The following is a 144,179-nucleotide window of genomic DNA, read 5'->3' on the forward strand; positions in this document are numbered from 1 at the left end:
GTGCTGGGGTGAAGAGAAGGAAATCAGATCCTACATGGGGCTCATAGTCAAGATAGGAGGGAGAATAGATACTGAATCCCCATTTTGCAAAGGAGGGAACTGAGATACAGAGAAGTGAAGGGACTTGCCTATGGTAACACAGCAGGAAAGTGGCAGAGCCAGGAATAAAACCCAGGTCCTCTGACTCCCAGGTCCGTGCTCTTTCCACGAGACCATGCTACTCCTCAAATGCAAAGGATAATGCAAAAAATACCTTCTTAGAACTCCTACTGGGACTGTGCTCTTCTGCCAATACTGCTTCTCTATCCCCTCAAACTTGGCTCAGGGCTCGGTTGAGAGCAAAAGCTCAATTCTGTTGAGTAACTGTTCAGAAGACAAGTTCAATTGTGGGGGGGCCAAACAAACAATTCTGCCTGTGGGTTCCACTACAGGACTTTGTTTTACCAATAACATGTTCTAGCCACATTCTCCAATTAAAAAAAAAAATAAAAGGGGTGACAAGCTATTATAAATTCTAACTTTAATACAAGAAATATAAAATATTACAATTTGTAGCATATAAAGTTGTTTAAAAAGGCATTCCATCCAAAACTTTAGAACAGTGAACAAAACTATACTGAATCGACTTTAGAAAACTGTACTTCTATCTTAAGCCTTGAGACCAATCTGTCCATCTTATAGTGGCTTTCATTTGATGATCAGACATGCGGAAAGTAAATCCCTGAACGTTTTGCTCAGTAACATGCATGCTGTTGATCTTTCCTAAGTGAAGAACGGTGATTTTTCTCTAGACTGCCAAAATTCTGTCTTAAAAACTTTAGGAAAATCTGAAATTCATGCAAGACCCTGGAAGAAAAAATCACAAGTGATTTGCCTAATAGTTACCCAATATCTGTTGCAAAAGGAATGATTCTAGTTTGACTCTGATTTCAAATTTCCTTGACACCATGAATTTTGGTTTTAACTGGAAACATAATGGCTGATCCTGCCTAATACTGGAATTTTGTCTGGATGAGGAATCACCAGTAATGCAAAGTTTCAAAGCGTATTTATATTACTAAACTCTCCAAATCTTGAAGTATTTGGAAATTGCTTCTTCCTCAACATACTGAATCCTCTATAGGTAATGTACGTAGAAATCTTTCAAATGGTACATGGAAGGCAAAAGAAGTTTCAAGTCAGCCTAGGTGAAAAGTTCAAACTCTCAATAAAGCTTAACAGCTTACCATTTGTCCTTTCCATTTTAAAGTCCCACTTGGTAAGCACCTAAAGTGTTCTTTCCTTTCATGCATGAAACAAAATATAGTGTACCATGAACATGAAGTCCACTAAAATTGCATCAGTTCCCCAATTTCATAGAGGTGCTGTTCAGGGGTAACATAACGTTTTGCTAATTTTCAAACCCCAGTATAGAACTTTACTCTATAGGCAACAGTAAAACAATTTTTTTTCCATAAAAATTCATATTACAGAAAAATAGGATATATTTCCAAGACAGAGTTAAAAAGTGAATGCTTAAAGACTGTCATTGCATATTCTACATCTTCCTTTCAAAGGATAGTCTAAACTAGGACAGTTTCAGCATTTTTTTCTACAAATAAATGAAATTATTCCTTTGATTTTTGAAGAAGAGTTTGACAGCACAGCAAACACATGCACTCCTTATCCACCAATATCACTCACTTACCATAGTTTATATATTTATACATATACACAATACATTTCACCACATTAGTTCTCAGTGCTAATTCCCTTCCCCAACAAAAGAAAAACAAAATTCTGTGTAGTTCTAAGTTTATGTTTACTCTGGCTATTGCCAACCCAAAAGACAATTTTTATGTTATGTATTTAAAGATTTGAAATGTTCCTAACAAAGTCGGTATCCAGACAAGCGTAACAACTCATGTCCACTCTTTGCATTGTAGATTTTAACCAACACATGAGAATTAGTAGGCAATCAATTGTAAAATGAAATACATTTCTGGAAATTAAATAATTTTTCAAGGTTTAAAGTGGGCAGACTGAAAGCAAAATAAGTTACAAGTCACTTTCTAAACATGGACACTTATCTTGCCATAAAATGAGATTTTGGAAAAGTCAGCTGTCCTGTTAACAAGACTTTTGTTCTCCCTGGCCCTCTAAACTCTTAAAAGTTTTTTACTCTTAAAAAAAACTGCTGGCCTGCCAGCTGGGTATAAGCCAAAAGGGTTATCCAGTCAGACCCTTTCTGGGAGTCAGACCTAACTTAGGATTATTTACAATGATAGTGCATCTATGGTTTACAAAAGCAGAGGACAATTTAAATAATTAAAGGACAGGAAGGGGAAAAAAAGCCAAGAAATGAAACAAATCAAAAAGAGTCATGGAAATCTTCAAGAATATTTAATCGAAGTTTTTCTTGTGTTCGGGAACTTGACTGAAAGAAGACAGCTGGACATAGTTCAATGCTCTAAATTAAAAACGATCTAACAAGGTCTACAGGGATAACTCTTTTAGCTACATTTTGGAAACCAGATTCATTTCTACCAAGTAATAGCACTCAAAGCTAAAAAGGAAATTCCTCAGAACTGAGGTAGTTACTAAGTATCAGCACGTTTTCCAATTTCTCACAAGGCAACTTAGTTATTTACAATTTATTTTTCCCACACATAAATTTATAACCTTTTCAGCTTTATGTTTCCGTGATTTGTTTTAAAAAGAAAACCCAAAAGAACAAACTAGCCAGAATATGCTTATTTTACTAACATCATGTTTTAATAAATAACTGGCTACTTCTAGTAAAACTAAGCCTCCAGGATTTTTTGTAACAGCCCCAAATATTCCACTTTTATCATTCTACAGAAATTTGGTGGAAAAAATGTTCAATGAAATGTTGACCCTGAGCTAACAAGAAATTTTATTTCAATATAAAAATAGAAAATCATCCTTAAACAAGGGTTTGACCATAACAAACCTTCTGTATTTTCAAGATTCTGTAGACTCAATCAGAATTCCAATGGCTGTCAGGAGCAAGAGGAGACTTGCAGAATAATTTTTAGTCTTTCAGCAGACTTTCAGGCACTCCTTTTTAAAGTGATCTGTTCCTTTCCATAATTCCACTGTAGAATTGTCACTTACCACCTGCCTTCCTCTCTGGCAAGGGTCACAAGGAGAAGTATTTCCTCAGGGTCCAAGACAACAGTCAACTGCAAATTGACCAACAGAAACACCATCCAAGGGCACATGGACTTGACCAATCCACTGTAGTGACCCCCACGGGTATCAGCTCTGAAGGGGAATCGCTGAGCTTCACCTACTCCCACAATCTGGACTCTTAAATTCATTCAAACTTGGGGTCATTTTGGATGACAGTGTAACATTTTGCCAACCTTAGGCTGGGCTCACTTTGACTATCTGTTCCTTAGGAGGAGTGAGGGGCAAAAAGGCATGAACGAGACAACTTACGATACCTAAAAAAGAAAATCCAACATACACCATAAAGAACCTGAAGACAAATGCTTACTGCTGCACAACTCAAGAACATTTTAGGTTTTAATAAAATGGACAATAATGCCTGAAATCTTTCAAAGGAGCACGATTCAAGAAGCAATGTAGGATTGCTAAACTTTAATAAAATGGTTCTGGGAATGGCAGGCAGAGCTCTTCTTAGCTTATGCAAAACTGACACTGTCTGCAGTTTCTTCCAATTTACCCAGACCTGGGTGAAGTCTAATCGCTCCAGATATTAATGCTGTATTAGGTCTGGCATAAGTGGCCTGACAGCCAATTCTGCCTTCACATTCTGTCCTATGATAGAATAAAAACAAGTTGCCTCTACTTCTCTCCAGAAAAGGCAACAAACATAACATGGATAAATGGGAAGTTTACTACACAAAACATACCTTCTGTTTGTTGGGTGCTTTTTTATATATATAAGAAAACAGGATAAATAAAACTTGCTTCTGTACATATTTCAGATTTTCAGAAAAACATCCTTGTTACATGCCAAGATAGGATCCTGGTTTTCTTGTAAATAATGGTATGATTTGAAAAGAAAAAAATCCCAAAACAAATTTTTTTTAAAAAAGAAAGCGATAAGAACACAAATGAACAGCTAACTATAGCTCGGTATATACACTCTGTTAGCCACATTTAACAAGAATTCTTGGTGAGCAGAACTCCAAGTCCAAGTCCCTCTTTTCCAGAACAGTGAATGAAAAATAGTCAACGTTTTAAAAAAAACCAGTGGCCGCCTATTAAAAACTGTACACTGTTGTCCATTAACTTAAAAAGCAAAGTCACTAGATGGTATAAAAGTGAAAATAGGTGCCTTGCAACTCTGATTATAAAAGTCTCTTCTCTAAGGGTTACAATTATCTCCATTGTCTTTGCATGACCAAGAACATGATGCCAAAGATCACAGCTACACGTGACGGTCCAACAGTGCTAGCAGAAGAACTGTCCTTTGTGTTTCTGTCACTGTTTTGGGGTTTCCCAGCGTTGTCAGTCACGTTGAACACAAACTCGGAAGCACACTGTGGTGATTCACAGCCACTTCCACTTTCTTCTCCGCTACTTTCATCACCTTGAGAGGGCAAAACAACAACAAAAAAGGTATTGGATTGTGCTTCATTATCCAGATTTAATTTACAGGAATGTTGACAATTTTAAAAGGAACTTACTTATATCAATGAAGTCTACATCATTTCCATTGTAGGCGTTCTTCATTTTGATGGTCATTACCCGAAGAGCCATGATTTGCTGACGAATCACCATGTCTGGTTTGGTGATGTCAACTTCCACCTCAGGATTGTTCCCCTGATTAGCTAATCCATTTCCTGTCACTGCAAAGAGGTACCTGAAATGAAATTTAACTCATTTATAAACACCCATAATAAGGCAGTGGTGATGTCTTCTCCCACTTCTTTGCTTTCACTGGTAACCTCAGACCTGGAGTTAGTGGACTTTTCAAAGGACTCATATTCAACAGCGATCAGGGATATGTGGTTGGCCAGAGTGCCAGAAACTATAATGTTAGTACTGCTAGTAACTATAATGCTATTGGTGAATTTGTGAAATGTTGATGGAAAGACAAAATTCAATACTAAATGCCATTATTACATTTTTCAGGGGTTGAAGATGTTGAGGACAAATGTAATCACTTATTCATTCACTCAATCATATTTACTGAGCACTTACTGTGTGCAGAGCACTGTACTAAGTGCTTGGAAAGTAGAATTCAGCAGTAAAGAGAGACAATCCCTGCCCACATGTTTCCACAGTAGCATGACATGTCTTTGAGATGCTAATTTTGTTTATGGAAACTGATCCTGATAACATTACTAATATGCACTGGTGGCTTCAACACTTAAGTATTTACTTAAACCCATCCTCATTACTCAAGTAAATATGTCTAATTAATTACATGTTAATCACTTATTCTGATTACTAGATCTGTTAGTCATTAGCACAACAAGGGTCAGTCTTGGGCTGTGCACAACGTGGCCTAGACTACAGATTCCAAATTGGCCTTTTCAGTCACACATGCACTCACTGAATCATGGATAAATTTCACCATCAGCAGAGTCTTCAAGTACAAAGTACTACTATAAATTAATAACTATTTTCACATTTATCTCCCTTGTTAGAGTATAAGTTTCAAGTGGGCAGGGAATGTGTCTCAGACTTTTTTGTTCTTTCCCAACCACTTACAACAGGGCACTGTACTCAATGGGTGCTCAGTAAATACCACTGCTACTACTAAGTCTCTCAAAATTGAGGAGACCCATGAAAAAAAATCAAATTGGCATCTCTATGTCTGTTTGCCTATGTATCCACATAGTTATTTGTGCCCTAAAGATGTTAACTAGCCAGTCTATTCCCTTACTGTCCCATCTCCACCTCTTGTCACCTCTTCATCCTTCTACAAAACTCCCCCAGTCATTTAATCTCTTCACCTCAGGCCCTGTCCCCTTATACAACATTCAAAAAAACTGAGAGCAAAACATCTAATCACAATTTTCGTTTTTATAAAATCTTCCTTTTCCCCCACATAGCTGAACCACAACACTGTTGTATTCCCTTAGGAATGCATTCCTCAAACTATAGTTTGTGGCTCTTGGGGGTGGGACAGAGGAGTAGGGAAGGGGAGACAGGAATGAATTTTAACTAAGGCTGTGGAATTTGTAGAATAGAAGGTTTTGACTTCAGAGACTTCTGCAGAGCTATCAACTCTTCCTGCCTCAACCCAGCCTTCCCTCTCCTTCCCACCAAACCCATTTTCTGCTTGGTTGCTTTTCCAATGAATAAACTTCAATGTAAAGACAATTTCCGTTGTTGGGAAAGTAGTACTACGGTGCTGTAACATAGACTATCCTCAAGAGGTGTTTTTCCCCCCTCTGATTGGAAAATTGCCATAAATCACAGCGTGTGAGTTATTGTTTCTAGCACTAGCAACGTGAGAAGGGACTTTGGTGTTCATAAGTATTATATAATGATTACATCATTTAATATGCCCACTGTTTTTTGATTCACCTTCAAATTCTACTTCAATATCCAAACTCACCTTTCTGATTCTCTCAATCAATCACTGGTATCTTTTGAGCACCTACTGTGTGCAGAGCATAGTATTAAGCACTTGGAAGAGTACACTGAGGTTGGGGAACATGACCCCTGCCCACAAGGAGTTTAAAGTCACTCTCCCATTTTAATCCCCAAGAACCTTCCAGACTCCAGTACTCCACACCTCAGTGTCTTCTCTCATCTCTTTACTTACTTGCTGCTGGCATATCTAAAATCCAAAATTTACCAGCCCTCTCCTCTTAAAATTTAACTTGTTCAATATAGATTTTGTCCAGATCTCTACCTGTATATACATTCTATAAAGGTAAAGCAACAATAAGACAGGGGAAAACCTAAAGCTCTTTAAGCTTAATCCCACCTGCTTTGGGCATTTCCATTCCAGCACTCATCCTCATTGACATTTCCCGCAGCCATCTTCTCATCATTACAAACATTGCTTGGAAGAGATGACCAAAATTTTTTGGCCTGCTTTAATTTTTCCTTGACATCAGTCACCTAGTGAAAATTTATATAGCCATGTAAAACAATGCAAAACAATCTAAAACATTTCCATGGTAACTTATAATGTATTTTTGGTTTCATGTAAAAAATTTAATTATATCTCACAAACCACATTAATTGCAAAAATCACTAAAATAAACCACTCATCTGTGTCTAGACCCGTTAGTAGCTTTCAGAGATTTTTATATGCCCATTATGTCAAAGTTAGTATAAACAGACAGTTCTCCTTGCAAGTGTGCTCACACACAAACTCAATTTGCTTCAAATGTTTAACCCAAAAAACTCCTTCAGGCTGGCCAAAACTAATACTCAAGCTGGACCAACCTCATTAAGGTTACTGGCAGTAACATGGTTTTTCTGATACAAATGGTTCAATAGGCACTCACCAATCTGTCTAAACTTGTGCCAGCAGCTGTGGTTGGACGTTCTTCTGGGTTATATGGCCTGAAACGAGCGCTAAAGCCACTTTCTGAAACCGAACGAGAGGACCGACCTGGTGATAGGGGCTTGGGGGGTCCACATCCTTGGAAAACCTACAACAGTTCAAACATACTATGTTTACAAAAATCACTTTACCAAATTGCATGAGGTCTTCCTCTGCTCATCTGTTTGATTAAGCAAGGTTACTGTATCCTCTGCATAGAATCCAGATTCACACAGTAGCTCGACATGTCTTTAGAGATGTTGGTTTTGTTTTGGGGAAGAAACTACTTAGATTTTTAAAGTTATGTATTATACCTTCTGGGACACTTGCATGCTGTTTTCTTGCATATTCATGATGGCATCAGAAATCTTCACATCAATGGGATCCATAACTGATTCAATGTTAAAAGGACCTTCCAGCCTCTCTGCCACCATTAACATGGCATCTAATACAAGGATAAATGGACAAATCATCAAAGAAAGCCTGGATTAATCAGTCTATCATAGAATCTTGATTTGCTGAGGAAACAGAACACTCCCCCATCATATTTAATTCATTAATGCTTTCCTGACTTTTCCAAAACACAAATCAGGTTTAAATTTTAAACAGAGATTTATTCAAAATATGTCACTCTCCCTTAAATCCCTCATGGTAAGTAAACACTTTGTTCTACATAGAGAAATAAATCAAACCCTTCTATTTTAATTATTTTCCAACCATTCACAGCCGACAATTTGTGGAACGACACAAAGAAGACGGACAACCATGTCAGATCCAAGTTCAACCGCAAACTTTGATGGACTCATACAAAGTATTTATATATGTCAACTCCACTTATATATAGCTAAAATACAAATGAATACCCATTTTTTAAGATTACTAATGTAGCCTTTTTCTAGATTACAAAAGAAAAAATGTGAGAGATTTAAACAACTTCTAAAAGGTGAGAAATAATTAACAAAATCTCTAGCCAGATAGACTGGGAACATCTCAAACTCAAAAGTTCATTTACAAGCAAATAATTTTACACATGTCTTTTTCACTAAAAGAACAAGATGAAATGCAGGGAAACATGATCCTACATATAAAAAGTGGACATTAAAACTTTTACTTTGGAGTCAGAATTTTACATATTATAGGCAACCTGCCATTTTCCATTCATTATTTAATTCTTTAAAACAAAATTGTCTTCCATTTTTTCCTTTGGGCAGATCAAGTTAAACTTTACGCATGACACGCATTCTAATTAATTAGGAAGCTTTTTCTGAAATATAACCTTCAAACAGTAAGTGAAATGTTACTTGATGATTGAGAGCAATAGTTAAAAAGGTATTTTTACAGAGATAGGGCACATCATCTACACCAGAACTGCACAATGAAAACTAAAACTTTCTTCTTGGAAAACTCCTATATTTGTATTTTGACTTGATTAGGCAGAATAGCTGGGTAATAAAAATATTTTATAGAAGAAGCTTAATTTTTCACAATTAGGTTGTTCATTTGCTGTCCCCCATTATATCTGGACAAAACTAAACCACAATTCAACTTACCACACTTGCTCATCAAAAGTAAGTAATCCAGCTCATTTAAGGAAACAAAATTTGGTGATCAACCTTTAAACTTCAACTGAGAATAACCAATGGCACTTGTCCTTAGATAGGAAGTAGCTAGTTTAGTGAGTCTGGAATTTAGTTGTCACAGCCCACAAACAGGTTCCTTCAAGTTGCTTTTTTTTTTCAGGGGGCGGAGGGGAGGTAATAACAAATGAAACAAAGAGTCTTAGATTGTATTGTGGTGAGCTCCAATAACCTGATGCTTCAAATCTCTGAGCAAAGACTGCTAGCATGAATATACTATTGTACTAGAGGAGAGAAAAATGCTTTTGATGTGCCAGCAAATGGAGACTTTTGTAAACAAGTGGAGCACAACTTAAAAGTGCCCATCACTGTCAAAGCTTTGGGTTTTTCGCATCCCTAAAGAATATCCCATCATAGTTGTGAAGAAGGTGCTTGCTTCCAATAAAAATGTTATGAATAGGCAGATAGCCAACACAGAAATTGTATAGTTTTCAACAACAAAAATCATTCAATTTTGTAACTCCTCATTCCTCAAGTGGCAAGGAAAAGTCCCAGATCAATAATGTGTTTGTGGAAGTCTGAAAGGAAACATAAACCCCAATTCTTCTGGCTGTTTGGCGTCTTTGTACACTCGGAGGCGGCTGGGCCATACACAAGAGCATGGGAATGTAGAGCGAATTGGGGCCTTTGTTACTCAGGGTGCCATGGCGTTACATGTATCACAGCTAAGGAATGCAGGCTCTGCTTTGACTGCTGATATAGAAAATGCATTCGGCCTCCAGCAGAGTGGCCAAAGCTGGCTATAAAAGATAAGCAAAGCAATAATTGGCCTTGGAGAATATATTCAACTGTAGCTCTTCAGAAGCTGCAATAGACACTGACAAGAAGCGCTTAAAGAAATAAACTTTCCCTAAAAAAGGTGGCCAGTTGGCTTTCTTTTTTTTAATTGAGGGAGGGAAGACTGAGGAGAGGAGTATAAGTGGGGGGAAGGTGTATATTCGACTGGCTCCTACCTCCTGCTAGGATCTGGCTGGTGTCCCTGCCAGCAAACCGAACAGTAAATTCCCTCTGGCAGCAACATTTGACATTAATAAGATTGGCTATGATTCAAGATCATGCTAACACTACTATGGTATGGGAGAAAGAACACACTGCACCTAAGCTTAATTTATGATTTTCCTACAACTGACATTTTGGAGCATGTTTTCCTTTCCTTTTGAGCTCATGGTTCAAACTAATTCATCCCTTCTATAATTGGCTGCAAGATGGTTCAATTAGTTTGACACATCTTACTACAGGTTGTCAAGAGTTCAAAATTTACTGAAATATGCATCGGCCACAGTGGTTTAAAAGGACACTCCCAATGTGGGGTTCTTTTTTTTGGGGGAAGGGTAGAATACAAGGGAAGCAATTTTGAAAAGTATATCACTCCAGCTCTTAAACACTTTTCCTACTGCATAAATTTTTCCTCCCTATTGGCATTGAGATGATCCTCAGCAACAAAGCAACTCCTTCTCACTAAGGGAAGCAATTCTCTTGCATTGTGTCACCAATAATCAGAAACACACATCTTCAGCTCCACTGTCTGACTTGAAGAACAAAAGGCAGTTTCCAGACTTAACCCCAAGATCTGATTTTTAAAAGGGGAAAAAACGCTCTTGACCATTCATTAACAGGAGTCATTTAAAGGGAAAAAATTCCTTGCAAAGAAAAAAGGGACTTGTTCTAGGGACACCCAATTTGGGGCCAAATTCTACATTCTCAGAACAGATTAATTAAACCCTGGTGGAAAAAAAAATCCATGAAAAGGCATAAGAGATTAGCAATGCCCACTGTCCCTACTCTTACACTAGTTTATTTGAAATAAAGAATGTTTCACCTCTGTCTGGTTAAGAATGGTTCTTAGATATAATTTTCAGTTCCCATGTTATTTAAAATGATAAAAGAAAACATGCTTGAAATCCTGCCACTTTACTTGTTCACTTTTGTTTCTTAACAGAAATTGGCTATCTGGGAAATGCCCCCCTTGGGCAACATTTTAACCATTTGCAGAACTGTGATATGGTCTCAATCTGTTCTGAATTCACATCTCCTGGAAAAAAAAATACGTTAAACAATTTATTAAAATGGAATGCTTTTTGCTGTCGGTTCATTAATCCTTGTAGCTTCTGCCACAAATGCTAAAAGGATTCTTTTAGGAATCCAAGGGAAATGCCACTGTTTAACCCTTTATTCCCAATCTGGAAAATAAAAAAACTAGGCAAATCTTTTTAGATGGACAGGAACAAGAGTCAGCTTCAGACTTGAATGGTAAAATTTTAAGCCCATGGTTAGCCTTTGAAAAAAGGTCACCTAGTATGAATGCCAATCATTTTAATTCAATTGGATTTTTCTTACAAATGTTCCTGGTCCTAAAGTGTTTAGTGCCAGCAGCATTTAGCTGTTTGTTTCTATTTCTAAAGTTATGCCTCTTCTTCTTCCCTGAGTTTCCTCTTCATGTGCTGGAGGTTTGCAAGACTTCTAAATTTGAGATCCTAGCCTGAACTTGTGCAGAAATGCTTAATAGTCTACTGATTTTTCTAAATTAGAGGGTCTCAAGAATTTCTTGAAACTTATTTATAGATGTACTTGGGCAAAAAATTCATATGATCAACTTCCCGTGCAAGTAATAATAATAATAATGTTGGTATTTGTTAAGCGCTTACTATGTGCCGAGCACTGTTCTAAGCACTGGGGTAGACATAGGGGAATCAGGTTGTCCCACGTGGGGCTCACAGTCTTAATCCCCATTTTACAGATGAGGGAACTGAGGCACAGAGAAGTTAAGTGACTTGCACAGTCACACAGCCGACAAGTGGCAGAGCTGGGATTCGAACTCATGAGCCCTGACTCCAAAGCCCGTGCTCTTTCCATTGAGCCACGCTGCTTCTTAGTAAAATTTTATTTCTGGGAAGGGAAAGAAAACATAATCATGGGCATCTGAGTTCATGATCTCCAAAATAAAAAAAATGTGTACCTATGGAAACACCAAGAGTCAATATATTTTGTTAAAGATATTCAACTACTTGGAAACATTCAGAGTTATTATCAACAGTTACATAATTTGCTTTTTTATATTGTGAGTACCCCCAGGGACAGGGACCATTTGTAATTCCAACCTGTGTATTCTCTCCCCGGGCTTATCACAGTGCTCTGTAAACAGTAAATGTTTAATATCACTACTACTGCCACTGCTAAGAGAGTAACCAGTTAACTTAAAATACCAAAATAAAAGGGTTAGAACTATGCAGTCTAGGGCATTTTCCGTGAGAGTCACCATTCACCTACTATCTTTGTAGAATAAGTAAATTTATTATTTTACACTGCTGATGAGCTTCTGTAAATGGTGCTCTGAGTGTAGTATATATGATGGAGTAGTCATCTCCGAAGTTACCAAGGAAACTGTAACTGGTACCAGTTCACTGTCTCACATGTACAATTTTGGTATCACTACCTTCTTTGTAGACATCCAAGAATTTCACAGGATCCTCAAAAATGAATATCTGTTTATGGCTAGACATACATTAGGTAGCAATGTAATTAATCAATTTAAGTTGAAAATAGTACAATGGCTTTGTCCTAGAACTGACATGGCTTCAGTGTCCAAAAAATTTAACCCAAGTGCATTCGATAAATAGGATCGTTGTTAAATTTCTGTAGTATCTATACCTGGCAATCTATTAAATGCCACTGGCTGTTGGTGAAGAAAAATTATTTTCAAAAGAGTATAAACTTAACAACAGAAAAGACTTGAGAAAACGAAGAAATGACTAACACAAACTTTAGTGCTAACTGGATCACATTCTTGTGGAGAGATAAGCAGGATTTTCTCCCGTATCTTGAAAGAATACCAAGGTGACACAAACTCTCACCTATAAAATGATTCCACTCTGAATCCAGATCTCCTTGATTGGCCAAGCAGCCCCTTAGGACATTAGAACAGTAGTTGTAACATGGCTTCACAGTCACCAGACCTCGACAATGTGGGCAATACATCATTTTCAGCAAGGCGTGTGTACATGAGGGTGTGGGATTTACCTTAGAAAAGAAATGGGGAGTAAAATTAAAATGGAAAAACACAAGTTAGACTCACACATTCTCCAACACTTCCAAGAAGTTCAGAAGTGGACAATTCCATGGTCTGCTCTCTCCCTTATGGAAAAAAAAACTGCTGGGAGAAAACAGACCCACATCCACATCATAGACAGGAGACCTCTCCTCTTCTGAAATAGTTTAATACCACAGAGAAAAATTTTTCAAAGGGTATGTACAATAATTTAGGCTGCAAAAATCAAAACTCAATAAATGAGCACAATAAACTAGGTATTTAACCTCCACTGTCTGCCAAGCTCTGGGGTACACATAAGGTTATCTAATTGGACACAGTCCCTGCCTCCCACAGGGCTCACAATCTATCTTGTCCCCAGGTTACAGATGAAGAAACTGAGGCCCAGAGAGGTTAAGTGACTTATCCAAGGTCACCCAGAAGGCAAATATCAGAGTTGGGATTAGAACCAGAGTCTTCTGACTCACTTTCCACATGCAGGTGGGTCAAAAGAAAAGCAACAGTCTGAACGATTCTCCAGTTGATCATACCTTCATGAAGCTCCTGCCCAAAGGCTCCCCTTTTCCACTCTCATGGCTTTGCCCAAACTCTTTTTCCTGCATTGACTAATCTCCCTATTCCAGTCTGCAATATCACCTCCTAGAATTCATGTTTCATCCCCTCTAGGAAGTATTCTCTGCTGCCTTTCTGCTTAAGCTATGGTCTTTAACGTTTCTGTTTAACAGACTCATCTCTTCTATTACCCTGTGAGCTTTTTTGTGCAACAGGTAGGGGATAGGGGAGAGGGCAGCACAAGAATTCTTTAACATGATTCCCTAGGATATGGTATACTGTGGTACACAACTGGTTCGCAGGTAATACTCACTGACTGAAAACATTCTGTGACAAAGGATAAAGGGACAGAGATTTGCCAGTACCCTGGGCAAGCCAAAAGAGTGACCAGAATTATATCTTAAGGCATCTGTTGCCAGAAAAGCGATGAAATCCTCATTTTGAAAAACATCCACTGAGTGAACTTCCCAGTGATTTGATGAAAATTCTGACCTACCTGTCTTATCCTAACACTCAATCACTTGATTGAACCTGGCATTTGATGGGTGTCTTAGGACCAGGGAAAAATCAAGCTCAAGTAATAAATTGAACATTGAGGAGGGCACATCAGTTGTGTTCAAATGACTTGAGCCTGAACTGCAGTAATAACATAATGTTGGTATTTGTTAAGCGCTTACTATGTGCCAAGCACTGTTCTAAGCGCTGGGGTAGACAAAGGGGAATCAGGATGTCCCACGTGGGGCTCACAGTCTTAATCCCCATTTTACAGATGAGGTCACTGAGGCGCAGAGAAGTGAAGTGACTTGTCCACAGTCACACAGCTGACAAGTGGCAGAGCTGAGATCCGAACTCATGACCTCTGACTCCAGAGCCCGTGCTCTTTCCACTGAGCCACGCTGCTTCTCTATGCTGGCTTCACTTTATGGCAGACCGCACAAGACTATGAACCCGTCAATGGGCAGGGATCGTCTCTATCTGTTGCTGAACTTTACATTCCAAGCACTCAGTACAGTGCTCTGCACATAGTAAGCGCTCAATAAATACTATTGAATGAACTGAATGAATCTCTACTGCCCAATGCCAGGGACTGCTGACTTGAGGCCCTTGGGATAACATGGATCCTTGTCTGGGATTCTTCCCAAATGTAATACAATGTCTTCAACATTTACCAACATTTACTTTCTTCAACACCACCATTGCAGGAGCTACGCTGCAGATATTTAGGCCATTCAGCCAATAGGAGACATGTCACACGGAGAGAGATGCTATCAATCAATCAATACCATTTATTATGTCTTGGCTCCATGCAGAGCACCGCACAGTGCACTTGGGAAAGTACAATATAATTGGTAGACATGGTCGCTACCCTCAAGAAGCTTACAGTCCAGTGGGGGGAGGAGACATTAAATTAATTTACAAGTAGGGGATAGCAACAGAGGTTAAATATATGTACTTAAGTGTCATGGGGAGAAAGGGAAAGTGAAATAAGAGTGGGTGTTGGGGAGGGGTGGGGTGCCCAAGTGTTTCTGTGACATGGAAGGGCTGAAATGACAGTAGTAGGGGGCTTCAGAAAATATGATAGAAAGTACAGCCGACAAGCAATTATTTCAGTGAGAACAGCAGGAAGCACTACTATTAAGAAAGGAGTATATCTTTGGGAGCAAAAACTTGCAGAGAACTGTGAGACAAAAGAGATAAAGCAAAAAATTGCATAACAAAGGACAACATTTGTAGGTGCATATAGTGGTTTGGGAATTTCAAACTCATACTGGCCTTTGTAGCCTCACGTTACCCACTGGTAAATTTTACCAAGAGTGGTATCATCATCTCTAAATGACAGTAAAGTTGGAAGATTAGTAATTTTAAAATTAGCATCATTTTCAAAATTGGATTATGTTCAGATAATACCCAGGTCCTGAAATACTTAGAGGAGATGGGAATCTATTGTTGAGGTTTAAGGAGTTGATCAAGTACTTACCCTGAGGTCAAAGAATACCTTTTCAGATCCACCAACTGCACATGCTAAAATAGGAGGCTAATATTTTTTTTTTTCAGACTTGGACATCACGCTTTGTTCCACAGTCAAGAATGCAAAGGGCGGGTGAGTTATGATGGGAATGAGGTGTTTCATTATTAAAACTCTGGGTGTGCTTCAGCGCTGCTACATTTCTGAATCAGGTTCTTTCGCTAAATATGAAGTCTGGCTCTGTGAATGATTTGTTCTGTAAACAGTAAGACTATCTGCAAAGCTACAGCATACTATGGAAATATTAAGAAATATGGAAACAGTCCAATAGGAAAATAAGTTACAAGAAAGAGAGAATGGGAAGAAGAGGAGTGTAGTACAAAATGGGTTTTGAAAAAAAAAAATTAAAAAACCAAAACATTCTATGAAAATAGTCACAGATTAAGAAATAAAGGAAATCCCAATTTAAAGCTCATTCTAGGGAATCAAGGGCTGAATCCTCTCGCTAAATGTTGACTAAATCGACAGGCTACAAGTTGTAAGGGCTCGTGGCATCACTGCCCACTAGTTATGTGTTCAGGCAGGCATTGCACTGTCCCTACTTACAAAGAAGACTGGGTTTTGTTGAGGCTCCAGGCTGGGTTAGAGTCCACACTACTAGGCTTGTCTGGAGATAAGCCTCAGGCTTTCAGAGAGTAAGTAGGGAATATGTCTACTAATACTGTTGTATTATTCTTTCCCAAGGGCTTAGTAAGGTGTTTTGCCCACAGTAAGCGCTTAATTAATACCGCTGATTAACTGATCGAGAGGGCTACATAAAGGGTGTTGTATTATGTACTATGAAAGGGAAAGGAGCCAGATTTCTGTTTTCAAGTGGAACCCACCATTCCCCTCCTACATACACATGAATCAGGATGATCCCTGGAATTATTTTTTCCTTTTTTTTAAACTATCCCATTATGATTTACCAGACAATCCTCTGACCTTCTAAATGCTGCATTCCTCCTTATTCGTTTTTAAATACCAAACTCAATTTCAGATTAATGGGGGAATTCTGAACTGACGTGTAGTCGCTCCTTTTCCTCTAAATCATAAATTGGACCTTTTTGAAGTAATTCAATCATGTATTTTAAAAAATACTGCTTCCTCAAATACGCTAAAATATAGCCTACATGAGCACTTTGCTCTCTGTGTAATTTGAGTAACCATCTGGATTTGGGCAGGCCATAGCTTTGTAAATCCTAAGTAAACACAGAGACTAATTCAAAGTTATACCTTGTTCATAATGGCATGCTTCATTCTGAGCTGTTAGTCGAAGAAAAGTCAGATACAATTATTTGATTAAAATACACAATTCTTTCCTGTGGTTTGTTTTAGCTGGGACCATTTAAAAACATATCAAAAATGGAAGGCTTGAATTCCAGATTTCAAAGAAACCTCTCTTCCCTTCAAAGCAACAATTGCTCCAAGTATTTTAGCAGTCATTTTCTCTATTGTCTCTCATAGCAACTGAGATCTGTCACACCGAGGCTACTCATGGCCCCAAATTTGAACTCCAGGGGACACAGAGGAAGCACATTCTGCAGGGGGCCCACATATCTGGAATTCCTTTCCTACGCTGATCTGACAGAGCCGGAATTAGTTGACCTGCAGGGCACAGTGCAGGACCTGTCTATTTAAACTAGGCTCCCCCAGCATGTAAAAATAAAGCATCTGCTTGTTTTCATTTTCATTTACACAGTTTAAAAAATTAAATTCAAATACCTAATATATAAAAGCTGGGGGTTAGTGTTCAGACAAACAGCAAGCACACCAGCATCACATGCAAAAATGCAGAGCTGGTACAAATTACTGAAAGTCCATTATCAAACTTGTTGGCAAAAGGTCAGGGCCCACTCCAGCACAACTGTGGAACTGTCCAAATGACAGACCAACACTGCTGCTCCTGAGTCTTCACAAAATTTTAAATGAGCTCTCTGCAATACCACGTGCAGATCCTTAGAACACAATTCTATGTAACAGTAAACCAAGTTATACTTTGTTCTGTGGGTATGTTTATCTTGGAAAGAAACTCAAGTTCATTCAAGTGCTATTCTAGAGTGACCCTTGAAATGAAATAATCCCCATTCTAATAAAAAGATCCCCAAAGAGAGCTTTTACTTGTTGAGGATTTACTCTAGTAAATCCAAGTCCAGGTAACCCATTATGCCATGTAGCCTTCGTACAGTTTACAGAGGAATAAAAACCCTTTTTTCCTTTCATCTCATGAAATTTATTTACTTTCACTGGTTTGCCATGCCACTAGGGCAATAAATCACTGTGAGGTTTCATCAACTAAATTAAAATTTGTCCAAGACTAGATACTTTTACCCAGTGTGATGATTAAGGGCTGCTAACAAAAATGATGCCCTAGCATCCATCTTAGCATATTAGCATATATCATTTTTTACTTATGTGCTCGTTGACGCACGAATGAAATGGTATGTTAGTTACATTTTTCTCGTCCCTCCCAAAATACTTAATCTGTGCTTTACACTAGTAATGTGGACCTAATCCAACCATCAGTTATGAATACAGAACTTGCTCTTTGCCCCTCCCAGGCCCACAGCACTTATGTACATATCTGTAATTCTATTTATTTGTATTGATGTCTGTCTTACCACTGCATTCATTCATTCAATCGTATTTATTGAGTGCTTACTGTGTGCAGAGCACTGTACTAAGTGCTTGGAAAGTACAATTTGGCAACAGATAGAGACAATCCCTACCCAATAACGGACTCACAGTCTAAAAGGGGGAGACACTGTAGACTGTAAATCATTGTGGGCAGGGAATGTCAATGTATATTGTTGTGTTGTGCTTTCCCAAGAGCTTAGTACAGTGTTCTGCACACTGTAAGTGCTCAAGAAATACGTCTGAATGACTGAATGAACTGGAGTTCATTGGCTTTCTGCAAGCAACTTTTTCTTTAACAAAGTTTTTCAAATACTTTTGCCAACTGAACCAAGGTAAAATGGGGGAGGAAAACCCAAAAAAACCCAAACAAACCCTACCCAATAGACTCCTCTAGATCACATTTAGAACCAGAGTTATGTCCCAAAACAGACTTATATTTGGGAAATCTAACAGAATTTTTATTTGAACTTTCAGGTTATTTTCACTACCACTTGCAGATGACGAATTCTAACTCAAGTTCCTGATGTCCAACCACAAGGGCACACATCAACTGCTTCTCCAGCATGGCTCAGTGGAAAGAGCACAGGCTTGGGAGTCAGAGGTCATGAGTTCGAATTCCGGCGCTGCCACTTGTCAGCTGTGTGACTGGGCGAGCCACTTCACTTCTCTGTGCCTCAGTTACCTCATCTGTAAAATGGGGATGAAGATTGTGAGCCTTATGTGGGGCAACCTGATTACCCAGAGCTTAGAACAGTGCTCTGCACATAGTATGCGCTTAACAAATACCAACATTATTATTATTTATTATTACCCCTGACTTTCCTCCCTTTAAGATGTATTTGTTTCCTTTCAGAAATCAGTACAATATGAAAACGACCTGAAAGGGATGACATTTCAACATCTATTTGGATGTGCGATGTGTGAGTGATAGTAATCTGATGGACAGTGTGTTCTTCTTCACCTATCACTGTACACTGTAATTGGATTTTTCCACAAAAGGTGTATATGGTTTTATAATCCTTCCACCTTTCTTTAAAAGATTCTGATAGATAAAAGTTGAAGGGATGAACACTGCCAAATAGACCCCAAACAAAGTATAAAAGATTTAGCTTTTGCCCAATCAACATTTCTTTTAGATCTTCTATTTATTTTTAAAATGTAGTGCCAGGATTTCACTCCTTAACCCCATCATCCTGTTCTAAAAATAGCAGAGAGAGGCTGACCTGCCCCTGCTGAGCCCATTTCAATATCCCACAGCGACACCGGAGTTTACGGCAAGTTAGTGACAGAGCCCTCCCAGCAGTGGTGCTGGACCACTGCCCATTTTACCTATGGAAAAAGCTGCTTTGCTGCTGACAACTTAGATTCTGAATATGAAGATGATGCACTTCTCAAGAGCTTATAATGTGACTAAAACAGGCCAAGTGCTCAGAATTTAAGCAATAACACCTCATGCTTTTCCAATCTCTTGGCGGCCAACTCCTAAGTATTAGGAGAAAGCTGTACTTTGGAAATATAATTCACTGAAACAGGATTGAAGATAAGAAAAGCAATAACATCTTTACTGGCCTCTTAATCTTTACTCAGAATCCTAATAAATTTGTACCTACCCTAGCACTTAATAAATGACATTGATGAAGATGATTATTACTACTACTGCTACTAATAGCCATTATCATCAGGCAAAAGATTCATGTTAAAATTCGGGGGGTTATTTGACATTCCACTGTCAAAATGCTCATTTAGATCAGTTAATTTATTAGTAACTATATTGCTAGTTTATATCAGGGTTTAAAAATCCAGAGAAAATTCTAACAGGCCATTTTATTTCCACTGTATACCAAACACACCTTTGGCTTTTTAAAATCTGTGACTATTCCTCTCAGATGTCTGATATGTCAGATAATCACCTTTGGAATACATGATTTGGTACCACTGCAAACTGACTGCATCATTGTAAACTCATTATGGGCAAGGAATGGGTCTGTTTATTGTTATATTGTACTCTCCCAAGCACTTAGTACAGTTATTTGCACACAAGAAGCACTTAATAAATACAATTGAATGAATGGATTCCATGTTGTACTACCATCTTTCAGAACATCTTGTAGAAAATTTGAAGCACTTCAATTAGTATTCTTCCTCTCTCTGCTTCCCATATGATTCAAAATGAGTGAAAATTTGAATAGTTATGAAAACGAATGGGGCAAGTCAACTCCATCCTTAAATCCCACAGCCTCTCCCACCCAACACACATGGACACACATAAATCTGCTCTTCCTCATGTTTAAAATCCCTTATCTACTCCCTAGGACCTTTGGGGTATCTTGAATACACTGCTGATTCATCAGGGCTTCAAATAAAAATTGCTTATTAATAATAATAAAAATGGCACTTATCAAGCACTTACTATGTGCAAAACACTGTTCTAAGTGTTGGGGTAGATACAAGGTAATTAGGGTGTCCCACATAGGGCTCACAGGCCTCATCCCCATTTGACAGATGAGGTAACTGTGGCCCAGAGAAGTTAAGTGACCCACTCAAAGTCACACAGCTGACAAGTGGCAGAAGTGGGATGGATACCTACTCTAGGGGTTCTGGAGACAGGATATGACTAAAGAACCCTCTGAAAGTCTTTGGGAGTCAAGCACAGTCAGAAAAAGATATCTTTAGTGAATTCTTCTACAAATTGAAATTGTTCTTTGGGAGCAGCTGTACAAAAATTATGACTTTGATGCTTCTTATTTTTATATTTCCAAATTTAAAAATAATTTTCCCCACAATTTTTGTTCCCTAAAAGAATCCTTCTGGGATGAGAAACTGAATAAGGATAACTGGAAAGGAATCTGTTCTACCATGGTATTCAACAGCATGGCCTAGTGCATAGAGCACAGGCCTGGGAATCGGAAGGACCTGGGTTCTAATCTCGGAAGGACCTGGGTTCTAATCCCGGAAGGACCTGGGTTCTAATCCAAGATCTGACACCTGTCTGTGCCTCAGTTCCATCATCTGTAAAATGGGAATTAAGACTGTGAGCCCCATGTGGGACATGGACTGTGTCCAATCTGATTAACTTGTATCTACCTCACCCATGAAAACAAAAAACAAAACAGAAAAAAAAAAGAGGGGTCAGTTGCATTAATGACTGTTAACATCAACATGAATGAGGGCACAATGAAAGCACTGCTATACTCCTATACCCTCCATAAATGGCTAGAAGGTGAGACTTTGAACAGATTAAGTGCATGAAGCAAACCTAACCTTCCTGACTTCAAACAGAATCTCAGAGCTATTAATCTTTAACGACAATGATAAACACCCACCTGACTGTGCAGTGCAAAAGAGAATTTGACAGGCAAGTTAAATTACCAAACAACTCAAGGGTCCTCCAAGCCATGAACCAAGAGAGAATGAACAAGTGGTGGAAAACTTTCAGTGGCAATAATTTTTTCCATTTAAGATCCCCACAGATGCTTGCTTTTTTAATATGGATTGAGCACCAGATTTTAATGTCAATTCTGGTACTAACGACAAAATCCTTCGATCCTTCACTAAGACTTTATATCAAAATAATCTATTTTCTTAACACTGAAGAAATTGGGTTTTTTTTAATAAGCAGACTGGGACTAATACATTACTCATGGATGTCCGGTATCATAGTAAAGGTGAGGACTCATTTTCTCAAAAGAAAACCTTCTGAGAACCCATTTTTTATTGTTCAGTCCATGGTTAGGTGAGGCAAGTTTCTCTCACTAATCACTTGGATTAGGTTTCAGTGACTTGAAAAATTTAGGAATTATCAGACAAAGTATCATGGCCCAGATTACACAGCCTGCTACAGTCAAAAATAAGCATTCTTCGCAGGTACTACAGTGAATATGAATATAAAAGGCACATAAACTGTGTCAAATCAATTTTACATAATACTGTTATTTGGTTATAATTCAGGCTCCAGGTATTCTAGAACAGTTACCATAACTTTCCCCATTAATGTTAAATTTCATGTCCTCAAAAATTGCTCATTTTTTCCTTGCTTTGACTGCCTTGGTCAAGGGCAAAAATCACACTGAAATTGGGAGAAATAGGAATGACAGCCATGTGAAGCCCTGTTCTAGAATGAACAAGGTTTGTGTAGACTTCATGAACTCATGGTATTCTCGCAATGGCAAAGGGGATTGCCATGGCAAACCAGTGTGGGCAACTGGAAATGGCCAGGAATGGAGAAGCAGCATGGCCTAGCAGATTGAGCATGGGCCTGGGAGTCAGAAGGACCTGGGTTCTAATCTCAGCTCTGTCACTTGCCTGCTGGGTAACCTTGAGCAAGTCATTCAGCTTCTCAGGGCCTCAGTTACCTCATCTGTAAAATGAGGATTAAGACTGTGAATCTCATGAGGGACATGGGCTATGTCCATCCTGATTACCTGATTACCCCAGCTCTTAGTATAGTGCCTGGCATAGAGTAAGCACTTAACAGATACCATAAAAAAAAAGAGGAAGGGCAATTGCATGGTCACAGAATACTAATGCTTTCAACCTGATTTTCAGGGTAGCCAAAACAGTATACAGAATTCCAAATGTGGGCACTGACACATGCTGGGGAAAACTGTAGTCGGTAAGGGAAAAATGTTCTAAACTAAAATGATCAAGAATGTATTTGTGGTTCTGTAACAGAAGCACCAATAAAAATAATAGGGAATTTTTTCCAGTGCTAGTGTAAGAAAAAGATACCATAAAATAAAAACCCTGCCTCGGGAACTTTGTGTTTATTAAACAACTTTGATTTCCACATAAAAAGATGAAGACAAGTTGATAACAACTTGCCTGGAAGCCTGAATAGAAAATATAATAGAAAAACTAACCATCAGTCACGAATGTCTATGGAAAGGAATGTGCATAAAAAAGCGGTAGCAGAGTACTTTAAAATAACTGTAATAGAATTTACATTTCCCCAAACCCCTCTAAATAATTAAAACCACCAATTTTGAAAAGACTTTATCCATTTCAGACAGTGTAACTCTGGAGTACCAGGTGAATAACAGATTTAATTAATTTGTATTTGCAGAGGGCATTTCTTATTTAATCAAGTTTCCCTTGATCTCTGATTTTGACTATGAATTTTACAATTCCAGATTTTTAGCCATGAATTAAAATCAACCTAAAAGAAATAAATGTTTTTTCTAAACTAACATTTTAATTATGATGTTTAATTATCCTCTACATTTAAATTACCACCTCAGCTCCCGCCAGCCAAAAAAAAGCAAAGCACAGGATATTTGGGGGAGGGATGATTTAAGCAGAAAAAAGTAAAAAAGAAGCACAACTAAACTCTGCTATAGTAAAGTACCAAATTTCTAATTATAGTTTTTTAGGAGTGGTGTGGGCACAACCCTTGCCTTGTCAGTATTAACTGAAACCATGAAAGGCCAACTTTGCTTTGGCAAAGAGCTATTAATTTTCATGGTGCATACAACCACTACTGCATTTTGGAAAGATCTCAATGTATTTCTCCCTTGGAGGCAAAACTGCACAAATAGCAGGTCAATAAGCAAAGTATTCTGAACCATGACTAGTAAAGATGGAACAGCACAAGCACCTATAGCATGTAAGTATTCTTAGACCATGTGTTACTAATTAAGGATAAATTTCTGAAGGTTATGAATGGCAAAATATCAAATTCTGAACCAGTTTGTCATTCTTTTTTTTAAGGAGGACTGAAACCAAAGGTAACAGATTATTTTTAGTTAAAAAGTTAAAATTGTTACCAAAAGCTAACAGAAAGCATCTGCTTTTGGTAACAATTTTAAGTCTGCTAATTTTACTGCCTTTCAAAGGCTCAATATAATCAAATCACTACTAGATCTAAATTTTCCTCTCACACTTCATTTCAGAGCTGGATGCATAAAAGATAATGTTCCTATCATCAAGACATAGAAGGAAGAGTAAATTCAGTTTACCATTGTTAATATACCCTAGTTAACTTTTCCTTGGCTCCTGAATGTTCTTTGACAGCCCTTATTTGTGGTTTATCAGTGTAGCTCATCAATAGGCCATTTTACTTGCATGGGGAAAAAATATTCACATGCTTGCACTTGTTCACAATCCTCTTATCTAGGCCTTTCCTAAGCAATACTCTGCATCAAAATGGCATCAGATTCCTTTTAAAAAAATGTGCAGTTAACATTTTCTGAAATGATGCAATATAATCTCTGTCCTAAGGGTCATCTCCTCCTCTTCTGCTATTTACATAGCAAATTAAAATCACACATGCTTTCTCAAGGCACTTAGAGGTTATTTAAATGGCACAGAAAAATCTCAATCTTGTTTTTTATGCAACTTGTGATTTAGAAGCTTCTGAAACTGATTTGATTACCAGGGGTCTTTGACAACTACACCTACGTTATGGCAGGCAACTCAACTAAAGAACTGGAAGATTCAGCAATGTCACTTTCCTATGATTTAGAAAAACGATAATTTTCCATGTAAAATTTTTTGAGACAAATGCAATTTTATTCTCAACTAAAGAACTCACTGTCAAAGAATAAGGTTTAACTAAATTAATTTCTCAACATTGTACATCACATAAACTCAATGGTTACCTCTAGCACTTATCACTGTGGGATGAGAACATTTCTACTATTTCTGTTGTATTGTACTCTAAGTGCAAAGTAAGCACTCAACAAATACTACTGATTAATTAAGTACTTATACCTCTTTTCAGCACTTGTGTGCTGCTAAGGCTCCTACCTTAACTGGGAATAATTCAGAAAGAGAGACCAGCACCCACAGGTGGTTCATCTACTGCAAACAAACTTAGTTCTCTGCCTCCTTCCACCCTATAGTAAAGCAACCCACAAGCTACAACTCTCCATATCCTCTCCTTTCTCTCCCAAGTGAGGGAAGTGTTTCAGTTAATAAGAGCAGAGCAGATAATCCAGATGTTCTACACCACATTCACTTAAGGCAGACCTCAAATTATTCCAGTTCTCTTAAGTAACATACAGGAGAAGAGGTGTGAAGCATTTTTGTTGATAAAATCTAGGGGGTTGTTACTAACCTTCTCTGATAAATCTGACTGTGCCTGTTCTCCAAGATTGTTTCCTGCCCTCAACTACTGACCCAAGTATAAACCAGGCATTTTACAGCAGTAGTGAAAAATCTCTCCCAGTACCTTGGGCTGAAACCTACAGAGAATCTAGATGTAGGCTGTATTTTTCATCAAAATTTCAAAATCCTTCTTTTCCTCCCTTATTCATCCCTACTAAAACTCAGAAGTGGCATCTGTTGACTTCATTCCTCAGGAATCCCCACACTGCAGCACTAAACGGTGCGTTTGGAAAACCCAGATTCTTCATTTTTAATTTTCTGGTGATTAAGCTGTGGTCTGATCTCCCTCCACCTCTGCCGATACTCTACTTCTACTCCACCTTTTCCTCCCCTCGCCCAGAACTGCTTCCCTTCTGTCCCTGGGCCTTACTCTGTTGGTACTGATCTCCCAAAGAGGTTGCCACTGTGACAGAGACTGGTCACCAGGGGCCTTCTAATCTGGACTCACCCTGGCAGTGAGTGGGTTCATATCACAGCAACAGCCTAGACTCCAGTCAGAGACCAAAAGTAGACACAAAGACTCCATCCTGCTGCTTGAGCAATATCTGGAGCTACAGCATGCTCACCAAGAGGCACCTGGGCAGGGGAGTCAATGGGTGAGGAGTGCAGGGAAATCTAAAGGCAGCCCAGCTCTGTCCTTCACCTGCTCTCTGTCCTTGGGGAAGTCACTTAATTTTGCTGTGCCTCACCTTCCCATTTATCAAATGGGAATTAAATACCTATTATCTCTCCTACTTAGTGAGACCATGTGGGACCAGGAGTGAGTCTGACTTGATTATCTTGTATCTGTTCTAGTGTTTTAGTACAGTGCTTCATACAGAAGTGCTGAACAATAAATACTACAATTATTATCCTTATCACCCTCCTCTCAGTCATCAGCCCCAGGAACCAGGTTCCTTCTGATAAAGGAATATATATTCTGAAAGTTAGCTTACCACAGATACTTTGTTAACTACATCTCTTGCTACCGCCAGGCCTTGTGCAAAAGTGCGGGCAGCCACAAATGCCCTGGTCACTTGCAGTTTTAATTTTCGAGGGACATCCCCAAATGGCTTCAACTGCTCCGTATACTTGCTCACGCATTCAAGATATTCATCAGTGAAATGGTATTGTGGGTTCACCAGTCGAAACATACGTTCCAGAAGTCGTGCCCAGAAGTCATTTAGCATTTCTTCCAGGTTCACATTTCCTCCCACGTAATATCGCTTCAACTCTACGAAGAGATCCTTAAACAGCTCTGAATTTTGCATGTATAAGCGACCATATGTCCTTACAAACATGTCATTCAGGGACTTCTCTGCATTTTCAAGTAGTTCTTTGAAGAATTCTGGAAAAAGAGTGATGGTTTTCAGTGATTAAACAGCCACATTCTTCTTAAATACTTTTCTCATGTAATTCACCACACTGAAAACTGAGCAAAGGTTTGAAAAAAGCCCACTTTCAAAACAGAATCTGATTGGGACATTATATAATGGATAGAGTTTTCCTTTGGCAATTTTGCATCTTCCATGGTTCATTAATGAAAAGGATCTCAAGTCATAAACAGCTTTATCTTGACTTATGTGACAAAAGGCTAAAACAGAAAGCTACTGAAACAGAAAACAGCATTTTTCTCAGGAGTTATTTTACAAAACAAAGGAACAGTAAAACAAAAATTAAAATAGGTACCAGGATAGTCTAAAGGTTATCAGGAAACATTTTACTGTATCTGAATTTATATGAAGCCAGCTTGTGCCTGTTTACTCAGTACTATATATTGGGTAAAATGTTTTATTAGGTATAAATGTTTTATTTGTGTGCACACACACACACAAAGATGACCAGACCACTTACCTGTTTTCAGAGGACATACTGTGGAAGAGAGAGGCGGTTAGGAGTTAAACAAGCCATTTAAAGTTGTTATAGAATTTCATCATTGTATAAATTAGGCTCCAGGGTATCAAATTCATAAGTAGGACCCCATTAAATTACTTAGAAAATATGACTGTGAAAATCTATAAAAATTAAAGAAATACAAAGAAAAATTCAAAGTATGAATATCCACAGTTGATATATCTGGAAAAACCAAATCTGAGGATGAGAAACTAGTTTACAACTTTTTTCTGAAACGAGACTGAATTCGTCATTTGACAAAGACAAATGATTGACTTTGAATACATGTTCTATTTATAATAAATAAAAATTATCTTATTGCACAAGAGAAAAACTGATTCTTGCTTAACCTAGTTAGCATGTAACACTACTGTAAACTCCAAATCAGAATTAAGTGCAAAGACTCTTAATTATATGACACTGTATTCTGAAAATCAATAGGAAACCTGATGTTCTTCAAAACTCCTGGGTGAGTTCTAGCCATTTTTACCTGTATTTGGTCTAGCCATTTCTACCTGTTAGTGTATGAAAAACACTAGGAGGCTTGTTTTTCAAAGTATACCATTACATATTCTGATTTCTGATCTGGGCTCTCTTATGAGTCACATTCAATAAATAATTTTAATAAAATGGGTCTGTGTATTTAATTCTCAAGGGGATGATGCTTGGAGCCTGAAGTTGTTGGGAAAAAATATATTTGGCCCTGTTTGAATTTAAACCTTGTTAAAATGTATAAAGTATGTTGAAGTTCATACTTCTGGCTTCAAAGTGCTCCAGAACAAACAACAGCTTTAGCACAGAGAAAGTTTTCTGGAAAAAGTGAAACATTCTTAGAGTTCCTGATTAAAGTCATGGGGCTCAGGGGTTTACTTAGCTATATATAATGCAGCCTCTTAGGAGTACAAGAGAAATGATCCAGTGAAGAAGAGATTGATTTCAAAACCTAAATGTCCTCTGTTCAATATCAGCACGAACCTCTACTTTAGTTCCCATGACTGGCATTTCCTGTCAAAGGAGATTTTTCTAGTTTAGTTTATACTTTAGAGATTAGCTTGGTGGTATATATTAATTTCTAATACACTTAATCACCCTGAAAGCTAACTTCCGTTGTTTCACTTTTTTCAGACCCTTTAATTTAGAGGCCAGAGAGATCACACATTTATATGCCTTTGGAATGGGCTCACAGCTCATAAATGTAATGAGAATTTCCATGAAACTGATTTTTAATTACGTGTCCCCATCCAGAAAACATTTTAAGATATACAATCCCATTACGTAACTTTTCCCTATACTCCACTCACCGTAGTGTTAATCTTCTAAATGCTCAAAGAGAATAGAAAAACAAACTTCTAAGTGCACTCACATTAACAGAGTGTCAGAACACCCAGCAAGTTTAAAGTATCTGTATATCTTACAAATATTTAGGTTCGGTGAAAAATCAGGATTGTTTGGTTCATGCCTGGGACATGCACTATCAGTGGTCTCAGATTATCTACAAAAAATGGGGATCACCACTGACGCTGTCCCCCTCTGCTTCATAGCATGAGCATCTACTTCAGGAAGCACAATGGAGCTATATTGAAGACCCACACCTGATCAAAAGGCCACCATTTTCTTGATCTTCATAAACTTGTTACATTGTTTTGTCAGAAACAATGTCAGAAATAGCCCTCTCTGGTGGAAAGTAGTTACCCAGCCCAACTACTACGGACTTCTTAATATTTCAGATACCCTAATTGAGCTGGGGGGTGGGGAAAAGAGAGACATAAAACAGGCATCCCTCACAAAAAGGGGAATGGAGATATATCCAGCAGTTCACAAACAGGAAGGGTGCATGCTGGAAAGAGCAAGATGTAACTATTTATAGACCTTTGGGCATATAGAAAACTAAAAAGTATTTCGGGTTTTTAGCAGTTCATTTTCCAATGGACATTTAATGGACCTCATTACACCCTAGTTTTTGTTCACATTTAGTATGCAGTGCATTAAAATAAATAGCAAATAAAATGTGTTTCTTTCCATAACTTTGGCCTTTGAGAAACAGGTTGAGCTTCTCACCCCACACCAGAAGTTCCTGGAGTAAAAGGCAGCCAAAAGCTACCCAGTCTTGTCATAGTCTTAAAAATAGTCCTCAAAGTCAATTTGGTAAATTGACATTCTCAAATTTGAAAAACAAAGAACTGTTAAATGATTAATGAAGTAGGATAGATTCTACAATTAAATTGTAACCTTGATAAGTGGAAGCTTCTACTCAATTTCAAATGTGTGTGTGGCACTATAAATTAACACCTTTTGGTTGTACTAAAAGTTTACTTATTCTCCTCAAAGGATGTGTACAAACAAGATTAATTTTCTGCTTAACAGCAATGTAAAAAACGAGTTTTATAGCATGGTACAAATAATCTGTTTACCATCTAAATTCCTGTAAGTTATAACACATATATTTCATAGATGACAAATCATACCTTTCTGCTCTTAAAGGAACTCAAAATATTTAAAGATTAGGGACTCTACATTCTCAACCTGAAATGAATTATTTAGAAACAATATGAACCTAAATCTCTTAAAAGATTTTAAAAAAAAGAATGGAACACTTTAAAGAAGATAAGATCAAAGTAAACAATTTGTGATAAGAGAGAAACAAAGCAACATTTGTTTCTCAGTCCACACATGCTATCTCCCTACCCTGATGATCTGATTGCAGGTTTCAAGTTAAAGTAGACTTTAAAAGGCAGGGCAGTTATTTCTTATCTCACAATTAGAAATCTAAGTCTGTGCTCCTCATTTCCAAGTACTACAACTGTTGTTAAAGATCAGTTAGTGAAAACTAGAGTACAGTTGCTGAATATCCAGTGTCTACTTGAGAGTTCAATCATTCAGTTGTATTTACTGAGCACTTGGTGTGTGCAGAGCACTGTACTACATGCTTAAGTCTTCAAGGTATACTAACAAGGCTCCTGCCCAAAAAACAGTTGGAAGTTCAACCCAACTACCAAAAAAACCCCACATACTAAGATGCAAGATTAAAAACAACAGATATAAATTCAATAATTCTGTTTAAATCAGTACACAACTTGTTGTGCAATGCTGGACAACAAAAAAGCAGTATTGCCTAGTGAAACAGGCATGGACCTGGGAGTTAGAGGACCTGGGGTCTCATCTCTGCTCTGCCACTTGCCTGTTGTATGATCATGGGCAAGTCACAACTTCTCTTGTGTCTCAGTTTCCTCATCTACAAAATGGAGATTAAATAACTAGTGTCCCTCCACCTTAAACTGTGAGTACCATTTGGGTCCGGGACTAGGTTCAACCTGATTATCTTATCCTGGGGCTTGGCACATAGTAAGGGTACAATAATAATACTACTTACTACATAGTAAGTGTACAATTCTACCTGTGGCTCAGTGGAAAGAGCACGGGCTTTGGAGTCAGGGCTCATGAGTTCGAATCCCAGTCTGCCACTAGTCGGCTGTGTGACTGTGGGCAAGTCACTTAACTTCTCTGTGCCTCAGTTCCCTCATCTGTAAAATGGGGATTAAGACTGTGAGCCCCACGTGGGACAACCTGATTCCCCTATGTCTATCCCAGCGCTTAGAACAGTGCTCGGCACATAGTAAGCGCTTAACAAATACCAACATTATTATAATAATGGTACTTGTTTAGGGCTTACTATGTGCCAAGCACTGTACTAAGCCCTGGGGTAAATACAAAATCTGGTAGAAGTTGTGGTATTTAACAAAAAATGTTATTACATTTTGCTTTTATTCATTCTCCAAAATATCTTTTGACACACAAAGACTTAGTAAATGAATAACAAATTCTTAGTATGGGATTTTAAGACAGTTAAATTCAATCACAATTACTAAGCGCCTCCTGTATGCAAAGCACTGTAATAAGTGCTTGATTTTACAGTTGTCAAGTTCTATTAAAGGATTCCATTCCATTTGGGCTTTAAAAATTATATATTTCACACACAAGTGCACTTAACATAAGATAGAGTTTTATCTGATTTAAAAATACATACGATATGTATGTTGTGACTCCGAGTCTCTGACCACTGTTGACTCAATCTTAAACCAAACCCAGTACAGTAGAAACATATGTTTAATGGATTGTTGATACTCTTTGTTATTATCCTTAATTGCATTTTACCAGAGCTAGTTTTTTGGGTGTTTAAGCATTTTTAAATAAATGTCTCTAAATCCTAGATTTAACAGAAGACTGGTAGTAAACTACTAACTTCTCCCATTTCAAACACTTCATTGAAGTCCTTCCTCTGCTCTAAACTAGGCTTCAACGGAGATAAGAACCCTTTAGTGTCCCACTTACAGCAAGAAAATCCAGGTGTTTACCAGCCTTCTCCAGTGATAATTAAGTATGCTAATTGGCAGTGCCATAACATATAGCAACAATAGACAAGGAAGAAATCTCCTACAGGGAACCAGTAGGGGGAGTAGCTGGCTATTATAATTTCTTTCCGTATGTTTCCTTGTTCAATAGTGTAGGGAGGAGTGGAGGTGGAAGTGGATCCTATGAAAGAGGGAAAAGGGTGAGAAGAGAGAGTAATGAAGTAAATTTATAACATGAAAATTATGTGAAATTAGACGGCCTAATCTGCGGTGGCATTTGTAAATACACAAATTTTAAATGCTCATTTTCATGCAGATATAAATGACTCCCAATTCTCCACACAATTTTTCCTGAGGAAAATCCCAATAGATCCCACTCCTTTAACGAAGAAAAAAAAAGACATTGGGTTCCACCCTCCAGTTGGCTCTACATGAAGGTGCACAAAGTTACTTCTTGACAGATAGTCATTTGGAAAAGATACAATGAAAGATGCAAATGTACATCAGCTTCTCTACTTTGTAGTTCTGCACAGAGTTGCTCCAGTGTTTCTTTTCAGGTATCAGGCAGCAGTGGATATCTGGCCAAGCAACTCTAACTTATGGAGAAGTGATGTGATGTGTTTGTGTGTAGTCATGTATGGTCTGCCTGTTCTATGCCTTTTTGCCTGTTAGTTTTAATGTCTTCTTCTTTAACTGCCTCTACCACATTTGTAATTTACACCAGGGAGAAACGATCCAGAGTTTCATAATCGTTTTCCTGATGTGTTGAGAAACCCATGAATTCAATGCTAACATACTTATTGAATATGAAGTCCGGATGGGAAGGGCAAAGCAAAATTGTTTGCCCTACTTTCAAGCATATGTTAGCATTTACTGATACAATTTCACTGCATAGCTTTAAGAATGAAATGCTTAAATCTTAACAGTTTTGCTACAAAAGCAATGATGGTAAGGTGTTTTGGAAGTTTGATCCAGAGACCATTTTCCCAAGGAAAAAGGGATGGGCCTCTAGCATCCCAACACCCCAAATCCTTGTGACTTGTTCAGTGGGCTCACCCTGGTGGAAGTGTTGAGGAAAGCTCAATATTTATGTGTTGCCCTCTCATTCACTTTGAGCAAAGGGCAGAATCTTTAGGTACCCAGCTTGTACGGAGGTCCTAAAGAAAATGGAGGAAGGAGATCCTTAAAGGACTGCCCACTTACCACAAGCCTAGGGATCAGGCATCAGGTACTGCTCCTCAATTTCACTCTCAAGAAGTCCAAGATGATGGCCTCATTCCCCTTGAAGATGAGGGGTTCCCACATGGAAGCATTTCAGAAGCCTCATTGTCCCTAATACTCTCCATACACCAAAAGGGGAATATGCAGCATACAGTTGCTCCAGTCAGTTCTTTTGAGGTTTCTGGCAGCAGTGGACATCAGGCCAAGCAATTCTAACTTCAGGAGAAGTTAGGTGATGTGTTTGTGTGTAGTGATGTATGATCTGCCTGTTCTATGCCTTTTTGCTACAGTCCACACGGTAGAACCTATTCCTCCGCTTGTGAGGATTCATGCGCATCAAGGATTGTTGATGGGTGTATACCATCTTTTTATATATTTTTTTTTCCTCTCTGAAACTATCCATGAAGAATGATGGCATGCACTGGCCCGACAGGTTTTCCTCATCAAATGCTGCATCTTTGAGGTTGGAGAAGCAGCGTGGCTTAGTGGAAAGAGCACGGGCTTGGGAGTCAGAGGACATGGGTTCTAATCCTAATGCCAGGACTTGTCTGCTGTGTGACCTTGGGCGAGTTAACTTCTTAGTGCCTGTTACCTCATCTGAATAATGGGGATGAAGACTCTGAGCCCCAAGTGGGACAACCTGATTACCCTGATTCCCAGCATTTAGAACAGTGCTTGGAACATACATTCATTCATTCAATAGTATTTATTGAGCGCTTACTATGTGCAGAGCACTGTACTAAGCGCTTGGAATGTACAATTTGGCAACAGATAGAGACAATCCTTGCCCAATGACAGGGTCACAGTCTAAACGGGGGAGTCAAACAGCAAAGCAAACGGAAGAAAACAAAAACAAGACAACATCAAGATAAATAAAATCAAGGAGATGTACATCTCATTAACAAAATAAATAGGGTAATAAATAATATATACAAATGAGCACAGTGCGGAGGGGAAGGGGGAAAGAGCAGAGGGTGGGGGGAGAGAAGGGGAACAGAGGGAAAGGGGGGCTCAGTCTGGGAAGGCCTCCTGGAGGAGGTGAGTTCTCTGTAGGGCTTTGAAGAGGGGAAGAGAGTTAGTTTGTCAGATGTGAGGAGGGAGGGCATTCCAGGACAGCTGCAGGACGTGGGCCAGGGGTCGACAGCGTGAACGGGGGACAGTGAGGAGGTGAGCGGCAGAGGAGCGGAGTGTACGGGGTGGGCAGTAGAAAGAGACAGGGGATGTGAGGTAGGAAGGGGCAAGGTGATGGAGAGCTTTGAAGCCAAGACTGAGGAGTTTTTGTTTCATGTGAAGGTTGATAGGCAACCACTGGAGGTTTTTGAGGAGGGGAGTGACATGCCCAGACCGTTTCGGTAGGAAGATGATCCGGGCAGCGGAATGAAGAGTAGACTGGCGTGGGGAGAGACAGGAGGAAGGGAGATCCGAGAGGAGGCTGACACAATAATCCAGTCGGGATATTATGAGAGTTGGTACCAGCACGATAGCCGTTTGGATGGAGAGGAAAGGGCAGATCTTGGCAATATTGTGAAGGTGACATAGTAAGTGCTTAATAAATATCATTATTATTATTCATTCTTTAGGGGAATTTGTTTAGGCACAACTGGGCCTGGTGCCTCATCGTGACAGACACTATGCCTTGATGAGTAGATCCTTTAGTCCCCACAGGATTTGTGTGTCAATCTGTTATTAACAGTTGACCACATTGTTGGGAATACATCCCTGAGGAAGACCTTGGAAGTTGTATTGGAGAGCAGATTAAAAACTCAAATTGAATTCCTGAAAGTGGCACTGAATCTCCACTGCACCATCTAGGGTCTTCAGGACACACACGGATCCACTTTCACTGTGAGCAGCTGAGAAGCAGCATGACCTAGTGGATGGAGCATAGGTCTGGAAAGTCAGAGGACCTGGGTTCTAATCCTCACTCTGACACTAGGCTGCTGTGTAACCATGGCCACGTAACTTTACTTCTCTGGCCTCGGTTTCCTCATCTGTAAAATGCAGATAAAATACCTGTTCTCTTCACCTCAAACTGTGAGCTCCAATCTACTTATTTTGTATCTACCCCACACACTTAAATAACAAAATCATCATCTTCAAATCAAAACTATATAAGTGTGAATATACACACTGCTTAGTATTGTGCTCTGCATGAAATAAGTGCTCAATAAAGACAACTGAATGAATGGATGCCCTCCAGATCCCTGGACTGGGGCTTCATCTTATTGTCAGAGGTACCCCATCAATGTGTGAGTATCACTGCAAAAGCAGTCGGTAACTCACATGAGCACACACACATACAACATGTGGTGTGATACACTCTTTGGAGTGAAGCAAAGGCAAAGGCTCACTTAGAGAAGATATTCCAAACAAAGATATTAGAAAGCCAACAAGAGTCCAAAACATGGTGCAAAATACCCTTATAACCTAAAATGAAGATGAGTGCACCACATATCTCTCAAATAAAACTGAGATTAACCTCTTATTTCGCTGAATGTCAAGAAATAATGTCTGACTGAGAAACAGCATGGGCTTTGAAAAGAGCATGGGCCTGGCGACAGAGAACTTGGGTTCTAATCCGGCTCTGCCAATTACTTACTGTACGACATGATTAACTTATATCTACCTCAGCACTTAGAACAATGCCTGACACATAGTAAGTACTTAACAAATACCATTTAAAAAGACCCCAAAAAACAAAGAGCACATTGATCAAATTCAGTGACAAATTTATCTGGACAGAGATGATGGATGTGGCATGAATAGACAGAATATTCTGATAGCTTACATCAATCAAGGATGGATGTAGGAAAGACTGTAAGCTTGTTGTGGGCAGAGAATATGTCTGTTATACTGTACTCTCCCAAGCACTTAGTACAGTGGTCTGCATACAGTAAGTGCTCATAAGCACGATCAAGTGATATGTGATGCATAAAAGGAGATTTGTTACAGCAGAGCACTGTACTAAGCACTTGGTAGAGAACAATAAAACATAATTAGCAGGCACTTCCCATATACATTAAATACACACCTATTTTAATTTTCATGCTCCAATGACAAGTAGGAACAGTCATCTGTGTCCGACTCGTTTTCTCAACTTCTTCCTTTTCATATTCCCCAAAGGGCCTCATATTCCCTGAGGTGTTTGGGAAGGGCCTGTGTTGGTACCGTGGATCTGGGCTGAAGGGCCAGGCTGAAGGGCCAGGCATTCTTGCTCCCTGACCTGGGTCACAGGGATTGTGGCACTATCCATCCTAAGGGTGCTTACTGACACCTACTGAAAGCAATCCATTGTACTCATTTTAGAAGATTTTTAGGGATTTGTAACAATGTGACTGATGCTATTTCAGATAGCTGAAAATTTGGATAAAAACAGCAAAATTGTATCTGGCCATGCTCATTTTGTCAGTTATCTGGATGCTGTAGTAATGGTGATAGGATTCTGGAAAGACATAGCTGTACTATCAACTTTCTACTCTAAACTGAATAAGTAAATAAGAATCTCTGGAAGGTTTTTGTTCAGTAAAAGCACAAACAAGAGAACTAAATCCAAAATATTTTGTGTATTTATTTTGTAATATTTTGTGTACATCACATAATATACTGTGATGTAACGAAAAATATGTTGTTGTTTTTTAATTGGCAAGGGGAACACATGAGCTGGATTTTTAAGAATTTGGGGAAGGATACCACCATACATTTAAAGGGCTTTCTGGGAAAGGGATAGAGGGAACCATCAAAAGAATGGGTATGCATTTCAGCTTCAAATGATACAAAATTTAGAGCAGCTTAAATTAACCTTCAAATAAATGAATCAGTAGATAAAAGAAGCTGGAACTGTCTGAGGATACTATAGAAGAGGCAAACCCTGTCAGTGGGTTTAACCACTCCAGTGAGTCATTTTCACAGGTCTGCATTTTTTCCATTTAACTGGACTCCAGATACCAAAGAGTGGCTTTAAATGATGGAAGTGAAAAGAACACTTCAACATGAAAAAATAAGTGAATGCACATGCATAGAACTACCTACATCAGATACACACAAGGTGGTCTGTATTACCTCATATTTCCAAATGCACGTGTGTGTGTGTGTGTACTTTGAATGTACATGCACATAACTACCTACATGATATATATATATATCTCTCTCTTTATGTTTGAATATATATAGTATATATAAGCATATATAGTCTTAAATAGTCTATGTGTGTATATGTGTGTACACATAGATCTGATATAGGTAGTTGTGTGCATATATCACAGAGATACACACACATATATATGTGCAGTTGGAAAGATGAGGTAATTCAGACCACCTTTCTAACATTATCTGACCACTTTACTCCCAACTAACTTCACATTTCTGAAAAGATGAATTTGAACCTACTCTTGATTTAAACTCTTTCTAGATGGGGAAAGTAAACAGGCTGAAGTCAGGGGTCTGTCCAAGCCAACTACTGCAGTTACAAGCTGGTGACAAGTAGCACGATCAGTGTAACTTGTTTCTTAAGAAATGGAATTGGGAGGAAACTATTTCTCCTCCCTCCCGCAAAATAAATAAATAAAACACTGAAAAAGAAAACAAATCCCCCTTCAAATTAAGAAAAAAACCCAGCTCATTTGGTGAGCTTTTCGGAATGAGCATACCAGCTTGACTATCAAAATCTTCCTGAAATTAGCATACTTGAGTGGAATCAGTCTTACATGATAGCACAGAATCAAAAGTCCAAGTCCTCAAAAAAATTAAGTGAGATCTAAAAAAAAAAATTAAACTACTAAAGCAATCCAAAATTGCAGCCCTCTACTTGCAAGCTCCTAGACCTAATGAGTGGTAGGTAAATAATTATGTTGTAAGCATCTGGAAGGAGAAAACAATAGGCCTCATATAATTGGCATAGTGAATAACCTGCCCCCATAACTACATTACAAAAATTAGTACTAGCTAATAGAAACAATGACAACAAAAAATGAAGTAGGTTCTAAAAGAAATCAGACTGCGGGCAAGTTATTTAAAAAAAAAATGACCATTATTATCTAGGCTACTGATTCTCACTTGTATCAAATACACTTTTCTACTACACCAAGGACAAGTGAAAACAATGTTGCCCAATATACATTTTTAGAAACCCAAAAATTCTACTGATGTATGGTCTATACTTTATATTTTACCAAATTTGATCTACAGAACTACCTCCAATTTAAAGTTAATGGCTGAATTTGCTTTCTAAAATGAAAAGGATAAGTATGGACTTTTTTGTTAAAACAAATATTTTAAGCATCAATATTTCTTCATTTCTGTGGACTGAAGATTTAACAATGTTCATCCCCTCATTCACAAAGCAAATGGAGTACTGAAACACCACAATATATTAAACATCAAGCAATGATTTTAAGTTTCAGTACATACCATCAAACTTCTTATATCGAGAGCCAAATGTTGTTTGCAAGAGATTGCAGTGCTCTCCGACAGAACCTCTGAAGTCGTCTTTACTTTGCTGGCTGTACTTTTCCTCCATTTCTTGAGAACAACACGTGTAACCTTGGGGACATACTTTCAAATGATCACCTGAAAGATTAAATAATAAAAAATAGTGTTACACAACAAAGTCCAAAGGAGTTGCTTATGGCAGAGAGCAAAAACTCTATTTGGTTCCATTTAGCTAACTTTTATGGTTTTGTATAAAGTCCACTGAAGGGCTAAATTCAGTATTATTTGGGTGATGAGACCCACACATACATCATCATCCTGGCTAGAGTAAGATACAATTTATTTCTGGTGATTTCCTTCTCCCTGCAGTTTCACAGAAGCCATCTTCCCACTGCCACTCCTGTTGTTGGGTCGTTTGTGCACATTCTCCAAATTATCATAATTTATACCTTATCCACTCATACCTTACTACAGAGCTTCAACCAAGGCTTTCTTTCAAAAATTATCCCCAAGCCAGAGACATAAAGCTTTATATCTAAATCAGTGTGAACCCTAATGGCTTTGACTGTACGAAGGCCCAGAGAAGTACAAGATTCTTTGCCAACCTAGAATAAAAAATTAATCCTCGAACTACTAATTTTTTTGCTAGTTTCCAATTTTTCCACCAAATCATACCACAGGAAAGAGCCCCATCTTAGCTTTTATTGTAATGAGTGAGTTTATCTCAGTGAATACGACATGAGATTAGATGCACCAAATTCTCAGTGGAGGGACATTTCATATAGCATTCTGTCCTTCGGATTTAGCAAAGGCAGGCAGGTTTTTGTGTGTGCTTTTACCTGTGTGTGGGTGTAGTGGGGGAAAGAGAAGTGCAGAAAAAATAATTGGAAAGTTTGGGAGCAAGCTCAATGAGCAGAGCAAAAGACTAGTGAAGAACTGAACAATACCTAAATTCTATCAACAGATGGGAGGACCTTTCATGGAGATAGAGAAGTACGCAAGGGCAGGTTCTGGAAGAAAAATAGATGGAACACCATCTTAGTTACACAGTTTTTGAACCCATACCAAGGCATGATGTTTGAAATGTCTGTGGAAAGTGTAAAACGGACAAGTGGAAGAATGGATTGATAGATTTCAGAATCGCTCGAAAGATTCTCTCCTTCTACCACACTGCCAAGCGAAACTACCGGGAGTCCCTACTACCTTCCCATGATGACCTCCAAGGCACAGCATGCCCTGTGCAGGTAGGGACATGGGATTTCATTTTAAAATGCTAGGAAGATCTGGATGTGAACTAGGTGGCATCCCCATGAGGCCCTTTACCACCAGACTTGTTGGACTCTCCTTTGATGTTGCTGACTATATCATGTTCCCCATTATTTCTGTCACCAAACCCTTCCCTCCTTATCCTTAGACTATGAGTCCCTGGAGCCCTAGGGACCACAACTCTCATCTGTGAATTTTCTCCCAGCACTTAGTTCAAAGCTTTATAAACAGTAGACATTCAATAAATACTAGTACTACAACTGTTTCTAGGTCAAGCATATTAGGCTGGTCCTTTAAAATAAGGTACTTCAGAAGTTACCTATACTTGTGACAGAAAAAGTTGACACTTCATTTAACACTTGATTTTTCATTCTAGATCTGACACATGCCTGCATGTCCTTCGAGCCAGTAGTGAGGGTGGAAAAAGTTTTTCAATCAGACTAAAAAGAGAACGCAATGTTAAACTATATTTTTTAAGTCAAAGCATCTTCAAACAACCTCTTCCTCCAGAGTTTTGTTTGTTTTCTTTGGCATTATTGAACTTGTTGGCCAACAGATATAGCAAATGGCCACTCCACAGCAAATTCTACAGATGTGGAATTATAGGCAACTCTGGATGCTGCTCAGGAAGAATTGTAGCTAAAACTCAATTTTATGGAAACACCTGTGTTATTTAAAAAAAAAATCCTCCCACTAGGCTCAAAATTGTACAGCAGGGACTTGTTATTTGAATCCAGGGAAACAATTAATGATTGAAATATTCTGGAGATTAAGTTTTCTAATATGCAAAACCTAGAAGGCTGTAATAATCCTATCTCTGACTAATGTGTATAGCTTACTTTACAGTCGGGGTGGAGATGTTCAAAAGAGTAAATCAATGTGTGCAAAGCATTGTCCTAAGTACTCGGGAGAGTCTAAAACAGGCTTGGTAGACACATTTCAACAGACATGTACAGTCTGGAGAATAAAATGCAAAATAACATCTTTTCACAAGTGTTTTCTTAAAAATAAGGCTCATTAGTAAAAAAAAGACTTGATTGCACCTACTTACTCTATTTTCCTCTCCCAAACCCTCAGTACAGTGCTCTGCACCCAGAAAGTACACAATACACTGACTAATTTGATAAAAAAAAAAGGTGCCCTAGTCTTGGACTAAAAGCCAGCAGTAATTTACTCCATTTAAGCTAACTCACAGAATTCCCTTTCAGGATTCAGGTGTGCAATGAAGGGTTTTACTTTCTTAAAAATCTCAATAAATTTAATCAATCATTGGTATTTATGGAGCTTTTACTGTGTGCAAAGCACTGCACTAAACACTTAATGCTTTGTGAATACAGGCACACAAACACTTCATATTCAAAGATGACACTGCTGACAGTGAGATTCCACATGTCAGTGTCCAGAGACTATCACCAGATACAGAAATAGGAGCTCACCAGCTAGCTCCTTGCTTATTTGGGGCTATCACCACATCTCTAAGTGGGGCTGCTCAGACAGACAGCACTGCCTATTGTTGGAACCCAAGTTTTTAAGGTGTTTTTAAGGACTGTTATCTCAAGCTTGAGTACCCACATACAAGCAGAACATAGCAGGATCTTCCAGAAGACCCTCGTTCCAATTCAGCAGCAAGAGAGAAGGAGTGCAGAATGATAACTGGAGAGCTCCTGTTCTTTCCCAAGTGACTCTGGGATGCATAGGCTTAGGCTTTCTGGGAAAATGTAAGCAAGTTTCCTACTTCCCCTTCAGGCCCTTAACCCCAGTTCCTTCCTCAAAAAGAAATTTGAACATTGACATAACCAGGCTCTGCCAGCATCTACATTACAGGGATACCCCGTTTCAACACTTCATTTAGCACACTTTCCCAATTACACAAAGTTTACCTTGGCTCAAACAATTCCCTGCCTTCATACTGTTTCCTCAACCTGTGTGGTACTTCAACTGATTTGAACAGAAATTAAATGACTATTTCTACAGCTGTGTACTCTCAACTTGGTATTAAATTTATGAAAGACCTTTAATATATTGCACAAGGTTTTTTTTTGCTGAAAAGGATGCAGAAGTTAACAATGAGAATTGAATTTTTATGTACCCATAAAAACATCTATTTCATTGGTACATAGTCACCTTGCTAGCTGACCACATAGCTATGTTTGCTCTGTGTTTTTCCCACTCAATATATTGATATATTATTTTGCTTGTGTCCCTGCTTTTCATCCAAGGGAAACAGCGTGCTCTGATCTCTGGCTGATGCAACTAGGCAGACCAGCAGTGGTGAAGGTTTCTGGCCAAGGAACCACCAAGGAGTGGTCAAGCCCAATAGTAATGTTGAAAAATAATTTGCTAAAATGGGCAGGAAAGATTGCAGTGGCTACAATGGTAACAGGCTGTGCAAACCCCTAGCTGTACAATCAACTCCTTCATGCAAGCAGCATGACTTAGTGGAAACAGCATGGACCTGGCAGTCAGAAGACTTGGGTTCTAATCCCAGCTCCGTCACCTGTCTGCTTTGTGACCATGGGTAAATCATTTCACTTCTCTATGCCTTAGTTCCCTCTTCTGGAAAAAGGGGTTTTAAGACCATGAGCCCTATGTGGGACAAGGACCGTGTCCAAACTGTTTAGCTTATATCTATCTCAGCGCTTAGAACTGTGCTTGAAAAATAGTAAGCTCTTAATATTATTATTATTATTATTAAAGGCTTAATACAGTTCTCTGCACACAGTAATCAATAATTAATTGATTAATTACTAAAATCAAAAGGACCCAAACAGATCAAAAATTTAGAAACAAGAATGATTCATTTTATCACTAAAATTGAAAAATAGCAATAATAATAGTGATTTTTAAATGTTTACTATTTGCCAGGCATTGTGCTTATCACTGGAGTGGATACAATACAATCAGATCTGAAACAGTCCCTGTTCCACATGAGGCTCAGAGTCTAAGAGGGAGGGAGAACATATTTTATCCCCATTTTGCAGTGACACTAAGGCACTGAGAAATGTTGCCAAATTGTACATTCCAAGCACTTAGTACAGTGCTCTGCACATAGTAAGTGCCCAATAAATACTATTGAATCAAATGACATTCCCAGGATCCCAGAACTGAGTTAAGTGGAGGATTCGGGATTAGAACTTGAGTCCTCTGACTCCATGGCCTGTGGCTTTTTCCCCTTGGCCATGCTGTTTCTCTAAGCTCAGAGATACAAGAATCCTATTAATCTAAAGTTTCCAGAGAAACAGAATACATACTTGGTATTCTTTGACAAGGGGGAACAATAAAAATTTTAACTTTAAAACCTAAAAGGTGATTTTGATCAGTTTTTCCAATTAAAAGTCTAAATTGATATATGTAAATAAGTGTGTTTGGGGGTTTTTTTTGTGCACCCACACCTGACTACACTAACCAATATGCATGTCAGATAAAACCATGAAAGAATTTCTCTTTGGGATTTTGTTTTGAAGTCTGTAATATTTTCTGATGCTATCTGAAATGAAACATTTGTAAAGATCCATTTTTCATTGTGGAAATTACGCATGGCATAACATCACATCTCCTCCAAGAGGCCTTACCTGATTAAGCCCTTTTTTCCCAGTCTTCCTCTCCCTTCTGCATCATTTGACCTTTGGGCATTTGATATTCGCTCTACCCTCAACCCCCAAGCACTTATGAACATATCTTTAAATTATATATTTAAATTACTTATTTCTATTAATATCTGTGTCTCCCTCTAGACTGTAAACTTGTTGTGAGCAGGGAATGTTTCTGCTAACTCTGTTGTACTGTACTCCCCCAAGTGCTTAGTACAGGGCTCTGCACAAACTATGTGCTCAATAAATACCACTGATTGCTTGACTGGCATAGGTCAGGAATTGGAGACAGACACAACAGGAATGATGAAATATTATGGCTCTAATGCAGGCTCTGCCACTTGTTTGCTGTGTGACCTTGGGCAAGTCACTTGACTTCTCTGTGCCTCAGTTCCCTCATCTGTAAAATGGGGATGAAGACTGTGAGCCCCACATGGGACAACCTGTTTACCTTGTATCTACCCCAGTGCTTAGAACAGTGCTCAGCACATAGTAAGTGCTTAACAAATACCATCATCATCATCATCATCATCATCATCATTCTCTGTGCCTCAGTTACCTCATCTGTAAAATGGGGATTAAGAGTATTAGTTCCAGGTGGGACAGGGACTGTGTCTAACCCCATTTGCTTGTATCCACCCCAGTGCTTAGTACAGTGCCTTGCACACAGTAAGCACTTAACAAATACCACAATTATTATTATTATTATTAAAAACGTAAATACACAAAATAGGCTCAAAGTCTCATCGGAGATTCATTCATTCATTCAATAGTAATTACTGACCGCTTACTATGTGCAGAGCACTGTACTAAGCGCTTGGAATGCACAATTCGGCAACAGATAGAGACAATCCCTGCCCATTGACGGGCTTACAGTCTAATCGGGGGAGACAGATAGAAAAAAACAATAGCAATAAATAGAATCAAGGGGATGTACACCTCATTAACAAAATAAATAGGGTAACAAAAATATATACAAATGAGCAAATGAGCACAGTGCTGAGGGGAGGGGGAGGGAAGGGGGAGGAGCAGAGGGAAAGGGGGAAAGGGGGCTTAGTTGAGGGAAGGTGAAGTGGGGGGCAGAGAGGCAGCAGAGGGAGCAGAGGGAAAAGGGGAAGCTCAGTCAGGGAAGGCCTCTTGGAGGAGGTGAGCTCTCAGTAGGGCTTTGAAGAGGGGAAGAGAGTTAGTTTGGTAGAGGAGAGGAGGGCGGGCATTCCAGGACAGTGGGAGGACGTGGGCCCGGGGTCGACAGTGGGATAGGCGAGAACGGGGGACGGTGAGGAGGTGAGCAGCAGAGGAGCGGAGCATGCGGGGTGGGCAGTAGAAAGAGAGAAGGGAGGAGAGGTAGGAGGGGGCAAGGTGATGGAGAGTCTTGAAGCCTAGAGTGAGAAGTTTTTGTTTTGTGTGGAGATTGATAGGCAACCACTGGAGGAGATGGAAGAGTCTAGGAGAATGTAGGATCAACTTTTATCCACGAGCCTGGTGTATGTTGGGAGCAGGGACCCCTGATGGTGGAAAAGAAAGTGGCTGCTTCCATGGCACTTTTCTTGTGGGGGATGGAGGGGTCTGAGAGCATGTGGAAGCAGCTTTCAGCCCCAGCTTAGTGCACGTCACGGGCGAGGACCCTCGGTAGCAGAGGAACAACTTATTTCCACAGCCCAGCAAGTTTGGAGCATGATGGGAGTGGGCACCCTCAGTGGAAGAAGGGAAGGATACAGTTACCACAGTACCTTTCTTGATGGCACAGAAGCTCTCCTCATCGTAACATCACTGCCGGGTAAAATACCCAAGCAGCTGCTCTGGTTTGAACTGAGATGGGCAATTAAAAGCCCAAAAGTTAGAGGAAATACCCTGAGGATGCAGCAAAGTCTAACTTCACTCATTGCAGTGTGATATATGAAATCTGGAAGGGTTGTGTGGCAGCAAGACCATCCTCGGTTAGTATGAATAAGAAAGGAGTGGCTCCTTTCGAGCAAAGGCTTCGAAACGATTGTGAGATTGAATGATACAAATGAAAATATTTTCACGTACTGCAAGTAGCGAACATGAATCAGCCTGTGTGTGGCAGGTAATGTTGGTCAATCAGTCGGGGCAACCAGACCCGATGGGAAAAATTTACTGTCAGTGGCATCAACTTTTAAAATAAAATAACTGCTGGTTTTGGATGGAAGTATTTTCATCCAGTAATTTACACGAGTTTGTTTAAAGGTATAACTGGTTCAGAGAGGTATCTTTTTTTCCAGCACTTCAAAATGAGATGGTGAGAAGCAGTTGGAAATAGACCACGTACAGAACACTGCATGCATACTTTCTCAATCTACCTGTCAAATTCAACCAGTGTGTTGATTTTATTAACATGGGAAACCAAATGCCACATAGATATAGCTGCAAGATGAAATGCAGAAATCGCTGTTTGCTTGAGCTGCTCCACTGGCGGGGCTCCCGGCAGGCTTGGGACACAGCAGCTAAGGAACCCCCTAAGTATCCCCAAGTCCTAGAAAGCGGTTCAGGGGAACCCTAAGACCGCCAAAGGCTCAGTCGAGCATTCTAGGTATGGTATCTCCCCTGGGTGATGTTGATGAGGATGGGTTCTTGTGGTAGGGGACCCCTTCTTGTTGTAGGTCCCTTCAGGCCTGATAGCTGCAGACCTTTTCTGAGATTCTGCTAAGCCTAACAGGACTCCCCTTCATAATGAACACTGAAATCCTTGTAAAGGGCCCCAACAGTTTCATTCCTCTGGGGCCCCCAAGTAGCAGTGGTGGAGATAGAAGTGGAAGTAGTGGTGGTGCTTACTTAGCATCCACTGAGTCTCTATCCTGTCCTAAGCACTTGGGAGAGTATAAGAGAAGCACAAGACATATTCCTGTCTCAGCTTGGATTCCCTATGGCTCCTAAACCCTGGAGAGGTTACCAAAGCTGTCCTGAACCGAACAATTATAATCCTGTTTACTGGCTCCAGCCAGTTATGTCTGGGATTGATTCAGTGAAGGAGGCCAAGAAGGAACTCATTTTATCATCTGACCTAATGACTTCCCACTTCTGGAGATCGGGGGAAGCATACTGACTGCATTGTGGCCTGAGAGTGGGGCCCCCAGAATTAGCGTGTGAATGCAAACTAATTAAGCACATTCCGAAGTTCCTCTTGTCCGAACAGTCGAAAGCAATCACAGTTTGAGAGATAAAAATTTTAAATGAAACACAAAATTTCTATTGACCATTTTTTCTCCTTGATATCAAAAATAATTTATTTCAAATGATTATTTCCTGAGGTCATTTTCTACTTATTCAATTCATACTTAGTCATGCTTTCTGATTTTTATTCCATCAGCCAGGTCCTTATTACTGGTATCAGACTACAAAAACAATTTCTATTCAGTTTTTAGATCTAAATTCAGGAAGTTCCCAAAAGGAGACATGATCTCACAGAGTTAAATAACAACTTGTATATCTTACCTATCTCTTTCAAAGCCAACTAAAAATCCCAGGGGGATTCAACAATGTTCTTTATCGGGGGGGAACAAAGACAGGTTTTTTAAAGATTTTAAACAATGCCAAGGAGTTACTGAGAGGGCTTGGAAGGTGGGGAAGAACACATATAATAGTACCCTTCAAAGAGTGTACTTACTATAAATATGTTTCATGCAAAGAGCTAAACACATCTGGAGCCTGGTGCTCAAACCTAGTCCTTAATAATGAAGTATATAAATCATAGTTATTGGGTTTGTGTGGAGCAGATGTTTAAACCAGAGGTGAGCTCTGTGTTCACTTCACCTTTCAAAAACTTGCCTTTTGGACTCAGACTGCCGATTAGTCTTTTTATTCTACTAATCCTGGAAACTGGTATAGGAAACATGCAAATACTCAAATCAACATATTCTATTTCAAAAACTGTAATAATGTCCTCGAAGCAGATGTTTTAATAGGCAGATTGAGTTGTAAAAATGAACTTAATCTTGAAAGTAATCAATGGCATTTGCGTGCTACGTACAGAGCATTCAACTAAGCACTTGGGAGCGTATAATACAACAGAATTAGCAGAGATGTTCCGTGCCCATAATGAACTTAAAAGTCTGGAGATGGATAGGTAGCAACGATTTTGCACTTACTTTTTATACTATAGAATCATAAATGTCATTTACTAAAAGGTGGAAAAATCCCCTTCTGGTGTTGAATGATTTATTAGACCCTGAGAGTTTAATACATTATGCCAACAAAATGAACAGGTGATAACCACATACCCTTATCTGTCCTAATATTCCTATGACAGGGCAGCTGAATTTACCATACCAATGCAAGGCGAAACTATAGAATTAGATTTTATTAACAAACGCTTCCAGTCTTCTGCACTTGAAGGTCAGATATTAAATATGGAAATGACAGGGCTGTTATCCAAGGAGTTTAGACATGAATTTAAAATCCTCAAGCATTACTACATTAATATATTTTCACGGTGTATATGGGCACTTTTCCCAAATGCTGCCAAATGCTGCTCAAATACAATCCCCAGGCATGTCTCACTTCAAAAAAACCAACTCTCTTCGGCCTCAAAGGCAGCAGAACCAATCAAGTGGCTCGAGAATCCATAATAAACTCTAGATGACTTGAATATATCAAGCTGACTGCAAACAATTGTTTTGAGACGGATTAACATAACCATACGGACATTAACTTCTTAATGTGGTAATGGGTTTCTGACCCTCCAAAAAACTGCTGCTTAAAACTGGTGGGTTCTGCACTATTTCACATCATTCTGATTCATTTTTCACTAATCCTGCATTCCACTTCCCTATGGGAAGGTACACCTTTCATATAGCCAGCATATTTGCCAGCACAACCATTCCTTCCTTCCTTAAGTAAATCCATCAATATTGACTTTCCTTTCCTAAGTCCTTCCCTCCCCCCAAATGGGTAAATAAACAATTAAGTTCAAACACTTCTTTAAAGGTTAGTATGTTTTAGTGTGTTCTTAGTTCTTAGTGTGTTTTTTTGAGGGTGGTTTTTTTTTTAACTTTTTCAACAGCAGCAATAATTTGCTATAAATATCCTGTAACGAAAACTAGAATTGGAGACTTCTGTTTTTTTTCCAAATTTAATAATGTGTTTTCATATTATTTTGTTACTGGAAAGTTCCACTTGTTACTCAAAAGACAAACAGCCAGACAACAACATTTGATAAGCTCTCCAAACTGAACTGTTCCTAAGTTTTGGTTAACATCTCCCTCATTTTATCCCCAAAGACTTGCTTTTCATTTGCATGTTTTTTCTCACCCAAGAGGGATCCCTGGCCTTCTCTATTAACAGCATTACCGCTGCCATATAAACAATTCCGCAAATTGAGAACCTTGGCCACATTTTCAAGTGTCAGCTAATTTTGCTCCCTGTGTTTTTATTTCTTTTCAAGTGGTACTGTAAGAAACCCATTTAGGTTTTTCCCCCAAGAGAGAAAAACATAACAGGGAGTCAGTAGAGATATATGATGTGAGCAGATAGAATCCTCACTCCTGCTGTCCTGTATTAAACAGACATTATTCCATGTTGTTCCATGTGACCAGTGAATAAGGAAGGCCATTCTGAGGTCAGCATTGCTATTCTTTCTACCACTCAGCCCCACCTCCCCCTTGCTCTTCTAAGTTGGTACCTTTAGAAGTGTTTTATGACTTCCTCTAAATCTATAAAAAGACACTGAACCTTAGTGCTGGATCTAATTTGGTTTCACAGTAGACTTACTTTCTAATTATTAAGTGACACTAGATTTCAAATCACTCTAGATAATTTATATTACAGTTACTTTGGAAAAATTGGGCTAAGAAAATCTTCTGATCATTAAGACGGATTTCCTGTCCTATTAACCACGAACTGCTTCTAAAAGCAATATCAGTAATATAGTCATTCTGTAGAAATAATATATAATAGTTATCCTAGATAAAAGTAGAGTTTAAACCTACTTTGGGATTGACAGTAAAAGCTAGAAAAACAATGTTGGGAATATTGCAGTTCTGAGCAGATTTGTTTCTTTTATATATGTGCATGAGTGGGCATGCTTGGACACACACACTCGTGCGCACTCTCTCTCTCTCTGCCACAGTATTGGGACTTACTGAGTGCCCACTGTGTGAAATGCATCGTATTAAGCACTGTTCCTAACAGTTTATTTTCTCCACCCACAAACAGATATTTCTTTGGTTACTATCCAGGTAAATGTTTAACAATTCAAGTTCTAACAGAGCTCACCTAACCTCTGGTAAAATAAAATGAGAGAAAAAAAACACTCAACATTTTAAAAGTAGATTTCAAACTGCAGAGTACTGCTTTATTAAACAGTGATATCAAATGAACACAGTGGGAAAATACCATTTCTATTCCCTGCTTTTAATTACACCCCTTAGCCTACGCATCACAATTAATTCTTACTTCCAATTATATTGTGTTCAGTCATGTTTTCAAATAGTCAATAAGCACTGAGGAAACCAGGATCATTTACTGTGGGATAATGAGACTTGTAGAATAGCAGTTCGAAGATGACACTGAAACAGACTTGATGACAGCCGCACATGGCAAAGCCTTAACACAGAAGTGGAGGAAGCATTTTTTCTAGGGCTCTAGCCCTACTTTGCAGACTAGGCAATACATTTAACATCCAGTGAGATGGCTTTTCTGTAAGAGCGTCATTGTCCAAAAATACTCATGTAAACATTCATCATTCAGTTTTCACTTCTGCCAAGAAAAACACCCAACCGCATCATCTTGTATTGCAGAATGGCGTGGCTACTTGTCTGGTTTTATACCACAATACACACTCTGTGGGGGAGACAGACATAAAAAATTACAAATAGTGGGGTAGGAATGCCCGCATAATTGATTCTGACAGTGTTGTAAATATTTTTATGCTTGCCTTCCCTAATGGAGTATAGGTTCCTTTGTGGTCACTGAATTTGTCGCTTTGTTATTTTGTATTTCCCAAGTGTCTAATACGGTGCACCACACCAGGTGGGTGCTCACTCAATGCTACTACCAATAAATAGGTCATAGTGCAAATATTTCAGAATGAAATCTCTCTCTCTCTCTCTCACACACACACACACACACACACACACACACACACACACACACACCATAGAGAATAGAGAAGCAGCGCGACTCAGTGGAAAGAGCACGGGCTTTGGAGTCAGAGGTCATGGGTTCAAATCCCAGCTCGGCCACTTGTCAGCTGTGTGACTTTGGGCAAGTCACTTCACTTCTCGGTGCCTCAGTTACCTCATCTGTAAAATGGGGATTAAGACTGTGAGCCCCACGTGGGACAACCTGATTCCCCTGTGTCTACCCCAGCGCTTAGAACAGTGCTCGGCACATAGTAAGCACTTAACAAATACCAACATTATTATTATTATTACCCCATCCTGCCCCCCCAAGTGCAGAACTTCAGCCCTCACCCCACAAGTGCCAGACCTCGGGGCTGAGTCACTCCCAGAGATCAGCCTGTCTCCCTGCAATCTGGTCCTGTCAGGAGTGGACTTTACCTAGGACTAAGTTGAGAGGTGAGATTAGGATAAGTAAGTAAATTTTCTATAGTTTCAAGTAGGACAAATTGCAATTTCAAAACTACATATCCCTGAAAACTTCCACAATAACTGGGTTAGCTGGAAGTTCCTTTCAACTGCCAGAGACTGTGGACACAGGGACGGAATAAAGCCCTGGCCCTGTACCATTCTCTCCATCTCCTTAGTTGGCAACAGAGCCCTGCTCTCTGAGGTTGGGGATGGGGAGAAAGGCAGCAGCAGTGAGCAGATACCTTCTTCCCTCTCGTTCCTACCAGAAGAGAAAGTCTCTTACACATCATCCTCCAAAGTCCTGCACCCACAGTGGCTAGGGGGCTTTGACATCTTCTTTCCCAACACCTCCTTAGCATGTGTTAAAAGAAGATTTGGGTCAAGTGTACAATTAATCAATCAACCACTGGTATTTACTGAGCATCTACCACATGCAGAGTACTGGACCAAGTGCTTGGGAGAGACATACCAAAAGCAAAAGTCCCTGCCCTCACATAGTTTATAATCTAATAGGACTAGTTGACTCAGACAAAGGACTATCTCTTCAAAAGCCAAATTCTGGTCCTCCAAAGAGATGGTCATCCAGATCTTCTCCATAAGATAATTATAATGCCTCACTGTGGGATTTAGCTCAGAGCTGGTTTTCACAAGCAAGAAAAATGGGAGGAGAGAGCTCACATAATCACAATTACCACCACTGGAATAACTGAGTGCTGTTTGGTTTCTTGGTTAGGACATTTTGGCTCAGATTCAGCATATCTGACATTTACACTCTTCATGGCACAACCCTAGGCTCTTCCACAACCACACCACCAACCTTCTTCAGAACCAGGCCTCATGGTGCAAGTCCACCTCCCTCTTCCTGTTCGATCTTTCTTGAGCCTGATATGCAACGTGGGCACAATGCTGTGGCATGGACTAAGGGAGGTGCAAATATAGGACAAGAGGTATTTGTGTGTTCCCTTCCCGTGACAACCATGGAAAAAATAATTAAATTATGCTGTCATGCGCTCTGCCCCAGCGGTTTGATTTTATGGCACTGGAGAGGTGAAATAACCTTCAGCTTCATGGACATTAATAAGCAATTTGTGTATTTGTGATTACTAAATATACCTTTTGACTTTTGGGTGACAGCATGGCAACCCTGGCCCTGCACTTCAAGGAACAGAAGGTCATAAGTGAAATAGACAGTCACCCAGTGCCCTTTCTCTTAGCAGTCATCTATTTCAGGAGGTTCCTTGCCAAAAAGGACTTGGTGTTATTTCTGGTCCAGAGGCTCAGGCCCACTTAAGAACCACCTGGAGTCAGGACAGAGCTTGGCCATACCCACTGAGCACATGCTCCCTGGCTAAGAAGGCCGGATGTGGAGTGAAAAACACTTTGCCTTATTCCAGGCCCTTGAATATCAGACTTCTGCATGTGTTCCACTTGAACTAAGCTCGGATAAAGGAGGGGGAGGGAGAAAGGGCAGGGCATCAATTCAATCTTTAACCCAAATAATGATGCCCTGAAATTATTTGCTCATTCTGAAAGATGACACTAAGATAAATCATACACTCAGCTGAACAAGCAGTCATCTGAGTAAACCACATTTTCAGTCACTCATGGGCATGCCTAGCTTAAAACATACTTTTCTTGGAGCAAGAAGCCTCTTTCTCTAGGCTTTCCAAAGAGCAGAGTAAGTGGATGGCCTACTGTATTACTACTGCTGTAATTAACTGTAATTATGATGATAATTCTTTGATGTGACATCAAAAAATTAATTTGGCCTTCTTGCAGAAGGCAGTATCGTATGGGAAAATTCAAGGTCCCACTTTTATTCCAACGCTCCTGCCAGAAATAAACCATTTTAATACACTTATCTTCCACTCCCCACCCTTAGGGGTTTTATCCCAATGAGAAATATAATGGCAACAAACTCTGGGTATATTTTAATTATACTTTAAGTATTATCATACCTGCGTTTTCCTTTTGTACCTGGTTTTCTTTTTAAACTTGTGGATATATTTTTGTCTAAACCAGAGCAATTCTTAAAAAACAAACAAAAAACCCAACAAACTCAACAAATTTCAGAACATCTAACATTACCTTCAGACTCTTTTTCAATGATAATGCTTTGTGGTGCTGATCACTATGAATTACCAAACATTTTAATTTACTTAACTGAATACCAATAGCTAGACTATTGTTTAAAAGACCCAGACAAAAGCACATTATATTTCTCTTATCTGGCATACAACTACATATGCTTCCTTTTAGCAGAATTACAAATTTGAAAGAACTCTGTGATCTTATAGTTAAGCTTTAAGGCTGGTTTTCAACATGGCATATTGCACTAACAACATTCTACTAACAACATTCTAGTACTACTGTTCAAGATTTAAAATTTTGCAATATGTCCCCCTTAACTTTACCCCTCACTTGGTTACACACTTCCTCACATGCACGAACTTCCAACCCCTCCCCAGTTCTATACACAACCCAACCCACACTACTCAGCTATTCACACTCGGCCACTTGTCTTCTAAGTGACCTTGGGCAAGTCACTTCACTTCTTTGGGCCTCAGTTATCTCATCTGACAAATGGGGATTAAGACTGTGAGCCCCATGTGGGACAGGGACTATGTCCAACCTGATTACTTTGTATCTATTCCAGCGCTTAGAACAGTGTTTGGCACATAGTAAGTGCTTCACAAATACCACAATTATTATTAATTCAGATACATACTCAATTATACACATCCTCAATCCTCACTCAGCTAGAAATAGTCTCAGGCCCTTATTACTTGGCTATACACCCATCTCTACCCACCACTCAGTTGGCTAAACATACCTATCCACACTTAGATACACGCAAACATTAACCCATACTTTCTGGAGCCAATATTCAAGGGGGCAACAGATACACCTGAACAAGAGAGAACCTATAGCTCTCATATTATGGGACTATACCACCACAGAGTCGATGGGAGAGGAGGAAGCAATCAAGATGGGACAATCAAGCCTCCCTTCCCTGGGAGCAGACCCTGGAGGGGAGAGGATGCTAACAACTATTGTGTTGACAGAAGGTTTGGCCCAGTAGGGTAGGAGGATAGAGGAGGAGGTAGAGAGAAAATTCTGATTACTGAATCCCAGATTCTTCACCACTCTCCTTGCTCACTACAGCCCAGCTCTTCTTCCCAAAATGCACCAATGAGCACACTGATCCCCTAGCACAAACTCTCTACCTTCTCAACTCCGTACTTTCATTCATTCAATCTTATTTGAGAGCTTACTGTGTGCAGAGCACTGTATTAGCGATAGGAAGAAGGCAATACAACAATAAACACATTCCCTACCCACAATGAACTTACAGCAAGAAAGGGGGAGACAGACATCAATACAAATAAATAAATTACAGCTATATACATGTATATGTACATGTATATACATATACATGCTGGGGGCTAGGAGGGGGGGAGAACCAAAAGAGCAAGTCAGGGCAATGCCGAAGGAAGTGGAAGAAGAAAAGAAAGAGGGGTTTAGTCTGGGAAGACCTCTTGAAGGACATGTGCCTTCAATAAGGCCTTGTAGGGGGGAGAATGGGAGTGTAATTGTCTGTCAGTTTTTAGGAGGGAGGATGTTCCAGGCAAGAGGAAGGACATAGGCTAGGGAATGCCATACAACACCCCTCCTTACCTTCAAAACGCTCCTTAAAAAAAACAAAAAAATCTCAAGGAGCCATTCCCTCACTACCCTCCACCTTCCTAATCAGGTCACTACACTGGACACCTTCAGTGCTTGTATATATCAATTCAGTCAATCAATCAGTGCCATTACTGAGCAAGCAGTATACAAAGTCATTGGGAGAATTCAGCAGAAGCAAAAGGATTTATTCATCCATTTGTTGCTAACGGGAACCCAAGGAAATGGCAATCCTAAATTATTTTCTATAGAAAGACTCTAGAAGACAGATGCCTGGGTTACTTGTTTGTACGAAGAAGTATTTCAAAATATAAACCGGTATTAGCTGGTAATTAATTCTGGTTATGTTATTTTCATTATTATCACTACAGCACTAAATGAAAATAAAGACAGCTTGTAACCCAAAAGGGACTCACAATTTTAATGGAGAACAAATAGAATGTAATTCCTTTAGCCCCTATGAAGCAACTCTATATCCAAATGTTAAAAAAACAAAAAACAAAGCCCTCCTATTACCTCTGTGTGTTTTCATGACTGGTATATGGAAAAGTGTTATATTGTGATTGTTATATTTCCTTTTCAAGTAACTTTCTATTCGCCAATGCTATTTTTGAAAAATGACTCACGTTCTTTTGAAGCTAGAACAGTATGTTCTATAGTCTATAATAATTTTGGAATATTGACTTAAGGATTATTATATCATATATAAATCCAAAATGAGACAAAGGGAGTTTGTTGCTGATAACTTCAAAAGAAGCCAGGAGAAACAAAGACCTGTATATGCAAGTAACATGATGAGCTAATTCAATGCCTCTGTTGAACACTTACTATCATTATAATTGGACAACACAGTTGACAGGGCAATGATTGATCAAAACATCTACTCATCTGACTTCCTGATTCATTCATTCAATCATATTTATTGAGTGCTTACTGTGTGCAGAGCACTCTACAAAGCACTTAATTAGTTATGAAGTTTCTGCTCTGGCTTATGAAGGAACCAGAACACAGTTCTAGGCATGAGATGCAGGAGTGGGGACTTTACCCATAACCTCCTCCTTGACAAATCTAACAAACCCTACTCTATCCTATTCTTTCTCGATCTTTCATGAGCTTTGAACCCCATAAACCTGGAAATACCATTTAGCCTTGGTTTTATTGACACTATTCCCTCCTGGTCCTCCTACCTCTTTGGTTGTTCCTTCTTGGCTTCTTTCACCAGTTCTTGATTAATTGATTTTTCCTTTTTTTAAAAAAATGGCATTTAAGTGCTTACTTTGTGACAGGCTCTGTACTTAGCACTAGGGTAGATATAAGCTACTCAGACTGGACCCAATTCATGCCCCTCATGGAGCTGAGTCTTAATCCCAATTTACAGATTACATAACTGAGGCACAAAGAAGTTAAGTGACTTGACCGAGGTCACCCAGCAAACAAGTGACGGAGCTGGGATTAGAACTCAGGTTCTAATCCCTGACCTGTGCTCCTTCCACTAAAACACACTGATCTTGCTCTAATTCCCCACCTCTAGCTGTGGGTAGCCCTGAGGGATGTGCATCCATTTCCAAGATTTCAATCTCTCACCCTCTCTGCAATCTTGCAACTCCTCCTGCCCCCAGGACATCTCTACCTATGCTCCACTAGACCTTCTCAAGCTTAATTCATCCCAAACTAAACTCTCCTCCTTCCCTCCCAAATACTCTCCTCCACAAAACTTTCCCATCACATGTGACACCACCATCAACCTTCCTGTCTCTGAAGCCCACAACCTCAGAATTATCCAAGACTCTTCCCTTTCTTTCCAATTCTATACTCCATCTGTAGCCAGTTTGGTAGCTATTACTACCATAACATTTCTAGGATCCTCCCAACTCACTTTTCTGTCCACCCAAACACACAAACCATGTTGGTTCAGGCACTTGTCACATTTCAACTTCAGCTTCCTTTCTGGTCTCCTCACCTCCAGTGCTCACTTCACTCTGCTGTTCAGAATTCATCTTTTCTAAAGTACTGTTCAGCACAAGTCTCTCTCTCTCACATCCAGCAGAAACACCTGAACAACTGATGTGAGGCACTCAATCAGCTCTCTCCTTCTTCTCACCTCACTTCTCCCAACACACCTGAGTTCACAATCTTTGCTCCTCTTTAGCTATCTGTGCCTCAGTCTTTCCTCTCCCTCCACTGACCTCTTGCTCACACCTCAAGGGGAAACATACCACAACTATCCCCACCTTCAAAGACCTTCTGAAATTATTCCTCCTCCAAGAGACCATCCCCTTTTAACCTCCCTAGATTATTACCCCCAACTGCCACTTAAGAACCACCTAACCACTTGTGTACTTACAACCTCCCATAGCACTTTTGTACATATCTTAATACCCTATTATTTTAGCACTTACTCATGTGCTCATCCCCCTTACCTTCTTCATCCCCACTAGATTGTATGTTAACTCCTTGAGGGTAGGGATTGTATCCACTCAATCAGCCCTCTCCCTTCTACCTATCCTCACTCCTCTCCAAGTACAACCCAACTTGCACAACTTGCTCTAACATCAATTTATTCACTATGCTTTAATCTCATCTCTCTCACTGTGGACCACTTGCTCATGCCCTCTCTCCTGCCTGGAACTCCCTCCTCCTTCAAAGCCAACAAACAACCACTCTTCCCATCTTCAAAGTCCTATTAAAATACCATCTCCTCTAAAAGGTCTTTCTTGACTAACCTCTCATTTCCCCATCCAATTTTCCCCACCTTCTGTGTCTCCAGAGCAACTGGGTCCATATCCCCTGAACACTTTGACACTCATCCCGCTGATCACTGTAGCTATGCACATATCCTTATGCTCTGCTGGCCCCCTCTCTGAGGTTTACTTTGATGTCTGGTGCCTAACTAGATTGTAAGCTCTTTGAGGGTAGGGATCATGTCTATTCACTCTACTGTACTCTCCCACTTAGTACTTCGCACACAATAAGTGATCAATAAATATCATTTATGGATCACTAACTCTATTGTCTTCTCCTAAGCAACTAGAACCATGCTGTGCACAAGGTGGGTGCTCAATAGAAGGAGCTGATTAATTGCTTTATGCAAACAGGCTCCAGTTGTCAGAAGAATATTCTCTACATTTCTAATACCTTTCTAGCCAAAACACAGTGAAAATGCAAGCACATCTGAAACGAGTTGCAACTGATTCAGCAGATTGGAGGGGTTAAGTTTGTGGAGGGTTCCTTTTCTGATAAAGTTCACAACTTTATTATTATTATTTTCTTTAAGTACTTTGGTCTTCATGAAAGGAATGCTTTCCAAATGTCCAAAAGAAGAAAAATAGATTAGATGCTAAAGTGAAGCCAAGTTCTTAAGCCATGTAATGTTAAGAAAACAAGCAGCAAACTTTGAGACACCAGAACAAGTTAACATTATCACCTTCTGCCCAGAAATTATTATGACAAGAAAATAAGAATATTATCTAAAGCCAGGAAAGAAATGATATACAGTCATTTTTCTCTAAGTCCTCTTCAGGAATTCTTTGAAGCAACACCACCCCTAAATAGTCCAGCAATTAAGGCAGGATTCTGAATAAGGGATCAGAACCAAAACAAGACCAAAAATGTCAGTGAGAACAGAGACCCAAATAAATCCAAAAAACGGAGGAGGGGAAGAAGAAAACAATATGTCCCTGTTTTTCAGCCTACAGATAGGCTGAACTTAATTGTGGTGCCGGGCAAATGCTGTAAAATAACAGACTTGACAAGTAGACATTAAGTAATGATCAAAATCTTCAATTTCCGGCTACCTCGAGATCCTCTGGGTTCCTAAGGATGGGTTGAGTATGCAGACATTTTTGGAACTGAGTGTTTAAGAATCTTATGTGCCTCAATTCCATTGAAAAGCAAGCTACACTGAAAAAACTCAGCAAGGGATTTTCCCTACCATGCCATTTCTGGGGGAACTGTTAGACACTGTTAAGGAGGAGGACTGAACTGCCAACATTATTGCTGCCACATTCTGAGCTGAGCAGGAACCATTCCTTCACTCAGAAGCAGCTGTATTGATGGAAACTACTCGGCTTCCTAAGTCCCACATGGTTCTGCTGCACCCTGGACATGCTGCTCTGGATATATCCTGGAGCTCCTGCTGCCCTGGTAGATGGACAAGAAAACTGAGAGAAGCAGAGGGATGGAGGGAGACCCCAAGATGGGTGTGTAGGGGTGTGGGAAGGAGAAGAACAGTGCACTTCAAAAACACTATCCAAGGGACTGTCCCAACCATCTCTTGGTCACTGGAGAGCAGAGTTGTACAATAACACTTCAGAAAGACAGAAAAAAGAAGCATGTATTAAGGGACTGTCCATGCTTTAGACAAAGACGTGGTTGACAAAAATTATTTGTCACAAGACGTTGATGTTTCAGTGTGTTTTTATACCACCAAAAACAATGACATTTAAATGGAACTGATACCAAAAACAAACACAAACTCCAAAACTCAAGATGTTTTCAATCCCTCATAAAAAGACACAAATTTTGTCACTACTTCTTATCTTGGACGTAAAATTAAAAATATGAACACACATGTACCCACCAATACACACCTGGCTAATTGCAAAACGGTCATGAAGTAGTATAAATAGCCCAGTGAGTTTTCAGAGCAGAGGCTCTGACAGAAACACTACTTCATTATTATAGAGTAAATTTAAGTACACCTACTACATACTCTGTCAAGAAAGCACCTCACAGTTGGACTAGATCTAGGAATATGTACCCTCCTAAAATGTACATGTTCATTGTATCCAAGAAAACTTGAAATTCCCACTTTGTTTTACATAAGCCCCTTGGATCACCTTAAACTCAGCTGTTTCCTTGAGGCCTTGACATCTCATTACCCTAGCAGAGATGTTCATAATGGTTTTCACAAAACCTATAAGGCCCAATCAAAAAATCAGTGTTATTTATTGAGCGCTTACTATGTGCAGAGCACTGTACTAAGCGCTTGGGAGAGTATAATACTGCAGAAGAGAACTGCTGAATTACCATTATTCTTGTTTTCTCTGTTGCTGTGGAGGTTCCTTTTTTATGTCTCTTCTGGTTCTGGAAGACCAATTCTGCCCACACACCCTTCCATCCTCTCCCACCATTCAACTCACTGTACGCCAATTTCATCTATCTCACCATCAACCTCTTGTCCATGCTTCAATGCCCCTGGCCTGGTACTCCCTCATCATCATCATCATCATCATCATAACAATAGTAAATAATAGTAGCATGTGTTAAGGACTTAATATGTTCCAGGTAGTGTTCTAAGTACTGGGGCAGACACAAGCAAATTAGGTTGTACACAGTTCCTGCCCCACAAGGGGCTCGCAGTCTTCATCACCATTTTTCAGATGAGGTAACTGAGGCACAGAGAAATGAAGTGATTTGCCAAGGTTACACAGCAGATAGGTGACAGAGCTGGGATTAGTACTGACGTCCTTCTGACTCCCAAGACCATGTTCTAGCCACTAGGCCCTGCTGCTTCTCTTCATGAGATAGCCCACCACTCTCTCCGCCCCGCAACCCTGACCCTTCAAAGCCTTATTAAAAATCACATCTCCTCCAAGAGGCCTTCCCCAACTAAGCCCTTACTTCTCCTACTCTGTCTCTCTTCTGTGCTGCCTATGCACTTGGATTTGTACCCTTTATTCACCCTACGCTCAGTCCCACAGCACCTATGTACATACCCATAATTCATTTTAATGCCCGTCTCCCCTTCTAAACTCCAAGCTCCTTATGGGCGGGGAATGTAACTACCAGCTCTTATACTTTTCCCAAGTGCTCAATTCAGTGCTCTGCACACAGGAAGTATTCAATACATATGATTGCTTGATGTTACCAATTGTGGGAGCAAATGGAATTCCAGTCTGGTTTTCTGCACTCGTTTTAATAATGGCTAATCTTTAAGGCAAAGTGAAGACACTTTCTAAAAGGATGTTGCATTACTTCACATCACAACATTAACGCTGAATTACATATGAACCTGGCTGGAGAATTAAGTCAAAATGCTCATCCTTTATAAAAAACCCCAACCCTTTAAGTATAGCTGGGTTCTTGTCATTCACTGTCAGTCCAGGGAAGCTACCAATGTGGATATGCTTGAGTTAATTCCTAGACTCAATGGAAAAACAACTTCTAGAATTCAGACTTACTTAAAAACTGACCACAAGTAATGACCTCCCTCTCCATGACACCTCAATGGAGAAAAAACTTCTAGAATTCAGACACTTAAAAACTAACAAGTAATGGCCTCCCTCTCCATGACTCCATTTTCCCATATCTGAACTAGGTATACCAACGGCAATCAAATTAATTCAGGAACAAATACAACACTAAATAAGTGCTAAATTACCAGAAAACTGCATATTCCCATAAATGTTATTTTGCTGACTTCTAAACACTAAAAGGGTTAGCTTGATCAAATGTCTCCTTAATATAACAAAGCAGTTTTCACACACTCAATTCATAGAGCTGCAAGTGCAAGACAATTCATATGAGGAAGTCAGTCATTTAAAAATATTACCTCACATGATGGATCTTCCAGTCCCAACCCAGCTTCTAACTACCCACTATTCTGCTCTATTGTCTGGTGTTTGGCAAAACGCAAACCAGCTTGTCAAAACCTGCAAAAGTCACATTGGTTCCTACATTTCCCACTTCCTTGTAAAACTGCAGTTGCTCCATACACTTTCTCTGTGTAGCAAACATGGGAGGAGAGAAGAGAAAGGGAAGGGGAAAGAACTATGCAGGACCAGAGGTCAAGAAACATATTTTCTCATCACTCATGGTAGAACTGTGAATAAACACCACTTCTTAAATAGGAGCCCATTTCCAAAGCTATATGTTGCCATTTCACATTCTATCCCCAAACCATCACCCAAGTCCTCATCAGCATCACAGACTTCAGAGGTCAAAGTTCTAACATGTCCCAAACCTTGATTCAGTCACAATTCTTTCCCAATGTTCAAAACAAACAAAATACTCTCAGCAGAGAGTAACAGCAAAGAAAGAGAATATAATAAATTCTTTTTAAACTATATTAAAATTTAAACAAAGAGAACTTAATGTCCTAAGACAAACCATTTAACATCTGCTACATTAATGAACATTGTAAAACAAATGTTTAACACCCATCTGTATATAAAATTGACAAAGTGCAAACAGATATTCTTCACACTTTCCTGGAAGGTTAATGAATAGGACTCTATAACTGGAGATTCAGGGAACACCAAAAGCAAAAGCCTCTAGGGGAAAGCAACATGACCTACTGGAAAGAGCACAGACCTGAAAGTCAAGGGACCTGGGCTCTAATTCTGTCTGCTGTTTGCCTGCTGCATGACTCTGAGCAAGTCCTCTGGGCCTTAGTTTCCTCATCTGAAAAATGGGAGTTCAATTCTCTAACCAGAGCACCCTGCTAATTTTTTTATTTTGTGTATTTGTCTGTGTTTTGTGTTATGTTTTAATGTCTCATCTTTCCTGATGATTTCCCCACTTATACTCTTAAACTGTGAGCCCCCTCAAGGTAATCAATCAATAACTTCCCACTGTGTATTCTGTCCCAGCTCTTAGTACAATGCTCTGTATACAGTAAGCACTTCTTAAATATTACTATTACTACTAATAATAGTAATAATTGTTGCATTTAAGCACTTACTATGTGTCAAGCACTGTTCTAAGCATTGCGGTCAGTACAGTCCCTGTCCCATTCAGGGCTCACAATCTAGGTATGAAGGAGAACAGGCATTGAATCCTCATTTTACAGATAAGATAACTGAGGCACAGAGAAGTAAAGTGACTTGCCTAAGCTCGCTCAGCAGGAATTTGGTGGAATTCAGGTCCACCAATTCCCAGGCCCTGGCTATTTCCACGAGGCCACATATGTACCATTACCACCTAATACCTGTTCTCTCTCATTCTTAGCCCGAGCACCATGTGGTCCTGCCCTAATTATTCTGTATCTGCCCCAGTATTCAGTACAGTGCTTGGCACATAGTAAGCACAATTGTCATTACTAGTATTGTCATTATTAAAGCATGGTTATTGCTACTGGAACTCATTTGAACAGGTCAGAAAGGATTTTGCATACCCAAAACATTTCCTGGAAAACTGGATCACTGACGACAACTCAACTGATTTCAACCCTGGAGTTCAGAAATGTCCACTTTTTTAAAGGGCATTTGTTTAGAGCTTACTATGTGCCAGGCACTGTACTAAGCACTGGGGTAGAGACAAATTTATCCGGTTGGACCCAGTCCTTGTCCCACATGGGGCTCACCGTCTTAATCCCCATTTACAGATAAGGTAACTGAGGAACAGAGAAGTTAAGTTACTTGCCCAAGGTCACACAGCAGATGAGTGACAGTGATGGGATTAGACTCCCAGGCCCATGCTCTATCCACCAGGCCGAGCTGCTTCGAGCTACTTCTCACCGCTACTGAAAGCACACAGAATCCATCCCTAACAATGATTACTGCATCCACATTGAAATTGGCACGTATGTCTGATTGTCTATTTAACTGCTTGCTATTAAAGCTTGTAGCAATGCTCTTACTGTTCTTCCTACTGTAAATTTGGCAATCTGTGTCCTTACGTGGCAATGTTTTTGAAGACACTGGCCATGTCTTTAACCTCTACCATATGTTCCCTGGAGCCTAAATCAGTGGTTGCCATATGGTAAACCTAAATAAAATATTGAGGATGATGAGGAGGAGTAAAAATCCAGATGAGCATTTGGTAGTTTAGAAATATAGAGGCTTCAGATGGACCTGCAAAACACTGCTCTAAACACCAACTCCATCATCCTCCTGTTATGATTCTCAATCTAGAATTGTGGTGAAGTAAAACCACTTGACACATACTTCTACCCTTGAGGTGACACAATACACAGAGTATGGAGACATGTGTTCTCAACAGCAGTCAAAACTCTGTCTCTAGGGCAGAGCTGATCTGGCTCCAGAATCACTTTTGCTAAAAATATCCCTCTGGGCTTGAGACTCAGACAAGCCTGAGCCAGAGAAAGCAGACATCATGAGGCCAGTGATATGCCACAATTGGTGCCTGGATTGCTAATGACCTCATTTTATACTTATTTTAGCACTTTCCTTTCAAATAATTCAAGTACTGAACCAACTGCTGGAACTTTTTATTTTATGCACTAACTCTTTTAGACCATCAGGAAAACAAAAATGATGCCTCCCAGTTCACTAAATGGCATTTTGGTGTGACTCTTCTCAGGCTCAGCACAAACTGGGTTGCTCGAGTCTTCCCTCTGCAGAGAATAACTTGGAAGATGTGGTGTCCTGGGATTTTCCAAACCATAGGTAGGACTGGGGCAGCATCACTAACTTTTTAAGGGGACTATGGCCCCTTTGAACAGCTGGCCATGTTGAATAAACAACCTGCTCAGTTCAGCACCATCTCCTACCTAGAAGCCCATGCAACTAAAAGCCCCCAAATGGCCCACTGTCCACGACTGACAAGATCTGTTTTAGCCAATGATTCCAGGTTATCCTGGGCCTCTAAACTCGTTGTGGGCAGGGAACTTGCCAACCAACACTATTATATTGTACTCTCCCAAGCATTTAGTACAATCCTGTGCATACAGTAAGCTCTCAATAAATACAACTGATTGACTGAATCACATTTTGAGGGCCAAACTCAACCTAATCAAATATTAATTATTCGTTTTCCTCAGCATAGGTATGTGTATGAGTTCACCCAGTCTTGCCCAAATTTACGGATTACCCACATAGATCTCATCTCTCTCCTCCTTATTAACTTTCCCTTTTCCAGCACCTATGTACTTAGGTCCACACCCACTAAATACTTTGATACTCAAACCACCTCTGCCTCCACAGCACTTAGGCACATATTCTTACACTCAGTTGCATCCCTATCTGAAATTTATTTTAATGTCTGTTTCCCAGCTAGATTGAGAGACTTTGGAGCAGGTATTGACCTGCTCTACTGTACTCTCCCAAGTGTTTAGTCAGTGGTCTGTCCACAATAAACACCACTGCTTGGTTGACTGCAGTGTAGTCTGAGCCCCAATCACCCAACAAGCTCAGATCTGTGGGATGCCCATTTACAGGACTCTACTTCTTACACCTCCAGGAAGTGAGTAATTTGCTTGCTTATCCTCAGTAGATCAAGCACATTGCTTCCTTAATCCTTAGAAAATGGAGAGGGAGGGAGAAGAGAACTAAGGCAATAGACTTGATCCACTAGGGATTAGTAAGTAAATTGTTCGCTTCCTGGAGTTGCTTGAAGAAACAGGTCTCAACTACTAGTCTACTGTTATATCTATTCTATCTGCTCTACCACACTCCCTGTCAATAAACACATAAATCTGATTGAGGAAACAATGTATTCCACAGTGAGTAACACTTCTACAACACTACTATACTGCTAGCATGTCTACAACATAGTAGTTATTTCTGGTACAGTGTTCTGCATGGTGTAGATGCTTAGTAAATGCTATTCAGAGTATTATCTGGCTCTGTCCATGTTTTAATATTAAACACAAAACGATAACACACCTTCAATTGCAATAAAACACTATTTGGAGCTTATTTTGGAAGGAATATCAAAATATAAATGGTCAATTTCTTCTCTTTTCTACAAGCCCACATAACCTAGAAAACCAAAAACCACTTTTAAACACGGCTCTAAAAATGAAAAAAACATTAAAAATAAAAATTATTTCAAATATTTTTACCTGATTTCACACTTAGTTCAATTACAGGTCTATGGGCACCATCCTACCCTAGGATTTACACCTGTTTGCTGAAACTTTAAAAAATAAAAAATGAGGGATTTTTTTTTTACGAGATGAGGGATTTTTATCCCTCGTTTCTTTGGCTAAAATTTTTTAGATTTTTCAGAGTTTCACCTACCATTAAATTCTTCTGTCTCCCAAGAGTGAATGAACCAAACAAATATGGTTCACTTTTGTATAGTTAAACTGTAAACTTCTTTTGGGCACGGAATGTGTTTACCAACTCTGTTATATTATACTCTCAATCAACCAGTGGTATTGACGGAGCCCTTACCAGTGTAGAACACTGCCCTTTGGAGACAACAGTCCAACAGAGTTGGTAAATCTGTTTGCTGTCCTCAAGGAGCTCACAGTCTCCAAAGTTCTTAGTATGTGCTCTGCACTCATTTAGAGCTCAAAAAATAACATCGATTAATTGATTTTCCTGATGGCCTTCCTGGTGGCCTTTTACCCTTAATCTAATCTAATCTCACTAGTTGAAATGGCTAATCCAAGAATTCCACACCAGTCGGAATAAAGTACAGAGTTTGCATTTAATGGGAAATGACTTTGATAACTGACAGGCACTGAATCTACCTGGGAAATTTACACACTGAATTATGGCATTTAGCAAACCCTTCAATTTCTATGCCTCTGTTTATTGTTTTTCTAATATGGCAACTCTCCTGTACCCGTTTTAAACACTTTGATATTAAGCACATCCTCCATTCATTCAATTATATTTATTGAGAGCTTACTGTGTGCAGACCACTGTACTACTACTACTAATAATAATGTTGGTATTTGTTAAGCGCTTACTGTGTGCAGAGCACTGTTCTAAGCTCTGGGGTAGATACAGGGTAATCAGGTTGTCCCTCGTGAGGCTCACAGTTAATCCCCATTTTACAGATGAGGTAACTGAGGCACAGAGACGTTAAGTGACTTGCCCACAGTCACACAGCTGACAAGTGGCAGAGGTGGGATTCGAACCCATGACTTCTGACTCCCAAGCCCGGGCTCTTCCCACTGAGCCATGCTGCTTCACTTGGGAAGTACAATTTGGCAACAGATAGAGACAATCCCTACCCAACAACAGTCTCACAGTCTAGAAGGGGGCAGACAGACAACAAAACAAAACAAGTAGACAGGCAGCTTATTGCAGGCAGGGAACATGCCTACCAACTCTGTTGTACTTTACTCTAACCAAAGATTTAGTACAGTGCTGTCCCTAAAGCACTCAATAATTACCAATGATTGTATTTATGTATATATATCTTTAAACTCCACAGCTTCCCTCTCTGTAATTTAAATGTCTCCCTCACTAGATTGTGAGCTCCTTGTGAGAAGTGATCATTCCTACCAGCTTGTGTATCGTACTCTCTCTAGCACTTCTTACTGTCTCTGCACATAGTATGTACTCAATAAATACCACTGATTCTTCGTGTGTCTCTTGCTAGACAATTATATGTGCTGGTTTAAGTTCAGGTTTACAGTCACACTGCTCCAGATATTTTTTCTATCATCTATTTGCAAGTTATTATTTGAGAAGATTCATTCATTCATATTTATTAAGCACCTACTGTGTGCAAAGCACTGAACTAAGTGCTTGGGAAAGGATTGTTGCTGCTTCACTAGTTCAGTAATTTTGAGTGAGTCAGATACAACTTCTTAATTACAAAATGATGACATGAGTGTGGTTCTTTTCCTACTTTACAAAGAGGATTCACTCGGAGTCAGAATAAACTTAATTTTGAATGGTATTTCAAATAAAAAAATTGTAGATGAAAATCAATATATACTGCATATCTGGATGAGCCACATTTAAAAAAAAATACACAGTGAGGTTTTTTTATTTGAACTTGTTTAAAGTTTTTCTTCTATGTTTAGGCCTTATACAGTAATCACAGTAGATAAACCACAAATTACTGTACATTACAATATGTAAAACCAGGAACTTAAAAATATTCCACTTGAAGTAAAATAGAATAATTCCATATAAAACCAAATCCTTCTGTTCTCCTTTTTAAAAAAGGCCAAACAATTAGCTTTAATCCTCCTTGGGGTTGTATGTTTTCTTTAAATCCTGTTACCACATTCCTTCATGCAATCAACTGCCCTTTAAAAACCTGTATCAGTGAAGTATGCCTCCTCTGAGAAAGGTTGTGACCTCTTATTTCTTCAGGCTTTTTTGACCCTAGTTCCTGTTTGTATCATACCATTCTGCCAAGGTACATCCCTCAACATAACCAACTCAACTTCAGAAAAATTATATGATGAGCCTAGTTACATTATGCTGATGTCAATTGGAGTTAAAAACCTTAATATAGAAATCATTAAAACCCTGGAAACAACACCAAATTTCCTACTTATCATATTTGCACATTAGAGTTGAAAATTTTATCAAGCTGAATAACTATCTCCATAACTACCATGGGAAGAAGTGACATTAAAATTTTCCACATCCCATGTAAAGGATAAACCAAACTGATATCAATATTTAAATCAAGATTCTTAATCAGCAAGAAACCATCAGGAACCTTCGATACAAGTCAGAGTCTATGTGCAACACAGACAGTATGCTGTATGATTATCCAAATGCACTGAAGGTGAAGGAAATCAGGGAAAGAAGGCATTGAAAATAAGTTTTCGATTAGGAACCTTTTAACCTGCTGTTTGAAATACCAAATACCTTGTTTGGGAGACGGCTTGGTCCTTTTGTCACTGAACTGACATTATTCATTCATTAAAATGTGGCCTCAAATAATAATAGCAGCTCTGTTACAAGATACACCACTTGCCTATCTCCCAACCCTAAAAAATTCTTATTTTTAAGACCTCGCTCCTAAAATCAACAGTTAAAAACTAATCATCCCAAAGTGGCATGAGTGGGGGTAGAGGTTTTTTTTGACAAAACTTTATACAAAATTTCAGTTGGAGTTCTTATTAAATGCTTTAATAAACAACTAGTGTTCCATAAATAAGTTTCTGCCTAAAGTACAACACGTATACAATCTGAGGTTTTACATATGTCAGAATTTTACACCAGCAAAATCTGTACCTGAAGTGTCCTAGTAAACTTAACATTCGATTCTGTTTTTTTGTTGCAAGAGGAGGCAAAATTTTGAGAGGAGGGTTAAACAAGAAGGCTGCTTTGCATCAATTACTCCAAGTAACAGATCACTTGGTATAGAAGGTAGTAACTTCATAATTATAATGATGCTGAAATTTGTAAACACCTAGACTCTGGGCAAAGGGGAAGAAATGTGATCACATTTCTCAGGCATGTTTACTGGGGTTACCAGACCTTAGCTCCATTGGTATCTATCTGGAATTCTGTACTGTTTTCAAGGGTATGCTTGACTTTCTAACTCCTTCTTCCATAAATCTGCACTATCCCAAGCACTTAGTACAATGTTCTGTACACACTAAGTGTTCAGACTGATTATGACAATGAAAGATAATTATAAATGATTAATAGTTTATGAACATCTACTTTCCAACTTTATACTTCAGTTTTGATCCAGCTGAACAATATTTCAATAATCCTATCTCAGAATTTTTCCCTTACTGTTGAGTTTCAAGATGCTATTTGGAGATCTTAATAATTTTTCAAGCCCTGAATAACCACTGCCCTAATCATCTATTTTTGATAGAGGTTCTCATTCAGAAAAATTCCATAAAATCACTGACCAAAAGAGATGCTCTTTTAAGCCTTGAGCTCATGAAGGGGGTGGGAGGAGGCTTGCAGCAAAAAGCAAGTTTAAATTACTTTGTGAAGTGAATCCAAAAAATTAAGTGAGATCCAAAGAGACTTCATTAACTATGACAAGCAAATGATGACACTTTTGCTTTATAAGCATATAAAAGCTTTCCTATGATTCTTTAAAAGTGAAATAACTGCACATAAAATTTAGTGCATCAATTTACTTGAGAAAAAATTAGTGTTGAAAATTGATATTTACTTCACCACATTTCTCACTTCAAAATCAATTTCTAAAGCACCATCAGGAACTTGAGATGGGGCTGTAAGAGCCTCCACCAAGCTTTCAGCCTATTCCATTCTTATATTGGAAACTATTTAAAATTACATAAAGCTGACCTCTTGCATTGTTTGTTTTTCCTGAGAAATCACTCTGAGCTACCACCTTAATTCTACAGGTAGTCATCAAATCACTGCACACCAATTTTAAAAGATGTTTAAGTTTCACCGCTAAATTATTGACAAATAACCTCAAAGTGTTTTTTTAACAATTGTTTCTTTTAAGGGAAGCAGACATGAAAAATATTGAAATAATGGCATGCACTGGGTTTTAAATATAAACAGGCTCAACAAATACTAGTCCAGAGTTACCAATACACAAAGAAAGGCTTGTATTTATTACACACAAAGCAGAGAAAACAACAAACACTTCATGACAAACACTATGCTTTCCCACAAATTTCTCAGAGACAATTAACTAAATGAAAAGAAAGTATGGGACAGACCAAACTTTAAGAAGCCTAACTCCCAAGATATTTGAAAGGTAATTCTAAAAACTGAGCCACACATTTCAGGTGAATGAAAATGCATCAAGTTTACTCTGGCATAAAAAGCACCCTCCACTTTCCTCCCTTCCCCCAGATAAAATATTACACAGCACCACTTAGACTCTAGTGAATCAACAAAAAGGGATTAAGTGAACTAGGAGTTTTTTCAGAAATTTTTTCTTTTTTTTAACATTATGTTCACATTCAGTTGAGACTTTTGATCACCAACATGTGAACTATCAAAAGTAAATTACATACCAAAGCTTACCTTTTTAATTCCATTCTTTCTGTACTTCCAATTCAACAATGACTGCCCTGAAAAGTACTTGGCTCCCTAAAATTTACTCATTAACATTCAATATATTAACATTCAATCTGCTTTAAAGAATCAAAGATCAAAATTAAGCAAGTCTCCTATTCTCTGTAGGGCAGGGAGCAAAGAAAAGACTGGTCTTCCTCAAATACAAAATTGTATCTCATTTCTGACAAATGTCATATTCAAAATAAAAAAGGCTTTCATATCTTATGTTTTCACATGTCAAAAGCAGCCAGTACCATTTCACTGACTTGAGAAAAAAATGCCTAGTTTTCCCATCATTGTAGACTCCCACATGAGAATTGGATCGACCCCACTGTGCTGAGTCCATGCAATTCAAACGGCATTTATTGGGACCAAACAAAAACTAATCAGCTTTTCACTCGCATTACTATGAAGGGACTAAAGATTTTCCATTTAGATCACTGACCTTCAAACTGGTTGATGAACCTTATATTTCAATCAATATAATATATTTAAGCAATCCGGAAGTCTCAAAAACCATAAGATTCACTGGGGTCCTAAAATTCAAGAGTGTTCCTATATTGTCTCATAATTTCAAATAACAAGTATCAATTAACATTGGTACTGTACACTACAAACTAATATGAAATTATTTGCAATCCCTTCAGGCAAAATGGTTTCATAGCTAGTTTGCAACTTGTGAAGCAGTGGATAGATCATGGCCTGGGAGTCAGAAGAACCCGGGTTCTAATCCCAGTTCTGCCATGCCTCCTATGTGACCTTGGATAAGTCACTTAACTTCTCTGTCTGTGCCTCAATTACCTCTTCTGCAAAATGGGGATTAAGACTGAGAGCCCTATGTGGGACAGGGACTGTGTCCAATCCAGTTATCATGGAACTATCCCAGAGCTTAATATAGTACCTGGCACATAATAAGCTTTTAACAAATACCTAAAAAACCTATATTCTGTAACTTCCCTAGCTTGGCCCAGCATTTTAGAAATGTTCCCTCAACATAAAAGAACAGTTTAAATTGAAGAGATATTCCCCATCCCCCACTCCATTACTCAGAAGCTAAACCTGATTAACTATTCATAATTGCTGATCTGGAAGTTTTGGCCTGTTCCATTGATAAGCTTTCTGAGACAAATTAAGAGTTCTTTAGGTGCTCTCTTAAGGGCAAGCATGCATCTTTAGAACTTTTGTGCTCCCTGCACAGCTCTATTTCAAAGTTCCCATGGTATTTTGGATAGCACGTGCTTAGAAGTGCCAAGTAATTCTGATATCTTACTCCTTGAGGAAGGGTGTTTAATGCTTCAGTTGTTGGTCAGTGTTAAATCTAAGAATCCTACAAGTCTAGTGTTTGAATTTTTAATGGTTACAAAGAGATATGAATATGAACTGAGTTTTAGAAAGGACCGTGTCTCTTCCCAAGGAGACAAAGTACCCTGTTTCTCTACTGCCGTGATACAGTAGATTTTCTTTGGGGGCTGTTTTGGGTCCCTTCATCTCTGCTCACTTTTTGAATTACCCTGCCAATGTGAGTTATTCTTATTAAGCATCACAACAGGTATAAAATATAAGGCAACTTATAGTAGAAGAGGTTTCAGTGAAGCAGAGCAGCATAGCCTTTATTGTCTTGAAATGTCTTTCATTAAAGAAAGGTCAAGTCGTAAGCCATAAATTCTTAATCTTCCTTCACTAATACAGCAACTAACTCAAAAATCTCCCACAACAACAGCAGAGGAAAATAGGGTTTACGATAATAATAGTTGTAGTAATAGTAGTTGACATGTATTGAGCACCTATTTAGTGCACTGTATTAGGTAATTGGGAAGTAATATGGTCATTGCCCTCAAAGAGTCTGTACTCTGAGACAAACATAAAAATATTTACTATTCACTTGGTCAAAATAAATAACTGAGCAGGCAATACAGAAGTGTTAAGTAGGGTGCCAACGAGTTCATAAGCTACAGTTAGCCGAAGGGGTGATGTGGTTCAGGGTGCTGGAAAGTGGGTTCCAAACAGAAAAATGACTAAATTGGGCTGAATTATATTACAGGATCTTCTCTGCTGTGCCATGCCTTTTAGGCTTCCTCACACACTGAATCCTCCCTTGGCTTGGGGAAGTCAGCAGAACATAAATAACAATAATAAATAATAATCATCATGCTACCATGGCAGGAGAACCTTTTCTGGGCTACCATCTCCCCTGGAAGCAGGGGTCTGCCTGGCCCTGTCTGACTTGGATTGGATTCACACTGGAAGTACCAATTTGCCACAGCAAAATTGCCTTTGAGAAATACTGGTATAAATTGGGTGATCTGTTGGTTATAACCAATTCAGAGGTAGAAAACTTGAAGAACAGCATGGTCTAGTGGCAGGAACAGGGGCATGGGAGTCAAGAGCCCTGGGTTTTAATCCCAGCTTTTCACTTGTCTGCTGTGGTTCATGGGCAAGTCACTTAATTCCTCTGGGCCTCAGCTTTCTCATAGGCAAAACGGGGATTAAGTACCCACTTTCCTTCCAACTTAAACTGAGATCCATTTTTTTAATGGTATTTTCTAAGTGCTAGGTGCCAAGCACTGTTCTAAGCACTGGGGTACTTATAAAAAAAATCAGGTTGAACACAGTCCTTGTCCTGGGGCTCAGAGTCTTAATCCCCATTTTACAGATGAGGTAATTGAGACACAGAGAAGTTAAGTGACTGACTTGCCCAAGGTTACATAGCAGACAAGTGGCAGAGCTAGGATTAGAACCTCACTCCTTCTGAATCCCAGCCCGGTGTTGTATCAAGTAGGCAACGCTGCTTCTCTGCTGTGGGCCAGAGACTGTCTGATCTGACTGACTCTACCCTACACTTAGTTACAATGGCTGGCACATTTTCAACTGTCAACAAATAGTACAATTAATATTACTATTGAGGGTTTTAGTTCCATTAGGTACGCGGTTTTCCATTTACATGCATTTCTCTTTTGCTTTCCTAGTCCTGCTGAAATTCCCTGCTTTGTTTCAGCTTCAAGAACTCCATCCCTTCCAGACAAAGCTCTAGTAGGAACAAAGCAGAGGCCTGACCACCCAGTTCCAATACCAAGATTGCCTCCCGTGACAGTTAATTTTTAAAATTTTGGCTGAACCAAAATTTTCCAGAGGTCACATTTATGAAACATCTTCCCAGTGTCATTCACCTCACTTTAAATCTCTCTGGTAATTATCTCTGTGATTGTGTGAAAAATCACTGTTTTTTCCTGGGCGTCTATTTTCCCATCTACAAAGGCACTACTACCTAATTATCACAAATCCTTTGAAGTTAAAGGAGTAACAGCTATAAAGTGTTTGGCTTCCCAGAAAACACACAACTGAAGTTATTACATTGGTATCCAAATACTTCTAAAATATCCATGTTTACCATGTAGATCATATTCAGCAGGTGTAGGAAGTTTAAATGGGTTAGGACTTCATATGCAACATCCCCTGATGCAGTATATTTGTAGGGTTTTTGAACCTTGGCAAAACATCTGATGAATATTCTTAAATAGGGTTTGAAAATTGCCCAAAGAACATTTAAGTTTCATTGTGAAAGTTTGGCAGTCTATTAAGAGTCTATATTTTGCTTTGTGGCTGCTTGGCCAGTACATCCCTAGCAAGCAATATAAACACTTCCACTTCCACATACTGCATAATAAAGAATCTTCAAAGTCTCTGACCATTTCCACAGACATCAGTTTATAAATACAATCTATCATGCATGACCAAGTATCTCCCAGGATTAATACAATGCTGAAAAGCTGCCAACATCTGTATATTGTAGGATTACTACAACTACCCGAAGAAGGGCTAGGCTTGGAATGCAAATATATAGTAGACTAAGGCTTCCTGATTTGTTGATGCATATTCAAGGAAATGGGCCTTCCAGAGGAAGTATATACATTAAAATTCTCCAAACCCACCAGGACCACAAAGTGAATTCTAAGCACTCTTACTTTTCTCCCTCTCCTAAGGAATAGTTATGCCTTCAAGACCTGGCTCAGGCATGGTTACCTGCAGAGCCAGGAAAACCAGTTAGTCCAGATTCCTAGCCAATCCCCTATTTCACCAACACCACTGGGGGCTAGACCACTGCCCCTTTCAGTTTTTATCAGCTTCATATGGCACAGCTGCTCTGGCCTGGGAAAAAGCAAGGTCACCTTTCACTTCCCCTGCTGAGGCCCTGGAAACTCAATACCAAAAGTCAGAAAAGCAAGCCTTTTAGTCTCTGTTTTGGATTCTGATGTGCCTCCACTTGTCCCAACAAGAGATTGGATTTGCCATCCTGTTATCTGTCTTTTCTTAGGCTTTGTGCAACTATGAACATCTTACATTTCATCTGCTGATTTTCAGCAATCGTATTTTTTTTAAGTGCTTACTGTGTGCAGAGCACTGTACTAAGCTTTTGGGAGAGTACAGCATGGCACAATAGATACAGCACAGGCCTGGGAGTCAGAAGATTATGGGTTCTAATCCTGGCTACACCACATATAGGCTGTGTGACTTTGGGCAAGTCACTTTACTTCTCTGGGTAGTGGGTAATGAGACTTTGAGCACCATGTGGGACAGGGACTGTGTTCAACCTGATTTGCTTGTATTCACCCCAGTGCTTAGTTCAATGCCTGGTACATTGTAAGTGCTTAACAAATGCCATAATTATTATTATAATAAAACAATATAACAGTCATATTCCCTGCCCACAACAAGCCTGCAGTCTAGAAGATGAGCTTACCATCTAGAGGCACCCAGTCTCAAAAGTGACATGCCACTTTTAAACAATAACCCCCCCCAGCCACCAAAAAAAATAAAGAAAATCGGATGTGGTTCCCCCACCCTTCCCTCTACCCAGGGTGTATCCTGGCCATGTAAATCCCTTGGCCATTTACCCATGTCATGGGTTCGAATCCCGGCTCTGCCACTTGTCAGCTGTGTGACTGTGGGCAAGTCACTTCACTTCTTTGTGCCTCAGTTACCTCATCTGAAAAATGGGGATTAAGACTGTGAGCCTCAGGTGGGACAATCTGATTACCCTGTATCTACCCCAGTGCTTAGAACAGTGCACATAGTAAGCGCTTAACAAATACCAACATTATTTACTAGGAACATGATAAACTGGAAACAGAATGACAATAAAGAAGTTACTCGGTTATAATCATGGAATAAATAGTATCAGAACTTCAAAGTTGTTTCCTAATGATAGAAAAAACACTAACCTAAGAAAAGATTTTAATTCTGTAGTCTCACTCCCTCAAGCTGTGTTTGTTGATTCAAGCTATTAAAGAAAGCTATGCAAGTCGCTACACACACCAAGGAGGATATAATGGCTTGGGAATACATTTTTTGACCTCCAAGCATCTGTTTAGTATAACAAAACCTCCTCCTTTCCCACTCCCAAGCATGTGTCATTTCACACTTCTACAGTTATTGAAAAGCTGAACTCTTCTAAGGAGTAAAAAGGACCACAGAGGGAGGACGAGACAGCAATATAACTCTCTGGCTGGTCAACTACTGAAAACAGCATTAGGAATTTTAGCAGCTCTTGTATTAGACATTTTTGTGGTCCTTATATTGTTTCAGTGGTCAGACTACTGATCTAATACCCCATATGGCTGTAGTAGCACAAGAAACTATATAAGGTCTGCTGGGGCCCCAATTGGCCTCTCTAGGCAATGTATCTTTTCTAGCCAAAAAAATACAATGCAGATTTACATATTTAAACACAACTGTTATAGAATCTTGTATAGTACCATTATGCATATTTAAAAATCCTGAGGTCTTTCACTAAAAGAGCCAAATCATTTTATTTAGTATCTCAAAACTTTTTGCTCTTTTGAAACTCTGGTGTAAATAGAGCCTCCAGAAGGTTCTATCAGTTACTCATTATGGGCATTGTATTGTACTCTCTCAACCCCTTATAACAGGGCTCTGCACATAGTAAGTGTTCAATACCATTGACTGATTACTGATTTTCTTCAACTGCTCCATGAAATACAGTACCTAAGATTTGGCTTAATATAAATAAGTGAATGTGTTCATTTCTAAGTCTAGCTCTTTTGTTTATTTGGAGTTTGACACCTCCTTCCCCAAGCTATCACCCTGCCCTCTGCTTTTCTTAACCACTGCTAGGTCTACTTCCTGCCTATCCCTTCCTGAACAACCCACCCTTAAAAAAATCCAAAAGATAAACCACTCTCATTCTCCCCTTCTACATCTTGCCACAATGGGGTGTGAGGAGGAGATGAGAGGAGGTTGGTGTTGGTCTAGAGTGAGCTCTCATTTGCAGGGGGAGGGGGCATTCAAATAGAACGTTTTTAAAAAATGTTACTGGCAAAAATCAATGTTCAGTTCCAAACACTATTCTGCTAACTGAGCCACGTGCAATTCCCTTTTAATTTGACCTTGCTCTCTATTGTCAAGTCATTCTCTATCCTAGCCAGCCAGCAGGTAATTGCCCCTTAAATCAAAATGTTAGTGAGACAACTGCAGCTGTTCCCCTTTCACTGAAGTGTTTTGGGACAGGAAATAGGAAGTTATACACCAGAAAACTCTTCAGGGAGAAAAGGAAAGATTTTCACTTTCTGAAAAATCCCTCTATCCAAACTGAAGCTATGGAATTATTTTTCTAGTTTATCAGTACAATTTTTCTTCGAGTGTCCTGCCTACATATCTATACTCTATGTGATGTGACTACATTTATTTTGTAATGAATTACATCTGTGTAAGTTTTTCATCTTCCTTTCAAAAAAATCCTTTAAAAAAAAGACAGAAAGCATCTGCTGAAAGGAATTATTTCAACAATCCCCAAGAGACAAGATGCAAGAAAAAGAGATGCAAATATATCTGAATATAGCATAGCTAACACCCATGACAAAGAATGGAAGGAAGACAGCATTCCAATGTGTTTTTAATTTCTTTACAAAGACGCCATATTTGTGGGATCAAATATATAACTAATACCAGTACAATACTTTCAGAGCTCAAACTTGAATAATTCCAGCCCCTTCATTTTGACCAGTTGCTCTGAAAACTTGCACAGAATTTCTACTAATATGAAAGAATACATTATTTCCCTAGATAAATGCCCTTACTTTAGCAGAGATCTAAGTAAATTTACTGGTAGCCTCAAAATTGGAATTGATAGTTTAAGTAAAATGATTTGTATACACAAAACATGTTTACATCTGCTTTGAAGACAAAGGAGATAATGTGGAATTCTGCTCTGGGGGTGTTAGTCCAGTGGAAGGGTAAAAGAAGAAGGGATCATGTCTACCTACTCTATTGCACTGTACTTTCCCAAGCATTCTGTAAAACTCTCTGCACATAGTAAATGCTCAATAAACACCATCAGTTGATTGGTACAGAGCTAGGGTATTAGCAGATCAATATACAGTTCACTAAAATTTTACCATCAAATTTGGTGCAAGTTTAAAATGAACATTAAATACAGGAGCCAGCCATGTTTTTATTTCAAGTAGCAAAATCCACCTTTCTCAACAGAATTCTATACTCATAACTCCCCACAGTACTTATGTATATACAGACCTACATACAATATAAGTATTTATACACTTATTTGCCCCAATAACTCCTTCCATTGTTCTTCCTCCTATCTATAGCAATTTTATAGCTTGTCCTCATAACTAGATTGCAAGTTCCTGGAAGGCAGGGATTGTGTCTTCTGTACTCTACTAAGCACTCAGTATAGTACTCTGTGCAGAGTAGACTGTAAGCTCTTTGAGGGGAAAGAATCAGGTCTACTAACTCTTGTACTCTCCCTAGACATTTGGTACAATGTTCACTCGGCAAACGGCAGGTGCTCAAAACTGATTCAGTGAGACAAATCAAACCAATTAAGATAAGCCTTCCTTAGAAAAAGTTACTGAAACAGAATAAAAGCCTCTTTCATACTTGGATAGACTCCAATTTACATATGGAGTTATCTTTCGCCCACAAAAATGACATCACTGACGACGAACTTTACCTATGGCAGGGAGAGTGTACATATGTGGCTGAAAGACATTATACGTTATTCACAATAAAGGTCTATGGATGCACCAAGTGAAAACTTCTTCCTTTGCATTTGAGCACAAACAGTCTGAGGAACCTCCAGTTTTACATGGGCACTTATTTCTTTCATCACAAAGAAGCTGATGAACAGGGGGACTGTCATAAAATGGCCAATGGCAGGTGCAGAAATCTTGCTTTCTTCGTTCAAGTTTGTTTCTTAAGACAGAATCCCTATGGAAGTGTCTGAACACAAGACTATTTACAAAATACTTTCTTTAGACTGAGCAGACACAGACTTTCATAATTTCAGGCAGATGATAATCGGAAGAGATTACAGGAGACAATTCCTTTGATAAAAGCTCTAGTTTTTTTAATATTATTTCAGTGATCAACTGATCTATTGAGAAACAATCCACACTTCTTCATTCATAGCCAGGGTCTTCTAAGACAAGGTCACGGAGACTTTTTATTTTAATTCTATGCAATAAAATAAGTTCCAAAGAATTCCATTAAGATAAAAATTACTTTTAAGACATTTTTCATATGCTCATTTTTCACACTCAAAAATGACATTTAAAAGTGTTGCTTCCTGTGCAAACAGATGTAGCTGAAAAGAGTGGTTCACAAATACCAGCCTCTGCCACATCTGCGATACATACAGTTTGTTCTTTGGCTAATGACCAGAGTAACTTCTTATGGGAACTGCTATAAAGCAAAGGCTTCTGCTTTCTGCTTCAAAGCTGACATCCCTTTTTGAGTGGAACTATACCACTTTCACTTACTATTTTTTGGAACAACAGTTCAAAGACAAAACATTTGATTATATGCCCTTTGTCTCATTCAAAATCTTCTTCAGTGTCTTTACTAATCAAAGGGTAACAGAAGTTATCAATAACTGTGAATCCTGAGAATTAAATTAGCAAAACACTGGTTTGATCCCACAGCACACTATTGGGCATAGAGGAAATTTCTCTGCTTTCCAATCCATTTATGCTGTGGTCACACAACCAGACATCTATTGTGAAGTCCTATTATTTAAAGTAAGCTTGACTCTTCTCCTCCTAAAAAAATAACACATTTCTTGAAGACTTAAATTTTGACCTGAAACCAAACCACTGTATGAGGTATAACAACAACATCACAATCAAACAGCATGAATAGTAAATTAGTGGGAAGAGCACTGCAATCAAAAAGGTTGTGCCTTCATGGCTGTGGACATGTGTAAAAGATGACGCTTCCATTCTAAACTAAACTTAGCTATTTACAATTTAAAATGCAATAGCTTTTGCCCTGATAAGTCTGCATTCCAGACTGTCAGCTATCTTGTTATCCCTCGAACTGCTGAAGTGTCTTTGGCTGGAACTAGGCATTACTCTGGGTGTGAGTAATGGAAATTAAGTACGTGTACTGAAAATATTTGATGTTTCCAACCTCAAATATAAAAGAGAACACTAGAAGACTCACAAACAGATTATATACAATGAGGGTTAAGAGACAGAGAAGTATCCTAGTATAAAAAGACTTAACATCCTCGATAATGTGTTATGGAGTAACTCTACACTGACTGATACAGGAAAAGAAACAATTATTTTAAATTTCTACAAAAGAACTGCAACAAACCCAAGCCTCACGATTCATAATCAACAAACATTTCATAGCATTACAAAATTAAATCCAGCTCTCATTTACAGGAAACTCTCCCTAAAGTACAAATTATAGAGTTGTTAAAAGGATAGGCAGTTGCCAGATAAACCTAAGTGCTGTATAATTATTCCTAATTCTTTCAGGAAAGAATTTAGGAATAATATTTTAAAGCTATAATTCAAGAACGAGGAGGAAATCTCATTTAACCTCTTGTGCATTTTTAAACCATTCAAAAATTAACTGTTGTTTACCAAAACTATTTCCAGTTTCCTACTGTTTCCATTCTGGCAAACAATAAGAAATACAAGGAATTAATGGGTTCTTTTCAACAGTGCCCTAGTCACCACAAATACACACATTACATAAAATATGCATATATATGACCCACAAATGTCTTTGATAAGAAACATTACTATAACATGAAATTCCATGAGATCAATATAGCAATAACTCAATTTGTGCTAAGAAAATTTAATGCCTTCATCCACTTAAGGAAATGTTCCTTTTGAGAACCACTGTTATACCATGAAAAAATGTAATGAAATGAAAACTGAGTCAGATAAAATAATTAAAGGTTACACTGTAGATGTGCATTGTGCTAATTATATACATTTCCATATGATATCATATTTGACAAAAGTACACTGTACCTAGCTTTTACATGATACTTAGATTTCATTTTTTCTTTTGAACTTTTTCCATCAAAAAATGTCTTCCATCATTCTCCATACTTGTAATTCTTTTCCATGATTTTTTTCCAGGACTTTCTCATAAACTGAAAATGGTCAGAAAACACTAATGACCAAAATCAGCGGCAACCCAGGTTATTCTAACACTCCATTAAAACACTGTATTTTCCTATTTTATTAATGTCAGTAGCAGAATTTACTACTGAGTACAGCGCACTGTGCTAAGCGCTGGGAAAGATTACACAGGTGGGAATTAGAACCAGACCCTGTCTCTCGTGTGACTATCAAAACAGATGAACACTGTGCAAGGCTGACTAACCATAAGCTCAGGGAGATGAAAGCATTTGAACATACACCTACTTTGATAGAGTTTGTTGGTTATGCAAAGGTGGGAGAAAAATGAGAGGTTCTCTGAAACAGCACTGTTAACAATTTAGAACCGTTAAGCTAAAAAATCCTGCACAGAACTGTGCTATAACTAACTGTGCTCCTTACTTGAATAAAGTGAAGCTTTCCTACCTTTTGCACATCTTTTCCTACTTGTTCCTTACATTGAACAGCAAATTTGCTTCCCCATCTCTTAATAGCCAATGGTCCCTCTGCTCCCTCTCTGCTCCCCCTCCCCTCCGCTAAGCCCCCTTTCCCCTTTCCCTCTGCTCCTCCTCCCTCCCTTCCCCTCCCCTCAGCATTGTGCTCATTTGGCCACTTGTCAGCTGTGTGACTGTGGGCAAGTCACAACTTCTCTGCGCCTCAGTTACCTCATCTGTAAAATGGGGATTAAGACTGTGAGCCCCACGTGGGACAACCTGATTCCCCTGTGTCTACCCCAGCGCTTAGAACAGTGCTCTGCACGTAAGTGCTTAACAAATACCAACATTATTATTATTATTGTATATATTTTTATTACCCTATTTATTTTAATGAGGTGTACATCCCCTTGATTCTATTTATCGAGATTAAGTTGTCTTGTTTTCGAACGTCTGTCTCCCCCGGTTAGACTGTAATCCCATCAATGGGCAGGGACTGTCTCTATCTGTTGCCAAATTGTACATTCCAAGTGCTTAGTACAGTGTTCTGCACATAGTAAGTGCTCAATAAATACTATTGAATATCAATAAGTCTTGACAAATATTACATTTCTGGGACTTAAAGAAGTGTGAAACTACTGTTATCCTGTATCTACCCAAGTGCTAGTAAAGTGTGTGGCACATAGCAAGCACTTAACAAATAATATTATTATTATTAACAAGTGAGAAGATCTTATTCTCGCTACTCTCCCCACTACACTGCAGCTCTTGCACTGCACTCACCTCAAGCCAACCAACTCACTGTGCCTCATTCTGGTCTCTCTCATGGATGAACTCTTGTCCACCCCCTCCCTCCCCCTCCCTCCTGTCTGGAAATCCCTCCCCCTGCACTTTTCACACCCAGCAGACCACTGCATTCCTCATCTTCAAGGTCCTTCCGAAATCATATCTTCAAGGCCCTTCTGAAATCATACTTTCTCCATGAGGTCTTCCCTGATTAATCTCTCATATCCCTAACCTATTTCACCCATGCTGCTACCTCAGCACTTTCACATCACATAAACACTTGGATACTTTATCCCTTATCTAACTCACTTAAAAGTTTTCTTACTAATCTCTCCTTTAAAATTGAGGAACACTATCAGTTCATCTCAGACATACTAGTGTTCCCCTATGTAATCATGCCCTAAAGGTCGGAAATCCAGTACCACATATGTCCCTTCCACTCCTGTGCAGAGAGACATCTCTTAGAAACCACGATTAAGGGGAAGAGATAGCCCATAATGGATTCGCCATTTGCCAGGCTTCTGAAAAAGAACAGAAGTCCCCCCCACCACGTCCACCACTGTACAGCACTTCTGTTCAAAAGCATGTCGTTCACCAGCAACCTGTCAGAATAAAGAAAATTGTGTATTTTTTTTTTTAACAGCTACTGAGGAAATCTCTAGAATATCTTCCAGGACTTTCAGAAAGATAAAAGGCATAGCAGAGAGTTTAAAAGCCAAATGCTAAAACAAATGAACCATGGAGATGAATGACACAGGAAATACCCTTTGATCAGTGACAGACATCAGGTTCAGCAAACCTTTTTTTGATATTTTGCGGGAGGAAGTTGTTGAGGTATTTCATAGCTAATAAAGCTTGAAGGGTGGGGGGAGGGAATCACTATTCACTTCTCAATGGAAACAATGTTACTGCTTTCTAGGAAGTACTGTGCTTATATAAATGATGCAGTTTTTTTAAATGCATGTTAAGTCCACCCTGTAAGCACACAAACAGGGGGACACACACACAGATACATACACAGGCACACACACAAATCCCCCACCCCGCAGAGAGCAAATGTGGCTATATTTATGTATAGTTCTTCCCCCCAACATACAAGGTGAAATATTACCGGTGAAATATATCTGCACAGGTGCAATGAACAACAGGCATTTGAGAAAAGCTCAGCAAGATAGAAAGAGTTCTCCATTCACAATCTTGGACAGTTTATAAATAGCCTAGGTCCTCTCTCTGTCTCTCTCTATCTGCGTCTACTACCCCCACTCCAATTCTTTTCTTCCCGTTCCTGCAATCCCTGAGCCCTAAATTAAACCCCAGAATGAAACTTAACCTCTCCTCTCTGTTCCCTTCCTGAACATTCTGGAATCAGGAAAGGGTTTGATCATAAGTTAAAAGGTGCCTCCTCTGACTGGAAGAATTCGAGGGGGAAGGGGTTGGCAGAGAAAAGAGTGGGAAAGGAAATCAAGAAAACCTGTCTTGTATCAAGAAAAGGACAGATTCAGATACTGTGCAACTATATTGCAGATCATGATCTTGCCAAATATATTACTTCTTAGAATAACTCCTACAGAATAATATCAGAAGGAAGTTAAGACACTTAAAGCAATTGAGTTTGATTTACTGTTCTGCAGACTTGAGGATGATTAAGGTGCCTCCTTTGATAATGAAGGTGTTTCTCTGAGTTTTAGCCCAAGGAATTTAAGTTTAGAAATGAAATACTCCTGTCAGAATGAGAGATCAGAGGAAAACAAGGAAAGATCCAGAGCTGTCAGTTCCTATGATGAAAGTGAGCTTGTCTTTAGAGGGAACATAGATTTCCATTTTAGTAAAGAAATTAGTCCTGCTGTAAGGGCGTATTAGCTCCTTCCCTGTGCTTTTTTCTGCCCTAGTCCATCAAAATAAATCAACAAGAGAGAAAAGAGAAAAAAGTATTGATTTGTAGAACAAGAAGGTTATGGAGGGGGCCAGATGAGGCAAAGATGAAGGAGACTGCCAAGGTCACAGTTGATCCTTCAGCCTGGTTATAAAAGAGGGTTGCAGGGAAACTGTCTCACTGGATAAAATTTAATGTAACTCTCAATCCCAAAAGTTTCAGTGATCACAAAAGAAAACCACATTTTGAAAATGGCTAGATAAAAAGTTCCCTTAAAAAACAATGCATTTCTGAAACACTTTCACAGTAAAAAGCTGTTGATAGTTCTCAATTAAAATGTATTGCCACAGTGACTAAGTGGAAGGGTGCATCTGTAGCTTGGCTTATACTTTGATTTTCTTTGATGCTGCTTAGTTGTACTAAAGGCCACAGTTGAGTACTTTGTGGAAAGATATTCTCCAATCAGGGACTCTCCCCAGCAACCAGCCACCCTTGACAGAGCTGTCGTTTCAAATGATAGAAAATTCACTCAAGATGGTCTGAATTTGTAAGTAGTAATATTCAGGGCAACTTCTAAACGGATTTAAAGTACATTTAAAGTGTGAACTTAGGCCAAATTTGGATGGATACCAACATCCCTCCTAATTCAACTCTTGTGCAGTAACAACCTACATCCAGACCCTGGGAGTTGCCCTTCCACTGGGGAGTGTCTGGAAGCTGGGAATTTGATTGATGGTAGCTTCTTCCTGGAAATAGCTTCTTCCCTTCCAGGACCTTGTGCTACCAGTTCGGAGACACATAGATTCATGGCCCCTTTGCAGCAAGGCTTCCAGCTGGATGGGTCAATGTTACCTATACTAGCATGGATGGACAGTTGTGGACCCTCCTATGCCCAGCAGATTAGGTCGCTGATTAGTAAAGCACTCACACACAGATTAGTTCAAGTATAAACTTTTTATGGACAGGGAACTTGGTGGTTGTTCTGTTCTTCCCAAGTGCCTAGTACAGTGCACCGCACCAAGGGAAGCACTCAATAAGATTAATAATGATGATGTATTTGCTAAGCGCTTACTATGTGTCATGCACTCTTCTAAGTGCTGAGTTATATACAAACTATTCAGGTTGGACACAGTCCTTGTGCTACATAGTGCTCACAGTCTTAATTTCTATTTTAGAAATGGAATAAATGAGGCACAGAAGTTAAGTGATTTACCCAAGGTCACTCAGCAGACAAGTGGCAGAGCTGGAATTAGAACCCAGGTTCTTCTGACTCCCAGGCCTGTGCCCTATCCACTAGGCCATGCTGCTCACTACAACACGCTCTTTGATAGTACAGTGTGGAATCAGAATTAAGGACATTTCAGAAATGATTATCCCACTATTTCGCTTTTATTAGAGAAAAACAAGTTCCAAACCTATTTCTAAAATACCTCTTGTATTTTTCTAGAAAGGACATCATCTGCTAACTCAGCGGCCTATCCACAACAGCAAGATGCCTTCTCATAAGAACATGGTCAACTATCTTACTCATTATGTTCTTGAAAACCAATGAAGGAAGGTTTGTTCTCACAAAAATCATACTAGGTAAATGTAGCACCTTAAAGAATGAGGCAGACATGTGATAGGTTCATTCATCATTAATTCATTCAATAGTATTTATTGAGTGCTATGTGCAGAGCATTGTACTAAGTGCTTGGAAAGTACAATTCGGCAACAGATAGAGACAATCCCTGCCCAATGATGAGCTCACAGTCTAATCGGGGGAGACAGACAGCAGAGCAAAACAGAACGAAACAAAAACAAGACAACATTATCACGATAAATAGAATCAAGGGGATGTACACCTCATTAACAAAATAAATAGGGTAATAAATAATATATACAAATGAGCACAGTGCTGAGAGGAGGGGAAGGGGGGAGGAGAGGATCAGAGGGTGGGGTGGGGAGGTGAGGGGTAGCAGAGGGAAAGGGGGCTCAGCTGAGGGGAAATGAAGGGGGAAGGGGGAGGAGCAGAGGGTGGAGGGGGAGCAGAGGGAAAAGGGGGGAGCTCAGTCTGAGAAGGCCTCTTGGAGGAGGTGAGCTCTCAGTAGGGCTTTGAAGAGGGAAAGAGAGTTAGTTTGGCGGAAGTGAGGAGGGAGGGCATTCCAGGACAGCAGTATAACGTGGGCCAGGGGTCGACGGTGGGATAGGCGTGAATGGGGGACGGTGAGGAGGTGAGCAGCACAGGAGCAAAGTGTACGGGGTGGGCAGTAGAAAGAGAGAAGGGAGGTGAGGTAGGAGGGGGCAAGGTTATGGAGAGCTGACACAGCTGTGCCTGGAAACCATTTTCAACATTGTAATAAGCATATGACAGCATACACAATTGTTTCCATGTGAGTTTAGCTCCAAGCTTGAAGCATATCAGTACAAGGTTTATGGATTTAGGAGGCAAAATTTAAGCTACAGCACCCCTACCTGGCTTTTATCCATAAGAAGATATATGCTCAGTGTACTCTGAGTGCTTCTACAAAAACAAACTGCATACTTCAGCAATGGCTCAATGGGAAGATTATAAATAGGCATTAGCAATGTTTTGACATTTCTAGGCCAATCTGTCCCCAAGGAGTGGGTAGAGGAAGGAAGTACTATGAAACAAGTGGGTAGGATATAGAATGGGGGTGAAGGGGGTCAAAGTTTTTGTGTTCTACACCATGGCAGTCAAATAGTCTAGACTTCCCATTATAGGAAACTGTACAAGTCAAGGCAGAAGGGAGAATTTGAAGCATCAGGAACTAAGGGCACCTAAGTGGTGGCAACTAAGCTGTGGCTAGGTCTGGCAAGTCAGAACAGATAGCTGAAGTCATCATTACTGGATGTGCCAACTTTCCGTTTTAACTGGGGGTGGGGGAAATATCAAGGATTTTATGGAGGGATGGAGATTATGAGGGGACTGACTTCAAAGAACTAACAGACCAGAAGTCAAAATTTGGGGGATCTTTTCAACCCTAACTGAAATCTCTCAGGTATTGTTGTTGGAAAGCTAGGAGTGAGGCTGCAAGCTCAGCTAAAAGCTGTTGAGGTCACTACCTCTCTATGTAACCAAGAAGTTGCCAGCTGGGGCTATCACCCTCTGGAACTAATGCTGGGGGATTCCAACCACCCAGTGTAAAGGAAACATGCACTTAGTTTTTACATGATTACAAGAAAAGATTCAAGAAAGGGTAAAAAAAAGGGGGAGTATACTCTAACAACATTCCATGTGATTTGGAAATATACTTCATTTCTCTAATACTCTGGGAACAATTCATTATCAGCAGCATAATGGAGGTGATATGAAATGGAAGTTAGTAATGGTCAGAAAACTCTTATTGGGTATAATCCTAGAAAAAGGAATTGTTAAACTAACCTGGAAGCGGACAACCTTGGCCTGCCTAATAACCAAGGATATTTTTTTAATGGCATTAAGTGCTTGCTACATGCCAAGCACTGTACTAAGCACTGGCATAGATACTAGCTAATCGTGTTGGACATATAGTCTCTGTCCCTCCTAGGGCTCACAGTCTAAATCTCCATTTTACAGATGAGGGAACTGAGCCACACAAGTGACTTGTCCAAGGTCACAGAGCAGACAAGTGGCACAGCTAAGGCAAGGGCCTCAGTCAGTAACTTTCTATAACCTGATGAAGTCTGATGATCCCTGGTCAAACAAGAAAAGCCAGGAAAATTGGCTAGAGAGAGGACAAGGAAATCAGTCAAGAGCATTTAAATAAAATAATGTTGCCAAAAATAAAACTACGAACATATTAGAAGAGTCCAAGATTTTCACAATATCCTCAATCTACCTTTGTTTGGAGACTTTAGTATTTCTCACTTCATGAAGAGTTCACCTATTCACTCAAGCAACTGGGTACAAATATCATCTCAGTATATCTGGGGGGCGGGGGGAGGAAGAGGTATATGCCAATTGCTGGTATAATTTATCTAAAAACCAAATGACAAAAAGTCACAACTATTAACTTTTCAATTAAATCAGATACATTGCAACCTCTTTGTAGAGACAAGTTTGATCACTGGGGCTACTGGGTAACGTCCAAATCATTAATGCATTCAAACTATGGGGCAGGGAAAGTCAGATTTAAGAAACAATTTAGTAAAATCTGAGGTAGTTGAAAAGGTTGAAAATCTGAGGTTGCTGAAACCTCTCTTTGGTTTTGCTCACAAGAGAAAAAGTGCTTTATGTTGGAATTTGCTAGGGACAAAGTGACAAAAGAGAAGAGAAAGACTGGAAGCAGGGCAAGTGGCGGGGAAAGGAGGACAGTTACGATATTAGCAGGAGCCACATAGACAGAGCTCATCTTGACCACCGTTAGAAATTCCTCAGTATCTACAGTTTAAAATAAACATGGGAAGACAGCATAAGAGAACGCACAGAAATTCAACTCCAACTTTGTTCCTTAAAGCACCAGACATCTGCAGTTGGCTTGAAGCTAACTGAAAACACATAAGCCATCCAACATAAATGTACTGGATGTATCAAGAGACACCAAGGGAAGCAGCATGGGCCAGTGGCAAGAGCATGGGCCTGGAAATCAGAAAACCTGGCTGCTCATCCTGGCTCTGCAATTTATCTCCCCTATATGACTTTGGTAAACTCACTAACTTCTCTAGGCCTCTTTACCCACCTGTCAAATGGGGATTCAATACCTGTTCTCCCTCCTTAGCCTTTGAGCTCCATGTGGGGTGGTGACTATATCCACCCAGCACTTAGCTCAGTACCTGGCTCACATTAAGCACTTAAATTATCATTGTAGTTATAAAAAGGTCTATCCCAGTAATATTCTTAGACTTACTACTATACCTAGAGAAGCAGCATGGCTCAGTGGAAAGAGTCTGGGCTTGGGAGTCAGAGGTCATGGGTTCTAATCCCAGCTCCGCCCTTGTCAGCTGTGTGACTTTGGGAAAGTCACTTAACTTCTCTCTGTCTCAGCTACCTCATCCGTAAAATGGGGATTAAGACTGTGAGGCCCACGTGGGACAACCTGATCACCTTGTATCCCCCCTAGCGCTTAGAACAGTGCTTCGCACATAGTAAGCACTTAAATGCCATCATCATTATTATTACTCCATGAGTCAGAAATCATTCATTTGTTCAGTCTCATTCATTCCATAATAATAATAATAATTGTGGTATTTGTTAAGCACTTACTATGTGCCAGGCACTTTACTAAGCCTGGGGTAGATACAATAATAATAATGTTGGTATTCGTTAAGCTCTTACTATGTGCCAAGCACTGTTCTAAGCACTAGGGGAGATACAAGGTAATCAGGTAGTGCCATGTGGTACTCAGAGTCTTCATCCCCATTTGACAGATGAGGTCACTGAGGCACAAAGAAGTTAAGTGACTTGCCCAAGGTCACACAGCTGACAAGTGGCAGATCCCGGATTAGAACCCACCACTTCTGACTCCCAAGCCCTTGCTCTACCCACTGGGCCATGCTGTTTCTTTCTTTTTCTTCCTCTCTCTCTCTCTCTCTCACACACACACACACACACACACAAAACATACACCAGGCAATGTTTGTAAAATGATTTGAAAGGCATATGAAGATCCATTAACTATAATCACCAAACGGTAGCTTTTAATAAAATGAAGGATTTAGCTTCCTTCTACCATTTATTTTTAAACTGCAGTGTGCTGGCAAAAAGAGGCCAAACGACCCAAGATCAATTTTCACTATTTTTGGAAGAATGGTGATGACTAGGGAAGATCTTCCAAAATTAATAACAGAAGGTGAAAACTATAGGGAGTTCACTATATTGAGCTCATTTTTAGCAGAGAATGTGCCTGTTATATTAAAAATATTGGTATTTGTTAAGCGCTTACTATGTGCAGAGCACTGTTCTAAGCACTGGGGGGGATACAGGGTCATCAGGTTGTCCCACATGAGGCTCACAAGTCTTCCTCCCCATTTTACAGATGAGGGAACTGAGGCCCAGAGAAGTGAAGTGACTTGCCCACAGTCACCCAGCTGACAAGTGGCAGAGCTGGGATTCGATCCCATGACCCCTGACTTCCAAGCCCAGGCTCTTCCCACTGAGTCACGCTGCTTCTCCATAATAGCATTGGTATTTGTTAAGCGCTTACTATGTGCACGGCACTGTTCTAAGCGCTGGGGGAGATACAGGGTCATCAGGTTGTCCCACGTGAGGCTCACAGTTAATCCCCATTTTACAGATGAGATAACTGAGGCACCGAGAAGTGAAGTGACTTGCCCACAGTCCACAGCTGCCAAGTGGCAGAGGCAGGATTCGAACCCATGACCTCTGACTCCCAAGCCCGGGCTCTTTCCACTGAGCCACACTGCTTCTTCTTATATTGTGTTGTACTCTTCCGAGGGCATAGTACAGTACTCTGAACACAATAAATGCTCAATAAATAGGATTGATTGTTTGAGAAACAGCATTCCCTAGTAGATAGAGCAAGGGCCTGGGAATAAGAAGGACCTGGGTTCTAATCCTGTCACTTAATTGCTGTGTGACCATGGGCAAATCACTTCACTTCTCTGTGCCACAGTTACTTCATCTGTAACATGGGGATTAAGACTGTGAGCTCCATGTGGAATAGGGACTATGTCCAACCAGATTAGCCTGTATCTACTCCAGCTCTTAGTACAGTGCCTGGCATATCGTAAGTGCTTAATAATACCATAAAAAATACATTCCATGACTTTTAAATTCCTGCAATCTAGCCTGGAAAATATCTAGAAAAATAAAGGCACAACTACATTGAATTCTACTGCCAATACACTCACTAGTAGCTGGAACCAGCTGAGCCCCTTCTCTGAGACACTGGAATTTGAGTTAAGAACTAAAGGGTACCTACTGATTTTTAAATCCTGACATTTCCAAATAGTGAGTTCCCACTATTAACATTTCAAGATCTAGAAACATCAGTTACCATGACTTGTGCTAAATTAAAGCATAATTTGACTTTTTCAGATTGCTTTACTACTTCTGCCCTCTGTCATTTATTTGGCAGTCTATCTCCCCCTATAGACTGTAAGTTCCTCGTGAGGAGGGTTCAAGTCTACCAGTGGTTGTATTGTACTTTTCCAAGTGCTTAGTACAGTCCTCTGCACACAGTAAATCCTCAATAAATACCACTGATATACTGCATTTCCATGAGAACCGTATATGGCATAAATGATGCATACATATATGTGTTTGTATGTAACTAATAATAGTAATAATAATAATGTTGGTATTTGTTAAGCGCTTACTATGTGCCGAGCACTGTTCTAAGCGCTGGGATAGACATAGGGGAATCAGGTTGTCCCACGTGGGGCTCACAGTCTTAATCCCCATTTTACAGATGAGGTAACAGGCACAGAGAAGTGAAGTGACTTGCCCACAGTCACACAGCTGACAAGTGGCAGAGCCGGGATTCGAAACCGTGACCTCTGACTCCCAAACCCGGGCTCTTTCCCCTGAGCCACGCTGCTTCTCTACACAGCTGCCCTCCTTTTTCACAGCTGGTACTAATGGTGAGACACTAAGCATACATTCCATGGCGACTATTGGGAGGTGATATTTTGGTCCCTAACATCTAGAAGCTTTCTTTCCACAGAAAGCAACCTTGAACAGTGTAGTGAACTGTCTGATTGGTATATGAACCATTCAAAAGATGATGTGGAAAAATGATTCCTTAGAAAAGACTGAAGAGCAAAAATACTGTCCATTACTAAGGATTGCTTCCTTTCAAACCAGCGGCCATCAACCAGAAGAAAGAGATGGTACTACAATAAAGAAAAAAAATAGTCAGCCATCCCTATGTCCCCTCTTTTCCTTCCTAGGTAAAGACAGAGCAAGCATTTTATGATCTGCATGCATGAAAGCACAATGCTTCTATACCATTCTTTGGTAATGAAAAGTTAAATAAAAATTCATTGGAAATCAACCTTATGATAGCTCCATTAGACATGAAGAGCCTGCCTCTCAATACAGCAGAAGAAATTCTGGCTACAATTGGATAAACAGAAAAATAGATTGCAACTCCACAAAGACAACTTTTGTTTTATTAAAACATCCATGCCATGAGAGGCACCATTATTTCAAGCACACACTTATAACAATAATCAGTATTTCCAGGATCACCATGGTGATGAGGGTGGAGATTGCTGAACATCACAAGATGTGAGAAAGAGCAGTATGCTTTTTCCAAAACTGGCAAAGGGATTTAACATATCAGTTACAGAATAACATAGTGCTTCTTTTATTGTGGTAATTTTTGCTCAAAATCCAAGAAAGTGGCAAAAATATTTTTATGGCAGCAAAGTATATTCACTCCTTATATGAAACTAAAATATTGGAATGCATAACCACAATAGGGCAAGGTTTGAGTGTTTTAAGGGAAGGAGAAGAAGGTGGTGTCATTTTAATACAGGCTTAAAACCAAAAGCTTCCAAGTGCCAGAGAAAAAGAAACTGTCTTTAACTGAATGCCTAGGAAAGTTTAGTGTGGCTTGTCACATTTTTTCTATCCCTATCAAGTGAATTTCAATATACACCCAGACTAATGAATTGCTGATCCTGGAAGTTAAACTTCTGATCCCATTACTGCCACTGGCCAAGTCACACTCTCTTTATGCCTCAGTTTCTTGGTCTGTAAAATGGGGTTAACAATTCCTGCCTTGTCATACCTCATGGAGATGTGATAATGGACAGCACTTCAGGAATATAAGCACTACATAAAAATCAAGAGTGTTACCTGTTCATGCAAGGAGCACCGGTGGTCTTCACTTTATCCCACCAACACACCTCAACCTTCCTAAAGGGCCTTGGTTACATTTCTTTTCGAGTGCATTTTTCAACAACTAAATGACTTGATATCTTTCAATCCTGGTCATAAGGCATTCTTCAAAAAGGCAGCTAAACATCATCGTCAGCAACCACTCCCTAAAGTTAAATTTCATACTACCACTCTTCGGCAACAGCAATAATAATATCTGTTAAACACTTATTCTGTGATAGGTACTGTGCTAAGATCTGAGGTAATTTCAATATTATTAGGTCAGATGCAGTCCCCATCCCACATGGGGCTCACAGACTAAGTAGGAGGGTGAAAAATAAAGTCAGTTTTGCTCACGACAACCACCAGATACCCCAGATGAAAAGTTACACATCATCTGAAAAGAAGCAGTGTGGTCTAATAGAAGGAGCACAGGCCCAGGAGTCACACGACCTGGATTCTAATCCCGGCTCTGCCACTTGCCTGCTGTGTGGCCTTGGCTAAATCACATAACTTCTCCGTGCCTCAGTTTTCTCATCTGTAAGACAGGGATCCAATACCTGTTCTCCCTCCTACTTGGAGTGTGAGCCAACCTGTGTCCGATCTGATTTTTTTTTGTATCTACCCAAGGTCTTAGTATATAGTATGTACTTAATAGATAACACAGCTTTTTATCACAAAAACAGATAGAGCAGGCAGACAAACTCTGGCTCTAGGTCCTCAAGGAAACTTCAAAATGTTGCACTTAACCTTCACTGCAGATTGCTAGTCCAAGACCACCCTCAAGATGGGTAAGGTGCCCGCTGGTCCCTTAACAACTAATTTTGCACCTATGAAAAAGGAAGCTCCGACTATCTGGGCAAATTACCTAACGTTGGCAAGTTTCCTAATCCTTGGTTCAGCTATCAAGAATTCCCTGGCACTATGATGCAGCACTTTATTTTTTAAAGCTGTCATTGCTTCATTTACCCTCCAACTCAAAGGATGCAGGAGCTTCTTCCAAGATTGCAAAACCACTTAATAACTCGCCAACCACCAAAGGCTTTTACGCTGCACCCACTCCTCCCCTCAGGGCTAACATCACCTTCAGTGAGGTTCCAGTTTCACCTGGCCTGAAGGTGGGGAAAAAAAATAGAAGTTACAGCAAAGCAGAGCATCAGTTATATTTCATTTTCAAGTGACACACAGACACACACACATCTCTTCACTTATCAAAAAGGAGTTGCTTTAAGGTAAAAGAAAATAGCTCAGATAAATAGACCACTGTCATTTGGTTCTAATCTGTAAGTGGCTGGCTTCAAAACAGTAGTTTTGAAGAAGAGTCTATACATTTCTGTTTTAAAGCTTGTGGTTTGAGGAAACAGCCAATAATTAAATCAATTTTAACAATAGATAATAATTTAACACTAAATTGTACGGAATTAAATGGGTGCTTATTCTGGCATCAGAAAAACAGGGCTTTCTGTGAAGCGGCTGCCAAGGAAAATGATACTCCCACTCAGACTGGACCATTGCAAGCAGTTACTGTTTACCACATGCTTAACACTGCAGTTTGCTAGGACATAATGCTTTATTTTAGTCTCTAAGCAAACACCCATCTGAAAACTTGGACACAAAATGTGGTGAAACACAAACTCTAACCAAAAGCAAACATGCAGCTCATTTTGCTTGAGGGGATCCCCATGTCAAGAATTGGGTGAAGACCATGGAAACCTCTGGGAACCCAAATGGGAAGCCAGTTCCGTTCAGTTCATCTACAGCAAAGGAGACCTCAAGGCACGAAGCCCGTTTGTGGGACTGCAAAATGAAAGCACAATGGATGAATATTAGACATGACAAAGTAGGCAGCGGGACACAGAGAGAATTCAGGCTACAATATGTGCAGGGGGAGGATGATCCTGAGTGTCACCTGATGTAAACAGCCATATTGCCTGAGGACCAAACAATGGCCTCAAGCTGGAGAGGGAGGAGCAGTATTGCACTAATAATAATAATAGTAATAATAATAATGGTATTTGTTAAGCACTTAACTATGTGCCAGGCACTGAACTAAGCACTGGGGTTGATACAAGCAAATTGGATTGGACACAGTCCCTGTCCCAAGAAGGGCTCACAGTCTCAATCCCCATTTTACAGATGACTAAGGCCCAGGGAAGAGCCTTGCCCAAGGTCACACAGCAGACAAGTGGCCAATCCAGGATTAGAACCCATGACCTTCGGACTTCCAGGCCCGTGCTCTACCCACTACGCCATGCTGCTTCTGCTTCTCCTTTTACCGAAGCAACTGTTTAGAAAGGTTAAGGGACTCCCATCCTCGGGAGATAACTGAGAAAAAATTTAAATGGAAAATTCCCATTTTGAGAGTAGCCTGCTGGGTAAATTACTAATATATACAAGATGAAGCATAAAAGTCATCTGCCAACTGTTGTTCAAATAAGCCACGAGATGTTAAACCCTGAGTGTCAAAAGAATCCAAGAACTATCACAAAATTCCAGGTAGGAATTCAATATTTTCACTTTACTTAGTGCTTCTGTCACTATTGCTAGGTATTTATTATAAACCTTGCCCTTATGGTAATTTAGCACTGAAAAATTCTTCCTGGAATGGATACAAAGGACAAAATTCAAGCCAAAAATCTCTACTGTGGGAAAGCTTTTATAAAATGTAGATGCTGGAGGATAAAGCTCAAGGCAAACTGACAGATCAAATATATGATCTTAGATGCTTAGAAATTCCACAAAGCTCCTATTAGAACCTATTACAGAGACACACAGGAGACTACATGAACAATCGCATTCACTCATGATGCTCAAAGTGAACCAATTCTAGTCCCTAGTCTTTCTCCAAAATTAAATATTTACTCACTGGAGTAAATGTTTAAAGGGAAAACAAATGGTCAAACCTTTACACTTGGTCTCCAGACCAGCGACCTAGTTCTCTGGTTAAAATCAAATAGCTCTACACCAGGATATGGGTATTCAAAACTCATTGTGAGAGACTGCTTCGTGTATCCTAAACCAAAATTCAAATTATGTTTGAGAGGGAGCTGGGTGGGGAGAACACTGCCCTTAGTGATAAAAGCAGATTAATCACCCCCAACCATAATTCCTGATGATCTCATCTATAATTCAATGAGATCATAAATGTCACACTCACTGCTACTTTTGAGGAAGATGTATGGAGAGAAAAGTGACAACGCAGAGGGTTAAAATGAGGGAATGATTTCTCATTTTACCTATCCCAGGAGTGGATAATGAAAATCTTAATACATTGGAATATGAACACAAAGTCACAACTGGGCTGAATTTCCTCCCAAGGATCTCTTGTTAATTCCAAAGTACTCAAACTTACTGTTTAATAATTAAGCTAATAACAATCATAATAATGAAGATAAGAATATAGCTTGTGGTCACTAAAGGCATCTGTTGTTCTATGTATAATTGGGAATTAAAGAACAATATTCTGATTTGAAAGTCTTCGGATATCAAAATGTAAGCTAACAGACAAATCTGATCTTAAAGATGAAACAATTACCCAATAATTTCAAACAAATCTCATTTATTTCCTGAGATCTTGTAGCCAGTCTATCCCTCATCATGCCTTCCTCAAAAATACCCAGAAGATGTAAACAAGTTTCTTTTTTTTCTCGTGAACTATAGTATTTCACCTCCAGCCCCGGTAGTGGGAGTAGAACGAAACTCAGCTCTGTTGAAATCGTGGAACAGCTGTTCCCTTCACAAAATGGCTTTGGGTGGGACTCACCCCGGGCAGAGGAGGAGCTCTGGCAGCCATTCCCTGTAGCCTCTTAGCTGGGGGAGGCGGAAGCCAGAAGGGGTTGGGGTTGAAACTTTAAAAGTTTCCAACTCAGTCCCCTGGTCTCAAGGAGACCGCAATCCAACGCCTACCCATATTCCCCTTTGCCACTGGCAGAAACCAGGCTCCAGGGATAGATTGGGGTCAGGGTTGGGGAGACAGGGGAATGACAAGAGTCAGCAATGGACTGGGTAAAGAGAACCCTTCCACTAAGAGAGCCACAAGGAGTAACCATCATCGGGGAGGTGGCCGGAAGCAGGATCCAACCTGCCAGGACAGTCCCTTAAACACCACCTAGCCACCCCATCCAGGTGGGGTACAACTACTGCTCCTTGATACCTGTCCAAAGGCAAACATGGTTTGTTTGCTCATTTGCTCACTTCCTCACCCCACTCCTTCCTCCTGCTGATACTGGCACCCAGCACTCCCAGAGCTAAGGCAAAGGGTGTCTGGGAGGTGTCGAGGGGAGATGGGGTGCCTGGCCTCCAATTAGCCCACGACTTTGCCAGGTTACCTTGCATGTGCAGCCTAACCCAAGTGATGTGTCCCAGGCATTCGTTAGAAATCGTTTTTAGTTTTGACTCTGCCAAGGCCACCCTATATCTTAAAGAAATGAGGAGAGTTAGCCAGAAGTGGTAAGAGTGTCTGCTGGAGTGAAGCAACACCACCCAGGGCAAACTGTACAGTGGTCAGTATCAGCAGGACTCCTGAAACTAGCTAGCTACTGGAGGGAGCAAAGGCTGTAGCAGCTACCAAGACGCTACCCTGACAACTGCTTCCTAGTCCATGGCACTATGACAATATCGTCACTCTGCTGTAGATACTTTGGCCAAAAATAGGCTTTGTAGGTAAAATTCTTGTGTGCACTTCACAATGCACTGCACCCCAGCCCGGCAATTCAGTCACTGTAGGAGGACAGCCAACAGGCATGAATCTAGAGGCACAGTATCATCCATGGGCACTATAAACAATTCCTTCATACAGGTTCTCAGTCCTGCAGTCTCATAACTGAGGCTCATCTGTCATTCAACAAAAAAGTCATCATTTCTTCAGTGATGCCAAGATATTTGCCAATAGAAAATGAAATTTCTGGATGGATTGATTTTTTTAAAGTATCCATCTATACCATGAATTCTGATATCATTAAAGTTGTGCTCATACACTGTGTAACTGCCATAACCATAAGAGAGTTATTCTTAAAGGACACTACTGAAAAGATGCTCAAAAATATTTATATCTTACTTTCACAAGTGAGTGTGGAAGTTTCAACTGCCTGGGGTATAAGGTGATTAATACATTTCTTCTGAAAGATATATTCTAATGAAGCAGAGAAACTGTATAAAAAGTAATAAACAACAATTTATTCAATCAAAAAGATCAATTATCACTGGGTTCTACAGAATATATCATTTTATTTATTCCAAATTGCTGTCAGGTTTGCAGTTGTATTGTACTTTCCCAAGTGCTTAGTGCAGTGCTCTGTACACAGTAAGCACTCAATAAATGATTGAATGAATAAATACGACTGAATGAAATACCAAAGTGCATAGTATTAACTCTCAACATCATCACCACCAGCAATATTCACCAAGTAACCCTTCATTTTGGACCAAAGACAAAGTCATTTCTTAATACTTATGGCTAATTCCCTTCTAGGTTAATAATGATTTTCTGATCCAGAGAAAATGTGTTTCTAGTCTGTTTGAAATGTGCTACAGGAGTACAGATTGTTGAGGAGTTCAAGTGTTAACTCACTTGGAAGAGACCTGCATTATTATCAGAGTTTTTCAGCTTTTTTCTCCCCTCACACAGGCCTAAACATACCTTTAGGTTAATTCCAGTCTCCAGTAAATCCTGAAACTGGGTGCCAGTCTAGCTCTAATCAGACAAGAAATGAAAATAGTAATTATGATGCATCAAACATTTAAAGTTTGGGTTAATGTCCTAACTAGAGATTTAATTAACTGCATAAGCCCTAACTTTCATTAAGTTTCTTTCAAAGAAGCTTTTTCCTGTACTACATAGGACAAGTACAATGCGGATAGGCCCTATATAACTGCTAGGTAGCAAAACATAGGAAGTAGAGTTGGAGACTTAGCCAGAGGAGACAAGTGCCAAGATCTGAATCACTCCAATTAAGGAGGGGGAAAAAAAGATATCTGGGGGGAGGGGAATCTCCCAGCTCCGAATGCATAATTTATTTTAATGTCTGTCTCCCCCCCCCCCCCCCCCCCCCCCCCCCCCCCCCCCGTAGACTCTAAGCTCCTTGAGGGAAGGGAATGGTTCTCATAGTAAGCATTCAGAAGATACCATTAATTGACAGTTTACACATATTTGATTTTTGAACTTCATACTCTAACATGAAGACAAAATGCTTTCCCCACTCAATCATATTTGTTAAATGCTTACTATATACAGTGCACTGTACTAAGTGCTTCGGAGAGTACAATGTAATAAATAGAGTTGGTAAACACAATCCCTACCCACAATGAGCTCACTCCCCTAACTAATCAGGTTTTTAATCCCACTGTATTATACAATATCCTGAAACAAAACACTTAAAGGTCTTTGAGGGGGAAAGAGTTAAAGGAGAAAGTGGGTGAGAGGTGGGAACATCAACAGATGAATAATATTAATTATTCAGAAAGACACAAGCAGGGGAGAGGCCAAAGTACAAAAACTGATTATAAAGGTATTCTCCATCGTATCTTCAAATATGACTTTTCCCTCTGCAGCAGTAGTGCATGGTGTGAAAAGCAGTCTGAAAACAGAGAAGTCCCTACTAAGGGATTAACCAACAGCTTCAATCAGAAATAGAATCAATGAGAAAACCCATTTGTGTAGAACGCTTGCTATAATGTGTACCTTGGCTGTTTTTTCCATGTAAGGGTACAAGAGTCAAAATAAAATATGACAGAGCTCAGCATATGTTATGGTTGAGAATAATTAATAAAAAGATTTCCTTTTTTGAAACAATCCCTTTTGGTAATCACATTTCCCTGACCTGTCATTGTAAAAGCAGAGGGTCAAACTGACATCTACTTTAAGACCTCTAACAGAACCTGAGTCAGCATGATGCGCCCTTTGACATTTTTGAGAGCACATCTAATATCCTAATTACGATATATAAAGACCAGTATTCTTAAAACCTGCAGCAACCTACAATAATGAAAATCTCACATGAATTAAAATCCTCCAAGATTTACTGGAATTTCAAATTGGGAATGGGAGGAAGGGAATAAAGTATGTGTGAATTGGGGATGTAGCCTAGAAATATTCAGAGATACCTTATATTAAAAAATACCTTCCCAGAAAGTAATGAATGCACATCCCTGGGTCGTCAATGAAAATGCACAACTGACCAAAATCATTTTAGTTTATGTCACTGAAAAGGATAATATATGCATATCTAGAGGGAAGAGCACGGTAAAGATTGCCCCTGCTTCTGTATTAACAGTCTAAAGGTATTTACTTGGGTCTGTCTGTGTTGTGACAGTGTCCTAGACTGAAATGAATGCTTCTAACACTCCACATTTTTGAGCCATTCAGTCATGCATTTTTGTTATTGTTGAAAGTGGTGCGAAATTGCACTGCATGAGCTAAAATCCTTGGTGGTCTCCCAAGGATTCCAGCTAAAAAGGCACTTCCTTTGTTCCCCAGGAGAATGCAGTCCAGTAGGTCATTCAAAAGGGGAAATAAAAGCAGCAGCCCTGGGCGGGAGATGAAGGACAAGACAAAAAGAATAAAATGTTTTGGGTGTGAGCACATTAGCTTCCATTTCCTACTCCTGGCTACTAATAGCACTCCTGTCCTTTGGAGATCTAGGGAACTACTGGCAGATGGGCAAAATTTTTCCTCATGGGTTTTCTAGAAGGCAAGGAGAGAGTGAAACTAAGCACCAAGCACACAGTCTTAAGATAGGAAATTCCACAAGTTACTTTAAAAAAAAATAGGGCATTTTTTAAGCACTTACTATGTGGCAGGCACTGTACTAAGTGCTGGAATAGCTTTTTCCTAGAAATATTGGCTGGGGAAAACACTACTTCAAAAGATTGGCTAATACCAAATTGGATTTCTGGCCCTAAAAAGTTTATCAAGGATCCACCCATGTCCCCAGAAATCAAAAAAAAATGCTGACTTTATGACTAAGATGCAATTCACCCTTTCAAAATGTGAGGAAGCCTACTGTCAGCTTCCAATACTAATAGCGTCAGTGTTCTCCACTGCAGCAAGCGCAATAATTTCACATCAGATCTGGCGGGACCTAAGCAACACTAATGACACCACGTTGATTGCTGGTCCATTTCACTTCTCTCTTAGCTGGCAGGCAGGCTGGCAGGGAGGGAGAAAATAAAGAGGGCTTTTCAAGTCCATACAACTAATGAAATCTTGCATCGGCGTGTATGTTTCAACTGGCAAAGAGAAAGGCAGCTCAAGGGCAAACAGCAGCTAAGCTATTTGTGAACATGTTTGTTAACTGCAAAGGGGCAGAATGCACTGACATACTGTGGGAAAATGACCATTTACTCTGCTCCATTTCTAAACATGTGTTTCTTTGTTATAATCTTCAATCATCCAGGAGTTTCCCCCAATAACTTTTGTAAACTTAACACGCATTTATTCATGGCCGCACTTAAAACTCCAGTGTTATTATTAGCTCTTCTAAAATGTCCCCCAGTAATCTTAAATCACTGGAAACTACCGTAGTTTAAATTCTTTCCTTCTCCTCCTACCTCCAACTCTCACCCGTTCCTCCCATGAGGAAGCTCCGACCTCACCATGAGAGGCCAAGTAGCCATATCTACCTTCTGTGAAGGGCTATTAAGAGACTCAACCTAACCCTGGATTCTTTTACTGTTTTCAATTAGGCGACCTTCATTCATGAGTCTTTGAAAGGAGCTCCCACTAAAGGGTCTAACAGTGCGGACCATCCTCGCCTCCCCGCCGGTGAAGCGGGTACAGGTTGTAAACAGGGCACAGGTTGGCACCCAACTGTTGCAGCCTCCGGGAGAAGTCCTCGGCCACGATGCATCCTTGGCTGGATTTCACCTGGTAGGTCTGAGAAAGGATGCTTCTCCGCCCCCCGCCCCCCGCCCCGGCCCAGCAGTGCCAAACAAAAGAACTGGTAAACAGTCAAGGCAAAGGTTCCCTTTTAAACACCTCAAGTGCAAAAAACGTGATCATTTTCCCAAAGGATTAGCCTCCTTCATTTGCATGACCATTTCCAAACAGAGATTAAGGTTTCCTGCAACCAGTCCTTTCAAGCGTCTGTCCCTCTAATTGCATGTGCAATTAGCCCCCAAGGTTTGGCGGGGGGGATGGAGGGAGAGGGACGGGAGGGAGAGAGAAGGGGGAAATCTCACCGACTACCTCCGTAGATGTCCAAAAGAGAGTGTTAGGAATTGCTTCATTTCAAAGACTTCTCAAGTCTCTGTAGTTACCGGGCTCGAAAATAAATAAACAAGCCCTAAAAAGCAGTACGTCTCCGACATAGGTGGGGGATGGGGGAAGAGTCTTTTTTTTTTTGATAAAAAAACAATTAACAAGGCGTGATTCTAGGTTGTGTGGGTCCCCCTCCATCCCACCTCCCCGGGACAGAGACACAAAGAGACCAACTGAGAATAAAAGAGGTGGAACGGGAAAATCGCGAGGGGATCCGGGAGCCTGGGGAGGCCTTCGGGGGACTGGTGCAGAGGGGTGCTTGGCTGGTTGGGGGTCTCGGGGTGGAGGGCGGGAGGCTTGCATCGACCAGGAAGCAAGACTCCTCTCTCCTCCTGCCACCCGGGCGAGGGGCCTGAATATTCCTGCCCCGCGGCTCCGGTTTCTTCCTCCTGGGCTCGTTACCGTCCCTCCCTCCCCTACCTGAGCCGGGAGCAGGGGAGAGGGGTGCAGGGAATGTGGGTGGCAGAGGTGCTGGGGGGAGGGAGCGGGGAATCGTGTGGCTTAGCGGAAAGAGCGCGGGCTTGGGAGTCAGAGGTCATGAGTTCTAATCCCGACCCCGCCGCTTGTCAGCTGTGTGACTTTGGGCCAGTCACTCAACTTCTCTGTGCCTCAGTGACCTCATCTGTAAAATGGGGATTAACTGTGAGCCTCACGTGGGACAACCTGATGGCCCTGTACTTACCCCAGCGCTTAGAACAGTGCTCTGCACATAGTAAGCGCTTAACAAATACCAACATTATTATTGTTCTCTGGGGTTCAGTTCCCTCCTCTGTAAAATGGGGATGAAGACTGAGGCCCTGGTGGGACAAACTGAGTACCTTCTGTCCCCAGCGCTTAGAACAGTGCTTGGCACCTAGTAAGCGCCTAAGGAATGCCATCATGAATGTGTCCCGCTCACCGTTGATCTCGTGGCTGGGCGCATCGTTCTTGTTGAAGCCTTGGGAGACGTAGAGCCGCTTCACTTCCGAACAACTTTTCGACTTGGGCTCGGCGGCCAGCGGCGACAGGCTCAGGGCGGCCAAAGTGCAAATGACGGAAGGCAAACCCGGCCAGACCATGGTGGGCCGACTCCGGGGCAGCGGGCGCCTCTTCGCCTTCCCCTCCGGGGCTCTGGGGCGGGAGGAAAGTTGGGGAGCGAGGGAAGAAAGGAGGGGAAAGGTAGAGCCGGGCCTCGCCCCGCAAACCGAGCGGGTCCCGTTCAAACCGTGCTGCTGCTCTCTGCAGGACCGGCCGCGGCCGACTCCGCGCCCGGGGCGGCGGCACCTGGCGACTTTCAGTTCCCCCGCGGCGGAGGCAGAGAGTCCCGACCTTTGGGCTGCCGCCGGTTGTTTGCACCGACGACCAAAGACCGATTTGCTGCCGCTCCTCGTCCTCCGAAGCCTCTGGCTGCCGGCTGGGCCGGGCCGTCCTCCGCTCGGCTCCCGAATGACTGGCCGGCGGCGGCGGCGGCAGCAGCAACGGCGGCCTCGGTCTGCAAACTTGGCCCAGCGGGCGGCACATGCGAGGGAGGTGCGGGGTGGCGGGGGGCGGGGGGAGCCGGAGACCGGCGGGAGCCCGCAGGACCGGGGCGGGGGAAAACCCGGAGCCCCGGACAACAGGCGGGGGGCGGATCTGGATCCCTTCCCGGGGCTGCGCACCGGCCCGCACGTCCTCCCGGGACTGGACGCTCCCCCTCTCTGCAAGCCTCCTCCCCCTTGCGCACAGACTCCCCTTTCTCCTCGGTTCCCCGAGGAGGAAATTCCAAGTCGAAAAAGGTGGAAGGTAAAAATCGTGAGGAGGGAGGCCTGCGCTGCCAGCCGCCGCGGGATGTAGCGGGCGACTGCTCCGGAAAGAATACACCCCTAAGTGCTGACTTTAAAAGTTTCCAACTCAGTCCCCTGGCCTCAAGGAGACCGCAATCTATCAGTGGTCTTTATTAATAATGATAATTACGGTAACTGTCAAGCGCTTACTAGGTGCCAAGCATTCATTCATTCAGTAGTAATAATGTTGGTATTTGTTAAGCGCTTAATAATAATAATAATGTTGGTATTTGTTAAGCGCTTACTATGTGCAGAGCACTGTTCTAAGCGCTGGGGTAGACACAGGGGAATCAGGTTGTCCCACGTGGGGCTCACAGTCTTAATCCCCCTTTTACAGATGAGGTAACTGAGGCACAGAGAAGTGAAGTGACTTGCCCACAGTCACACAGCTGACAAGTGGCAGAGCCGGGACTCGAACCCATAGACCTTTGACTCCAAAGCCCGTGCTCTTTTCAATGAGCCACGCTTGAGCGCTTACCGTTTGCAGAGAGCACTGTACTAAGCGCTTGGAATGTACAGTTCGGCAATAGATAGAGACAATCCCTACCCAGTGATGGGCTCACGTTCTAAGCACTGGGGTAGATACAAGGTCATCAGGTTGCCCCATTTGGGGCTCACAGTCTTAATCCCCATTTTACAGCTGAGGCACAGAGAAGTTAATTGGCTTTCCCAAGGTCACACAGCAGACAAGTAGCAGAGCTACTCACCCACGTCCTCTGACTTGTAAGCCCAGGCTCTTTCCACTAGGCCACGCTACTGCTCTGAGCACTTACTCTGGGTGAAGTATTGTCCCAAGTGCTTGGGAGTAGGTAGACCAGACCTTGAGGACTTTACAGTCTTGCAGGGGGGACCAATGCTAAATAAAAATAATCATCATTGTGGTATTTGTTAAACGCTTACTAGGAGTCATACACTGTACTAAGCCCGGGGATAACTGTGAAGGTAATCAGGTCAAACATATAAATTGCTCTGTTGCTTCTCCTATCCCTAATCTAATGGGGAGGACACAAGGATCCACATTGAAAACATACAATAGTTTCAGAAGTAAGGGCACAGATATCAATGATAAAAAGAAACACTGAGGATTAATTAAAAAAAATAATGGTACTCGTTAAGTGCTTACTACATGCCAAGCACTGTTAATTGGGTTGGGTTAGATACAAGTTAAATCAGGTTGGACACAGTCCCTGTCCCACATGGGGCTCATACTCTTAATCCTCATTTTAGAGATGAGGTAACTGAGGCCCAGAGAATTGAAATGACTTGCCCAAGGTCCCATAGTAGACATGTGGCAGACCAGGAATTAGAACCCAGGTCCTTCTGACTCCCGGGCCCGTGCACTATCCATTAAGCCTTGCTGCATCAGTGCAAAAGTGCGGATTCTCAGCTCTTAAGCAAACTCAATGCTTCAGATTTTCCAGCTGAAAATCGAATATTGTAATTAAGATACCTGCACCTTTCTGACTCTCAGGAATACTTGAAAATTAATTACATGCACATACACTCTTATTCAAGTTAGAAGATGAGACTCTTGAAGGTGATAAATGTAAATGTGGCTGATAATATTGATGGTTATCCTTTCACATTGTGTGAAGAATCTAGCTACACTGCATTAGTTATTTGTTGGGTCTGGCATCCTTTTTGTTTCTCCCTCTTGGGGTCGTAATCATCCAGGGTTACTGTAGAGTAGGGCCACTTGGGGCAAGTGTCCTGTTCCCCTGCTTTGGGGACTCCCAATGATCAGAACACCATTAAACTGTCATGGTGGCAGAGGGTTGAAGGGGGCATGCACCCAAGCCCTGGTATCCACCACCCCTTTGCTCCTCTGCACCCAAGCCCTGGTATCCAGCACCCCTTTGCTCCTCCCTCCCCCCACCCCATGTGGCAGCTGCTCTCCAGAGGAAAGGGATGCAAGTTGTTGAGAGTGTGTCAGTTTGGGGAGCCAGTGGCCAGTCTCCCATGAAACCCACCACAGCACGATGTTAGTTCAGATGAGCAGAGGAAGAGAAGGTGTTGAAGGGTGAAACTTATGCCCTCCAAAACTCTCCCTCTACCTCCCTGAGTAGCAGGATCCCACATCAGTTTAGGGGCTCTGCACCCCACCCACCTCCTGCTAGGGTCAGTCTGGAGAAGTAGTATGGTATAGTGGATAGAGGACGGGTTTGGGAGTGAGAAGGTCATGGGTTCTAATCCCGGCTCTGCCATTTGTCTGCTGTGTGACCTTGACCAAGTCACTTCACTTCAGTGGGGATTGAGACTGTGAGCCCCACATACAGGGACTGTGTCCAACCCCATTTGCTGGTATCCACCCCAGTGCTTAGTACAGTGCTTGGAACTTTTAGAGCACTTAATAATAATAATTAATAATTATGGTATTTGTTAAGTGCTTAAGCACTTAAAAATAATAATTAATAATTATGGTATTTGTTAAGCACTTACTGTGTGCCAGACACGGTACTTTGCTCTGGGTGGATACAAGCAAATTAGACTGGACACAGTCCCTGTCCCACATGGGGCTCATAATCTCAATCCCCATTTTACAGATGAGGTAACTGAGGCCCAGAGAAGTGAAGTGACTCGCCCAAGGTCACACAGCTGACAAGTGGTGGAGCTGGAATTGGAACCTATGACCTTCTGACTGCCAGGCTCATGCTCCATCCACTACACCATGCTTAACAAATACCACAAGTATTATTGCAGTTCCCCCATGTTTGATTGTTGCACACCAGGTTAAACTATTCTCTGTTGCTGGCTCCTAAACCATTCACAGCTCTAAGGTTGAGTTTTATTGTGTGTTTAAATTGTTTCTTCTGTCTGTTCTGGTTTGGGTCACTCCATTTCTGCTCATTTTAGAGCACCTCTTTGTGAATCCTCTAGATATTCATTCTTCTCAAATGTCCCATCCAGTGAAGGTGTGATGTGATGAGCATTTTGCTTTATTACTGATGGTCATCTGACTACATTCTGGGACCTTATTGTCTGGGACTTTGTTTTGCCTCTTGATGATAAGCGTTTTTTGCTTTGGGATTTGGTGGATCTGCTCCAGAAGTCAGATATAGTGGTTGTGATAAATTCAGTTTCCTAAAGAGAAAAAGTTGGATAGCCTAAGTCTCTGTACTCTCTGAAACACTAATTCCTAAGTTGCTTTTTGAATTTTGATGCCCTATCGGTACCACAATCTGTTCCAAGAGACATCGTAGCTTTCTTAATTCATGAATCATTGGACAGTGAGCATCATGTCACCAGTGGAGATCCCTGGCACTTGGTCAATCCATAGTACTTTTGCTGATTTTTAGAGGGTTCATGATCATTGGCATAACTTCTTGGGTGTGTTCTTCCAGAATACAGTCATTGGCCATAGAAGCTCCTGGATACGTGATTCAAAGATTGTAGATGGTTAGAATCTTAATCCAATTCTAACATCAGCTTCCAGATTCCTTTTTTTGTACCCAAGAATGGTTGAACAAGACTGGACCCTACTTTCCTCCACTGTCTTGTCTTATACTGTCAAGTCATTTCCGACTCATAGAGATTCCACAGACACATCTGTCCCAGAATGCCCCACCTCCATCTGCAGTCATTCTCGTGAAATTTACTTGGTAAAAATTTGGAAGTGATTTACATAGCCTTCCTCCATCCGCATGGTAAACTTGAGTCTCCACCCTCAACTCTCTCCCATGCCGCTGCTGCCCAGTGCAGATGAATTTTGAGTTGCAGCAGATTGCCTTCCACTTGCTAGCCACTGCTCAAGCTAGGAATTGAATGGGTATGCCTCTGCTTGGCACTGTCTGTCAAATCCCAGGCTGGTAGAGTACTGGAAACTCTCCAGGTGCAATCCTGAGAGGGGCTTTTACTCCATCGGTCACAGGGAAACGACCGGCCAAGATTCCTCCAGTTCGGATCTGAGCAGGCATATCATTGTCGAATAACCATATGATACCGTTAAATATCTCAGGTTGGCCAAGCCTTTTCAGTAATTACTCCTGCCCAACTCAAGTAATGGTGGTCAAATGCTTTTGTGAAGGCTACCCAGACCATGTAGAGGATTTCTGTCTTTTCAGAGAGCTGTCTTTCAGATTCAAAGAGAACATTACCTTCTGTGACTTCATCCTCATTTGTGGTGAAACTGAAAACACACTACTGGGTAGCTGACATTCCCTTCTACAACTCTGTGCTCACATGAAGATTGATCTCGTTTTATTCTGTCACAACAGATTATCCTTTGCTGTGGGATGAGGTGTCCAAAGGTGCTGTCAAGCTCTTTAAGAAAGTCAGTCAGTTATTTAGTGAACAGGAGGGATTTAGGTCTATGATGGATTTTAGCACTAATTTTTTTTTCTAAAATCCACCATCTGGTACCTCCAAATCATTAACAACATCATCCCTCAACAGTGATTATTTAGCACCCACCTTTGCCCAATCAACCCCTGGGAATTTTATAGTCTAGAATGATAACACACAATTATACCAAAATTGATTAAACACTAACTAGGAATTAACTAACTAGGAATATGGTAGAGTATTAACCTTATGATGCTCATTACCCTGCATGACCCGGATTATGTAGTGATGCCAATCTAAGGTTCCGTGTCTCCATTTAGCCATCAAGAGATGGGGAATGATGGCTCACCATTAGGGATATTGTCAGGTTGCACTAATTAATGTTTATAAAACTCCCACAGGGCTGTCAATGAAAAGCACTAAACAGAGTTCGAACATCCTCATTATCTTTATTATTACAATCTCCCTCATGGGACTACTGTGAATCATAGGGTCATCCTAAAAACACTCAGTACAAGTGCCTCTGATGAAACAATCCAGAGAATTATTATTTAGCTACATTCTCGGTGCCCATAAATTACATCAGTGAAAATCTAACCTGTCATTACAACTACCTTACTTGAAGAGTTTAGATGAGACTGAATTTCCTTTATTCTTTTATCGGGCCTTCCAAACTTTCTAGGGCCTATCACCTGCTCGATAAAATAATCTTTCAAGGGCCTTCCATGGTATCCCAATGCTTTGACTTTTGATTTATTCTCCAGGCAGGATGTAGGATGAGTTAAACAAAACATGGCCATTGTAGATGAAATCCAGGGATCAGAAAGGAGAAAAGATAAAACAAAGAATTACCCCATAATGAGAATGTCGGACCACCACAGAACATCTCTCATTGCCTGCTGATGGCCTCCTGTATAAGTGAAGCCTAGATTCTGAGCCATTTCATTTTTAATTAAATCTCTAGTATTTCCCCCTCACGACCAAGAGTAACCTCAAGCCGAAAACTGATTCATTTCATGGAAAAAGGCTCAACGGTCTTACTGTGAAAGGTGCAAACTCCCCCATGCCCCACACCCCCTCCCCCCCTTCCTTCCTTCTACAGGCACTTCAAAGACTCAACACCTAATTGGGGCTATTTAAATACAAACAGGGTTAAGCACTAGCAATCTAAGAAACAAATACTGTACTATCTAGAAATGAAGCACTTTTGAAAACAGTTTGCAAGCTTCTCCCCCAGGTCTCCCCAACTCCTCTGGAACCCTGCCACTTCAAGGAGGGTGTTTATTAGAGGGGTCAGATAGTTGATGTAAGTTAAAAGGATGAACTCTTCTTCAATGGCTGCACCTCTGTGTAGAAACCAATATCCTTTCACAAGGTTTGTCAATCACTTTTATCTTGCTGTCACATGTGCTTTCGTGTGTTCTTCGCTGTTCTTTGCATGAAAAGAATACTGATAGCAACAGATCCTGGTATTTTTTAATGTCAATCACCCCCTATACTATAAACTACCTGTGGGCAGTGATCATGTCTACCAACAATCAATCATATCTGTTGCCAAATTGTACATTCCAAGCACTTAGTACAGTGCTGTGCACACAGTAAGTGCTCAGTAAATACAATTGAATGAATGAATGAATTTACTGAGCAATTACTGTGTGCAGGGCACTCTACTAAGCCCTTGGAAGAGTAACTAAAACAGAGTGGGCAGACTCATTGCCTGCCCACCATGAAATTACAGTCTATAGATGTCCATTATCAAGTCCATTGTATTGTAGTCCCCTAAGGGCTCAGTACAGTGTTCTGCACACAGTAAGTGCTCAATAAATACCATTGATTGTCCCCCAAGCACTTAGTACAGTGCTCTCCACACAGTAAACCCTCAATAAATATCTTTGATTGATTGACCGATTGATATTTCTCTCCCATTAGAGTGTAAGCTCCTTGTTAGCAAGGGATGTTTCTTATGCTTCTGTCAATTTTCTGGGAGCTCAATAAATACTCTTTCTCCTACCTGTCTTTCGAGATGAGATTGGGGTGCAGGTGCCAAGGTGCTGGCAGAGGTCATAGAGAGGGGTCCGTGGACCAACACCAAAGGCTGGTTCCTCCAGACTGCATCATCTCAGCTGTCAAAATGTTATATGGGACTTTATTCATCCCTAAAAGTGCTGTAGCTCATTTGTTATTGTGAGGCTGTAAATCAAGCAATTGTTTCCCTACCTGCTTTTTCCCTCTAGGTCGCACTTCCAGCTTGTGTCTTTGTTTTTCTTGCCAGAATGAGATGCTAATTACGGACTCTGCTTGTTTTAGTCTATATTTTTACCTACACCTAAAAGCTATGGATTAGGCTGCCTGTCAGAATGGAGCTCCGTAACACTATTGCCCTCGCCCCGGTGGGGTCACAACCTCTAGGAAACAGGACGAGAGAGAATCTTCTTTAAGGAAAAACATCTTCTTAAGTGTTTACCTGTTGAATGACTTCCATGATGAAACCCTTTGGCATTGCTCAAGGTTCTACACTTAATGAGATGCAACATTCACGCTCCTTCCTTAGCCCGTATAAATCCATCCATAAAAACACAGAGATGATTGGCCTTACCCAAGTAATTCAAAAATTGACAAAATGAGAGAAAAGGAAATGTGTCAAAAATGAATTTCAATCAATTAATCAATCATATTTATTGAGTTGCTTACTGTGTGCAGAGCACTGTACTATGCTTGGGAGAGTACAGTGTAACACATTCCCTGCCCACAGTGAGCTTACAGTCTCGAAGGAGAGATGGACATTAATATAAATAAATAAATTACTGATATGTACTTAAGTGCTATGGGACTGGGAAGGGGGATAAATAAAGGGGGCAAATCAGGGTGACCGCTGAAGGGATTGGAAGAAAAGGAAAAGAAGGCTTAGGAAAGGCCTCTTGGAGGACATGTGCCTTCAATAAGGCTTTGGGGGTAGTGGGGGAAGAGAGTAATTGTCTGTTGGATATGAAGAGGGAGGGCGTTCCAGGCCAGAGGCAGGATGTGGGAGAAAGGTCGGTGGTGAGATCAACGAGATCAAGGTACATTGGGTAGGCTGGCATTAGAGAAGCTAAGTGTGCGGGCTAGGTTGTAGTAAGAGAGTTGTGAGGTAAGGTAGGAGGGGGCAAGGTGATTGAGTGCTTTAAAGCCTATGGTAAGGAATTTCTGTTTGATGAGGAAGTGGAGGGGCAACCACTGAAGGTTCTTGAACAGTGGGGATGGACTGAATGTTTAGTAGAAAAATGATCAGAGCAGAAGAATGAACTACGGCCTGGAGTGAGGAGACACAGGAGGAAGGGAGCTCAGCAAGGATGCTAATACAGTAATCAAGGCAGGATAGGATAAGTGCTTGGATTAACATGGTAGCAGTTTGGATGGAGAGGAAAGAGTGGATTTTAGCAGTTGCTAAGTTTGAACCAGCAAGATTTAGTGATAGATTGAATACAAGGGTTGAATGAGAGAGAAAATTTCAAGCTGGGTGCTTATCATTCATAATGAGGAAGATGCTACAATGCATGGGGGTCTCTTCACGGAGAATAAACTGAGTCCTTTTGACTGCCTCGCAGATAACCACGTGGCTACTTGATGGCAATAATAACAACTAGAAAAAAAGATATTACTTCCTTTTCTATTTATGTAGCTTTAGGTTTATTATGTGCCAGGGACTATGCTAAGCAATGGGGTGAATTCAAGATAATCTGACTGGATACAGTCCCACCCCATAGGAGACTCACATCTAAGAAGTAGTGGGGAGCAGGTGTCTTATCTCTATTCAATTATGAGGAAACTGGGGCACAGAACAGTGGTGATTTGCCCAAGGCTTCATACCTTGAGACTCAGCATGGTTTAGTAGAAACAGCCCAGGCTTGGGAGTCAGAGGTCATGGGTTCTAATCCCCGCTCTGCCACTTGCCAGCTGTGTGACCATGGGCAAGTCACTTAACTTCTCCTGTCTCAGTTCCCTCATCTGCAAAATGGTGATTCAATATCTGTTCTCCCGTCTTCTTGGACTGGGAGCCCCATGTTGGAACTCATTATCTTGTTTCTACCCCAGGACTTAGTACAGTGATTAGCACATAGTAAATGCTTAACAAACACCACAATTATTATTGCTATTATTGTCCTTGCAATCGGGGAAGCCTAGTACTCTAGTGAAAGTGCGTGGGTCAGAGAGTTAGGAGCCTCAAGTTCCTAGATTCATTTCTGTTGCTGGTCAGGTATAATAATAATAGTGGTGGTATTTGTTAAGCGTTTAATATGTGCAAAGCTGTTCTAAGCACTGGGGGGATACAGGGCGATCAGATTATCTTGTCCCATGTGGGGCTCACAGTTTTAATCCCCATTTTAGAGATGAGCTAACTGAGGCACTGAGAAGTGAAGTGACTTCCCCAAAGTCACACAGCTGGCAAGTGGCAGAGCGGGAATTAGAACCCATGACCTCTGACTCCCAAGCCTGGGCTGTTTCTACTAAACCATGCTGAGTCTCAAGGTATGAAGCCTTGGGCAAATCACCACTGTTCTGTTCAGACAAGTGTCAGAGCCGGGATTAGAAACCAGGTCCTCTGGCTCCCAGGCCCAGACTATTTCCACTAGGCCACCCTGCTTCTCTAGAATAGGGTCCAAAGAATGCTTTCCATGTTCGGGAATTCCTAGCAACTTCTCTGCTCTCATTATTATGTTCATTTATTTCAGATTATACTGAGAAGCCTTGGGAGGGATGGAAATGATTTATTTTGGGAAACCTGACTGCGCTTTCACATAACTGGTAATTTCCCAAGACCTGAGTACAGTGTTCTGAACACAGTAAGCGCTCAATAAACATGATTGATTGAACTGATTCTGAAGGAGGTTCTAAAAGCCCATTCCCCTCACCCCCCAACATAGTCTCAATTCCACCATTAGCACTCCCATTACCAGAATAGAATAGCATATCATCTGTGAACATTCATCTCTATTTTTCATATATAAATCAGCTCTTAATTTTACATTTCCCAACATGAGTGGTGCAAGAACAAGTTACTTGAGAAAGACAGCCTGAACTGAATGTAGATCGTTTAAAGATAAACATTTACTAACTCATGCTACTGACTAATAGGTGAGTAGACTGGCTGTTTTTGCCACAAGCCATAAATAGTCCGACATTAAAACAGGATTCCTAAAAGACCGAAGTAAGGGACCATTTCTCACAAAATATACTGTTCTAGAAAAGCCATCTGCTTGTTGCAGATACTCATTTTCCTCTAATGGCACACATGGTTTGATTCACTGTTTCAGCTATATGTGCTTTTCTATAGAGTCATGATTGATTTCCTGATTAATTTGCCATTCAGTTTTTTTAGCATTCTTTTGTTATAAACATATTAATGCCTTGTACTTTGATTTTGAAGGCCCATTTTAATATGGCAATTCATTTTCAGAATTATGCATTTCTCTCTCAGATTTCACCCCCACACTCTACGACTCTTTGCTAGTGAGAAACTCAGACACTAAAAGCCACAGCTGAAAAATAAAGTGTTGTTTGCCATTCATTTTCTGCTTTTCATTTTTTGTTATAGAAATTTAGAGCCTGTGATAGATTGTCAAGAAAGCAAAGTCTTCTATCCATCTTCTAGGCTGAGTTTACTATAGCAATAGCATTGTGCAATCTATTCTACTAGTGACTTTATATGGGAGCAAAATTCAACTCCAGTCCAGGCCTTTGGTGATTGCAGACAGCAAAGAACACCTAATTATGTGTCGCCCTTACTGGGCTGCAGGTTATAATCATCTCAGAACTCATTTGGAAGCAGTGAAATGTCATTTTGCTCAGCCTAATTCTCCTGGAGAGCTGAGGGGAAGCTGCTAGTTGAATACTCCAACTTTCTGTGGAAACCAGCAGAAAAACCCAAACTGACCTCTGCAGGGAGTCCTCATTAGAAAGCAAGTTTGGAAAGGAGATAAATGTCCTCTCCATGTGAAAAATATTTTTAGCTTGGGAGAAGCTTCTATAAACATCAACGTCCACATTAAAGATAACATGTTTTGAGCTCAAAACATGTTCTCTCAGAGACCTACCCTCTATCATTTAAAGCCTGAAAAGTTTGAGTGATTTTCTTTCTTTTTTCAAAGTCCCACCATCCCAGCCTTTATTTAGGAGACAATGTGAATTTTAAAGGAAACTCTGCAGGGAGTGCTGCATTTTTTATTCCAGAGAGATACCATAGATAAAAAGAGCATTAAAGAGACTCCAGGGTCAGACACAGTTTGCCATTTGTCACTCCAAACCACATCAGCGATATGGGACTACATGGAAAATCTACTGGGAAACATGGACTTTATTCAAATGTGAGGAAATTACTAAACCAGGAGCCTGTTATATGCAGTGAAGGTAAGGCAACTGACGAGACATCATTCCTTTTGATTCTTCTGTACAGTCACATCCCTACCTGGATGCCAGAATCAGTGGTTACTAGCATTATAGTTATGCTAGTCTACACAGATTCTGGTATTCAGGTTAAGGCGAGAACCAGGAATTATGTCTCTCCATTTTCTTTGCCTTCACCATGCATAATTGACTCCTGGTTTAATCACTTCCCCACATATTTATACAACCCTACTGCTGGATATTGTACCTAGTATGTTTTTGATAAATCCCATTTCTCCTGGGTTAAGTCACTTAACTTTGAGCCTCAATTTCCTCATCTGTAAAATGGGAATTAAATTCTGTTCTCCCTCCTGCTTACACTGGGAGTCCCTCTGGGACTGGGACTTTCTGCCATGACTATCTTATAACTACCCCAGTGTTTGGCACCCAAGCGCTTAGTACAGTGCTCTGCATACAGTAAACCCTCAATAAATGTGATTGAATTAATAAAAGCGCTAAACAAATACCATTATTTCTCTAGAATGGGCTGTCGGAAGCACATTAATCTTTTCAGACACATCACACTCATGAATACAGTTCTTTATCAGTTGCGTCAATTTCAAACTCCCTCCCTCTCTCTCCATATATATGGATATAACTGTTGTATATATATGCTCTCCTATTAAGGGTTTAATCTATCACTTGAAAACCTCTCACCTAAACTGAATTTGCTTTTATTCAACAGGAATTTACCTCATACCAGCCGATGTTAACAGTGAATACAAGAGGCTTAGCAAGAACAGTGAAGATAAGGCAAAGCTTTTATGGACCCTCAAAAGAAATTCAAGCACCAATGTCAAGGTGCTCGGACATCTGAAGGTTTACAAGTACTAGTGCTATAAGGTTCACTTTTTAGTTAAACTCTTTCTAAGCCATGAGCTGATTTTAGTGCTAGCCTATATTTTTGTTTATATATCCATAATAAATGTTCAAATAGCAAGCAATTCACTATTTTTAGAGCACTTGATATGAGAAACTAATTTAATTCTCTGCCACTGTTCTTCACTTTATTCTTTGCTTTTAACTTTTCCAGGGCCACTTTGCCATCTAACTTTTCCCTTCCCTTTTCCTCTCCCTCACTATATACTCTTTCCCACTCACCACACAAACATAGGCATTGTCAGTGACTTTAAAGTTCTTTACAACAGCTGCTACTGCCAGTAATTCAATGGTCTCAGGCTCTGTTAAGTCTCCCGAATTGTCACAGCAGGGAAGAAGGGCAGCAGTGAAAATTGAGATTTTTTTTTTTCTTAAGGTGAAGTACTAAGCTGCCAGTGATTCCCAGTTCTGGATCATCAAATATAGTTCTCCTCTAGGAAATTCAGTGCAGCTGGCTGCGTTACTTACCCTAACTGAAGAATGCCTGCTTCACAAATTTCAATGGAGAGCGACAGTTCTAAACCTTCCCTGAGTCAGAGTAATGTGAGAAAATCGTTTTGCTGTCATTGGTTTGATTTCAAACTTCTTCCTCACTCACATTTAAATTCTCTTTTATATATTGCTGTAAAATTGGATAAAATAATATCCCAAAGAAATCACTGGATACCATTCACTAAACCTCAGCACAAGTGTGTGCCAAAATTCTTTTTTTTTTTTCACAAATTTAAATTCTCCCCAGCTTTCTCAGGACTGCATGACAGATGGTTTCAAGGCCTGTCACGTTTACAAATAACAGATGAAAATATTATTTAACAGATTCTCTGAACTCATTTATGCCATCCCATTTGGGGTGACCACTGACAGTCCAGCATGGCACACAGTACTTGTAGCATAACCTGGTGCTAATTCTGATTCTCTCACTTGCCTACTGTATGACCTTGGACAAGTCATTTCACTTCCTCTGGGCCTCAGTTTTCTCATCCCTAAATGGGGATTCCGTACTGTTCCCCCCTCTTATTCTCTGAGCCCTAAATGGGACAAGGACTATGTCTAATCAATTAATCATATTTATTGAGTGCTTACTATGCCAAGAACACTATACTAAGCACTCCGGAGAATACAACAGAATTAGAAGACATGTTCCCTGCCCATAATGAGTTTACAATCTAGAGGGGGAGACAGATATAAAGCCTAATCAGATTGCATTGAATCTCCCTCTAATACTTCATACATAATAAGGGCTTAACAAGAACCACAATTATTATTATTACATGCAGCGCCTGAGTTACTCTGAGAATATGTGGAAGTATGCGGAGTTCCCTGAAACTACAGCATTTCTCCAGGGGGGCCCATGGCCCCGCTTCTTCCTTCAGAGCCATTAGATTCTCCTCTTATGTCCATGTTAACACGGGCATCGCATCTGAACCCCAGAACTTTTAATGCTGAAATGAATTTCTTTATCCTCCTTTTAGGATCTATGCCTTCAACATCACTTATCATATGCAGAACATAGCCTTGGTGGAAGAGCAGTGTATTTGGCCAGATTAATAGCCCAATTTGAAAGGGAAGTATTTTCGTTTCTTGTACTGAGTTTTTCATGTCTAGTCCCCCTAATCCTATCCTGGGTGGTTCTTTCATTTATATCACATCAACTTTTTTTAATAAACAATATTTATTGAATGCTTATTATGTATAGGGCACTGTACTAAGCGCTTGGGTCAGTACAACAGAATTAACAGACACATTCCCTGTCCATAATGAGCTTACAGTCTAGAGACTTTCTCTTTAGGGAGTGTGTGTTCCTGTGAAAGAGTTCTTGACTGACTTCAAGGAAAGTGAAGTAATCTAGTGTTTGATTATCGAAAGGACAGCATTAAATTAAATTACATTCAATTCGCCCAAAACGTGAGGATTGTGTTCCTGTGAAACCCCACTTTAAGGAAAATCCTACACTCAAGTCCAGGTTGCCAATAAAATGAACCTAATAATGGGAATTATGGAATTTATTAAGTTTTTACAATGTGCTAAGCATGGGTATAGATACAAGATAGCCAGATTGGTTACAATGCCCAACCCACAAGGAGCTCACAGTCTAAGGGAGAGAAAGAGCATGTATCTCACCTCCATTTTATAAATAAGGAAATTGAGGCCCAGAAAGATTAAGTGACTTGCCTGTAGTCACAGAGCAGGCCAAGGCAGAGCTGGAATCCTGATCTCCTGATTGTCTGTCACATGTTCTTTCCACCTAAGCCATTCTCCCTCCTAGTGCCCAAGTCTTCCAATACTGGCACTGAATTGCAAGAGGGCTCTGAGGGTTTGGGGTCTCCCAGGAAGTTACTGGTCTTTAGGAAGTTGAAAGTGCTGTGGGGTTTCTACCATTATGGGTTGCTGGGCTGTAGAAAAGGAGCAGAAGGAAGGAATCAGAGTTCCAGTTGTTCTCACCAGGCAGCCCTTAGCTGGTGACATGCAGTTTCTCATGTTTAATTGTTCACTGTTTTTCCTGTTTATCTTCTACCCTCCTTTAGGAGCTCTTGTTGGAAGGAATTGTCTTTAATTAGTTTTCTCTTTTTATCTCCAAGTATCTAATTTTTGATCAGCAGCATAGCCTAATGGAAAGAGCATGGGCCTGGGAGTCAGTGGACCTGGGTTCTAATCTACCCCAGCACTTAGACAATGCTTGATCCATGGCAAGTGATTGACAAATACACTAATAATAATTATTATTATTTTAAACATAGAATTCTGTGGTTTGTAGGTGCTTTGTGAATTATTATAATTATGCTGAGCCCTACTGTTGGCTGAGTAGAAAGAGGACTTTGGGACTCGGAGAGCAGGGTTGTAGCTTCAGTTCTGCCTGAAACTGGCCAGTGTGGGGAAAGATCGCACAGAGATTTGCCCATTGGCCTGCTTATTAATAATGTTGGTATTTGTTAAGTGCTTACTATGTGCAGAGCACTGTTCTAAGCGCTGGGGTAAATAAAGGGTAATCAGGTTGTCCCACATAAGGCTCACAGTCTTAATCCCCATTTTAATAATAATAATGTTGCTATTTGTTAAGCGCTTACTATGTGCAGACCACTGTTCTAAGCGCTGGGGGTGATACAGGGTAATCAGGTTGTCCCACGTGAGGCTCACAGTTAATCCCCATTTTACAGATGAGGGAACAGGCACAGAGAAGTTAAGTGACTTGCCCACAGTCACACAGCTGACAAGTGGCAGAGTTGGGATTCAAACTCATGACCTCTGGCTCCCAAGCCTGGGCTGTTTTTCACTTAGCCACGTTGCATTCTGTACCCCGGTGGAAACATGGCTGACAGAGACGAGCGAGTGCACATGGTGCATCCCAAGCCACTGACACTATAATCAGCTCCTCTGAACAGTTCTCAGTCCAGAAGTCTTCCTGATGGGAGACTTCATCCCTCTATCCATCCAACTATAATGAGGCTGGATGAAATTTCCCAAAATGTATATGTTCTGTAGAGCCCAATTTGTATACTCGGCTAAAATACCTCTATTCACAAAAAGATGAAAATCTCTCAATTAGACACTTGAAGATTTGGGAATGAACGTTCAGCTGAACAAATCAGATTCTCCCTAATTATTGATTTCTTCCTTGAGATCAGAAATCCTGAGAGTGTAAGGACACTCTGCAAACTGAGTACCATTCCTATGGTAAAAAAACAGTGAAAGTTGGGAAATGATAATTCTCTCCAAATAATTTAGTTGGAAAATTTGATTTGTCTGAAAAATGCACTGTTAGGTGATAGTTTATCAAGGTAGAAGGTGAGGCTAGTGCTAATGATAATAATAATAACGGTATTTGTTAAGGGCTTAACCTGTGCCAAGCCTATGTTAAGTCCTGGGGTAGATACAAAATACTCAGGTTTGATGTAGACCTTGTCCCTCACAGGGCTCACAGTCTAAGGAAGAAGGAAAATGGATAGTTAATCCCCATTTTACAGATGAGATAACTAAGGCACAGGAAAGTTAAGTGACTTTCCTATGGTTACACAGCAGGCAGGTGGAGGAGCAGAGAATAGAACTCAGGTCCTTTGACTCCCAGGCCTGTACTCTTACCGTTGTGCCACATAGCATGTGCAGCAGGTGAACAACTTTGGAGGATATACTAATCAATAAAGTACTATTGATTGAATGATCAAATAATTTCCACCTACCTGGTCATTTCTCCCCCATAAACCACCTGTATATATCTGTTGCTTCATTGTTTATAATGTAGCATTTACTAAGCAATTAATGTGGGCCAAGAAGTGGGGTTTCACATGGGGCTCATAATCAGTTTTGTCCCCATTTTATAGCTGAGGAAACTGAGGTTATGTTATGTGACTTACCAAGGTCGCACAGCAGGCCAGTTGCAGAACTTGGAGTAGAACCCAGGTTTCCTGACTTCCAGTTCCATGCTGTTTTCACTAGGTCCCATACTTTTTTATCATAGGCTGTGGGTAAGGAATGCATCTGTTATACTGTTGTGTTGTACTCCCCCAAGTGCTTTAGTACAGTGCACCGCTCACAGTACGCACTCAATAACCACAATCAATTGATTGGTTATCTAGACTTTACTCACAAACCTACTGGGTGTTTAGTGATTAGTATGTTTTTTGCCCCATTAGATTCCCTGAGGATAGGGACTGAGTTTTTTAACTTCTATGATATGATCTCAGATATGTAGGCATAGGAGGAGCTCAATAAATACTGCCATTGCTGATGGGTCAGGGTGTCATTACATCCAGATTTTCACCCTTTCCTTTCCCTGTCAGCTACTCCTGATGCCCATCTGGGTTCCCATGGAAGATATGGGCTTGAGGACATCATCATCCAGGATTTGAGGACCTCAGATGAGACTGAGTCAATTTCATCCTTCCCCACTCTAGGTTGCAGTTTCACAGGCTTAAACTGAATTGGACCTCTTGGTCCACAGAACTGCCAGAGTATGAAGGAAAGAGAGCCAAAGGAGTATATGGCTTAAAAAAATAAAATAGCCTCCCAATCAAACCAGCAGCTACGTGACTGGGCATAGACCCCGATTCAAAAGCAAGGGGAGGAAACTGGCCACAGGCAGGTGCAACCTGGTAATTAGTCAGATGCGCTGGTGTCAGAATTCCCAGGATTGGCTTGGAAGCTGGACTAATGGTAGTTATCCATCAAAGGATCGACTTTCGCTGCTTTAGAAGCTTCCGAAATTATATCTTTCCACTGGGACTATGTAAAGCTGGCCCTGCCCCTCTTCCGCCTTCTCAATGTTTCATGATGGGTTTCTGCATCCTAAACCTGCTCTCCCAGCCCTTCTCCATCGTCCTCATTTTCCTCACTGCACTCCAGGTCCAATCAATCAATCAGTGGCATTTATTGAGTGCTTACTGTGTGCAGAGCACTGTACTAAACACTTGGGAAGTACAATACAATAAAGATGGAAGAAACAATCCATGCCTACAAGGAAGACAGACATTAAAATAAATTACAAATAGGGGAAATAGTAGAATATAAGGCTGTTTACCTAAATGCTGTGGGGTATCAAAGTGCTTAAGGGGTACCCAACCAAGTGCATAGTCAACCCAGAGGGCAGAGCAGATAAGGACTCCTCACTCTAGGCTTCAAGGCTCTCCATCACCTTGCCACTTCCTACCTCTCCTCCCTTCTCTCTTTCTACCACCCACCCCGCACGCTCTGCTCCTCTGCCACCCACCTCCTCACCGTCCCTCGGTCTCGCCTATCCCGCCGTCGACCCCTGGGTCACGTCCTCCCGCGGTCCTGGAACGCCCTCCCTCCTCACCTCCGCCAAACTGATTCTCTTTCCCTCTTCAAAACCCTACTTAAAACTCACCTCCTCCAAGAGGCCTTCCCAGACTGAGCTCCTCTTCTCCCTCTACTCCCTCTGCCACCCCTCCTTTACCTCTCCGCAGCTAAACCCTCTTTTTCCCCTTTTCCCTCTGCTCCTCCACCTCTCCCTTCCCATCCCCACAGCACTGTACTCGTTCGCTCAACTGTATATATTTTCATTACCCTATTTATTTTGTTAATGAATTGTACATCGCCTTGATTCTATTTAGTTGCCATTGTTTTTACGAGATGTTCTTCCCCTTGACTCTATTTATTGCCATCGTTCTTGTCTGTCCGTCTCCCCCGATTAGACTGTAAGCCTGTCAAACAGCAGGGACTGTCTCTATCTGTTGCCGACTTGTTCATACCAAGCGCTTAGTACAGTGCTCTGCACATAGTAAGCGCTCAATAAATACTATTGAATGAATGAATGAATGAATGAATAAGGAGAAATGAGGGCTTAGTCAAGGAAGATCTTTTAGAGGAGTTGTAATTTTTAGGAGGATTTTGAAGGTGGGGAGAGTGGCAGACTATGAAGGAAGGGGGAGTTCCAGGTCAGAGGGATGTCACAGGCAAGGAGTTGGTGGTGGCATAAACAAGATTTAGATACAGAGAATGTTGGTGGTAGAGGGGCAGAGTGTGTGGGTTGGGTTGTAGTAGGAGATCAGTGAGGTTTGACAGGAGGGAGAGAGATGATTGAGGGCCTTACAGCTGGTGGTGGTCAGGAGTTTCTGTTTCTGTTTGATGTGGAGATGGAGGGGCATCCATCTCTTGAGGAGTGGGCAGATAGGGACTGAACGTTTTTTCAGAAAAATGAGTCTGCCATCCCAGGATTCTCATACACCCTCTGCCATCCCTCTCCCACTGTGGCCCCAAGATTGAGAGACCGTGGCACTCCCCCCAACCCCAGGCAGGGCCGGATGGATGGAAAGCAGGATGACACAGGAGGAGGAACTACTTATAGATCCTCCATATTGGAGGTGCAAAAAAGTAGCAAAAACAGATCTAGAACAGAGAGGGGCATGGGAAGAGGCTAGTGAACTCAAGGGAGTGGAAGTGTTCAGGAAACCTGTGGAACTAGAGATCTAGGGGTGGGGCTATTCCTCAGGCAAATTTGCTAAATTAGAGCTTGAGCAGAAGGGATGTTCTCCCCAATGACTTGGAACCCTGGCTATTTGTAGCCGCACTGCATAATCCCTGCTAATATTAGCTGGATACCAAGCTAATCAAGTAATCAGTCAGTAGTATTGATCAAGCAAATATGTGAAAATCTGGATTAAAACTATATTTTTCCACTGTAAAATTCCTTTAAAATATACATTGGTCTATGCAGACTCAGCCACAGCTTAATTATTAATTTATGTAAAAATTACTTTATGACACTGAATAATTACTTTATGACACTGAATCTTCTGAACAGGGGAAATGTGTATTTTGAATACCTTGACCTTTAAGTTTTAATACTGTATTATAAACACCAGATAGCTCCTGTTTGCATTACACAGCTACCTCCTGCTCAAAAAAGCAGACGCTGAATAGTACTTCATGTGACATTTGCCATAGCTTCTGTTCACTGAAAACTAATATACTTTGGTAGCCAAAACAAAATTTAAATCAGATTCATGCTGATACCACAAATTCCCAACACTTTGTCAGAGTGTTTGGATGAATGCTTAAAGCACTGTTCTGAGGTCAGGGAACCTGGGCTTGATTCTTAAGACTGCGTGCTGATATAATTAGTGACTTTGGAGTAGTTAAGTGACTTGGGGAAATCAAATTAATCAATCAGTGGTATTTTTTAAGTGATTACTGTGTGTGGAGAACTGTACTAAATTCTTGGGCAAGTACAATGCTGTCTCAATCCCGGCCCTCAGTGAGTTTATAATCTAGTGGGAAAGACTGACAATAGAATAAATTACAGGTAGGAGGAACCTCAGACTCTAAGGCTGTGTACATAACTGCCTTGGAGCTGAGGGTGGGATGAATATCAAAGTCCCAAGGACAGAGGGGCAAGGGAGCAAGGGAGTTGAAGTCAGTGAATTCCTGTTCTCCCTCCTACTTAAGCTTGTGAACTCCATGCAGGACCTAATTATCTTGTATTTTTCCCCAGCACTTAGTACAGTATTTGGTAGAGAAGCAGCATGGCTCAGGGGAAAGAGCACGGGCCTAGGAGTCAGAGGTCATGGGTTTGAATCCCGACTCCGCCCCTTGTCAGCTGTGTGACTGTGGGCCAGTCCCTTCACTTCTCTGTGCCTCAGTTCCCTCATCTGTAAAATGGGGATGAAGACTGTGAGCCTCACGTGGGACAACCTCATTCCCCTGGCATCTGCCCCAGTGCTTAGAACAGTGCTTGGCACATAGTAAGCGCTTAACAAATACCAACATTATCATTATTATTATTATTATTAGATGGTAAGCGCTTAAGGAATACCACAATTATGATTATTATTATTATTGTTAGGGCGGTTAAGGATGCAATACTATCAAAAGGCCCAGGCAACCTACCTGTGCTTTGATTTTCTTGAAACAGAACCGTAAGGCTGTAGATTTCACCCCATGGAGAGTTCCATTCTACTGCCCCTCAGAAGGAATGCAATTAAACTAGTTAGGCAAAGAAATACCAAAAAAAAAAAAAAAATAGCAACCGGTTATTTTTCACCAGCCTGCCCATCCCCTAGAGAATGCTTAGGTAGTAGAAGAAATGAAATGGACGTTCTTTGCTGACAATTCTTTACACACAAAAATCATTACTTTTCCCGGAGGGGTGGCTGCATGCACATCTGAATTAGTCCAGACAAGTGACTTACTACCTTCCTTCTTTAAAACAGCCAATGTGTTACATATGATAGCTACATCTCTTTGCAGATCTTTAGAAGACCTCGAAAAAGATTGCCAGTTTCCCTAGAACTAAAAAAGGATATTCTTTTTGTTGGATTGAGTCACCAAACATGAACAGCCCTTAAAAAAATTCTAAAAATCTATTTGAAAAGAAACCACACCATGCTTTTGTGACATTACTAAGAAAGGCTGAAGCATCTCACTTTAGAACTAGCCTTTAATGCCCATTACAACAACATGGGCATTTATTTTAAATTTTCTCCTTATGTCAAGGGTGAGTCATATTGTCTTAAATCTAATATATATTTCCCAGCCTATCATTCTCCTTAGCATGGAGTTGTTGATTTGCCCAGGAAATGAAGGCTTTTCCTTCTTTAAGAGCATCTCTAAGATGCCAGAAATGTTTTGATTTCTTTCTGAAGCCTTTCTCTGGGCCTGTAATATATCCATGCCACTTGTCTGCAGATACTTTGAAAGTGCTGGCGTTGATCTAAAGTGGTGGAGTTATCAGAAACATCTGAGCAGTAAGTTTAGTTTCAAAAGCTTCACAGTGACTGTTTTTAGTGTCCTAATCTTGTATCTGGCATCTAAACCAGAATACTCTGTGTGGGAACATAGTCTCCTTAAAGTTTTAATCATTGTCACAACTAATGAATTATCTGGTTCTTTAAACATCCAAACACTTTTCTCAAAGCTGCGTTTTGAGATCACCATGTTCCTTCTCCCGAGAGAGTGTTTATCCATCCCCGAGGTGATCATGTCAAAAATCAGTTTCAGGATTGTCTTTTAAAAATACAGCCCAACAATTAAAAGAAAAAGGTAGCCACTGCTTTGATGACAGTGCTCTGCAAAGTGAATGTGCATGCCACACCTATCAATCAATCAGCTATATTTATTGAGCACTTCAACATTCATTATTCAGCATTCATTCAACATTTTATTGAGCGCTTACTACGTGCAGAGCACTGTACTAAGCACTTGGAATGTACAATTTGGCAACAGATAGAGACAATCGCTGCCCAATAATGGGCTCACACTTTACTGTGTGCAAGAGCACTGTACTAAGTGCTTGGGAGAGTACAATATAACAGCTGGTAGACAAGTTCCCTACCCTTAAGGAGCTTAAAGTCTAGAAGGGGAGACAGACATTAATATAAATAAATTATGGCTATGTATGGAAGTGCTATGGTGCTAAAGGATGGGTGAATAAACGGTGCAAATCCAAGTGCAAGGGGTGCACAAAAGGGATAGTGAGAGAAGAGGAAATGAGGGCCATGTCAGAGAAAGTCTTTTGGAGATGTGCCTTTAATAAGGCTTTGAAGGAGGGGAGAGTGATTATCTGTCGCGTATGAAGGGCTTTCCAGGCACTGAACTAGCTCATTCTATTTGTAACCAAGTTGTGAACTTATTAATCGTCCTTTCGGGTTTTGATGCTTCATCGGTTCAACTGCCTGTGCAATTTTTGAAGGGTCAACTTACGTACCCTAACAACCCCAATAATGGTCTTTATCACACAGCTGGAAAACAAAGGGAGAAAGTCTTGACTTAGAGAGTACTCTCCCTCCTTTTCTGCCATAAAAAATGTTCCATTGGATTTTTATGAGCATGCTTAGTACAGTGCTCTGCACACAGTAAGCGGTCAATAAATACAATTGAATGAATGAATGGTTCTGAGAAAGAAAATGCTCTCCTACCTTGTTTGCAGTTTGCGATACTCTTCACTGTCCCCAAGAAACTGATGAGTGATGAAAGTGGGGAAGCAGCTTGGCCTAGTGGAAAGAACACTGGCCTGGGGGTTAAAGGATCTAGGTTCTAATCTTGGCTCTGCCACTTGCCTGCTGTGTGACCTTGGTCGAGTCACTTAACGTCTATTGGTCTTCCTTTCCCCATCTCTAGCATGGAAATCAATACCTGATTTCCCTATTCTCTCTCACACTGTAGGTCAGACCTTGTATGTCAGCCCTGCCTGGCCCTTAGTGCTGAAAAATAGTTGGTTGTTAATTGTTTTTTGTACAGAATTCAACTCCCTCACTCCCCTAGCCTTTTTCTATCCTCAGGATTTTGATACTCACCCTAACCTCAGCCCCACAGTACTTATGTGCATAGCCTTGTGAAGTACAAAATAAGGAAGTGACACAAGGAATATATAACTGAAAAAATGTTTATACACAATACATAATACTTTATACTCAATATACAATACTTGTCCCACCAAGGGCTCACAGTTTAAGGAGGAAGAGATTCAGGTATTTAGTCACCATTTTTCAGATCAGGAAACTGAGGCCCAGAATAAATACATGTTTAAACAGAAGTGCTGAGGTTGGAAATAATAAGTTTATGAAAGCTTGAGATGGCTGTTGGGTTAATTTAATGGGTGGGGAAAGGGATGGACAGAGCAATGGGGTGGGGAAGAACCTCTAGTTTAGTTACTTCAAAAAAAAAGAGAGAGAAGAAGAAAAGAAGACCAGAATATAGCAGAGGATGGTAACTTCTTGCTTTCCTCTCTTTTGGAGGAGCTGCCCTATCCCTTAGCATCTACTCAACTAGGTTCAGCTCCCGGAGCCCCCTTCTCACTGCCCCCAACCTCATCGCTCTGCCCATCCTTTGCCCCACCCATTGAATAAATCCATTAACCATCTTGAGCTCCAATAAACTTATAACCCATCCACAAGCACTTTTATGTTCATATTTATTCAATTATATAGACCTTGTGCCACTTTTGTTTGCTATTTCACAAGAGCCTAATATAGTACACTGCACCAAATAGGTACTCAATAAATGCTGTTACTACTAACTACCACATTCAATTATAATAACAAGGATAATAATCTTGGTAATAACTGTGTTCTCTCCCAGTATTGTGCTAAGCACTTGGGTATACACAGTATAATCAAATCAGAAACAGGCCCTGTCCCACATGGGGCCAGAGTCTATGTGGGAGGGAGGACAGATAGGGAATCCCCATTTTACAGGTGAGAAAACTGAGGCACAGAGAAGTTAAGTGACTTGTTCAAGTTCCCGCAGCAGTAAAGTGACAGTGCCAGGATTATTATCCAAGTGTCTTGACTCTTAGTCCTTTTTTATACTGGTTTTTGTTAACTGCTTATTATGTGCCAGGCACTAGGGTCAATACAAAATAATCAGGTTGAACACAGCCCACGTGCCACATAGGGCTCACAATCTCAATCTCCATTTTACAGAAGAGGTACCTGAGGCACAGAGAAGTTAAGTGATTTGCCCAAGTTCACACAGCAGAGCTGTGATTAGAACCCAGGTCCTCTGTCTCCCAGGCTTGTGTGCTTTTCACTAGGCTATACTGCTTCTCCTGTGCTCTTTCTGTGAGACCCTGCTGCTTACAATCTCATTACTGTAATATCATCATCATTATTATTTCATATATTTGTTAAACACTTTCTCTGTGTCAAGCACTTTTCTAAGCTCTGGTGTACATGTGAATTATTTTATATATAAACTCTTTCACTTTGTTTTAGTTGGTGCAAATGCAGAGTGCATTGGACCAAATAAGCACTCACTAAATATTATTACTATGACCACTACCAATAATAATAATATCAACTTTATTTGTTAAGTCCTTACTCTGTGCTGAGCATTGTACTGAGCTCTGGGATAGATACAAGGCAATCTGACTGGACACAGTACTTGTCCCACCAAGGGCTCACAGTTTAAGGAGGAAGGGGTTCATGCATTTAATCATATTACAGATGAGGAAACTGAGGCCCAGAAAAGTTAAGTGAGTTGTCCAAGATCACACAGTAGGCATGGCAGAGATAGGATTAGAACCCAGGTCCTCTGATTCCCAGACACATGCTTTTGCTGCAAAGTCATGTACTGTTACATCCTCTGCTGTATGAAGGAGCGAAATGGGGTGGGATTCTTCGGTAGATAGGTGACTAAAGGAGTAGAACCCCTGGAGCATCAGTGATCAACTGCCAGATAGCTCTGCCCTCTGAGCCACTGGGATAATAATAATAATCATGATGATGGTATTTGTTAAACGCTTACTATGTGCCAAGCACTGTTCTAAGGATTCCATCCTGCCAGCCAGTGAGGGCAATACAAATTATTTATTCTAGGAGCTCTGACTTTATTCCCATTAAATAATTTGCAGGCTCTTGTATTACCATCCTCTAAGCCCCTAGCCTATTCCTTCTGATTCCATTGAACTCCAGTTCCATGTAAACCCTTTAACTCTTCCAAGAAGCCCGAGTTTAGAATCTTAGAATCCAGCCCTCATGTAGGAATCTACATGCAAATGTGTTAATCCTCCTATTCTAAAGGTAGCTTACCTCCTGCTGAGACCCTAGTACGTCGCTCCCTGCCCCCCTCCCTAATATCCCAGAATAACCCTCAGTTCATCTACAGTGTGGCCCAAAAAGTGTGATGCAGATGACCCATAATACTGTCATTTTCTTGTCCTGAGAAATGGGCCCTCAGGATTAATACAGGAGTAAAGGAGCCTGTTTCAAAATAATGTAAAAATTGTAATATAATAAATATGTATTTATATATATGTATATATATTTATAAAATAATGTAAAAAATGTAAAAATTGAAAACGTTTAGAAGCTCTCCAATTGTCTCCTTTTTAATAATTCAAAATATATGTCAACCATTATTTCTTTGCAAGAGCAAAAGCCAAGGAGTCAGCTACAAGAGTACAAGCTTTGGATAAATGTAAAGGATGATTATTTGTCATTCATTCATTCAATTGTATTTATCAAGTGCTTACTGTGTACAAAGCACTGTACTAAGCACTTGGGAGAGTACAGTACAACAGACATTCTCTGCCCACAGTGAGATCACAGTCTTGAAGCCTTAACAAGAGAACCTTATAGATCACACTTTTTGTGTTGAAATCTCCAACATCTAGACGTGATCCTAAATTGTCATGACTTCTTTCTGCTCAGCAACTGTGATTATGTTAGTATGGGTTAAGCACTTACTTTGAGCTGTGCTGTACAAGGCACTGGGGTATACACAGGTGATCAGGTTAGATTCAGAGGCAGATATTGGTAGCTAAAATCCCCTAGAATTCTGGAATAGAGGTAAATTCTTACACAGCATATGGGGTCCCAGTCCACTGGGCCACGGTGGGGGAAGGGTTGAGGGGGATGATGACCACAACCGCTATTTGAGCTGGACTCCCACTCTTGCCCACTCTAGGACTCTGGCAAGACTTGAGAGTTTCAAATCAGGGCTGAAAAGACCCAAAATACTGGGTTTTTTGCCTAGTAGGTATTTAAAAGGTACCCCCTCTCAGCCCTCATCCCCCTTAAAATCCCAATCCTCTCCATTCATCCGCAAACTCAAAATGAGTAGACATATTTGACGAGGTGCCTAGGAGAATTTATGGACAAGCAACTTCAAATTTACCCCTGAAAATATTTCTGAGCATGAAATCAGGGGGCAAATGTCATGCACCCAGAGAGGACAGATTCCTCGAAACATATTAACTTTATGGTAGAAAACTGTAGGTCCAAAAGGGCTTCATTAAATCAACCTACTGGGTATAAGGAAACATCTAGCTGAATCAGTCCCGTATTATGTATTCACCATTGCGCACTCAGGTATGAGCCAGGAATCCCTTGGGCTTTTCCGAATATTACAATTGGGCTGCTGCAGATAAGTACCTTCATGCTTTGAGCCTGAAGTCATTGAAAGGATACGATGGGACAAAAAACCCTACACAAGTGGGTGGATGGGTCTCTGGGCATTTGGTTGCTGATCCTTCTAGTGTTATTGGAGAGCCTCCTCACTGCCTAAGGAACCTTGTGGAGGAGCACACTTTTCAGCCCATGAGGGGCAGGGCCCTAGAAAAACTGACCTCGAAATGACCTGACCTGCTTCCCCCAAATCTTGAGTTTCTTAGAGGACGGATACTTTGTGAAACAAAAACAAACAGAAACCTTTAGGCTTCCACTACTTGTTCCACCAATTTCCTGTTGTGTAATGTTGGGCAACTCAGCTAATCCCTAATCCCGACTCTGCCATTTGTCAACTGTGTGATGGTGGGCAAGTCACTTAACTTCTCTGTGCCTCAGTTCCCTCATCTGTAAAATGGGGATTAAGACTGTGAGCCCCACGTGGGACAACCTGATTCCCCTGTGTCTACCCTAGCACTTAGAACAGTGCTCTGCACATAGTAAGCACTTAACAAATACCAACATTATTATTTCTTTGTGCTTCAGTTTCTTCATTTATAAAACAGGTGATGTACCAGTCCTCCCTCCCACTCGTTGGGAGTCAGGGGTCATGGGTTCGAATCCTGGCTCTGCCACTGGTCAGCTGTGTGACTGTGGGCAAGTCACTTAACTTCTCTGTGCCTCATTTACCTCATCTGAAAAATGGGGATTAACTGTGAGACTCAAGTGGGACAACCTGATTATCCTGTATCTACCCCAGCGCTTAGAACAGTGCTCTGCACATAGTAAGTGCTTAACAAATACCAATATTATTATTATATACATGTTGTGGAGGGATTATTGGTTATGAATTGACCTCAACCACCAAACTAGTCCACATGGATACAATCTTAATTTCGTTGGTGTTATTTTTGCACCCCAAAAGACAGCTATAAATGGCAGCACAGCCCAAGAAAAGACATAAGAAATTTCATTCTTGGGTGAGACCAATAATCCATCCAGGTCAATATCCCATCTCCAACAATGGCAGCCAGATGCTCGGAGGAACTGTATGCTGATTGTTCTCCTTGCAATCCATCCTAATGCTCAGGGAAATGCCATCTAGCATTCCTTTGAAGAAGAAAAGACAAGGATACTCTTCAAGAAAATAAATCAGCCTCACACATTCTAACAGGTAGTTGGAGGGCTATGTAATTAGTTCACTTTCATGAGTATAAATTTTGGAATTTGATTTCATTTTGCCTGTAAATAGTGAAGTTATTTTGATATGAACAGTCTATTTTGGCAGTGTCTGTTATCCTAAAACTACTCTTATGCAGAAGTGAATCTAGACTAAAGTAGACTAAAATTCATCTCTGTTGAATTTGGTGCCAGTTGATATGGGAAGATGATTTACAAAAAAATAGATGAGGCAGCCATGAAAAATTTTAAATGTTTAGAACATAATTATCATTTTGCTGATGAGATTCTTTAATCAGGAAATGTAGGTATGGATATGAATTTGTCCTTACTTAGGCCTAGGATTCTGTGCATGAGACTCTTTGTTTCACACTGGAAACTTGATTAACTCTTTCTGTTCTCTTAGACTTACAGTTATGAACCTAATTTTGTTCATCTGTAAAATGGGAGTAAATCTAATAATGTCGCTAGTCTAATCTCACCCAGATACCCTAAAATTTACTTTTGTTTGTTAAATCCTACTTATTACTGTTATATTTTACTTTCATTTCCCCATAAAGTGGGCCTTATGGAATTCATTTCCACTAAGTTTTTTTTTAACTACAAATCTTTCCTTTATCTTCTCAGGTTATTTTTCCCATGATTTCCAGAGTATTTCAAAACTTTTCAAATGAAAATATGCAAGTCAAGACTTGTGGGTAACAGGCTAGGACTTGTGGGAAAGTTGGTGAGTTGGGAGGAGGGAAGAAAAATTCCCCAAGCTGCCAGCAATTGTTTTTTCTCCTGATTTGGACGAAGTGAAAGATCATGTTATTTGTACAGCATAAGGTTCCAGATTTTCAAGAATGAAATCTGAGCACAGCGTGTCAACATACTGGTTGGAGCTGTCTTGGGATAGTGTAGATGGATTTCTTTGTGCTGGGAAACATTAGGAAGGTCAATATACTTTTCTGATTAAAAAAAGGCTTCATTCTCACACTCTAAAGTGGTGGTATTAGATATCATCCAGATAATACATTCAATGGTTGGGCTGCCTTTGGTTTCAAACATAAAGCCCCAGGGCAAGCAGCTTTGATGTATTCAGTTACTTGTTCTCCATTTCTCAGATAATGTTTTTCAACAAATCCGCCTGGGCTCAGAGGAAATGCAGAAGCAATCACTAAAATAAAAAATATAATAAAATAAGAATGCTGTTCATGGTAGTAAATGAAACATTATCAAGTTCCTCATGACATTCCTAGCGCAAGTTCGCCGTCTGGTGTAACTAGCGGCCGAAATGGGGTGGCCCCTATAAGCACCTTGGTTCCTTGCATATCCAGCCCACGTTTTAGCAGAAACCTTACATCCTCAGCCTATAAGAGAGGGAGAAGAAAAGAACACCCTAATTGTCTTTTTTTAACTTTTCAGAATTCGCATTGGAAGAGTCTGTGCCTAGGAAGTTTTCCTAAGAATTCATTCACCTCTGAAAAGAGAAGTTGCAGCAATGTGCTCTTTTTGTGACTTTACTTTTGCTTTCTCTCCCCAGGATTGTGGCAGAATCAGGGTTGCTTAGATGCAGCAGACAAAGCTGCATACTACAGTGAGGGTTCACATCCAAATACCTGCCCCTGGAGGGAAGTGTGATTGTCTGGAGTGCTGCAGAACCTCTGTCTTCCTATGTTCCTCTAGTAGTAATGATATTTACTAGTCACTTACTGTGTGCAGAACACTAAACACTGGGAGAGAGTATACAGTGGGAATTGAACACAGTTTCTTGTCAGTCAATTTACTTAGTGCTTACTGTGTGCAAAACACTGTTCTAAGTGCCTTCCCTTGGAGGAGTCAATCTTCTCTCCCAGGCTGATTGTGTGAAGTTCTGTTATTTATTGAGATGGGGCCAGATTGTTTTATAGGAACTTTTGTTCATTTGTAATCAACTAATTAATAGGATTTATTGGTAGCCTACTGCATTCAGAGCTCTTTACTAAGTGCTTGGAAGAGTACAGAAGCAGTGTGGAATAGTTGATAGAGCACGGGCCTGGAAGTCAGAAGAATATGGGTTCTAATCCCGGCTCTGCCACGTGACTGCTGTGTGACTTTGGGCTAGTCACTTCACTTCTCTATGCCTCAGTTACCTCACCTATAAAATGGGGATTCAGACTGTGAACTTCATGTGGGATAGGGACTGTGTCCAACCTGATTTGCATGTATCTACCACAGTGCATAGTATAGTGCCTGGCAGAGAGTAAGTGCTTAACAAATACCACAATTATCATTATTATTAATAGAGTTAGTAGGCACAATCCCAGCCTTGAAGGAGCTTACAGGTTAAGTGTGGGGCAAACTCTAAAATAAATTACAGTTTGGGAGAACCAGTAGGGTTTAGCTATGTGCACAAATGCTACTGAAGGACATTTGCAAGTGCTTAAGGAATAAGTACATTAGTGCATAAGTGCCAGTGGGACTGGAGATTGACTGGCATCAATAAGCAAGATGCCCAGGCCTGCCCAGACTCTGGCCCAGCTGGGTAGAGTCAGGTTCTCTGGGCAGCACTAGGAGCAATAGAGAACCAGCAGCCTAGGCCTGTAGAGCAGGAGAGGAGGGCCCTGTTATAGCTTCTAGACTATGCAGAAGAGGAGATTTGCGGTGTGTCCAGCTGATGATGTCCCTCGCCAATGACTTCAAAGCAGTCAATCACCTTGCCCCCTTCTACCTCACCTCACTACTGTCTTACTACTACCCAACCTGTCCTCTAATGCTAATAATTATAGTATTTGTTAAGTGCTTACTATATGCCAGGCACTGTACTAAACTCTGGGGTGGATGCAAACAAATTGGGTTGGATGCAATCCCTGTCCCATGTGGGGCTCACAGTCTCAAACCCCGTTTTACAGATGAGGTAACTGAGGCACAGAGAAGTGGAGTGACTTGCCCAAGGTCACACAGCAAATGATAGGGCTGGGATTACAACCCATGACCTTCTGACTCCCAGCCCTTGCTCTACCCACTATGCTCTGCTGTTAACATTTTCACTGTGCCCCAATCTCATCTATCTTGCCGCTAACCTCTTGGCCACATCCTGCTTCTGGCCTGGAACACCCTCCCTCCTATCTGACATACAATCACTTTCCCCCTCTTCCAATGGAAGGTACATATCCAAGACACATTCCTTGACTAAGCCCTCCTTCCCCTTCTCCCTTCTGCGTCACCCTGAGTTACTCCCTTTATTCATCCCCCCTCCCAGCCCCACAGCACATGTGTACATATCTGTAATTTATATATTTATATTATTGTCCGTCTCCTCCTCTAGATAGTAAGCTCACTGTGGTCAGGGAAAGTCTATTTACTGTTATATTGTACTATCCGCAGCACTTAGTACAGTGCTCTGCACAAAGTAAGCACTCAATAAATACCATTGACTGATTGACTCACCGGCTCTGGGGTCCGATCAGAGAGGTCATAATTGCACTTTTAAAGTGCTTACTATGTGCCAAGAACTGTACTACTAAGTGTTGGGAAATATACTCCCACTCTAGATTGTAAACTTGTTATAAGCAGGGAATGTGTCTACCAACTCTTTTATACTGTATTCTCCCAAGCGCTTAGTACAGTGCTCTATAGATAAGTGCACAGTAAATGTGACTGATTGAAATTAATCAGATCAGACACAGTCCCTGTCCCTCATGGGGTTCAAAATCTAAGGGGAATAGAGAACAGGTATTGTATCACCATTTTACAGATGAGGGAACTGAAGGCCAAAGAAGTCAAGTGACTTGCCCAAGGTCACACAGAAAGCAAGTGACAGAGCCAGGATTAGATCCCAGGTCATCTGACTCCCAAACCCATGCTCTTTCCACTAGACCACACTGCTTCTCACAAATTTAGGTGTGAGCATCTTGCTTTTTGGGTCTATCCTGTGTCCCAACATAATAATAACAATCGTGATACTGGTGAAATGTTTACTATATGCCAAGCACCATTACTAATCCCCAAAGTAGAAACAAGATAATCAGGTTGGACATAGTCCCTGTACCATGAGAGGCTCTCAGTCTCAGGGGGGAGGGTGAACAGATATTTAATCCCCATTATACAGATGAGGAAACTAAGGTCACATCACAGGCAAGTGGCAGAATGGGGATTAAAACCCATGTCTCCTGACTGTAATTTATTTATTTGTATTTATGTCTGTCTCTCCCTCTAGACTGTAAGCTTGCTATGAGCAGGGTATGTGCCTGTTATATTGTACTCTCCCAAGCACTTAGTACAGTGCTCTGCACACAGTAAGCACTCAATAAATACGATTGACTGACTGCCTCCTAAACCTGAGCTTTACTCACTAGACCTTGCTGCTTCCTGTCCACGGTGGGACAGAACCCCTCAGCACCTCTCACATGATCATTGGATATGGCTTCCTCCACAGTGAGAGAGAAATCCTCACTGAAAATAATGCATCTTATCCACCGAATTCACTTCATGGTGTCTTCCCTCTCTTAACATTGAAAGGCCGAATACTTGGTTTATAGAGATTGTGACCATGGAAGTTATAGTTAAGGAGTTAATGACACTTGCTTCTTTTGAACTGCTCATTATTTCCCTAAAAAATGTCCTTTGGGTTTGAAATATATATTGCATTTGTCTGTTCACAAACTCATCATGTGTTCTGATTACACTGCTTTCCCCTAGCCACTGAATTTCCAAAAACATTGTTTATACACCACAAGTTATTTAGAGATTTTGGTAACTGAGCAAAGCCACACACCCAGGGAAATTTCTCAGCCTGGTTAGTTTTAGAGCAACATTTTCACATAAACTAGAGACACCCCAAGCTAAATAGGCAGGAAAACCTGCCCCATCTCATTTTCTTCAAAGGAACCCAACTGTTAGAAAATAAAATAACTATGAATAATAATTATGATACTCTCTACTAATCCCCTTAACATCAAAGCTCTACAGAAACTATGTTTATTATTCACTTTGGTTTGAAACTATCAGGTAAGGAAAAATCTTTGCTGAAAAGTCTCCAAAGTCTGGCAGGCCCAGAAGCCTAGAAGGCTTAGATCCTGGCAATGTTCTCTACAAGGAAAGATCTCTGGCTCTGTCTGAAACACTGTCTCCACTCTGGTTGTTAGTTAAGGAGCCCTTAGTATCCAGAGCTTGAGATAAGAGTCAGTGCCAAAGTGGCTTTAGGCATAAGAAGAATTAGCTTCTTCTGGGAGCCAGGTTTAGCCTGGGGGAGGTGCTGTGTTTCTGTGAGGGGGGTTCGCTCTCTGCTCTGTAGACTTTTGTTTTTCCATCCCAGCCCTAAGTGGTTTTGCTTCTCACCACAGGCTTATGTAATGTGAGATTCTGAATGGGCAACAAGTTTGGGGTCCCATTCCTCCCTACTCCCAATTCCATTGAGTCATCAACTGACCACAAAAGGTCAGGCAATTGGATTTATTGAGCACTTATTGTGAGCAAAGCACTGTACTAAGCACTTGGGAGAGAACCATCAAAGAAACAGACACATTCCCTGCCCACAACGAGCTCAAAGTCTAGTGGCCTAAGGTCTAAAGATGTGAGAGACATGCTTCTCCAGCCACACAAGGGTTAGTTGTACATCCATCAACAGCTTTTAGAGACCTAGAGACTAAGACAGGGATTACATTAGGAAACTTACTGGCAAAAGGCACCCAGTCAGCCACTGGCCTGCAATAGTAGGTGTTCTATTCTGGGTAATAGTAAGAGTAATTGTGGTAATTGATAAATGCTTACATTGTGCCAACTACTGCACTAAGCACTGGGGTAGGTACCCAGATAATCAGGTTAGGCAGTCTCTGTCCCACATGGGGCTCACAGTCTAAGTAGGAGGGAAAACATGTATTGAATTCCCAATTTACAGATGGGGAAACCACTGCCCATAGAAGTTGACTGACTTGACCAAGTTCACCCAGCAGGCAAGTGGCAAAGCCCAGCTTAGAACTAAGTTCCTCTGATGCCAAGGCCTGTGCTGTTTTCACTAGGCCACACTGCTTCTCCCACACTGCATAGGCTTTGGCTTCAAAAGTATTAACTGTGGAAGTGGTATTTCTGAAGGTGGAACTCATCTGGTCCTTGAGGCGCATGGTCTTTGGGGTGCCATCTTTCCAGTTAAATGGAAGTAGCATGACCTAATGGAAAGAGCATGGGCCTGGGAGTCAGAGGACTTGAATTCTAATCCTGGCTTCACCACTTGTCTGCTTCGTGACTTTGATAAAGTCACTTAACTTTTCTGTGCCTCAGTTACCTCATCAGCAAAGTGGGGATTAAGACTGTGAGCCCCTCGTGGGACATGGACTGTGTCCAATCTGATTAGCTTGTGTCTACTCCAGTGCTTAGTACAAGTGCCTGTTACAGAGCAAGCACTTAACAAATACCATAAAAAAAGGAAAAAAAAAAAAAGAGTTCCTGAGCCTTGCTGATGAAGAACTGAGATCCCATTACTCTATTGGTAAAAATTCAGATCTCATTCAAAAACTCCCCATAAATTTACTACTCAACAGTAACTCTATTAGCATATGCTTTGCCAGCTCGGACCTAGTAGTTCACTTCACTCCATTTCCTAAACTCTCCCTTGATCTTACTGCTCCCTGTTCCATCCCAGATCGAACTGCATTGCACCAGGACATAAAATAATCCTAACTCTTTTGTTAAACACACACATTTATGCGGGCTGAACCTTGATTGACATTTGTGAAATCGTTTGAGATTTTAAAATAAACCATCGATCAATCGATCGTATTTATTGAGCACTTACTATGTACCATGTGTAGAGCACTTTACTAAGCACTTGGGAGAGTACAACAGAAAGCAGATATGTTCCCTGCCCATAACAGTCCTGTGAAAAGTGCCAAAAAGAATTAAGAGCAACTTACTTTCAAGATACAGTACTGAAGAAGTAAAAGAATCTATTAGCTTTAGAAAACAGAATTGTCTGTCTGCCAGGGTTAGACTGCCCTTGTGAAATACCAGGACATTACCAAATAGCAAGCAAGGATTTGAAAATGGATCCAGTGTCTGCAACAGATTAGAAGACCTCCTACAACTAATTAAGCCAAGAAATGTTAAGAAGATTAACACTTGGGGTAATTAAAAATAAATACTAGAAATAGGAAGAAAAACTGCTTATCACACTACATTTTGAGTACACTCTACAATTGCTCTGAATAACATTTGCTTCATTAATTGAAATCATTACAATTCCACACAACTGGTGAGCAAAAGTAAGTTCTTAGAAAATTCCAAGACAAGTGCTCAATGGACCAGCCTAGGAGCAAATTTTCTCTTACAACTTCATACATCCACACAAGACCCCCTTTTTAAATGGCCAGATGTTTATGTTAGATTTCCTGACCAACCTTCAAAATTGCACTTCTTGGAGTTGCACTGAAGGACTTTTCATGCTGTTTATTATTTGTGTGCTATACATATATATATGTGTATATATATATATTTTTTTCCTGAAATGACTTACTGACAGTAGAAGTTTTCAAAATGACAATATTTCACTTTGAAAAGTTTTGGAAGCCAGACCAAGATTTATTGATGTGCTCTGCATCTTTCATTTCCCTTTAGAATACAATTACAGTGGATGAAGAGTGCTTACAAAACTTGGCCTTAGAATGTAAAAGAGTTTTATTTTCCAAGCCACTTTTTATAACATATAGAAAGTTGATCTTCAGATAATTCTTTTGAATCTAAAAATCACAGGAATATTCTTTTCCAAGCTTGTTTGAGAATGGTATCAAAATTACTCCAATTACGCCAAGACACTGGGTACATTCGAGTGAGAGATTGGGTAGAAATATAAGTAGGCAATTTCAATACTGTTTCAGAAATGTACTTATCCCAACCAAGCTGCCAAATGTGAATGTCATGAGTGTGAGGTGAAAATGTGTGATACAGTGAGTGATGTGTGTTACAATGAGTGTCGTGTTATCTAGCCTATAGAGAATGTGGGGGATGGGGGTGGGGTAAAGTTGGGGTGTTACTCCACTACAGGAAACCTATGTTAGGTGACTGATTCACTACGACATACAATTGGTAAAGAAGATGCTTTCTGCCTTTCCTCTTCCCTTGACCACGAACCTAAACCAAAAGTAAATCTCTCTAGATGGAGGGACTGTGTGGAAGACAAACTATTTTCTATCCAATATTCACTGTGCATTATGTATGTCTATGGCCCCTGTGAATTAGTGGATTTGATTTGAAGCCTTTCCCAGAAATCCTAAGTCATGAAAGTCTCACTCTCAGTGCTTCAACTCCATTATGCTCTTGGCCCCTGAAAACTCAAAGACTTAGGTTTGAGGGCCTCAGAGTGGAACTCAAGAGTGCACTTGAACAGTATAGAGCAAAACCATATCTGGTCATTGGTGCAGATGGAAAGACAATTTACCCCTCTGTAATACTCTCCAGATCACAACAAAACAGAATTCTGAGCACTACTTCTTCCTTGTCCCTCTCTTCCGTTCACTCCCCTCCCAACAACATCAGCCTGCCAATTTCCACCCTTTCAGGGAGTGACTGTAAAGCCCAAAAATGCAGTAGTTTCGCATCCCTTCCCTCCTTGGTATTCTGATACTGCCCTGTAAAAATATACTCAGAGAAGCTCCAATAACTGAAAAATCTGGTCTATCTCTGTGGAACTTGGGCATCCTAGTTGGAGTCCAAGCGACCTCTTCCAACCCTCCCAAAATGGCACAGTGTGCCTGGCACAAAACTGTGGTTCACTGGAGTGCGTGGATAGACCTATATTCTAAAATATTCCTGACACTGGTGTTGGTTAATGACACCAACAAGAAGTAGTCTTGTTTTCACTCAGAAGTTTTGGAATGACAATAGGTCTAAATGAAATTGAGGCAATGTATTGGTTTGCATCAGGAAAGGTTTTCACACAGCCAAAGTCTATATTGGCAATGCAGAACTAAATTCTGCCTAAGAATTATAATACCTAGGCTTCCCACTTCAATGCTGGGTGATTGTGTTTGTTCTAGGAATTTGTTGTTTGTGATCCTGTCTTGCAAATTGATGTTGAGTATGGTCCTGTAGACTTTGAGTTGCTGCCACACTCTTCTTGACAGGGATGTCAATGAAACTGTTATTATTACCTACCTGATTAATTTTCATCTACCCTGATACTTAGAACAGTGCTTGGCACCTTGTAAGTGCTCAATAACAAATACCACAGTAACAGTTTACAGAGCTGTAGTGCTGTCTAAATTCTCTGTAACTGTGAAACCTGGACTCAATCAGTGGTAGTTATTGAGTGCTTACTGGGTGCAAAGCACTTTACTAAGTGCTTGGGAGCGTAATAATAATAATTATAATAGTATTTATTAAGGTCTTACTAGGTGCCAATCAATCACATTTACTGAGTACTGTGTGCAGAGCACTGTAGTAAGCGCTCAAGGGAATATAATATAATAATAAAAATAATGATGGTATTTAAGGTTTTTTTTATGGTATCTGTTAAGTGCTTACTATGTATCAAGCACTGTTGTAAGTGCTGGGATAGATACAAAATTATCAGGTTGCCCCATTATCAGGCTCACAGTCTTAATCCCCATTTTACAAATGAGGTAACTGAGGCACAGAGAAGTTAAGCATCATGCCCAAGGTCACACAGCAGACAGGTGGCAGAGCCAGAATTTGAACCCACATCCTCTGACTCACAAGCTTCTGTTATTTCCACTAAGCTTTACTATGTGCCAAGCACTATTTTAAGTGCTGGGGTAGATACAAGGTAATCAGGTTTTCCCATGTGGGGCTCCCAGTCTTAATCCCCATTTTACAGATAAGGTAACTGAGGCACAGAGAATTTAAGCTCATAAGTGGCGGAGCTGGGATTAGAACCCATGACCTCTGACTCCCAAGCCCGTGCTCTTTCCACTAAGTCACGCTGCTTCTCAAGTTGGTAGACATGTTCCCTGCCCACAAGGAGCTTACAATATGGAGGGGAAAACACTGTATTAAGTTGCTGGAGGAGATACAAGATAATCAGGTCCGAAACAGTCCCTGTCCCACATGGGGCTCACAGTCTAAGTGGGAGGAAGAACAGGTATTGCTTCCCTATTTACAGGGAGTGAAACTGTGGCACAGAGAAGTGAAATGCATTGCCCACAGTCATGTAGCAGGCCAGTGGTAGAGCTGAGATTAGAACCTAGGTCCTCTGACTCCCAGGCTTATGTTCTTTCCACTAGGCCATGCGATAATAAAGTACAGTACAGCACAACAGAGTTGGTAGACGTGATTCCCTACCTACAGGGTGCTTACGGTCTAGAGGGGAAGACACTGATGCCACATCTGGCTCCTTAAACAATTTCAGAAAACCATACTTTTGTTTGGGCAGCAAAAGCAAAGGGACAGACTTGGGGGTGAGTGGGATATAACTGGCCAGGGGGAGGTGGGGGGGAGGGTGTGCTATAACTGAGGAGGAGGAAAAATTAACCAGGGAGGACCTCATGAAGGAGATGTGATTTCAGAAGGGCTTTGATGACAGATGTGCTGACATCAGGGTTTCCTGAGTTAGGCCACTGAGGTGAAATGAATAACACAGTAGTTCAAGTTAATACAGGTCCTTATCCACAAGAAGCTCTTCTGAGTAATGGTTCTTTGGTGCCCAGGGTTACATTTGCCCTCTGTAGATTCAGGGCAGAAAAAAAAATTGCCCTGTGCATACTTGGCTCATCTTCCTCAAGAGAATTACCCATCAGGAGAGTGAGTAATTGCTTTTTTAAAGAGAGCTTTAAAAGACATCACTTGCCATAAGGCAGTTAAGAAAGCCCATATCCTAGACTCTACAGAATAATGAGAGCTCAAGGAAAACTTTATCCAAGGCATTAGCTATGCACACCCATTTCCCACTTTGGCACTGCTCTGAAAGATTCTTGCTGTGGACACACACTGCAAAGAAGCAAGAGTTAAGTGTGTTTTAAAGTGACAGGATCTAAAAATATTGCTCTCTCTGCCCTTTCGCAGCTGCAGATTCCCATTCCTGATCCTCATGGTGAAAAATAACGCAGTGCATATGTTTATAATAAAAATCATATTGTCCCTTTTCCCAACAAGTCTTCCGGTTGTAGATTCCCATCCGTTTGCTGTTCTACCTATCATTTAACAAATATATTTTAAGAAAAGTAATCTTTTCCACTGACATTTCCCATAAACTTCACATCATTCAGCTTTGGATCACAATGAGCACCAAGGGATACATGCTTTGAATTTTAAAAGAAATGCTTTTCACTGAATTTCCCAGCCATGGATTCCATACCCCTGTTCCTCATTTTGAGTCCAAATTTAATCAGCAGACTTTGTGAAAAATCATCTGTTCCTTATGAACGGTCCCATCCAACAGGATGACTTGAGGAGAGCCTACAGCCTTGTGAGCTGACTGCAACAGGAGACTGAAAAGTCCAGATTCAACTCTTAAGCTTTGTTTTGGAAAATATCAATTATCATTATGTCTGCCACTGCATCTGAGCCCAGTTTTTTCTGTGGATTTATGAGTCTGAGCTATAGAAATTCCTAGCCACAGCATTAGGGTTCTTTCGTCCAGAAGGCCAGGACAACTCTCTGGATGTCAGGCTTGGGAAGGAACTTCCAGGAGCAAGGATTCTAGGGATTGGTGACCTCCTGTATGACAGCGACATCAGTATCAACAGCAATTACTGAGCAATTAGTGTGTGCAGAACTCCTACAGTAGAGTTAGTAGATATAATCCCTGCCCTGCGATAGTTTATAATCTAGAAGGGAGGACCCACACTAAAATAATTTCCAGAAGGGAGGAAGACAGAAAGTGGATTTATAGGTGAGTGTTTAAGCAATAGGGTACGAGATGGTAGTTTGGGGGATCTAATTTGCGAAGAGGAGAGATTAACCAGAGAGGGCCTCCTGGAGGAGATCTGATTTTAGAAGGATTGTGGCTATGGGAAGAGTTGTGAACTGGCAGGTATGAAGCTGGAGGGAGTTCCAAGCTGGAGGAATCAATTGATTAGTCATCAATCCAGTATTTGTAGGTGCCTACTGTGTGCAAAGCACTGCATCAAGCACTTGGGAGAGTACAATAAAATTAGCAGATAAGATCACTGCCCACAGAGAGTGTACAAGCTACATGGAGAGACAGACACTGAATTAAATTATAGACAGCAGCAAGTAATAAGAGTGTAAAATATACAAAAGTGCTATATGGTGGAGGTGTGAGTACTGAAGGATGGAAATAATGAAGGGGCAGTATGGTGGGGGAGAATATAAGGATATAGGGTGGATAGATTATAAATAAGGGAAGGCCTCCTGGAGGAGGTGTGATTTTAGAAGGGCTTTGAATAAATCAATCATATTTATTGAGTACTTACAGAATGCAGAACACTGTATTAAGTGCATCTGAAAACACAATATAACAAACTGGTTAGATATGTTCCCTGCTTAAAATGACCTTACAGTCTAGAGGGAGAGACAGACATTAGTATAAATAAATAAATTACAGATATTTACATAAATGCTGTGGGGCTAAGGGAGGGTGAATAGAAGGTGCAAATTCAAGTGAAAGGGTGACAGAAGGGAGTGGGAAAAGAGGAAATGAGGACCTAGTCAGGGAAGGCCTCTTGGAAGAGATGTGCTCTTAATAAGCCTCTGAAGATGGGGAGAGTAATCATCCACTAAGCAGCATGGCTTAGTGGAAAGAGCTTGGGCTTGGGAATCAGAGGAAATGGGTTCTAATCTCACCTCCACCACTTGTCTGCTGTATGACCTTGGGCAGGTCACTTAACTTCTCTGTGCTTCAGTTACCTCATCTGTAAAATAGGGATTAAAAGTGTGAGCCCCAAGTGGGACAACCTGATTACCCTGTATCTACCCCAGAGCTCAGAACAGTGCTTGGCACATAGTAAGTGCTTAACAAATACCATAGTTATTTATTATTATTATTATCTGCTGGATATGAAGAGGGAGAAAGTTCCAGATCAGAGGCAGAATGTGATTGAGGGGTCAGCGGCAAGATAGAAAGGATTGATGTATAGGGATTTGGTTGACAGATGAGTGAACTGTACAGGCTGGGCTGTAGTGGAAAATCAAGGAGTTGAGGTAGGAGGGAGCAAAGTGACTGAGTGCTTAAAGCCTGATGACTTTTTATTTGATGTGAAGGTGGATAGAAACCCCCCTCCAGGGGAGAGTCTTGAGGAGCTAGAAAACATGGACTGAGTGACTTTGTAGAAAAATGATCCAGGCAGCAGAGTGAAGTATGGCTTGGAGTAGGGAGAGACAGGAGGCTGGGAGGTCAGCAAGGAGGCTGATACAATAATTAAGGCGGGACAGGATAAGTGACTGGCTTTACATGGTAGCAGTTTGCATAGAGAGGAAAGAGCAGATTTTAGTGAAGGAATTGTTTAGTGACTTTGGAGAGAGCTGTCTTACTGGGATGAAGTGGGCAGAAACCAGAGCATGGAGGACCAAGGAAGGAGTTGGAGGAGAGGAAGTGGAAGAAGTACATTTATACTACCCACTCGAAGAGCTTGGATAGGAATGGAGGATGGAGTTAGGACAATAGCTGAATGGGACAGTGGGGTCCAGAGATGGTTTCTGTTAGGATAGAAGAGACATGAGCACGTTTGAAGGTAGAGGGGAAGGAGCCAACAGACACTAAGGAGTTGAAGACGGATGTGAAGGAGAGAAGAGGAGCAAGGAGGTAGAGCAGGGGGCAG

The 144,179-nt window shown here is 40.6% G+C and overlaps 1 protein-coding gene across 1 annotated transcript; it reads right to left on the minus strand.

Moving 5' to 3' along the window:
• Positions 1 to 1,679: 1,679 nt before the first annotated feature.
• On the minus strand, positions 1,680 to 103,067 carry GPC4 (glypican 4). Its single transcript, XM_001514654.5, has 9 exons — positions 102,490 to 103,067; positions 38,315 to 38,473; positions 26,402 to 26,793; positions 12,975 to 13,140; positions 7,801 to 7,931; positions 7,449 to 7,595; positions 6,920 to 7,056; positions 4,662 to 4,837; positions 1,680 to 4,564 (listed from the first exon to the last, which is right to left on the minus strand). Exons 1-9 carry the CDS (start codon positions 102,647 to 102,649, stop codon positions 4,353 to 4,355), a joined length of 1,680 nt encoding a protein of 559 aa, XP_001514704.1. The 5' UTR covers positions 102,650 to 103,067; the 3' UTR covers positions 1,680 to 4,352.
• Between the last annotated feature and the right edge of the window lie 41,112 nt (positions 103,068 to 144,179).

This window comes from Ornithorhynchus anatinus, chromosome 6 (genome assembly GCF_004115215.2).
Source record: "Ornithorhynchus anatinus isolate Pmale09 chromosome 6, mOrnAna1.pri.v4, whole genome shotgun sequence".
In the NCBI taxonomy this organism is placed as follows: Eukaryota; Metazoa; Chordata; class Mammalia; order Monotremata; family Ornithorhynchidae; genus Ornithorhynchus; species Ornithorhynchus anatinus.

Excerpts from the sequence above, each read along its gene's own strand:
- GPC4 (XM_001514654.5), bottom strand. The coding sequence starts at position 102,649 with ATGGTCTGGCCGGGTTTGCCTTCCGTCATTTGCACTTTGGCCGCCCTG. Across the intron at positions 38,474-102,489 it reads GCCCAGCCACGAGATCAACG|GTGATCATTTGAAAGTATGT; the intron begins GTGAGCGGGACA and ends TTAATCTTTCAG. Across the intron at positions 7,057-7,448 it reads GCACAAGTTTAGACAGATTG|GTGACTGATGTCAAGGAAAA; the intron begins GTGAGTGCCTAT and ends AATTTTCACTAG.